This window comes from Python bivittatus, unplaced genomic scaffold (genome assembly GCF_059951505.1).
Source record: "Python bivittatus isolate LINGU-HERP-01145 unplaced genomic scaffold, Pbiv_v1 ctg000580_np1212, whole genome shotgun sequence".
Lineage (NCBI taxonomy): Eukaryota > Metazoa > Chordata > Lepidosauria > Squamata > Pythonidae > Python > Python bivittatus.
The window spans coordinates 5493805-5633048 of record NW_028277087.1 but is presented as its reverse complement, the minus strand read 5'-3'; the positions used below and the strand labels follow the sequence as shown (position 1 = coordinate 5633048).

Here is a 139244-nt window from a genome sequence, read left to right as displayed (position 1 = left end):
GGTGTTGCTTATCTCTATGTGCCTGTGGATGGCTGCCTTGTCTGAATACCAACCTTCGAGGAATTCCCTCGCATTTTTGGATTTAGCTTGGTCTAAAATGCTGACAGTTTCCCAGTTGAAACTGTGGTTGCATCTGTCCATGTGTTGTGAGATTAAGGAGTTTTCACTGTTTGCAAGAAAACAACCAAGCTCAGAGAATCCCAAGGACTCCACAAAGAAGTAGCTTCCGATCTTCTTCACAGCAGTTATAAGTACAATTTTAATTTACCTCTTATTCTATGGTTACAACATACACTCTCTTCTTTCTATAATCTATCCTGTCCAATCATCAAAATCGTAAGTTCATTTTTTTCTGCTTCACACAAAAAGTCTATAAGGGGTTTCCAGTCAGCGATAAATATAGATATTGTCTTTTCTCTGACTGAAGAAGTCAATTTAACCATCTCAGCAAGTTCCATCATCTTCACCAACCATTCCTCCATTGCGGGTAGTGCTGAATCTTTCCATTTTGGGCCACACAATGACCTCAGCTTTCAGGGCTATCTAAGACAGGATTTGCAACTTCTGCCGGCACTAGACTTTGAGCAGCACACATTTTTACCCACGTTTTTTCATCTGCTCCCCCCCTCTCCCCACCAACCTGGTTTTAAAGAAGTGAACTGTTAAGGCAGCTATTTTACCATCATTCCTCCCAAACCTTGTAAAAGAAAAACTTCCAATTGCTTTTTACCACAACAGCTTTGGAAACTGGAAAAGGAATGTTGGCCACCATATATGACTCCTGACTTTAATCCATGGGCATTTTTGCATTCTATGGCAGTAAATTCCATACTTGCATCAAGCACTTTGAGAAGGATTATTTGAATGATTGGATCTATACGGTGTATTTAGCCAGGTTTTAAGCCTCAATGGCTGCGTTCGTACCATATACTAAGTCAAAACTAACTGAATCCAATTACGGTTCATACAGTGCATGAATCCAGACAATAGTCTCTTTTTCTACACCATCAGTCAGAGGCTTAGTTAAGTGCAGAGCAATTTCTTTGCCTACATGAATGTCAAAGCAGGAGGAGACAGCTGCAATTCCCTCCTGAATTTCCTTGTTGTTAATCAAGATCCATCTGGGCCATTTTTGCCAGGGGGAACATGAGAAGCATTGAGGAGGTTGTACAGACTGTCTGATGCTCTGAGGCGGGGTGGGGGGGTGGGGGAAGTGCTGAGCTTGTGGCTTCATAGAGAGCCATCAACACTCTCCCCCTCTCCTACTGAAGCAAAGAGCCTTGTCTCCAAAGGGAACTTCTGCTGGGAGAAGGAAGAAGCATCAGGTATCTCTGCAAGGAAGGAGGTCATTCACAACTATCTAGTAACAAAGGCTGTGGGTAAACTGACTTCCCCAACCAAGGAAACCCTATGCCTGTCATGCATCCTGCTAACTCAGTGCAAGCCTTCCCAGAGTAAATGTGGACACATAAGCCAAGAACTTCCCACTGAAACATGATCGTCCAAGGCTGCGACAGGGAACCCCGTTGACCTTGTAGTATGAGCCCTTGATGGAGAGAGGTGTCCTATTGCTAGCCTGGTGGACCTGTGTCAAGTAAATTATTTACACATCGTGTGTCCCTTTCCCAGTTGGTGGGCAAGCTTAGTCTGTTCTTGGGGAGACAGACCCCAGAAACTTTGGACACCTTCACAATTTTGAATAATGGTTATGGAGAGAGTAGAAGTCAAGGTTGTAAAGGTTCTTCCAGATTACTCAACAACACTGTCACCTCCCCACCTTCCAAGGCTTCACCCCAATTTCACATAACTCCAATTGAAAATTCTCTCCCATCCCCTCTAGCCTCCTCCTGGAGTGGTCTCTGTAAAATTGTGATGGTGACCTCATTCAACCATACGGCTGTGACCAACTGGTAAATCCCACTGAATGTTAGACGGCTACTCTAGCCCTTTGCCTAAGAAATGGTTATCTTTGCAATATATGTTGTAACATTTAGACATTTTTATCTGATCAAGAAACAACTCTGAATTTGGCAAAAATGAAAATATTATTGTTGGATGGGACATCAAGGAAATGTGATAGCTACAAAATCTCTTCAGCTATAATAGGTGAGGATAAAGTAGGATGGATCAGTCAACTTGTAAAATTAACAGGCAAAGCCGGTCCCATTATTCCAACTCTAGCTTCTACAGCGCCCCTCATCTTAGGGGGCTGGGTATTTTAGAAGCACAGCAAGAGCCTCAGCCATGAGAAGAACCTCAGCAGAAAAGGCTGTGCTCCTGTTGAAAGGCTGCACCCATTAACCTCACCACATCTTCCGACTTCCGCCAATCTCAGTGCAAATGAACAAAAAAATGGAGGAGGATTTGCAGGCTAAGCACATAACAAGCTGCCCGATAAATATGTGAAAGAGATGAGACCTAAACCAGAAGCCTTTTGGCTTCTGATGCTATTACGCAACAGCGTTTTTGGGCTCAGTCCCACCGGGCCTCTAAGTAATTAGCAGCACGTTAAAGGGACTGGCAGCTGTTGGCATCGGAACAGTCAAATATACCGGAGGGCAATTAGTTCTGTCTTCCGTGCAGCAGGGCTGGTACCCTCAATATGGCAAGATTGATGGGGTGACAGAGACAGCTGCCAAGGGTTTTAAAGGGAGACACGCCTAATTTTACACTTGGAAACTTTGCCCTTTTTGAGAGGTTCCTGTTTTATGATAATTGTCAACCGTTGTACCCTGGAAATTATTTCATGCTGTCTGAAGCAATTGCCTCCAGCCAAATCAACCTTGCAGATCTTGCCAAAGATCTCAGGCAGGAAAAGCCCTTTCCTCCAGCATCTGCTGCTGCTTTCCTAGGAAGCCCTGAAACTCATCTTTGCACAAAGCGTGTTCTCTGCCCCCAAGCGCCAGGCTTTCAGCTCGAAGGAGTAGCGAGCGCTGTGGGACTGATGCTCTGAGTCAGGAACAGGCAGCAACCGTCTATCCAGATTGCCTTCAACCAGCTGTGCAGAGACAAACGGCACAGACAAATGGCGGCCAAGCCTGCAGTGCTCCAAGGTGAACTTATCCAGATCTAAATGCAAAATGCAAAGCGAGCGGCAGTTGTTTGCAGGAAGCCTGAGATAGGGAGGCTAACATTACTCAAGATTAGAGAGAACCCCATATGGAGAACAACTGAGGCTGCTGTCATCAGAGATCAGCTCCCTCCTTGACGCCTCCTCCAGAGGGTTTCTCCAAATGAGGATTCTGACATAATGGCCACACGTGCTGCCACCTAGTGACTGCCACAGAACACACCTGGGGTAGTGATGGGGATCTGTTCACACGGCACACGTCTGCCTGCATCATGCAAATTTCCTACATGGAAATTGATTCATGAGAATTTCCTACATGCCTGATTCATGCGAATTTCCTACATGGAAGCTGCTGCCAAGTGTTAGAAATATAACATGGAAAACGTGGAACACAAAATTGCAACTTGATTTTAAAGCAATTAAATGATCTGCCCGGCTTTACAGCAGTTTGTTGTGCCAGAATGTGGATTCGTAGGTTGCAAAGCTCCGCCAAGGATGCCTCGAAAAGACAGACAGGCTCGCTGATTTACAGGGCCTCCCTCCTGCCACACCCATCCCAAAGTTTTTATTTTTATTATTTATTTATTATTACAAAAAAAGGAAAAAAATACATACAAGTGCTTTAACATAAAAGTGAAAAAGTACAACAAAAAAATTGAGCCATTCAGAGCTGAAGGAGCAAGCAATGGACCTCTCCAGAGAGAATGGGTCTCAGCCAGCTGCTGCCATTAGTGGGAATCTTCAACTTATTCAGCTCTCCTTTTTATTTAACAGCACAGGAGTGGAGGAGCACTTTTTCTTCTGGAGAGCTGTTGTTTAATACCATAATGACCCCAGTGAGATCTAGAAGCACCGGTTTGCAAGCCTGGCATGCTCTGGAACACTTTTCCAGGCCGACTGACCACGGCAGAATCCCCTTCACAGCCCTGAATGCTGCTCAGGAACCCAGCTTGGGTTATGCAGCCTGTGGATTTCACAAATTTTTTTCCTGAGCGCAAAAAAATCCTGCAAGGGACTGAGGAGGACAGAGGACTCTGATATCTTTGCTCGTGCTAACACTGAGGAGGACAACCTTCTTGGTCCCAAGAACTGCCTCCTCTAGCAGACACTCAAGCAAGAGGCAAACAGGCACAGAAAAGCTGGGTTTAGACTCTGCATTCTGGTTACCACTCCACTGAAATATCCAGGAACCCCAAATGAACCCTATGGCTACATTCCCACAACACTTTGAACCACAAACTACTCAGCCCTATTTTCCCATAGTTTAGCACGTGTTATGAACCCAGCCACTGGGTCTTGCTTCCCATCTAGCTAGGATTTAACCATTCAGACCACCATCCCGCTTCAGTTTTGATCAAGATAATTCCTTCTTGCTGCTCTTTGTAGGTGGGTAAGGAAAGCAGAAGGACTTCTTACTCTGAGGGTAGCCAGGGGTTGTCCAGATGGGAACTAATGTACTGTAGTGTTTCTCAACCTTGACAACTTTAAGATGTGTGGACTTCAACTTCCAGAATTCCCCAAACAGTATTTGAAATTCTTGAATATTTCGGCCACTTTTATTGTAGGAGAGCCATGATAAACAAAAATTAGGAGCCTAGTATCTTTTTTGACTGACAATTTAATTTTTTATTTTCATGAGCTGTGGCTCACTTTATCAGCTACACGACAAAAACTGGCTAGACGGATGGAGGTTGTACCCAACTCTGGCCAAGTTAAATCCTCCTCCACTCTATGCATCTGATGAAGTGAGCTGCAGCTTACAAAAGCTTATGCCTTTTAATAAAATACGTTGGAAGTAGTGTTACCAGACTCCTGGTTTTTTTCACCTTCCACAGAATTGCAGAATACATACTTTCTTGCTGTCTTACAGGAAATAATTAATAGAAGAAAAGAAAAGCTTGCTGGGATTCACCCTGCCATTAAAGGTACCACAAAACCAGAGAGAGAAAGAAGCTAAAGTGACGGAAAATAAATGAATGAATTTTTCACTGTACCCAAAGGCCATCAACAAAGTGATTCTTTCCAATTGAAAGAAACCAGTCTCTACTCTGCTTGCAATTTTAAAGGTATTTTGGATGGGGCAACATTTCTCAAAACCTCAGAACAGCTCAACAATTTCTCGGATGGCAGGAGGTGCACTTTCACTGCTAAGAATAGTGGAACTGCTAGGCTACAATAGATGGTTATTGATGTGAGAGTTCACGTAGAAAGGGGGACTGGTCTTCACAAAGTGTGTGTGCAGAAAAGAGATGCATGCCCTGGGAACTGTGTCCATGGCAACTAATCCAGGGAACCCCTGCAAGAAGCTCTGAAGAAGAGAGATCAGAAAGCAGCAGGCACGCCAAACGTGTTGCAGGACTGGGCATCGAGGACACAGTAATGACTGAAACTCAGCCTAAATCCATAACGTGCAGAAAACTGTGTGTGTGTCTGAATCATGTGCTCTGTTGTGTTTCTATAGAGGGGAAAAATACATAAAAGAAACCCAAGATCAATATGAAGGGCACACAGGAGGCAGGCAGATCAAAAGCCGATGATGAAATGGCACACTGAAAGAAGAACTGTCAATCAGACCAGCTCCTAAATGCTCCCCCCTCTTTTGTGCGCTTAAGGAACAGAGCAACGTATTTTAAAAGACATGAGGAGGAATTAGAAAAATGTTCAGCTGGAGGAAAAGGAGCCTTCCCTTTAATCTGATTCAGCAGGGGAACCAAGAGCAAGACTAGGGTGGGGCACCTTTGCATTTAGGGAACAGAAAGTAATCAGGCTTTTTATAAAACAAGAGCCAAATCCATCTGCAGAGGTTTCTCCTTGGAAGATTTTTCCCCTTCCCAGGCCATGGCAACAGCGGGAATCTGAAGGACCACAGCTCTGCCAAGCAGGCATGGCAATTCCCCAAGACTGGGGTGAAAAATGCAGGGGAGCAGCACCAGCTGTTAGAAAGGGATGTAGGTCCTTTGAGCACAAGGCTGGATGGGACTCCAAGCCAGCAACAAACAAATGAAATGCTGGAGCTCATATAAGATCAACAAGTCAAATCTGCATTGGGGTCTCCGTCATAATTCAAGCTGGTCTTGCTGGTCACTGAAATTTTTATTTTCCATCACCCACATTCCCAGTTCTGCATTCTGAATTGTCAGAAGGTGTGCAAAACCATTCAAACACAAAAACACCCTATCCCCTAATCAATCAAATCTTTATTACTGTCAAAGACCAGCATAAGAAGAGTGGGGTACAGTCAATTAAATGTTTATTACTATTATTATTACAATGATGACAATTCTGATGTATTTTCTATGCTTTTTAATTGACTGTACCCCACCCTCCTTATGCTGGCCTTTGACTGTAATAAAGATTTGATTGATTGATTGCACCCTATACCAAGTTTGAAACAAGCTATCTGAATCATTTTGAAAGTGTTTTGAGCTTGAAACAATTCCAAAATGATCAAAACAGGGCATTTGGAATTCAAAATAGTATGAATTTGAAATGTTCTGCACAGCCATACCATTTAGGCTTGTTATGGTACAGGAAGGAAGACTAGATGCTTGGCTATTTTAGTGAAAATCAAAAGCCTCCCCCTCCCATGAGAAGTGAAGACATAATTCACTTTTATAACATCTCACAAACTGTATAAACCCCTACTTCTGCTGTGTTCCCATCCAAAGGCCCTTGGAAAGGAGAGAGAGAGACCAGAAACTCAAGTAGAGATAGGAATAGGAAGTGCCCTTTGTGCATGGGCTCCTATTACAGCATGCTATTTGGAAATTATTGAAATAATTTTAGAAGAAACTTACAGTCAAACCCCAAGACTGTAGCTAAGCTTGCATAAAACATATACAAGTCTCTGATTTTCTTCCCCTCATCATAGACAGTAATTTATTGAAAGCACATGGTTTAGTAGCAAGCTGTGCCTGGGACAGCAGTAAGATTCCAGTGCCCCCCTCAAATCAGAGCCTGCTTCCATCAAAAGGATCCACCCACAAAACACCAACCTTTGCTTGGTGGCCTGATCACATGGTGACACTTGAAAGCTGCTGGCTGCAAGACAAGACAATGATCTTATGATGCAGCCCTTATTTGGAAAGAGAGGCTGCCTCCAAGGGCCCAACCCAACTGAAAGCCTTGGTTTTGGAGAAAGAAGAAAGCCGCAAAGAGGATATCCTCAGTCTCCACCTCTAGATGACCAAGGAACTTCTCAGATCCTCCTTCACTTGTCATATTCTTTTCTCAGTCCTTGAAGTGCCCATCCTCGAGATGCCTCGGTTCCATTCGCATCAATTCAGCGTTACAAGAAATGTCCTCCCCCTTTGTGCAAGGCAGATTTCTAGGACGGAGGTAGCCCAGTTGCAGAGCGTTCAAGGGGATCGTTTCCTACAAGGGGTCCTTGGCCACCAAGACGGGAGGACGGGCTGCCTCACTTCGCCACAGCCGTCTGCTTCCGCTTCTGCCGTCGCACCCATTTTTCCAGCCTGTGCTGAAGCTGCTGCTGCTGCCTCTCGTGCAGGGTCTGCTGGACTCGGCTCTGGAACTTGATCTTCTTCTTCTTAATCTTGGCCAGCTCGGCCTTACGTTGCATCTCCAGATCGGGGTCCTGCCAGGAGGAGGGAAGGAAGAGATTCTGAGATGCCCAGAATCAGACCGTATTTGCAAGAGCCCCACAAACGGCTCCCCCTTCTCAAGCCCTCCAATCTCAGTTGCCTACTGTAACATCTGGCCTTCCTCCTCCTCAAAACTGTCTGTCTGCTCCACAACTATCACTGCTTGGTGGAAACATGGATTTCACAGCAACAACTCTGTTAAGGCTGAGTTCAGTTACAGTGTAGGCTGGTTCCGCATTAATGTGTTATGTGTACACCCAATGTTGCGCTCTGCAAACTCTGGTCTATCAGCCTGTGTCATGGCTAACCATTATGATTGTTCTGGAAGCCGCGGCTTAGCGCAATGAACAAACCCAGCCACACAGTAACCCTGGTACCTGGATAAACCAGAGACTGAAACCCACAGCGTGCTGTAGTGACCAGCACGCTTGATTTATAGTAATTGTGCTTTTGGTCAGCCAAACCAAGGATAAAAAAAGTACTATCAAAAAAAGGAAAAGAGGTTCTGTTGGCTGGCTCCTGATCTACAAGCCTCCGTCATTGGAGGGCTGTGGTGCTTCCCATGTACCCACCACATGCCACTGGCAGCAAGCGGACTCTTCCACCGTACCTTTCCCTCCAGGATCATCTGCTTCCGCTTATTTATTTCCTTCTTCTCGTCAAAATCCGTTGCCTCCAGTCTCTGGGTTTAGAAAAACACGCAGCATTGTAGGATTACTTGATTCACAGGTCCTTACAGAGGAGCACTGAAAGCAGTGGACCTGAACGGAGCCTATCGGCACCCGAATCCTCACTTGCCCAGGGAATCCATTTGGGGACCAGGGACCAGCTCCCTCCCTTCTCCTGCCTCCACTCACAATCTCACACTCCCGTCGCACCACGTTCACTTGGGTGAGAATTTTCAGCACAGTTTGTTCCTCCACAGAAAACTCCTGAAGCTTCATTTCTAAAGACAGGGTAAACAAGAGACTGACATAGTAAAACAAAGCTCAATCTTTTCACCACTCGCACGTGAGCATGTCTGCTCTCTCACGCCAGAGGAGAAAAGCCAAACTGCCCGTCTTAGGTAGGGTGATATCCAGCTCCTTGTTTCTGGCTGAATGGAGGAGAGGGGGCTGGCACCACCTAAAGCATTTTGGGACACCCTTTTTAATAGTCAGGTTTCCTTAGAGTAAACATGCCCTGGTTTTAGGACTCCTGACTGGAAGCATAACCTCCCCCTTTAAAGCATCTTATGTTCAAAATCGGCACGTTGTGCAGCATTTCCTAAACTGGGGCCCCTCCGGTCACGTCAAGGGAACCCTTAGAGCTGTAGCTCCGATGATGTGGAGGGTTCAAGACAAGCCATTCCCAAGGAGAGAAGAGAGGGTGGGCTGGTGGAAGGTATTCCCCAACATCTTAGTTTTTAGACCAAGAGAGCGAGTTCTAGACAGAGGCCCGCTGAGCTGGAATGGGAGGGGAGAGGAGAGAAAAGGGAAGAGAAAACAGCTGAGAGAACAAGCAGATTTCTGCTACTTGCATCCCCCGTTCAGATCCCTGGTCGGCTCTCTCTTCTCATCTCTGGGCTGCCAACTACGGTAGCAAGTGAAACTAGTGCCTTACAGGTTTTTCCAGGCTCCCCCCACCAAAACGTTTCCACCTTTTTGCAACTTACTGATCTGTTCCTCAATCGCATGGACAAGATGGATATCGTACTGGGTCACCAGCGTGATGGCGATGCCGTGCCGACCTGTCAAGGGTGGAGGTGAAAGAGACCTAAGCAGTGTGCAAACTGTTCTTCCCCTTTTCCCTTAAGAGAGCCGGTTTTAGATGGTACAGCGATGGACTTCCGAGAGGGGCAAGTGCCTCACGTGAGGACTTAACCAGACCCACGCACTGCCCACAATCCATTAAGGGCTCTAAACCACGCATCTGAGTGACTCAAGCTGGAGGATGAGGAAATAATAGCAATCTTTACTGCAGTCCAGGACCAGTACTCTTACGCACAGATAACAAAGAAGCATTAAAACAAGGTCCAACAGATGAAACTGTCCATCTAAAAGAGTCACCTGCTGGGGGAGCTGGGCGGCATACAAATTTAATAAATAAATAAAACACATAGTAGCCAATTAAAAAAAGAAGGGCAGGGAGAAAGAAGGGAAGGCAGGGACTAAGTACAAGGTCCTCACTTAACGACCACTCATTCAGTGACCGTTCAAACTTACAACGGCGCTGAGTGGTTGTACGATTGGTCCCCTTAGTTGCAGCTGTCTCAGCGTCTCGCAGTTACATGATTGCCATTTGTGACCTTCGCTGCTGGCTTCTGACAAGCAAAGTCAACAGGGAAGCCAGCAGGAAGTCGCAAATGGTAACCACGTGATGTTGCAGGATTCACTTAAGGCAGCAACTGGAAGTGCTGGAACTGCCATTGCGAAGTGGTGCCATCACATGATTCTGGTCCCAATCCTTGTTAAGTGAGGATTACCTGTACTGCTCAGGGGCCTTTCTGACTGAGGAGTGAAATAAATATACTTGAGGTGATGAGTGCAAAAAACAAGTGTCTTGGCACACTAAAAATTCAAGCAGGAGGGAAATTCCAGCACAATCCCCAGAACAAACGACACCATTCCCATGACAAGGATGGTCCAAGGCCCAGAAGGTGGGGAATCCTAGAGGAAGGCATCTTCCGAAAGGCCAGTTCAAACACCAGCAAAAGTGGGCTCTGGAGTTGCAGAGTGCACAACTCTTAAAAAATCCTGTTGCTTCCAAAGAGAATGAGTCAGACTTAAACAACAACAGATTCAGAACTCCTGTTAATCAGAGCAATGGACAGAATCCCTCTTACCAGCCCGAGCTGTCCGTCCCACCCTATGGATGTAGATTTTGGGGAGTCCAGGTGTGTTGTGGTTGATGACTACTTGGACGGTGGGAATGTCGAGCCCCCTAAATCCAAACAGTATTGAACACAGAGAATAAGGTTAGGCTTGGCATCCTACCTAACCTGGGACACCCCCCAGGCCCTATTTTAGCCCCAGAGAGGCTTCACCCACCTGGCAGCCACATCAGTAGCTATTAAGATCTTAAAGACACTTGATTTGAACTTTGCCAGCGCTGCAAAACGTTGTTTCTGATCCCCCAGAAAAAAGAGGAGGGAAAAAAAGATCATCAGACCAGGAAACTGCCTTTTATCAAGATTGCTTTCTCTGGTGGTGGCTGCTTGCTGGGGATTCTGATGAGAAGAGAGGTTTCTGCTGGCTGAAGGATTTGTTTTAACTGGAATACTGGGAATTAAACCTGGAACATCCTGCATTCGCTGAGCTATGGCCACTCCCTAATTCTGGGCAGAAGCACAGATGGAGGTGCAGCTAAGAAACTGCTTGGGATGGAGGGAAAAAGAGAGTAGCTCGTGGACCTTCTTACGCCCAGTGGAGGCTTGGAGCTGACATCGATGCTTCACCCAAACTACGTGGCAAGGTGGCAGAGTGGCAGCAGGAAGGCCTGAGGAATCAGCATTTGGCACCAATCTTCCTTCCTCTGGGCAGCTGGAGGTGGCAATCATTGACTTACCTGCTTCATCATTGAGTGGAGAGCCACCGATGGGAAGTTGAACTTCCTGAGCATCATATTGAGAATCTGGCAGGTCCTAAAAAGCCAAAGTCAGTCTTTTGTTATTCTTGGGTAGGTAAGATAGCCAGTGCAGGAGGTACAACTCTGCAGCCTCTCAGAAACACCACTGCCCTACCCATCTGCTAACTCAAAGGGTGCTCCAGCTCACAATCATGCTACAAGGCAAGTTTGACTGCTTGGTCAATGCAATTCTTTGAGGCCGCAAATGATAGATAAGGAACTATTTGCTAAAATTCCTTGAAAGATTGACCTTGCACTGAGATGGGAGAGGTACGCTCCAGAACAAAGATGCAGCATTCACTTTCCCTGTGTTTTCTACTTATGGAAGAAGACAATGAAATCAAGCTGCAAATGGAGCAGGGAGTTTTGGGTCCATATCAAACTGGAGTTCTCACTCAAGGCACAAATGACCAGGCTCCAAGTATCCTACTTCGGATACAAGACCCAGCTCTCCAGAGAAGACTCCAACGCTGGGAAAGGTGGAAGGAAAGAGAAGAGGACAACCAGCAGCAAGGGGGATGGACTCAGTTACACAAGTGATGGGTGCACCTTTGGATTAGCTGATAGACCAGGTTAGGGACAGATCTTCCTGGAGAAAACTATATCAGTGTGGTCACTAGGAGTCAAAAACAACTTGAAGGAACATCATCCATTTATCCATCTATCCATCCCAGTTGAGTAGGAATGGCACACCTTAGACTTCAAAATCCCCCATGTGCTCCCAGCAGTGCTGGGTTCTGTACAGAAAGACTCACTCTTTTTCAGCACTTTCTATAGAAAAATCTGATCACAGTCATTCCAGGAAGTGCTAAAGGAAAGGACACGTCTGGGAGAAGTCTCATGCTGCTCAGAACATGTGGGATATTTTAAGTATTAACGGTTAAGAAAAGAGAAAACTACACTTCCTCCTCATCACTACATCATGCATTGGATAAACTAAGTCCACCCCAACCTCCTTCTCCTCAGTCTAATTTAAAATAAGGGGGGGGGGGAGATTTTAAAAAATCAACCTCAAAAAGTGAACTGATAGGTAAGTTTTGACCTGACTGGCACATCACTATTCAGAGTCCTTGCATTAAGACTGAAATGTCAGCTCTGTGCCAAAAGAAGACAGGAGGAGGGGAGGGGAGGGGAGAGAACAGAAAAGACAGGAGGCGAAGAGGCTCCCGGCTCTGGACAAACTCACTTGCAAGTGTTGGTGAAGATGATGATGGACCAATCCTCATGTTCATCTTGGAATGTTTGCACAAGGTGGACCAAGTAAGCGTCTTTGACCTTCTCGGGCACCAGCAGGTAACGCTGGTCAAGCTGTTCCACCGTCCGTACCCTAGTAGGATTTGGGGGATAGAGAGAGGGAAGAAGAGATCTCAACAGTGTCTGGGCACAATATTAGCCCTTCAAGGGAGGCCAGGTCAAGAAACAGACACCAGAAGACTGACTGGAACTCTACTGTATTGTTGTAGACAGAATCTTGAAAGACTGACAGAGTTTCCCCTTGCCTCCTCTTATACCAGTACTGTATTTCTCCACCATGGAAACTTTAAGATGTGTGGACAGTCCACACATCTTAAAGCATGCTGGCTGGGGAATTCTGGGAGTTGGTCCACACATCTTAAAGTTGCCAAGTTTGAAAAACACTCTTATACCAAAGAGAATCAAGGCAAGGCAATCTTGAGTTTCTTTCTTACCCTTTCTTCTTCCCAGGGCTGAATTGATGTTTATTTAACTGTACTTGTATTCCTTCCTCAAGTTTACCTCTGTACTCTTCTACTATAATGGTATGTGGGAAACACTTTGGGAGACTTTGCCCAGATGTTGCCAAGGGAATGGTCAGATAAGAGACAGCATAGCCCATAGCTGGATAGTGGGCGGGACAAGAGGTTCAGAAGAGACCCTCCCTTCTGACCCTAGTTTCTTCAGCTGTAAAGGAGACAGGGGGAGAAATGTATTTTCAGACTTGCAAGATTCTATCAATGCAGCTTTCAGTAAAGTAGAATTAGCTCATCTGGTCATGTTTCTTATCTGGTCTGCCCCACAAAGCCACATCTATGGAGGAGATTGAAGTGAAGGACTCTTAATCCTTCACATCAAGGATTTTCTGATCTATCTTCAGCAGAGATTCTCCCTCATGCCCCACCCCAACAGCTGGCTTCCAAGGTCTAATGAGCAGTCCCCAAAATACTCCCCACTAAGGCCCTCCTCTAAAAGAGCAGCCATAATTGCTGGGTATAGATGCTGTTTATACATCTTCTTAACCTTTCCTGTAATAGCCCCCACCTTATGCAATACTCTCCCCCCAGAAGTACATGCAGCCCCCATCTTGATGCAGTTCCATAAACAAGTTAAAACTGTATTATTTCAATGTGATTTTGGTTGCCTAGTCCAGGTTTTCTTTGAGGTTAATGTTGCTGTTTGTGATTGTTTTTGATCTGGTTTATTTATTGGGGGGAGAATTTCTGTCAATGTTATATATTGCCCAAAGTCCTTTGGGACTGGGAAGGGTTATAAATACCGTAAAATAAACAAAATGAATCAATGCTAAAGAATTGAGTAATTGCTCTGCTCACATCCAGCAATATGCCTGGCAGCTGAAAATTCTAGCTGATTCTTTAGGACTGCAAATGGATTCTGTTTGGTTTCTGCTGGTGGAAGCATCTGAAATCCCTGCTTTCAATAAGCAGTGATGCAGGAGGTCAACGAAATAAGTGAACACGAGTGTTAGTTTGTTTAGCATTAAAACTGACCCAGGATTTCTGTGTTGTCAATCTTACCCAAGGCAGGAATTGGAAGCAAAAATAAAGCCTCAGCTTTGGATTTTTGGCAGGAGCGACATATCAGGGATCCTGGTTTAGACTGAATGCTGAAGGTTCCTGGTCTGTTTGGCTATTTCCACTGGCAGAAAGAGGGAAGGGGCAGCAATGTGTCATTTGCACCAGCAATCTGGCTTGATTTCCATAAACTAAACTCCTCCGCAAGACAGACCTAAAGTCTTTAAGGACTCTGAGATTGGCCAGCTGTTAGGGAGAGCAATTTTGAATACATCAGCCAGCAATCAAATTATGAACAGTTATTTAAGGCTGGTCAAAGTCCATCAGAAGTAGCGCCTTCATTATGAAGCCAAGAGATTCAACTCATTACGCCAGAGTTCGTTCCAAAGAGTTCATTAAGCAGAAGTAGGGGAAAAAGAAGAAGCTTAATTAAACATACAGGATCAATTGGTTGAGGAAGATTAAGATGGAAATTGTTGTTTAAATGAGATATTTAAATAGGTTTATATCAAATCATTTATAAACAGCTTTTTAGCAACTGAATGATGGGGCAATTCCTCCCTGCACTCCCATTACATTTAATCCAGGGACGGTGCAGAAAGCAATTTTATTTACCCTATATTTATTATACTTCTCTGCAAGGACTTTGAATCGAGAATGATCCAACCCTTTATTTATCCAGGGAACAGTTTGACAATCCCTCTGTCTACGGTCACTTTGTGGGATTTGACTCAAGCCTCCTTACTCGTCTGGTACTGCAGGATAGAAGGAAAAGGATCTTCAGACAAATTCTGCTGATGTGGAAGAGAAAGGAGCAGGTTTTGTTTGACTTCCCTGGGGAAGGAGTGAAGAGCACCCCATCTCGGGGACCATGTGAAACACGCGGCTTCCATTCATTGTTTTGCTGGGGTGCTGCGGATGTCACTGTGGCTTCCCCCTGAATACCCATGATGCTCTTCCTTGTTGATGTCAAAGGATGCAACCAAGGGATCTCCACCCTGTAAAGATCCACCGTGTCTTTTCCATGCATCCAACCATTCTGCTGGAGGAGCAAATCTCTGCCAGTTCCTGGTAGAGGTATAAGAGGAGGACTCCTGCAACAATGGCCACCTTCCCTGGCAGGTACCTTCAAGTACCTTCAAGGATTTGAAACTCCAACCTGCTACTTGGAGATTTCCAACTGAGAGGCAATCTTCTCACAACTCCATGCAGGACCCCAGTCCATGTCAGGATAATGTCCACCATTCCCCTATTTTCCTTCCTAACCATTAGGTTAGGGCTTCCGTATTTGAGTTCCCTGGTCGGCTTGAGAAGAAGGGGAGATCTTTGATAACTATGCAATCAGGAATGTCTGCAGGATGCTTCATGTGATCGAAGCTGCACCTGCTCCACTTTTATGTGCACTGAACATAAAAGCAGGTGGAGCTTTGATTGTACTGTTGTGGCTGCCATCTTGACTTTTTTGACCACACTTTGCAGACACACCTGTATGGAATGGACTCAAACAGCCCGCATACCCAACAGGACCCTCTACAGTACTGTTGCAATTGTCTAATTTATCCACATTGTCTGTGGGTACCATGACCTCTGCCAGCCCTAGAGGGCACCCAAGAAGAGCACAAAAATATATTGCTAAAAGGACACCAAACCTCACCACCATTCACATGTGAAATTATGGAATGGTGCCCCAAAATGTACCACCGATTAAGATTCGCAAGAGAGGCATCTGGGCTGTGGTGGCAGCGCCTTCAAACTTTCACTTCCCAGGTATGTCCAACAGCCCAGTATTAGAGAGCAGGATGTTGGGCGATCTTGGCATTGGGTCAAGCGTGATAAGATAGATTTGTGTTCAAACACATTTCAGATGAAAATAACTGAAGCCCTGCTGGTCTGCCAGGCCTGGCCTCCTGGTTTCCAAGCTGCCTTTGGGAAGGTGCCAAGCACGGCACAAATGCAGAGGCTCTTCTTCGCTTCTGTCAACCCTTCAAGGTAGGCCAGGTCAGGAAACAGACACCCCAAGAAATACTGGGACTCTACTTTATTGATGTAAGCTATAATAGCAGAATCTTGAAAGCCTGATAGCATTTCCCCTTCCCTCCCTCTGAAACCAAAGAGAATCAAGGCAACCTTCAGTTTTCCTCTCACCCTTGTTTTTCTGGGCTAAGCTCACGTTTTACTAACAGTGGCCACACACCATCTCATCTCTGTGCTCCTCTACAGCTTCTGCCCGGTATTGGGAGAAAGTCTATTCCTACACCTGGAATTCTTTCATGGTTAGCAGACCTATTTTCTTTCACAGATTTATTTTTAACATTTGTTTACTGGGGTTTATATGCTGCTCCAATCCAGCAGGACTCTGAGCTTTACTGAGGACATTTAAAAGAAGAATTTATAGCCAGTAACCTACCACCTTCACATCTTGGGTCAAAGAATTCCAAGTTGATGGCAAGTTTCTAATGGAGACGGGTGCTGGTAGAAGGGGGCCTTGGGTTCAGGCCCTGGCTTCTCCTGGAAGTGCTAGGAAGGAGCTTGATTTGAATCCTAAGACAACCACTGTGATCAGTAAAGGCTAGATCAGGTGTAGATTGCTTTCTTCTACTAAAAAGCTAACTGCCTAACTGCCAATTTCATTGGGATCACGTTGACAGAGGGAGAAGAACTTCTGTCTGTGCAGCACACAATTCTATAACCCTCTATCATATCTTCCTCCCCTTCCCACCGAGCCCCAAATTCTTTTCCCCTTAAAAAACATACCCAAGAAACAAAACTCACTCAGATATGGATTCCCAGAAGAAAGGCTTGTTCATTGCAATCGTCTTGAGCTCATTCAGTGTATCTGTCAGGGTGGCGCTGAAGAGCATTGTCTGTCTGTTGGCTGGAACTGCAGCCAGGATGACTTCCAAGTCTTTGGTAAAGTCGGTGCAGCCTTGTTCTAGCAACCGGTCAGCTTCATCCAGGACCTAAGCCAAAACCAAAAGAGAGAAAGGAGGTGGCTGTAGCTGAACCACCAAAGACTAATGAAGATCAGGCCAAAGGGCAAAGGGAATCTGAAAGGCAGCCCGGGCTGGACCATTTTTCTACTGGGGAAATACCTGTGTGATAAAACATACTGGCCACTTCATGCTAGCTGACTTTCAGCACCACCCTGATATCTGTTTACTCAGCCCTTTGCTGACCCAAAAACCACTTTAATCAATGTGACTACAGCCAAAACCTTTTAAGTCATTTTTTAAAAATTGACTTAACAAGAGTCTTCTTATGGATTATATTGTTTTAAAACAAATCCTACTATGTGGAAACAAGCTTGGGGAAAAGGAAGTGGAGGGGCTGAACAATCCACAAACAAAGTTGGCAAGGAGAGGGGGTGTATGTTACGTGGTTGTGTGCTCAGTGCAGAATTTAGTACTGGCAATTTTGATCAAAGCAGAGGAGTTGCTAGGTTTTTGATATTCAAAAAGAGAGAGGAAAGTACTTATGACTGAAACTCTCCACTCGTGCTAATAGTAGAGCAGACAGATTTTTCTCTCCAGCCTTTGCTACCCAGGTTCCTTATTCTAAGTTAAGGCTCTTTGCCAGCGTTTCTCAACTTTGGCAACATGTTGGCTGGGGAAGTCTGGGAGTTGAAATCCAAACATCTTAAGGTTGCCAAGGCTGAGAAACACTGGTCTATGCAACTGCCTTACCAAGAACTTGATGTTTCGAAGACTGAAGGTACTGGAGCTCCGTAGGTGATCAGCCAGGCGACCAGGGGTAGCAATGACAACGTGGGGCTTCCGAGACAGTTCCAGAGCTTGAGAGACCATATCTGCAAGGCCATCAAGGGAAAAAATTTAGCACCTCTTGTAAGAAAAGGTTTCAAAAGAACCACATGTCCTATCCCACAGTGTATGAAGCAGCCAAATAAACATTTTCTGCAGCTTCACAGGGCTTAAGATAACTTGTTTAAGGAGATGGGGGAATTTCCACTTTCCAAATAAAGTTGACATACCCATTCCCCCGACAATGATGCAATCCTTTAAGCCCAGAGGCTTTCCAAGGACACGGAACTGCTCAGCAATCTGATAGGCCAGTTCTCTAGCAGAGAAGGGGAGGCAAAAAGAGAAGTAAAGGCTCTTTTAAAATATTCATTAACTACTAGTATTAAATTCATGTCCAACCTTTCTGCTTATATAAGCACTCAAGATACCTATTTAGTTTTGAGCAGTGTTTCTCAACCTTGGCAGTTTGAAGATGTATGGACTTTGACTCCCAGAATTCCCCAGCCAGCATGCTGGCTGGGAAATTCTCGGAATTGAAGTCCATACATCTTCAAGCTGCCATGTTTGAGAAACAACTGGCTTTGAGGCATCTCCTGACAATATGCGCACAGCTAGAATATACTCACAGGATCCCAGGTCTGGAAGGAACCTTGGAGGTCTTCTAGACCAACCCCCTGCCCAGCACAGGTAACTTTATTCCATTCTGGACAAATGGCCATCCAGTCTTTTTTTGAAAACCTCCAGTGATGGAGCACCCACAACTTCAGAGGCAGCCCGTGCCATTGCTTCATAGCCCTTGCAATCAGGAAATTCCTCCTTAGTTCAAGTTTGGACCTCTCACTGTAAAGCTTGTCTTACCCTCAAGTGCTAGGGAGAATAAATCTACTCCCTCTTCCCTGTGACATCCCTTCATGTATCGGAAGACTGCTACATGTCTCCCTTTAGCCTTCTTTAGATCTTTAATCTAAAGGCACAATGTTCTCTTTAATACAAGATTTTATTCAGACAGATTACTTTGTCCTGTTTAATATTAAAATTAAAGCCATCTGCAGTGTCAGAGAAGACTTTGGCCCTTTGACTTCCTTTTTGATTCTGTTGCAGGTAAAGGAGAATCCAGCATGAGGGTGCTTCAGTATTTCCAACCTCTTTTTATTATCTCCAGAATATCGACTTTCTCCTCAAAGTCCTTCAGTAACAATGTATTTTCAAGTAAACTGTATTTCTAGTGAAATCTCTAATTGTCCATTTGAAATTTATCACAAGCCTGCTTTGTCCTTCTTAGTATAGTTCTCCTCTGGGCTACCAGGCCTTCCAGGGCCATTAAGGGAGCCTTTTGACCTTGCTTCTCTGCTTCCACAAATATTTGCTTTGTGCTGCTCATTTGGGCAGAGATCAAACCAAGGACTCACATATACACCTCTTTGGGATAAGTGTCTTTTCCCAACCTATACCTGCCCCTACCTTGTTGGTGTCAACACCAGGGAGAAGATGCCAAAAGGATCTTCAGAAAGTTTCTGCAGGATGGGTAGCACAAAGGCAGCTGTCTTGCCACTTCCTGTTTTGGCACAGCCCATGCAGTCACGACCTATGGGAGCAAGACGGAGCAGGACAGCTTGATGTAAAGGCAAAAAGTGAGGCGCGCTTTGTGTGTGGTCAGAGACACTCTTTTCCCTACAGCCAACTTGTGGAGTCATGAGAATAACCAAGGAGAGGACATGTGGGCCAAAATGCCGAAGAAAGATTCAAACGTTAATTGGGAAGGGCTGCAGGGCTCAGCTATCAATGCAGTGGTCTTTGTGACTAGTTGACTTAGAGAAAAATACAGGTCTGAGACTGAACTGAATGGAAGCATTAGAAATGAGAGGCAGGGCTTAAGAAAGGGACTGTCTGCAGATGTTCATGAACCACCAAGACATGTTACATGTGGGCTGGGCAAAACACCAGGGAAGGGTAACCATATTAGGTTTTTTAACAGCAAAATTCAGGCTTGGACAACCTTAAACCCTAACAAATTTATTTATGGTATTTATTTATTTGATTTATATAGCTACCCATCTCACTTTTACATGACTCTAGGCAGCTTATACAATAAAATACATAAGATACACAATATAAAAAATAAAAATCAAACACAAGCAGCCAGGCATTATCCAACCAATCATCCACACAGGCAGGAGACGGGCTCTATCCCACGCCCAGGGCCCCAGGCTCCGGCACAAAACCAAGTTTTTAAGGCCTTATGAAATGCCAACAGGGAGGGGGCCAATCTAATTTCGGGGGGATGATGCTCCAAAGGGCAGGTGCCACCGCAGAAAAGGTACTCCTTCTGGGCCTCACCAGCTGGCACTCCTTACTGATGGTATGGGGAGCCTGCCCCATTTCTTGTAGGACGGGGAGAGACAACTGGGGAGAGACAGTCCTATAAGTAACCTGGTCCCAAATTTATCCTCTGGATTATATTCCATGCATCTGACGGAGTGGGATCCTTGCGATAATAAAACAATCTTTCAAGTGCACAAGACTCTCCTGGGTAGGTCTGCCGGGAATGGAGCAGAACTTCACAGGAGGCAAGGCTGCAAAAATGGTTGAGGTTTTCCAAAGAGGCTGTTTTAAATAAAGTCTCCCTTGGAGTCAACGCAACTCCTCACGACTTCATGGGCATAAGCGGTCTTTTCACCTCCCCAGCCCATAAATTTCCTGTTGGTCCCCCATCCAAGGGCTCATCAGGTCCAACCTCGCTTAGCTTTGGTCGCCCCCTGTCCCAATAGGGCATGTTGGGGGCGGGGCTCTAAAACCCGTTGAAGGTCCGGCGAGCCTTCCAGTTCCTTTGGCGGGGACGCGCTTCTCTGGGTCTTACCTTGCAGCGCGGGAGGGATACAGGCTTCCTGCACCGGGGTGGGCCTCGACAGGCCCAGTTGCTCCGCCTGCGCCGCCAGCCAGGGGGATAATCCTAAAGCGCGGAAACCGGCCATCCTCCGAGCGAGAGACGCCACAACAACGCCTCACGCCACCGGCACGAAAGCGATGCGAGGGAGAGCAATCCCAAGATGCCCCGCGACAGAGACGCGTCTGATGGCGTCACCGCCCACGTTCACACGAAAGCTTCAACGTCACTTACCGGCGCCGGCGCGTCTTTCACAAGCCATTTAAGGCTCGCTGCATGGTTAGACTACGACTCCCAGAATCCTCAGCATGGCGAAAGAGACTTATCATAGACTTATGATCGTTAGATCTACATTCAGAATCTAAAATAGCCAGTTTGATCTAGGGCAGTGTTTCTCAACTTTGACCGCTTGAAGATGTGTGGACTTCAAGTCCCAGAATTCCCCAGCCAGCCATTCTGGGAGTTGAAGTCCACACATCTTCAAGCGGCCAAGGTTGAGAAACACTGGTCCAGTGGTGAAGGCACCAGGCTAGAAAGAAGGAGACTGTGAGTTTTAGTCCCACCTGAGGCATGAAAGCCAGCTGGGTGACTTTGGACCAGTCACCCTCAGCCCAACTCACCTCACAGGGTTGTTGTGGGGAAAACAGGAGGAGGAAGGAGTATTAGGCATGTTCGCTGCCTTGGGTTATTTATAAAAATAATAAAAGCAGGATAAACTATTGCAATGTGCTCTACATGGGGCTACCCTTGAAAAGCATCCGGAAGCTTCAGCTGGTTCAAAATGCAGCTGCATGGGCAATTTTAGATGCCCCTAGAATGGCACGTGTAACACCTTTGCTGCGTGAGCTGCATTAGGTCCCAGTTTGCTTCCAGGTCCAATTCAAGGTGTTGGTTATCACCTTTAAAGCCCTACATGGCATGGCACCCGGTTGCCTGAGGGACCATCTCACCCCCATTATATTGACCCATGCCAACTGGTCAAGCAAAGAGGGTATGCTGTGGACCCCATCAATGAAAAAATGTCGACTGGCGGGGCCCAGAAGGAGAGCCTTCTCTGCCATGGCCCCTGCCCTCTGGAATACCCTCCCCCAGAGGCGAGGCAGGCCCCAAATCTCTTGTCCTTCTGGAAAGGAGCCAAAACCTGGCTCTGCCAACTGGCATGGGGCGAAAAAAGGGGCAACCAACCCTGGGGGTGGCTAGCGCCTTGAAGATGCTCCCATACGTTAACATCTTACTGAACACCAGCATCTTGGAAGATATTATTATTTGTGTATGTGTCTGATTTTATTTTATTTTTACTGTATTTTATATTGTTTTATTGTATTTTAATTAATATGTACAGTATTGTTGTTTTATTGTGAGCCGCCCAGAGTCACTTTTTCATGAGATGGGCGGTATCTAAATCTTAAATAAATAAATACAGTATAAATATAAAAAAAATCGAAGTTCCCATAGAAAGCTCTTCCTGGTGGTGGCTTATCAACGCCAGCGTGAAAATTATAAGAAGTCTCAAAGTTAGGATAGACGAGAGACGCTTTAGCTTGGTATTTTTGAAGCGCCTTAGAGAGGGAGGGCTCTTTGACACCTTTGAGAATGAGAAAACCTCTATTCAGAAGCCGACAGAAACAACGAGAATAGCTTTCTTCTCTTCTGGATTTTTTCCAGGCAAAAGCATGACGATTGTTGTTTGTACTAAAAAAAGCTACCAGGGAAGCGAATCCCACTAGATTCATCTGGGCTTTCTTCTTCTTATTCCAATATGAATCTTGAGGGATGCAGTGGCGCAGTGGTTTAATGACGCTGGACGTTACCGGCCAGAAATGGTCGACACTTCAGCGGTTTGAGCCCAAGCTCGGCGGGGTCGGCTCCCGTCTTGCGCCTTTAGCTCCTGCATAAATATAAAATAAAATAATAAAAAAATTAAAGCTCGAAAGCAAAGTAGATAAATAGGGCGAAGTAGATACATAGGTCGGCTCGGCTCGGCTCGGAATCGGGTGCCGGTTGCTGGACGAAGAGACTCGGTTTCCTGCGACCGCCAGCTAGGAAGGAGGCAATGGCAAACGACTTCCGAAAAAACCTTGCCGGGAAAACTGCAGGGACTCGACTCGTCCGGGTAGTCTCCTGGACCAGTCCCTTGATTGAAAGCGGATTTAAAAAAAAAAAACCCACTCGGTTTCCGATTGGTCCAGTGTCCATCTCTCTCAGCCAATCAATCGGCGTTTCCTACAGTGCCTTGCGTGGAAGGCGAAGGCAAAGACGTGTCAGGTTTGCGGCGGCTCTGCAGAGACGCGCAAGATGGCGACTCCCTCAGGTTCTGGTGAGGCCGACGAGCTTTTCGACGTGAGGAACAACTTCTACATCGGGGCCTCGCAGGCGGCCATCAACGAGGCGCAGCGAGTCAAGGTGAGGCGAGGGCCGGGGCAAATTGAGGGGTACATTCTGAAAAATGAACATAGGAAGGCAGCACCGGTTGAATCACTGCCTGATTCAGTGATCTGATCCTTGCCCATTTGGATATCCCCTAGCCTTTTTTAGTGCTTTTTTTTCCTAGCCTCTTTTTCTTCGTGTTCCCTAACGGTGTTAGACTACAGGTCCCATCATTCTCAGCCACCTGATGTCACTTCTTCAGTGAAAGGCCTCAGGTTCAGCGGGGGGCAATAAAATTGCAATTCTGGAATTATTTTTATGCTGGGTCAAAGTGCTGATTTTATAGAGGCTGGGTTATATATGAAAATGTTAATCCAAGAGATGCTGCTTTCTCCATATCTGTTTAGGGGAAGCAGCACTGGTTGAATCACTGCCAGTCACAAGTTTTTTTCTCTCTCTCTTTTCCATTTGGATATTCTCTAGCAGCCTTTCCTAACTCCGTTTTCACCAGAAATGTAAGATGTCCATTCCCATCATCCACAGTGAAATTATTTGTAGTCCAGTGCGTTTGGAGGCTCCCAGGCTTGGGTAGACAGGCAGGAAGATTGCAAGAAAGCACCAAGTGGTGCTTCCTGGGGCAAAGCCCCGGTTCTGTGCAGGTTGAATTTAGTCACTGCAAGACTAAGAAAGACATTCATGAAAGTGTTAACTCAGCATGTAGCTGCGGCAGAAGAAAAATAAATACATTTCATGCTAGGCAGCATTAAGGCAAAAGACATTACCAAAGATACCAGTATTGTAATCTGTGGAATCAAAACGCAGGACACAAATGCAGAATAATCAAGGCTTCACTGCAGTGTTTATTGAGCAGTACGTACTGGAGGGGGACCCCACCAGAAGTTAGTGGGAGGCACTCCCCTACAGGCAAAATGGATGCTCTGATATTTATGCAGTTCTACAAGAAGGGGGAGGGAAAAAGAACGTATACGCATACATATTCATATGATGATGCAGGCATACCTAAATAAGCAATAGTTCTCAAGTTACTCTCTGCCCCTCTGTTATCTGTTAACTGCTAGTAAAACAATAGTGTCACAGAGAAGAAGACACAAATTAGTTCAAGGTGCCAAATGCCAGGAAGAAGGCATTCTCCCTCAGGGCAGATGCCCAGGTTGCTATGGGAATGTTTGTGATAAGGAGTTTACAACTGGCCTGGTTCACATCAGCTTCAAGGATGCTTCCACGTTCCTTTATGTTTCAATCTTATTAAGGTGATCCCATTCATCTGAGGCCTCTAAAAACTTGTCTTTTTCACCCAAAGATATATTTTTCTCACAAATGCCTTCGTTTGAATGTATGATTCCACTGCAGTTGACCTGCTGGTTATGGTTTTATTCATTACGGGTCCAAATATTGTACGAGTGTGCCAAAGATTATCAAGGAACCAGAGAATCTTCCCTAAACACGCTGTTCAGAAGTGAGACCCAACTAATTCAGTGGGTTTACTTTTGAGTAAATGAGTATGGGGATTATAACATTAATTTATCAAAAAGGTAAGTGATGGTGGGCATATCAATTGTAGAAAACTATGCCTAGAGTGGAGGGGGAAATAGAACCTTAGTTCCACCTTCCTTAACAGGAGAATCAAAAGGGTTACTCAGCAATATTGAACAGAGGGGTGTTCAGGACAGATGGTGGCTGGATTCACTCAATGCACTGAACCACAAACTATCCAACCATGTTTTAGCCAAACATGTTTTGCAAACATAGCCTATGTCGTTCATTCACCATTGTTTCGTACGTCCAGTAAATGGTATTATAGTAAACTATCGCTCAGTTAACCATGATCAGATATGTCATTACCCCAAAAGAAATACGTTACTTCTTGCACTTTCCAATTTAACAATGCAATTTGCTACCTGTTATGTTATGTTATGTCCAGTTTCCTAAATTCTTCCTAAGATGAATTTGATTTAAATCGCTACTCAGGCTCATTTTAATTCTACAATAATTTCTAAGAAATGCACTCATTGTTTACTAGAATGTGAATATTCTTTAGTACAGGTAGATCTCGTTTAATGGCTGCCTTGTTTAGCAACCGTTCGAAGTCACAACAGTGCTGAAAAGGTAACTTTACGACCAGTCCTTGTATTTACGACTGTCCCAGCATCCCCACAGTCATTTGATCAATGTTTGGACACATTGCATCTGGTGGGCTTTTACAACCATTGCAGCATCCTGCGGTCATGTGATCACTGTTTGCATGCTTCACAACTGGCTTCCTGCAAGCAGAGTCAATGGAGAAGCTGGCAGTAAAATTGCAAATCACGGTCACGTGATGTCTCATTTAACGATCCACGGTGACTCAACAACCAAATGGGAAGTGATGTCATAAGTCTGTTGTGGTCACATGATGTTTTACTTAGCCACTGTGTCACTTAATGATGGAGTTCCCAGTTCTAATTGTGGTCGTTAAGCAAGGACTACCTGTATTCAGAGAGAAATGTAAATTTCATTTTTAGAAAGAACATACCTTCTAAACTAATTATTTCAGGAGAATGTTTTCAGCTTCAATTTCATTAAAAAATGGAATACTGATCTTAATATAAAGCAAGTACATGATTCAATGTTTTAGCTGTTTTTGGGTTTTCCCTAGTTTTGTGTGCTGTCCAGAGTCCACTGGTTTTGGGTGGCCAATAAATTTAAATAAATAATAAAATAGTAATAATAACAAATAATAACATATACTTAATGATTAAGAGTTGTGCATTTTTAAGGGATATTTTAGTAATAAAAGTCAAGGAGCACAGTGAAAAAATGGGACTAAGATTAAATATAAAGACCAAATAAATGGCAGTAGTCCAGCAATCACCCTTAGGGCTGATAGAGAAGACAATGAACTGGTGAATAGGATCATCAATAGGATCAGTCAAGTGGTTTTTAGGATGAACTATCGGCAGTAAAGAAACCAGCAGCCAAGAAATATATTTCAGAATAGGATTTGGTGGAGTAGTCATGGATGCCTTGGAAAATATATTCAGATGCTGTGATGCTGATCTACAAAGATCAGAATCGTGCAGGTTATGGTTTTGCCTATGACACTTTATGGCAGTGAAAGTTGGACTTTGAAGAAGCAGGATCAGAAGAGTATTGATGCTTTTGAACTTTGGGGTTGGAGAACACTCTTGAGAATACTGTGGATAGCCAAGGAAACAAAACAAATGGATCATAGAACAAATCCATCTCTCACTTGAGGGGAGGGGGGCACAAATGACCAGGCTCAAATTATCATACTTTGGACGCTTTACGTGAAGACCTCACTGGGAAAGGTGGAAGGAAGGTGGGTGGACTCAATTACAGCAGTGATGGGTGCACCATTGGACGATCTGAAGGACTCATTGGGGAGAGGTCATCCTGGAAAAGGCCTATGTGGTTGCTAAAAGTCAACACTGATGGCACAAATCAATTAATCAGAGGATGCTTTTGCTGTGGCTTGGTAATAGAACATTCATCCACAACTTCTAAATTATATTAAAAGTCATTGACCTATGTCTCTTTAAAGATGCAGATTTCTTTAATGTCGGTTACCATGTTTGATAACTTGCCTCTTCTTTCTGTATTAGAAAATCAAACAAATTAGTTGTTATATTCATAAATATGTATGGGAACTATGTTCATTTTTTTTACAAAGCAGCTTGGAAGAGTTCTATAATGTGATTTAAACCACATAAATTCTATTTCTGTTTATTCATTTTTACCCCACCTGATTTCCTGTGCCTTAACCTCTGAGGTGGTGGGAGGGCTTTTTCTGCTTTCTCTTGTTTGTGTTTATTAATATTTATTTAAAGAACCCATCAAATGCCTAAGGAGGATGGCTCTCGCCACAGGCTGTATAATGCTCTGGAACGGCATCATGTGTGGTTACAGGAACAAAAAGAAGTGTGGCTATCCTGTGATATCATATAGCCTAGAGGTGGTTTTTTGAATGTGCTAACTACAAATCCCAGCATCCATGGTGGCTGCAGCTGCTGAGAGTCATAGGTAGTACTGTATCGATAGAAAGTACCTAGAAATCACTGCATCCCAAAAGTAGGAATTTTATGTTTAAGTTAATCCATACATTTGTGGGTCTCAAGGTGTCCTGAGGCTTTTGGGAGGTGTTGTGCTTTGTTGTGTGTATGTGTGTACCGTTATGGAAATAACGTTTCTTTTCTCTTTTTAGCCATCCAGTCCAGAAAAAGAAGTAGAGCGGGACATCTTCCTGTACCGTGCATACATTGCACAGGTAGGCCAGGCTCTTCGAATGATTTGGGAAAGTGCCAAAATGGCGGCTGCCAGGTTTATCTGATGTTCTATACACGTGCCTTGGACTGAAATGTGCAGTTTTGTGTTTTTGTGTGGATTGCTTCTCTGTTAGGTTTCAATCAGAATTTAACTCCCTGAAGGGGCTCGTGATTAATATCGACAATATCTTGAACCCTGAATTGGTGACAGCAGCCTCCTTTGATTGCTAGCTATTCATCCAGATTCTAGGTGCTTCCTCCAGACCCCAGGTGGAGAATCTGTTGTTCTCTGGCTGCTGTTTGACTGCAGCTTCCATCAGACCCAGGAGTCGGGTGACAGGAATCATTGTCCACAGATTTCCTGTGAAACACAGATAGGGAAGCTACAAGGGAACTCATCTCTTGATAGATATCAGGATGCCAGCCTACGGAGACTGAGGGAGAGGTGTCATCCTAGCAGGCCAGGAGCACTTTCAAGGAGGGTCATGGCCAGTTCGTGCTAAACCAGGATTTGTCTTGGCAGGAAATGATTGATGTGGCAGGATATACAGCTCAGGTGCCCACTGACATCTCTCCTGTGTGGGTGTGATACAAAATGACAAAGGCCCCTTTGGTGGTTGAGGACAGGTGGGCAACCTGCAGTTTCTGAGTCCCCTTTTTGATCCCTTTGAAGCCCCATCGGTCATAATTTAATTTAACTTACTTTATTTAGCCGCCTCCTGACTCCAAACAACTCAGGGCAGCTCGCAGTGTGGCTGAGGACAGACAGTTTCCCTGCCATCTGAGTCCTGAGATGTGTACTAGGAAAAAAACCCCAAAACCAAAGACCCCCCCCCCAACTGTCCCACCCACATTGTGACTCTCATCCTTTCCCAAAATATTTGCTGCCCTAGGACACCAAATGCTTGCTCGTGTCTGATTTACAAGCCATTTAAATTGGGAGCTAGGCATGGATGTCCGCAGGGTACGGTCAATAAAGTCAAGATGGCAAGGCGAAGATTCTATCGTACCATCATGGGCCCCATCTTTACTTTTTTGACCATACTCTGCAGATGCCCCTGGAGCTAGGGATTAGCAGCTACTTGGATCCAGACCAGAAAAGATCCAGGGATGGGGTGGGGGTGCCGTTGTTACAGTCATTGGTTCCTCCTTAAAAAAGTCACATCTTTTCCTGAGTTCACATGGTAGCTGTATAGTTTCAGGAATACATGTGTTAAGGAAGTGCAAAAAGGGCGTAGCAAGGTGGTTGCACCTTAATGCTCTTTAACCCAAATGTGGTTAATTCCCAGGACTGCAAGGCTATTCTGCAAACTTCTTTAAGGTGCAGAGAAAGATGTAACTTCTTTAAGAAGGTACTTACAGTTGCAGTGAACTGGTGACGCCATTCTGAGGTCCCTTTTCTGCTTTGGATCTGAACAGCTGCACGTTTCTCTTAGATGTACTGCATCGTTCCTCTCAGAATAGTCAGAGGAACAAACCACAGTGTGTGTGGTAGCAGAAGCCTGTGGTCCTGGTTCACATGACATGCTGACAAACCAGAGGTGGAACGTCCATCATTTGTTAGTAGGAACCTTTGCAACAGGAACATGTTCAACTGAAACATACATTTGCATTTTGGATGCTGGCTTGCTGCAAAAGCAACTTAAAGCTTAGCATTAAAGACTCCTTTTATCTTGCCTGCAACATTCAGTTTTGCTCTTGGTAGAAACAGGAATTTGTTTTTCCCCCTCCTTTCCACAGCGCAAGTATGGCGTGGTGCTGGATGAAATCAAGCCCAGGGCTTCTCCGGAGCTCCAGGCTGTGCGGATGTTTGCTGAATATCTCTCCAAAGAGAGTCAAAGGTAAGTCTGGGACTTGAGTGCTACAATCTCCTGCAAGGAGAATTCTGTGTCTTCTTCACAAATCTGCAGGAATTGCATTTAGATTTTCCACCTTGGGATTTTTACAAGTTCTATATGCAAAGCATCTTTTGGGTGGCTAAACTTAGGCTGATTCTTTGGAGAACAACAGTATTGGATTTGTGGAGTCCTTGGTGCTCTCTGAGCTTGGTTGTTTGATTGCAGATGGTTTATTACCCAACTAGGTAAACATCATCAGTGCTCAGATCAGATTTTTTTTTTAAGTGGATGCCCTAAATTATATTTGTATGCACAAAGCAGGATATGTAGGGAAGATGACATTTGAAAGCGTGCTTTAAAAATAATGGTATCACCTTAATAAGAGGTGAGGATTTCCTTGAATCAAGCTCAGCATTTGGTTACTACATGATACATCCAGGCAGTTTTCTTACCAGCTGGCAGGGAATGGTTTGCCATTACAGGTAGTCCTTGCTTAACAACCACAATAGGGACTGGAAAATTGGTTGTTAAGCGGCGTAGTTGTTAAACAAGTCACCATGTGACCGGACCCGATTTTATGACCATTTTTACAATGGTCATTAAGTGAACCAGCTTCTCCAATGGACTTTTTTGCCGGAATTTGCTTAATGGCCACATGATTCGCTTAATGACTGTTGTAAAAAGTTTGCAAATCACAATCACGTGATCACAAGGGGGTGCGACAGTTTGCAACGGTCATAAGTGTGAGTACATGTCATAAAGCACTTTTTCTGAGGCCATTGTAACTTCAAACTGTTGTTAAACGGTCATTAAGTGAGGACTACCTGTACTGCCTCATAGAGGAGCTTTTTTTTTTTTTTTAACTTCTCAGTCTACCTTGCAGGCCTGGTATTTCCACAGAATCTGTCATCTAAACTGGGTCAGCTTTTTGAGATAGCCAAGGTGACTTGGTGCTGCCACCTGCTGTGGTATTGTCTTGGTGCTACTCCTTCACCTGTCCTGCCTAGCAGGCGTCGTCCTTTCTACTAATGAAATGGCAATTAGGCACTTTAAAAATGAAGAGATGTGTATCAAGCAGCTAGCCTCCTTCACAAGAATCAGAGGCCGGACATTTATGGGAATACTTCAGAGGGGGAGGGGCATCTTGTGTTGCAGAAGCTTTCCTTCTTTTAGAGGTAGGACTGTGCAATGCTTCAGATGTGATTTGGAAAAGGTGCTTGAGTACATGTGAGAAAGTGAGTGTGGCAGCTGCCTGAGGCTCATTAAAGCAGTTGTGTCTTTTTCCAGGCTCATCTAGGAAAAAAAACTTATCTCCTTCAGACCTTGGAAAGCCGCTGCTGTCAGTCAAACAAGCCCGCTTAAATTTTAAAAACTCATTGTCTGGCTTGACAGAAAGGCTCTCTCCTTTGCCTCTCCTTTCATCATTGTCAAAAAGCAAATGCAGCCATTTGGGTCTTAAGAAAAATGCTGATGTCTCTGTAAGAATATAAGGTCGACCCCAAGTTGCAGAATAGTGTATTTTTTTAATTCTCCAGAATTCTTCATCCGTTTCAGTGATAAGCAGGTTGAAGAAGCTTGGTTCAAAAAAAATAATCTGGGTTCACATATTGAATTAAACCATGGTTTCTCATCCATGATTTGTTGAATAAATGCCTATTGGGTGGATTTACACAATTGAATAAATGTCAAAACTGAATAAATCATATTATGGTTCAGTATGATTATGTGAACCTAGCCCCTACAGAAGGAGGTTGCAGCTGTGTCTATCTGGCTTTATCAGATTTGGTTTTGGTAGTTCCTAGGACTCTTCTGAGATGATTAGGATAAATTAATCACAATGGTTAATCCCCCCAAAAAATATACTACCTATGAAACTTGCACGTTACTTCCATCTTTTAGGAAAGTACTGGCTCCTTGGGAGAAAAAATAGCAGAAATTAGCAAGCTTTTCTAGGCACAAAGCTGAAGATAATTTTAGGTGGTGTGGTAAATAAGCAAGTGAGTCCGGGGCAAACTGAGTAGCTCTCCTGACAAGTCAGAGGCGAAAGACAGGGTCCAGCCTTCATCTGCCTAGCCACAAATAAAATAGAGATAACGGATTCTGGATTCTGCTCGGAGCAGCTTAGAACAACATGTCAAGGGTGTTCCATACTTTTCATATTCCTGCTGCTGAATTTGTGGAAGTTTTGGCCTCTGAACAGCTGCTTATAGAGAATCTGTGGGTTGCTCCCATCTTGGGGGACACTGAGGTTTATTTGACCTTCCCCTCCTCTCTTAATAGGGATGCCATTGTGGCAGAGTTAGATAAGAAGATGGGCAAGAGCATGGAGGTCACTAACACGACCTTCCTGCTGATGGCGGCTTCAGTCTACTTCCACGACCAGAACCCCGATGCGGCGCTGCGGACCCTTCACCAGGGCGACAGCTTGGAGTGGTAAGCGGACTTGGCCCCTTTTTTTCTTGGATGCGCCATGCGCAAGCCTGTATCCCATTGTCGCTTCTCACCAATTACCTTAGAATAATTGTATCTCCATAAAGAAGGACTTATCACTCATCCCATTGAAAAAAATTAAGTTGAATCACAATCTGTACCTCCCATTGTTCTAATCCTATATCCAGTTGGCAAGAAGCTTTCTACTCTGCTTCTGGAAGCCTTATGTGTTCAAATGATGATACATTTCCCCTTGGGGAGATTCTTTTTTCCTCCCTTCTTCTCTTAATCTAGTTTGTGAGTCACCTTTCTGCAGATTTACTCCAGGTGATTAAACGACTGGCTTATTAACAACTTGCTATAATACAAAAAGGCAAAGGCCATAGAAATTGAAGTTACTAAGGTGTGAGAGACCATGAACAGAACCTCCCATTCCAAGAAGGAGCTCGGTCAGTGCACAAGATGGATTTGTGCGAAGGCTCTGCTGACTGGCCATGGCTCCCACCTGCTCCTTGAGCAAGAGCCACTGGTCCAGAAGGACCCCTTAACTGTACTTCAACTCAGTCTGAGGGCATGCAATCACCTGTGGCCTCCCAGCTCCAGTCCCTAAAACTGTTCTCTTTCTTTCTAGCATGGCCATGACTGTCCAGATCCTACTAAAACTGGATCGTCTGGATTTGGCCCGGTAAGTTCCCCAGTCTGTCAGCACCACTCATCCTGCCTATTTTTTAAAATATGTGGAAATGAATTTAATTATTGTAGTGTTTATCATTTTTAATAGTAATCATAATTTTTATTATTTATTTATGTATGTATAAGAGTGATCTTAGGCATCTCTTCCTAGTCCACCATGATGCTTTTGGTATTTTGTTGCAATTCAGCTGGTTTCACAGTACTTCTGTGCTCAGCTCCTCACGCGAGGATCTAATTTTAACGGGGCAATGAAAGAACGGGAGGGAACTAAGGCATTCAAACTTGCTATAGAATTGGTGGGGACAGCTTGGGGAGGGCATTTTTTTACCATTATTTTTGGCTTTTTGGTCTTGCTGGGGAAAGAAACTCACCAGGGTGGGTGGGGTCAATTTTTATGATGTTTATTATTAGGCTTTTCATTTTCTTAAAATGTAAAATTTGCATTAAGTCTGCTGGAAGTTTTAACACAGCTCTTTTATAGATTAAATAAGCAAAGAAAGGTGAGAAATATGCACTGCTGAAAATGGCCATTTTGCTGGGGGAGTTTTGGAGATTGGGGGGAGTGGACAAATATGAGGCTGAGATGTATGTCATCTGTGGATCCCAGGTAGCCCACCTCTGCGTTGGAAGTTTGGTTTTTTGTTTTTTTGTTTTACATTTCCTTAGAACAGCATTGTTTGTTGAGGAGTTGTTATGTTTTCAAATGTGTATTCATCTGTCTCACAAAATGTTGATGGTGCCTGTTGGGAAAGGAAGGAAATTGAGAAACCAGGGTGTTAAGTAGCTATAACTACTGATCATATCTTATGAAGGACTTTGTTGAGGCAGACTTTTTCCTCCTTGAGAACTTAAGAGCCCTGCCGGATCAGACCGTCACCTCATCTAGACCAGCTTGTTGCATTAGTAGTGATCAGCTGGATGTATTTGGGAAGCTCACAAGCCTGACCTGGTAGAGAGTATAGGTAGTCCTCACTTAACAATCATTTGTTTAGTGACTATTTGAAGTTACAGTGGTGCTGAACAAAGGGACTTACAACTGGTCCTTGCACTTACAACCATCGCAGCATACATGATCGCGATCCAGGTGCTCGGCAACCAGCTCACACTTATGATGGTTGTGGCATCCTGGGGTCATTTGCAACCTTCCCAGATGGCTTCCGGCAAACAAAATCAATGAAGAACCGCATGATTTGCTTAATGGCTGCTGCAAAAAAAGGTCGTAAAATTGGGTGCGACTCGCTTAACAACTGTCCCGCTTAACAACAAATTTTCTGGTCCCTATTGTGGTCATTAAGTGAGGACTACCTGTAGCCCACTTCCATGTTGCTTTCCAACATTGATATGTATGGATGCTGCCTGCAATTCAGAAACTACTGAACAGCCATGAATAGTAGCCTGATCATCCATAACCTTGGCAGGTCCCCTTTTCAAACCATCCGAATTGGCTGTCATTATCGAACCCCTGGCAGTGAATTCCACAATTCAATTATGCATGATATAAAAACACTTTCCTTGGTCCTGAATCTCCCTTGCATTGTAAAAGTTCTTTCGGCACCCCCCCACCTCCCAATGAAAGCTCTGCCTATGCAATGAGTCATCAGGTGGGGAAAAAACCCACCCCTGTTGGCATCTTTGCCTTTAAAGCTTTATTTCCACCTCTGGACCTAGGACATGACACAGGAGGAAAAGGGATTGTGCAGGAGAAGGAATTTGAAGCCACTTGAAGCCACTGCTGCTTAAGTATACAAAGTTCTTGCAGTTTTCAGCCAAAATGGAAAAAGTTCCAGGAGAGAAGCTAAAATTGCTGATCTAGTAGAGCAGAACTTGCTTTCCGATATTTCCCTTTACTGCAGCTTCCTGGGATGATGATGATGATACTACATCTACATCTCCTCCTCCTCCTCCTCCTCCTCCTCCTCCTCCTCCTCCTCCTCCTCCTCCTCCTCCTCCAAATTTGTCACCGTCCATCTCATTAAAAAGGGATTCCGGGTGGTTTACAGAGAATATAAAGTTAATTAAAAATACAATATAAAAGTAATCTTAAACAAACAATAAATTCCAAGAATTGATGATAATTGGCTCGTAGCCCAGGGAGCGTCATCCGAGCGCCAGCCACCCCCAGGATTGCTTAAAATTCTTCTCGCCCCACGCAAGCTGGCAGAGCCAGGTCTTTAGTCCTTTCCAGAAAGCTGGGAGGGTGGGGGCCCACCACACCTCTGGGAGGAGAATATTTCAGAGGGTGGGGGCAATGGGAGAGAAGGCTCTCCTCCTGGGCCCCGCCAGCCAACACTCTCTCGCTGACGGGGTCTGCAACCAGCCCTTTCTGCCTGACGGGGTGGGACAGGTTGATGTGATGGGGGTGAAACCTCAGGTTGCCTGGACCCATGCCATATAGGGCTTTAAAGGTAATAACCAACACCTTGAATTGAACCCGGAAGCAGACTGGGACCTAATGCAGCTCCTGCAGTAAAGGTATTATATGTGCCGTCCTTGGGGCACCCAAGATTGTCCGTGCGGCTGCATTTTGAACCAGCTGTAGCTTCTGGATACTCTTCAAGGGTAGCCCCATGTAGAACGCATTGCAGTAGTCTAACCGAGAGATGACCAGGGCATGAGTGACTAACTGGAGAGCCTCCTGATCCAGGAAAAGGTATAACTGGCGCACCACACAAAATTGAGCAAAGGCCCTCCTGGCCACGATTGCCATCTCCTCCTCGAGCAGGAGTCGTGAGTCCAGGAGGACTCCCAGATTATGCACCAGGTCTGTCTGGGGCAGTGCAACCCTGTCAAGAACCAAAGATGACAAAGTCCTAGATCTTGAGGCTCCCCGTATCCACAGCCACTCCGTCTTACCAGGGTTCAGCTGAAGCCTGTTGTCCCCCATCCAGACCCCCACAGCCTCCAGGCATCACGAAAGGGTGGTCACGGCATCACTCAAGTCAACCGGGATGGAGATGTATAACTGGGTATCATTTGCATATTATTGCTGTGCCAAGCCGAACAGAGTTGGTATGAGATCCAGGACATGAAATTAAAACTGATTTGCTCTTTAGTGTGACGTGGAAGATCTTCCACGTCACACAAGGAAGTGACAAGAGGGAGTTAAATTGAACCTGAATGTCGTTCTCTCCTCCCTGAACTTTGCCAACCCCCAAAATTCAATTATTTGGCTTCAGAAAATGACTGAATAGAAAATTGTTTATTGCTTCTCCTTTGCAAACGGCACCATCTTTTTTTTCTTTTGCTGTTGGTTTCTTTTTATGATTTCTATTTTATGGGTTTAACTTCTTATGACTTTTGAAATTGGTTAATTGATATATATTGTACCATTGACATTTGATTGGCATGTAATTCGTTAAGAGTCTCTAAACTGTGGTAGATAAAAACCCAATCAATTTAAAGCTCACCTGGTGTCACAAAAATTATAAGGGTTTGACTATCTCCTAAGTCTTTAGGACAGTGGTCTGCAACCTTTTTGAATCCACGGTACAATATTGAATATAGCAGTAGTTCTGTGGCACACCAGAAAATTATTAATTGTATACAGTATACATACTGTATTTTTAAATGTGTAAGACACGATTTAAGGGGAAGGGGTTTTTTTTTTAGATTTTTTTATCCCGCCTTTATTATTTTTTATAAATAACTCAACACGGTGAACACACCAATACTCCTTCCTCTTCCTATTTTCCCCACAACCACCACCCTGTGAGGTGAGTGGGGCTGAGAGAGAGGGACTGGCCCAAAGTCACCCAGCCATTTTCCATGCCTAAGGTAGGATTAGAACTCGCCGTCTCCTGCTTTCTAGCCTGGTGCCTTCACCACTAGACCTTTTTTTTTTTTTTTAATATCGGCACTGTATTGACTATATGGATTACCCAGAATATACATAATAGAAGAAAAAAATGGAAAAAAACATAAGACAGAAATCTCATGGACACGAGAAGCAAGCCCTTGGTATACCTGTGTGCCGTGGAATGCCGGTTGAGAACGGCTGCTCTAGGAGACAGGCCGGAGTCAGTAAGTAGAGGCCTAACTTTGCAAGTGAAAGTTCCCTGTTCAGTCCCTCGTATTGTCGGTTTTAAACGAGGAGGTTGCAGGCCATGGATCAGTACAAAATAGGGTGGCTTCAGCTGCCCCCTGAGTGCCTGCCATGTGACGCTTACCCTACAGGGAGACCAGCAAGAGGTCTGGGGTGCTTTTTCACTCATGTGCCCCCTTCTACCTTCCTCCCTCTCTTCAGAAAAGAGCTTAAGAAGATGCAGGAACAAGATGAGGACTCCACGCTGACGCAGCTGGCAACCGCATGGGTGAACCTTGCGATGGTAGGTGTCTTCCACTTGCAGTCGGGCACTAAGGGGAAGCCAGATGTAGCAGGGGTGAATTCAAGCAACTTTCAGCCATCTGGGGAATGGAAACGGTGGAACGGCAGCTCCCAAAATTCCCACAGATAGGCTGTGCTAGCTAGGAATCCTGGGAGACGCAGTCCCGAGTTATCAGGAGGTTGGGACTGGCAGCTTACCGTTGTTATGCTGGGTATAAATAGCCATTTGCTGGAATTTGTTCCAATGGGGGGGAAAACAGCTCTGCCAAAAATGGGTTACGATGGGCTACGGTGGTATTTTTCAAACTTGGCCCCTCTAAGATGTGTGCAGTTCAACTCCCAGAATTCCCCAGCCAGCCATTCTGGGAGTTGAAGTCCACACATCTTAGAGGGGCCAAGTTTGAAAAACGCTGAGCTACGGTGAGATAGCCAACAAACCTCTTCCTTCACCTTTTCACTCCAATCTCAGCGTCAATTTAATGCATTTGTAAAAGTTTATAGGAGAGTATGGAGATCATGGCTGTCCCTTTTCCCCTTTCCCCTCCCTCTCAGCAGCTCCCACCCATTCAGAGGTGCTCTTTAGAGTGATGATCCTCTTGGATCAGACCAGATTTCTGCCTGTCTCCCACCAGTAGCCAGTGAGTTGCTTTGGAAAGGCTCTGATGCCTGCAGACGCTGGCACTGAAGTTTCTGCTTCTGAATGGGCTGTTTGCTGGGTTGCAAAAACCATCAGATGGGATGGATTCAGAAGAGAGATTAGACAAGTTAATCTCCCTTCTGAATCCATCTGAGATGGTAGTATTTGCATCTGAGCTCTTGGTGAATTCTACAGTTGCAGTATGGCTCTAATGACAGTGCCCCTCTCTTTTCTCAGCTGAATGCTTGACCGGTTCTCTGGTTAGAAGGGATCTCAGAGGTCATTTAGTCTAACCCCCGCTAGAGCATCTCTAACAGATGACCATCCAGACTCTGAAGGAAAACACACCATGTAATGTGTCAGGCTTTCCAACCTCAGCAACTTCAAGAAATGTGGACTTCAACTCCCAGCAATCCCTGACCAGCAAGGCCATTGCTGAGAATTCTGGGAGTTGAAGTCCACATACCTGGAAGTCAACAAGGTGGGAGAAGCATACACTAGTCCACCATCATTCTCCTCCAGCTGTCCCAGTTCTCCCAACCAAAGTTTTCATATTAGGTGTAATCCTGAAATGGTTTAAATCCTCAGCATTGAATTTATTGGGGGGGGGGATTTCTGAGGCACCCTGAATATGCATGCAGACTGAATGTTTAAAATAGGATTTCTTGATGTCTTGCTCTGCAGGGTGGTGAAAAATTGCAGGACGCTTATTACATCTTCCAGGAGATGTCGGAGAAGTGGTCACCCACACTGCTGCTCCTGAACGGCCAAGCTGCCTGCTACATGGCTCAGGGCAAGTGGGAAGATGCCGAAGGGGTGCTCCAGGAGGCTCTCGACAAGGTGGGCTTTTCCCCAGAAATCAGGCTGAAACGCAATCCTATCCAAGTCAGGGGGCAATGAGGATCATCAGAAGATTGAAAAGTCAGCTTACAGGGAGTGCTGGAGGGAAATGAGTATGCTTAGTTTTTCCTTATTTCCCTATTTTTCTTTTATTGACCAAGTGCAAAAAGAAACAAATGAGCAAACATACAGGGCATATAGTGACACATACATGGGATTGACAGCACTTTTCAAGGATCAAAAAGAGTATTACTCAGAAGATCAAGACGTCTTCTCTTACCCTTCAAGAGTGCAAGACATCAAATAATGGATTTAAACCAGTGTTTCTCAACCTCAGCAACTTTAAGATGTGTAGTCTTCAACTCCCAGAATTCCTCATGGGTGGGGTATTCTGGGAGTTGAAGACTACACATCTTAAAGTTGCTGAGGTTGAGATACACTGGTTTATGCTGGCTGGGGGATTCTGGGAGTTGAAGTCCACACGTCTTAAAGTTGCCAAGGTTGAGAAACTCTGCTCTTGGGTAATGGCAAGTTATCTGACGCAAGGATGATCCGTTGTCCACTGGAATAAATCCTAGGCTAGATGGATCAGTGGCTGATCGGGTTTCTGCGCATCACTTGTCTGAAAAATCAAATAATTGCTTCCTTCTTGGCCTGCGGAAATTCTTGGCCCGTCTGGTTCAATCTCACTACCAAATTATGGGAGCCCTCCAAGAATCACTTTCAGTCAGAATAGAGAGTCTTCAGCTACACCAATGAAGCAACTTTGTCTGGAAGAAAACCACATATCTGGTTCCTATTCAGCGCTGATTTTTGTGCCTTTCTCCCCTCTGCAGGACAGCAGCCATCCTGAGACCCTGATCAACTTTGTAGTCCTCTCACAACACCTGGGGAAACCCCCAGAGGTAAGCTCTCTCAATTTGCCTCTAGGGGAAAAAAAAGGAAAAAGAATTTTGATTCTTTTGACCATACCTGCAGTCACTTCTCTCCTTCGCCAGTATCAGAGTTCAAAGAGCTTGAATCATCTTTCATCTCCGGTCCAACCATTTCAGGAACGTTTCCAGATTCAGTCTGCACCATCTCCTTGTACAGACTTGGAATGGCCTACTTACAGTTCCCAGTTCTCTTTCATACTGCAAAATAGTACTTGCAATTAAAACCAAAAATGAATTGTGCAAGAAAAAAGCCAAAGAAAATTGTAATAGGCAGTTTTAAGATGACCGTCCGCCCCCAAATGAGAAATCCTGGTCACGCACGTGATGTGCCTTTGTTACTTTTGTTTTGCATCACTGTTCCTGTCTGATCTATCTTCTTCCCCCAAATGTTACATGTGGCCTTAAACATTGCTTAGATCAGTGTTTCTCAACAGTAGCGACACTAAGATGTGTGGACTTCAGCTCCCAGAGTTCTGGGAGCTGAAGTCCATACATCTTAAGAGTTGCCAAGGTTGGGAGACACTGACTTAGATAGAAGAGACAAATGTTCTGATACAAGTAAGCCAGGATTCTGAATCTCTCCTTTAATCAGTGTTTTACTTCTGCCTCTTTTGGGTAACTATAAGCCAGGGCTGGGCCCCCAAATCCTCCCCCAGCCTGAATGGCTGGATCCAACATGTTTTCACCTTTTTCAGGGTTTGGAGAGTGGGGTAAAATTGTTCTCCTTAAAAATCCAATAAAAGAGATTGTTTTTCCATGAGTGGAAAAGTTAAGGGACAGCAGAGGTTAAGCACCATTTCCTCCCTTAAAACTTCCCCCCAACCTGCAAACCGGGCCAAGTATTTCAGGGATCTGACCGTTCCTGTGATCAGAATACCAGTCCCCAGATAGAGCACCCAAAAAAATTAAATTCAGCCCTCTTATTCAAAGGAGCCATTAAATTCTTGTTAACCCACACAACCACACCCTAAGCACCTAATGGACACTCCGATCAAGCCAATTTCTCTCTCTGCATTGGGGCACCATTCCAATCCTATCATGTTTCTTTTTGCAAGATTTTTATTCAAGAGAATCATTTGGCCAGATGACTTTAAGCCAATGTTTTTCAAACTTGGCAACTTTAAGATGTGTGGACTTCAACTCCCAGAATCCCCCAGCCAGCCATGCTGGCTGGGGGATTCTGGGAGTTGAAATCCACACATCTTAAAGTTGCCAAGTTTGAAAAAAACTCCTTTAAGCCATTTGTCTGGAGAGCCACCCATCCAGGTTGCTTTTAGTGGAATCCTGCACTCAGCACGGAATGGAATTAAGGCCTTAAAAGATTCCTTCCAATTCTAAGATTCTCAGACGCAGGAATAACTGATTAAGGGTAATTAATTGCAGTCATGTCCTTGATGAGTTTGGCTCCTCTCTCCACTGCCATTTTTGGCATGGGGGGGAAGTGGGAACTGGCCCTGGCCACCTCTTCTCCCTTGACTCCTCTGACCCCTGGCTGCAAGCACACATTCAGCCAGCCGCAGCAAAGGAAACTGCTAGGGAAGTTTTTCTTTGGTTTTCCCTCCGCGCTTGTTCCTGTTTCCTCGACCAGGGAGCCAATTTCCATCACCCCCTCTCTCCTTCCAAATCCATTGTGCATTTCTGGGCAGCTCGCCTGAAATCCTTCCTCCCGCAGCCACGTCTGTTGGGATTCCCTCCACTGCGTGGGAACGGTCAGAGGTCACCCAGTTCTCAATCAGCCTCCTGCTGACACGGAAGACCAGCCCGCTCTTCCCACTCCAGCGGCCTTTCCCTTTGGGAGCGGAATCTGCTCCTTTTCCTGCTCACGGGACTTTTTTTCCATCGTTTTCATTGCTCAGCGCTTTGGTTCCGTCCCTTCTGCCTTCTTTTAGGTGACCAACCGCTACCTGTCGCAGCTCAAGGATGCCCATAAAAATCATCCGTTCATAAAGGAGTATCAAGCTAAGGTAACACGTCTCTTCTCTTTGGCTTTGCCTTCTGCTCTAAAGATAGCTGTCATCTTTTTAAAAAGGCGTTCTTGCTGTTTTCCAAGCATTGCAAATGGTTGTGAGGCCCTACGTACGGTGCCATAAAAGAAGTTTGTCAGGCTCAAGTATAAGTAACCTTGGGAATAAATCAGATAATGGTTCACCCTTCACAGAGTGCATTGCTGGCTGAGTCCAGTTCTGGGGGTTGCTCAGGTAGCAAAGAAGTAATAAGCAGTGTGTATCTCCCTCCCCCACCGCCCACTTTTACTTAGACAAGCCCTTAAAATGGGGCTTTTTTCCCAGGCCTTGGGCTAGAGCAGGCCTGATTTGTGAGTTGGTGGTTGTCTGTCTCCAGATATTCTTTTTGTCTTATGTGGATGGTTTTATTTTAAACTTTGTATAATGTGCACCTCCCTGAGTTGTAATCAAGTTAGGCAGCTTGCAAATGGAATGAATGGACAAGTTATTCCTTGATGACAGGCCTTTCTGCCATGCATGCCCACAAAAGTTGAGCGGTCCAATCCGGGAAGTTACTTGGACTTCCGATCATGCAGAAATGCAATGGACAACCCCTTTTGTAGAGAGGTACTTTGGTTATTATCAGATTATTACTGGGCTGACATCACAATCTGGCAGGTCTCCATCTCAGAATGAGGGGTTGGAAGGGACCTTGTGAGCCCTAGGCCAAGGTTTCTCAACCTCTGCAACTTTAAGATATGTGGACTTCAACCCCCAGAATCCCTCATCAGCATGCTGGAAATTGGAAGTCCACACCTCTTAAAGTTGCTGAGGTTGAGAAACACTGATCTAGGACAACCACCTGGCATCACGCCCAGAATTGGACACAGCACTCCAACTGTGAAATAACCAGTGTAGATAAGGGGAGACCATTAATGTCCTTTGACCAGGACACACAACTTCTGTTCATGCAGCCCAAGATTGTATTGACCTTTTTAGCTGCTGCAATGTGGATTTGTTTTTCCCCCTTAGAATGAAAACTTTTTTCTCTCTTTCTTTGTGTTCTGGGCTAAAGGAGAATGACTTTGACCGCCTGGCCTTACAGTATGCTCCCTGTGCATGATACCTCAAGCCTACAGCATCTTGTGAAGTTGGATTCTGCCCAAACACCTTGCAGGAATCCCCCTCTCTGTCCTAGTACAAGCTGGACATTTCCCTCAGTTGGCAACAGGCAGCAGAGCAATCCAGGTTTTCCGCTGCCATTTCTCCAGTGTCTTTGGGCTCTTGTTTTAAGCAAACACAGGGTGGAATAGAGACTTGGAAATTCCAGATCTTTCAACATTCTCAGTAAATCCTCCATTAGGTTTGCCTGTAAGACAGTTTCCAGTTTGAAAACATTGACTACCTTTGTATCAGATTATTGATCCAGTGAGCCGGTTCCTCCTCCGAGTGGCTCCCCCAAATCTGTGTTGGGGAAGGAGCCTTCCCATACCTGTTTCCTGGATTCTTTTCACAGACACAGCTGCACGTTGAGCATGGGCCCTTTTCAGGACATGCATGATCCTCCCTGGGTATTTTAAGGATCTTTCTTTTTCTCTCATTTGTAACTGAAGCACAGGTTACCCAGCAGGTTCCTCTGTAGTGAAAAAAATGTGATTTTGCTGGCTTTTTAAGATGGAAGTTGTAGTCCAAACTGTCTGCAAGGCTTGGGGAAGTTTGTCCTAAATTTCCTCTTGTAGGCCAGGTAATGGCACATGCAGGGTTAAAGTTTAAGAGTGGCTGGGCTTGCATAATCCTGGTTAGCTGAACCAGAGTGAGAGAAAGTTTGTGAACCCTTTAGAACTGTCCATCACCCTGCAGCACTAAGATTCCCAACATGATCTAAAATGGTATTAGGTGGAAAGACTCTGTTAAATAAAAAAACCCACACCAAACACTGGACTTCATCATGCCTTTATCGAAGGATTTATAAACTTCTCACCAGGATTACTTCGGGGGGGGGGGGGCTGCGTGACAAACTGCTCACACAAGTTTGATTCACACGACACACTGGACCAAAATGTGGTTGGCTGCTTTGCACTTTGGTGTCTTGTGTGAACCTAGCCAGCCACTGTCTGACTTCACACATTCTGCTAGCCCACAATATGGTCTGTTTGGATTTATGGAGTGGGTGCATTCAGCTATTTTGGCATGTAAGCCCTGGTTTACAGCTTAATATGTGACTTCAGCCAATTGAGGTGTACTCAATAAAACTATTATACAAAAATCATGGCCCAACTAAATTGCAACTTCTAGCCAACCTTGGCTGACCTCAAAAACCTAAGCAGGGCCTGACCTGGCTAATATGTTAATAGAGAACCACTAAACCAGGGATGTAGGCAGACTGGAAAGTTCAGAGGGAATCACTGGGAAAGTATTTCTTTACTTGCTAAAAATCCCGTACAAGAACACGTCCATGTAGTCACCTGGAGTCAAGCTTGATTCGAAAGAGACTTCACAAACACCCCACTCAATGTTCGTGTTGATGGCTGGAAAAAACAAAGCTGTGCAGTGTCAGATTTTTGTCCTTGGATGGGAGAACACCAGGAAATCTTAGAGCTACAGAGTAGACTGGGAAATGAAAAAAAATTCTGTGAAGGCGGCCACAGCAAACCACTTCCCTGTTGCTGCCCCAAAAACAATGTGAAACGTCCATGAAAATACTTGGCCTCGGGTTCAGCTTGGAGACCTCATAAACCCAAATGCATAATGAGTGAACGCAGCTGCTCTCAGAAGAGAAGTCCTGTAAGGAGTGAGGTGAGGAATTCGAGTCCAGCAGCAAGCTTGAAAGGGGTTAGGAAGGCCTTCGTTTCCTGGCACAGAGGACGTCTTCTCTCCCAAAGCCCTCCAAGCACTGGCCTTAGCAGAGATGCCCCTGAAGGACAGTGGGTTTTTAAAGAAAATGAGAGGAAAGAGCCTTGGGCTCCTCACACTGACCCACGCATCCCTTTCCCCTGTGGGCAAAGCGTGAGAATGCATAACGCCATGCAAGAAACACCGCCAAGCCAGAAAGCATCAAGCAGATGGGCTGAGCAAGGGCTTCTGCCTGCCCGTCCTACCCTTGCGTGCAAAGCCACCTTATGCTGCAAAGCAAACCGAAAATCAGGACACAGGGTGGCCGCAGCAGCCCCAACACCGTCCCAAGCCAAGCCAAGGTCCTGCAGCCGCATCACGGCTCTCCTCTCCCTTGCTGGTGCTTAGTTAAGAATGGTTGGCTGGGGGGACAAAAGATGGCGTGGGAACACAGCAGCCTGCCTCTCTCTTTCCCTGGCCTCTAAAGCAGGGCCAGGGAAACAGGAGGTGGGGAATGTTAAGCGGGGGGGAGATTTAAAACTCCCCAGAGCCTTTGTACCTGCCTCACTTGCAGCATTTCTGAATGGCCCCATTGTCATGTTCCCTGCATTGGTTTTGGAGTGGGGGGGGGGCTGCTGTTCTGGGCTAGAATTGCTGGTAGGTCCAGGGGTGGGGAATGAATGTCTCCTTTGTCTCGCAGGCCTCTGGCCCCTGGTTGACGGCCTGCAAGGAATGAATGAAGTTTCAAAACAGGGAAACAATGGGGACGCTGCCTTTCTCCTCTTCCTGCTGGGGTGATGGAGCAGAAGGCCAGAATTCTGGCCTGTTTGGAAGGGGCCGCATTGTCAGCTTGGCTCTGGAGCTGGAAGGAAGAATCGAAAGCAGTGGCGAGTTTTCCTCTTGGCGAGCAGGATTATTTCAGCCGCTGTTTTAGGACTGCTGGAACACCCAAAGCGACAAGCTGACCAGGTTCAATGGGTTTAAGCCTTAGGGATGAATGGAGCTCTTTGAGGGTCACTTCGCTGCTACAGGCTAAAGGCCGAAAAGGGAATCTGAATTAAGATACCGAATGAATTTGGGCTTTTACGGTTCACTGAAACAAATCAACTTGCAAATACAAGCACATGCTCCATTTTATGGAATAACAGCAGAAGGATTCCATTAGGCCAGTGTTTTTCAACCCTGGCCACTTTAAGATGCGTGGACTTCAACTCCCAGAATTCCCCAGCCAGAATCAGACCCAAATGTGAATGGGATGTATAAAATGGCAAAAAGGCTTTGTCTGTTGCCTCCAGCATCTACTTCAGGGTTCCTCAATCTCAGCAACTTTAAGATGGGTGGACTTCAACTCTCAGCATTCCCCAGCCAACTATGCTGGCTGAGGAATTCTGGGAGTTAAAGTCCACCCATCTTAAAGGTGTTGAGTTTGAGGAACCCTGGTCTACTATCAAGGGTTTACTGTACAACAAGTGGGACAAAACAGGACAAAAACACACGAAAGGTTTCTCTCTGCCTTCTCGCCTGTTTGTGGATTTCCTGTTCTTAAGCAATTTAAATCCTTCCAGATGGGTTGGAAATTGATGAATAGTGCTTAAAGGATAATACAGTAAAGCCCTCAAGTCTCCATGTCGGGAAACAGCCTCTCCTGCCCTGTTTTGAAGCATCAGGAAATGAAAATGAAAAGATAGAGAACTTATTTATCTTATTTACCATATATTGTAAGGAAATAAAAGCACGTGAAATGAATGATGCAAACCTTAAACTTGCATTTAAAAGAATGCATTATCAAGGCTAGACAGATCTGCTCTCTAGTTTGAGAGTTAATCAGAGAACTAATTTACTAACTAGCATTAGCCTTTGTAATGTCGACTAGCAGAGTCCAGACGGAGAGCCTCCTCTGCTGTGGCCCCCACCCCATGGAGCACTCTTCCCCCAGAGGTGAGGCGGGCCCCCACTCTCCCGGCCTTCCGAAAAGGGGTGAAGACCTGCCTTTGCCAACTCACGTGGGGCAAGAAGGGATATAACCAACCCTGGGGGTGGCTGGCGCCTTGAAGACGCTCCCCAAGTCTAATAACTCCTTCTTGTAATGTATTTTAATTAATATTTATTCTATTTTAATTTTTATTCTTTTTACTGTAGACCGCTCAGAGTCGCTCTGCAGTGAGATGGGCAGTGACAAATTTGAAATATAAATAAATAAATATGTTAAATGCAGTTTATCACCCCTCACATCTCTCTTTGCTGCTAGAAGAAGTGGTTGCTGGCACACGTACCAAGTTTTTTACTCAAATAACAAAGGAAAATTAGAACAACCATTTTCTAGATTTCAGTTTCTATTATCTCGCTAGTTTTGCAAACAGGAACAAAAACCTGTCCTCGGAAATGTCTAGTGTGGTTTTTTTTATCTTTTGACCCAAAGATCAAACTTTTGCCCTCCTTTCATTTGAAGCAGTCAAACTACCAAGTTTAGATTGAGTCATCGACTGCTCTCATTACATAAACTTGGGACTTGTTTCCCTAAAAGTGGGGCTGCCAAAGTGTGGGAATTTCTTGAATGCTCAGGGAGACCTTACTCCAGTGTCACGATCGGCTTCTGGCTGGCCACCAAGGGAAAGTGGAAACTGGAATGGAGAGACTTTTGGTCTCATCCAAACATTGTAGGAGGAGAGTCATGTTAGTCTACATTAGCAAAAAATTGAGTCTGGTGGCACCTTTTCTGGCTATTGAACTTTTATTAAAAGACATACACTTTTGTATGAAACTTTTAATAAAGTTTGTTAGCCGGAAAAGGTGCCACCAGACTCGTGATTTTTTAGTCTCATCCAGAAAGACTGCTCTTCAGGAGGCTTGTAAAGCAACTACTCGTTTCGTTGATTTGTAATATTAGACTTCCAAATCCCAGGAATAAGCCAAGTGTGTACTCTGCTTGCATTTACTGCAATTTGAATTCATACTTCAATCCCATTCTGAGCCTGTAATTGTTACTGGAGTTTTGACTCAGCGTGCCATGTAAAATGAGCTATTCCAGTTTGAAAACCCCGGATCATGGTTTAAAATGTTTAGGGAACCAGGTGATGCTGGCTGATTCCACAAGCCATAGTTAAACCCTGGCCTAATGTGGAACATGAACCCTGTCCTTCCCTCTACAGTACACTGACAGAATGGCTGAAGTGTAAAACATTTTATAAACCTCTTTAGAAGTGCAATTGCTCAGCCGAATTAGAAGCACCCGATCCACCTGAAAATTTTCCTTAAATAATGTGAATTGGGCTCAGTGGAACTTTGTTCTGCGTAAAAACACCTACTGTCCAGTGCTTTCCATAGAAATAAATCCCACACAAGTTCAACAGATCTGACATCTCTACGGCCACCTCTGCACATCTTACCCCCCACCCAAAATAAGATGTACTTTTCAGAAGACAAAATGGAGAATTCCAAACCCCATCTCAGAAGCATATTTTTATTTTTATAATTCACCCACGCCCATGTTTATACTGAGAAGTACGTTCTTCTGCAAGGAAAGGAAAGGAAAGGAAAGGAAAAGGTGGGCGTTTGCAGCCATTAGTAAGGGGGGCGCGTGTTTCTGGCTAGAGGGACCACTGGATTTTCGCTCCATGTTGAAGGCGAAGCGGCGCCTTTGCACGAGGCTCCAAGCTAAAGGGCGCAGTTAGCAAAAGCGAGGCGTCCTTCCCCTCCCGGTTCACAAGGCGTCCTATAACCAAAGTGTCGGCCAGGCTGCTTCGCGAGCGCAGTACCTGCGCCCCTCCGCCGGCATCCAACCTCTCGGGATGACTCCGGGCCGGGCAGCGTCTCTCGGCGCCACCGACCTCGCGGAGGATTCCTGTCGAGGGGACGACGCGAAGAGCGCTCCAGCGCAGCCGCCCGGAAATCTTGCAGAAGAGGCAGAGTATGTAACCTAAATCCGACCGAACCACGGGTTCCCATCTTGCGTTGGTGTGAATCAGCAGCAATATGCACGCACGCTCCCGAGCAAGTCTACTTACACGCAGAGGGCCTCGGATAAAGCGCGACGAGCCCCGCGCTGCGGGCGGCTGCGATCCCCCGCGCCTTTACTCGCGAGTCAGCCCTGCCGGGGCGTTTGCGCGGCTGCTCTCACTCCGGCGTGCCGGCGCCTCCTAGTGGCTGGCGACGGCCGCAGCGCCGTCTTCAGGTCTACGCGGCGGAGCGCGCGTGCGCAGAACGAGGCTGCCGCTGTTCCAGCTGCAAACAGCTGGTGCGGGACCGGCGCGCGCTGATGGGCGGCTGCAGCAGGAGGCAGCCTTGCACTTGTGCTCGCGCGACGGAGCCGTGAGCTGCCGGAGGAAGGATGCAGGCGCCCGAGCCTATGCCGAGCTACGAGCAGCTGCTGCGGCGTAGCTACCGGAGCCTGGCCGGGGCGCTGCGGAGCTGCACAGACTGCGGCTGGGAACTGTCCCGCCGGACGTGGGCCGAGAACGCCCGGCTGGCCTGGACGGAGGCGCTGCTTTTTCTCCTTTGCGCCGTCGGTTGGACTCTAGCGCGCCGCGCAGCCTCTCGTTACCTCTTTCGGGTCAGTAGAGTCCAGGTCGAGGAAGAGGGGGACTTTTTCCCGGGGGGACGAGCGGCTCACCGCGCTGTATTGCCTCGCTGGGGGGAGAATCGCGAGGGAGCCCCGAGGACCCGTGCCTGGAAGTGCCCGGGGAGAAACAATTTATCGAATCGCTCGGGGGGAGAAAATGCGGTCTTCCAGTTGCCGGGGAGGACGAAATCGGTCGTTGCGCCGTGCTCGGGGGCTCTTCTTTGGGGGTGAAGGGAGCTGGGATATCGACTGCATTGCGTTGGGAGCGAAGCGCCGTGCGAGCGTGTTGTGTGTTGCGTGCGTGCAAGAGACCGGGTAGGAAGGGCATTGATCGTTGCGTCGTTTTGCCGGCGGGGAGGAAATTGGCCTGCGCGCCAGTGACTCCGAGCCGGCGGGGGGCAAAATTGGTCGTGTCACTGCCTTTCAAGATGGGGCGGGCGGGAGAGAAGCCGAAATCTGCGGGAGAATGTGCGAGGCCGCGCATCGAGCCACCGACGAGGCTCGGGCGAGGAAAAACCGGCCATCGCATCGCATTATTTTTTTCAGGACTGCGGGAAGGGGAGGCGGGGAGGTGAAATCCAGTTTTGCACGGCCTGGGAAGAAATGGATTAACCGTGGACGTTAAGCGACCGGGCACTATGTGCGTGTAAGCCAGAAATGCCTTTGCACCAATAGAATGGGCCCAGCTGGTCATCGTGTTATGTTGCGTTCTGTTGTGTTGGGGAGGTGGGAGAGGCAGAGGGAGAATCATAGCCCATTTGCTGAGGTTGAGGCTTGGATGCTGGCGTGAGTAAAATCCCTTTGGTAAAATCCCTTTGCTTCGGTCCATAGCTGACCGCAGCCTTACAGCAGTCAGGTTGAAATAAGCCCATTTTTCCCCCCACCCTCCATATGTTCAAATGACCTGGGGTTTATCTATCAGGAGGGATCATTTATAGCAGGGCTTTTCAACCTTGGCCGCTTTAAGGTGTGTGGACTTCAACCCAAAATTCCCCAGTCAGCATGGGGAAACAACTAGTGGAATGGTTCAAAATACTTTCCTTGGTCAATTTTAATCCAGATTTCCCTCAATATACATTTTTTTAAAAAATAAAAACAATGGATGAGGAAATAGCAATGCTGATTAACAATACTACTGGCATGCAGAATTGTAACCTGAAGATGAAATGGTGACCCACAGAAACTGAAGAGTTTCACTCAGGCCTGTTCTAATTTTGAACAAAGCCAGAATGGCATCGTGGTTAAGACATCGGGCTAGAAACCGGGAGAACCTGAGTTCTACCCCTGCCTTAGGTATGAAGCCAGCTGGGGTGACTTTGAGCCAGTCCCTCTCTCTCAGCCCTAAGAAGGAAAAACCACTTCTGAAAAACCTTTCCAAGAAAATTGCAGGGAAATTGCAGGGAAAAATTACTTGTCCAGGTAGTCACCAAGAGTCAAAAACTGATTTGAAGACATGCATACAGAAAGAAAAATCTAATGTCATCTATTTTTGACAGCTGCTTGAAAGCAAAGGCACTCAGGAAGGTGATCTGGTCCTTCCATGCAGAAAGCTCTGACCTACCTGCTGGATCAGATGTGAACAAATGTCCACATTGGTATTCAGGTACTGTAGTCCTCATTTAGCAACTGTTCATGGTGATGAAAAAGTAACTTTACGACCAATCCTCACATTTACGACCTTCGCAGGTCTGTAAAGCAAAGGAGAGTTGAAGTAAGATCATAAGCACGGTTATGGTTTAATTTAGTGACTGCTTCACTTAATGACAGACTTGCCGGTCCCTATTATGGTCACTGAATGAGGACTACTCATATCCCAGTCAGATTTATTTGATCATCAAGCCAGGGTTTCATGCTCCAACTAGCAGAAGCAGGTCTTAGGCTGAGGTAAGATTTTTCCCTCACCTGCTACTTGATTCTCTAAGTGGAGATGTAGTAAATCTTTTGCATAATTCTCTTCTGTGGTCCTTCTGCTAAGGATCACGTTTCCAGTCCTCATGATTCTAAATGAAGGACTAATTAAATTAGCATGGTAATTAAAAGTAGCTATCTCAGCAGTCAGAGGCATCTAATTGACCTTGACTGAATTTCAAAAATTAAGCAGGGTTGGATTCGATAGGACAGGAGACCACTTGAAAATCCCAGGAGTATAGTCTAAACTGGTGGTAAACCCCTTCCCCATTGTTGCCAATTCACCCCCCCCCACACACACACACATACACACACATTCCCTGGTCTACGGTGGTACCTTTTTTGATTAACTTTAATAAAAAATTCTTCATTGGAAAAGGTGCTACAAAACTCCTGATTTTTTGCCTCCCCAAAACATAATAGAGCTTCTGGGGAGTGTCTGCAGACTCAGTGCCTCTCGAGCTTAAAGGCTGCTCTGAAGGAAGGGCAGATGTGGTGGGCGGGGGAAGGTTGAGGGGCATAACAGATGCTAGATGACAGGGAAAACTGCAGAGAAAGCACATATTGGAATACCCTGATCAGGCCACTGTAAACAGACTCCCCCCCCCCCACTTCTATGCTGCCAGGCTGGGACTCAGCTCTTTGCCCAGGCAGAGAAGAGAGTGGGTTCCTTAAGGTGGAAAGCCTTACTTAGAGGAAGGGGATGGGGGGCAGAGACTGTATAAGTAAGGAGCTGCTGATATTCCCACAACTAAGGCTGGAGAACTGAGACTGTGGGTGGAAAAGCAGAACAAGCCTCAAACTGCTGCTGCTGCTGCTGCTAGCTGTTGACCTCCTTGGATAGACACTCCATTCTGAACCTTCAAGTAAGTTCTTGGTTTACACTGCTGGAGATCTGGGAGTCGGTTTTAGTTTTAGTCTCTGTCCCTGATTGTCAAGGGACTGGGAAGACTAAACTTCAGGAGGTCCTCTACATCTTCGGACAGCTAATGTTTGCTTTCTGTTACTCAAAAGTCACCTTCTTCCACCTCTTGGTCTACAAGAGCCCCACAGAGCTCTATTCCGGTGGCTGGTGGCTTATTCGGAGCCTGGATAAAATTTGGAGAATGACCAGTCACCACAAGTAAACTCAGAACGTTCCAGGTCCTCCTGATTTCCTTTTTGGGTTGTATTAAATCCCTTTTGTCCTGTACTGATCCCCTCTGTGGTTTGTGGGTCCAGGACATTGTCCCTGGATATTGAGTTTGATCCTCTAATTCCTCCCCAAATTGCAATTGAATTTTAATTTGCAATGTGGCAGGAGAGGGAAGCTTATTAAACATACAAGGAATAATCGTGTAGAAAGATTTTGGAAGAATTTAATTACATTTAAATTTAATTGGAAGAAATTAAATGATTGTGGCTTTTTTGGGGGGCACCCACTAGCATAGCACTTAGTGTCACCATTGACCCAGGAAGGGTTATAGATCTCTAATATGTTCCTAGGCCTGGGGTCAGTGTGTCTGTGAAGCCCCTATTATATTTTTATTATTGTGGTTTCTAGTGTGGCTGCTCTGTTTGGTTTCTTGCTTTTAACTGTTTTAACAGTATATTTGGATATCGTAAGCCGCTCAGTCTTTTGGAGCAGGTGGCCGTAATACATCATCCTAACAATATTAACATAAAAATAAATGTAGGGTCTTTCTTACTGATTGTAATGGTAGATTCTCAGACTGATAAAGATTTGGGAGACCCATCAGGTAAATAGCCAGCAAGCTCCCCTGTTAACAGTGAAGAGACCTGCCTCCTCACTGGATCACCGGTTAGCAAGAAAATGAGAAAATCTCCATCCTAAAATACATGGGTCCTAAAGGGGAAATAGTCCAGCAGCTTGAATTCTTGTAACTCTGCTTCTTTTCAATACGTCTTGTGAAAGAGAGCCTTTTTTTTGGAAAAGAATCACTTTCTCTTTTCGACATCTGCAAAAGAGCCTGCTACTGATTATTCATGAGATTTTTCTAAGACCCAGATAATAGAAAAAGCCGGAAACAGGATAGCTTTCACTGTTGGCTCTGCACGCCCTTATTTAGTGAGCATTACTCCAAAGTGAGTGCACGTTGCTGCCTTCCAGGTGTGTTGAGCTACAAATCCCATAATTCCCAGGCACTATCGAGAGATGTGGGTTTTCTGGAAAACTTTGAATCAGAAATTTTTCCTTGGCAAATAAGTATCATTCCTGTTAGCCTGTTCGACTCATTATCAGGCACAAGAATGTGGGCCCCGTTATTGGAAGTGGAACCGAAATTCCATCTAGTCCAGTTGATGAGGTTTGAAGCTTTTAAAGAAATTAAAAATTTCTGCATGTGGTGAAAAATAGGAACGTTGAAAATGCAACGTTGCATGCAGCAGAAGAATAAAATATCATGCAGTTTAGAAACCACCAATGTAGCCTGAAATGGAAAGCTTTCCATGGAGAATTTGGATCGGCAAAATTTTCCAGCCCACATCTCTGCCTGGCCTTGAAGGAGAGGTAAAATCCTTGTAGGTCACTTTCAATTTGATAAGATTAGTGATGCTTGAAATAAACTCTTTGGTATAGAAGAACTGGCATTATAGCCTTTGGCTGTGAGTGATTGGCTAAAACTTCTCTGATGTCATGGAAGATGTTCAGCAGCCTCTTGAATGCCTCCTCCTGGAAGCAGTAAAGCAGATGGAAGTATCGGTGTGAAAGTATTGGTCAGAGATGGAAAGAGAATGGGTGAATATGCATAAAACCAAATTCATTTGAAGGATGTCAATATTGTGATGATGTTTTAAGAAACTGAACAGCTTCTGGACTAAAAAACCTGGATATACTGTAATAAAAACCTATTTGGGAGGAAGGTTGGGGAAGATTGCTTTACATTACCAACCAAATATCTTTCTATTGTAAAAATAAGATGGAACAATATCTTTCTATATGGTTTAGATGTAATAATATCTTAAGGGATAGAGGTAGTTCAATATTAATATTATGTGGATTTTTTAAAAGCTTGAACTCTAAAACTCAAGCTTTAACAGCTTGAGCTATAATTGCTTTGTATAATTTTCCTCAGTATTATCACTGTTGTATTATTTTATTTTTGTTATACAGTATTTCACTAATTACAAGCAGCAAAAAAATCATTAAAAAAACTTAAAATTACCAACTTCCTAGTGTTTCAAAGAAAGTAAAAAGTTTGATACTTTACAGAATTTACAGTATTGCAACTAAGAAACTATTTATGGTGTATAATTCTACATACTGTATGGACTTGAACCACATTCTGAGATTTGGATTTTTCTTAACACAAGGCTTTAATAAATTTGCTTTTGTTTGATCCATTAGATAAGAATAGAATTCTTAAACTACAGTAAATAGTTTAGACTCTTGCTAATAGTAATTATTGGTTAATTATTGAATTTTGGTTAATGATTGAATAATGGCTTGACCTTAATAGTGGTTTTGAAATCTCAAATTTCAAGTTACTTTGAGATTTTTATTCAATTTTATACAACAGCTTTGCTTTTTTTCTTTTCTGCACTTCCTCTTGGTAGTGTTTTTAAACATTACTAAGATAAATTTTTAAAAATCCAGGGCTTCATTCTCAAATGGGGTTGCTTTTGCTTGACATGTTCAGCACCTTTTTTACATTACAAACTTGTTTGTGGTCCAAAGGTGGTTTTGTACCACATCCTCTCTAGTTTTGTTACAGATGGGATGAGAGTTCACAGGAGTAATTTTCTCTGTGTGATGTTTTCCGGTCATGCCTCTTTTTCATTTTAAAAACTAAAATCAAGTTTCTAGCTGATTTTGATGGAGCTGGATTTGAAATCATCAAAAGCTGAATAAGGCCTTGAAAATGGATGACTTAAATAGAGGTGTGGAAGTGGAACCCTCAGAGAAGCAATGCTGTATTGCACCCCAATAAGCAGGAAGAATTGTAAACTGTCTCCTCGCTTATTTTAATTCGTAAATAGGGCAAACAACATAATTTTGTAAAAAACTTCTGTGCAGATATTAAAAGGTACAATAATTCAGTCTTAGTTGCTTCTGGTTTCTAATCCTCTGCTGTCTGGTTTTCTGAACTCATGTTTGAAGTGCAGTTGTGCCTAAGGACTAGAAACTTGTATCCCATTGTTAAAAAAAAAAAGGATTGTAATTGTTTTCTTATTCAGAAAAATCCCTTTTTGAGAATGGCCCAGGCCTTCAGATTGCTGGCTTTATTTCATTTTTCTCTTTGTGGCTGATTTTGTGAAAGTCACCTTCCTGCTGTCTTCAGTTCCTGTGCAAAGTGATGAAGCAATGTTGCTCGCCTTCCTGCACTTTCCATTTCTCTCCATCCTCTTAGTAGCTGGAAAAAACAAGCGTGCAGATGCTGTAGGGGCAGAGCCTTGTTAGTCTACGGCAGCAAAACACCAGGAGTCTGGGAGCGCCTTTTCCAACTCGCCAAGACCCAGCAGGACCGTTCTCCGTTTGTTTATTGCTGTTTTGGGGTTTCTCTAGCCTTTCTAGTAACTAATGTAGAGTTAGTTACTCTAATGGATGCTCTAAGAGATAGGCGAGACATGAATTTTTCTTCCTCTTAACAGAGGAAGGAGCTGGTGTCTCACTGTAACAACTGGTCGCTGTAATAATTGGTTGCAAGAGCAGTGTGCGTGCCGTGGTTAACCCTTTCCCGTGGCCGTTCCACGTTGCTTCCTGACTGCACGGCGTGCAAGGAATGGTGGTAGTAAGAAAAGCCTGGCTGTACAGCAGTGTTTCTCAACCTTGGCCACTTTAAGATGTGTGGACTTCAACTCCCAGAATTCCCCAGCCAGCAAACGTGGCTGGGGAATTCTGGGAGTTGAAGTCCACACATCTTAAAGTGGCCAAGGTTGAGAAACACTGCTTTAGCCTATCTCAATAAAGTACAGGCCTAGCCTTCCTGTGGGGTCAGTTTTCAGATCTGGTCTACCTTGTACAGCTAACAGTTACACAAATACTGGTTACATGTATCTGCTTGTATGCATGTATATAGAAGTATGCATGTAAGGATGTGTATGTATACATTTTACATACATCCTTGTAGAGAAGAGATCTTCCTCTCCGCGAGTGTTGGATTTTGATATCCCAAATCTCCAGGGTTGGAGGGTGATCGGCTTCACCCCATGTATCTCTGGAAGCCTAGGTTAAATAAATTGTGGCATCTCTTAATGGGGATATCAAAGAGGGCAACCCCACTTTCAGAGGTCATCAGGTTCCCGAGTACTGTACCTTACTTGAGGGACCCCCTGTCTCCCATAACGCCTGCCCGGCTGATTCAATCCTGCAGGGTTGGCGCGCTCCGGGTTCCTTCCATGAAACAAGGCCATCTATCAGGACCCTGGAAGCGCATCTTCTCTGTGGCAGCGCCTGCCCTCTGGAGCGAGGTTTCCCCCCGAGATCCGGATGACCCCCACTCTGCTGTTGTTCAGAAGAGCCCTGAAGACCTGGCTCTTCACCCCGGCCTTTGGCCAGGAGAGTGAGGCCCCTCGGTTCATTCCACCTGGTCTGCTGCGCTTGCCATCTTTTATTGATTTTATTGCAATTTCTTTGTTGTGAGCCAGCCAGAGTCATTGGGAGTCAGGCAACATCAAGTTTAATAAGTCGTCGTTGTCGTTGTCATCCTCATCATCTCTTCATGATCAAATTCTTGCCCAGATCTGCTCTCCTGTTTTTATGGACTTTGGGCCAGAAGCAACCACGTGTGTTTTTTCTCTCGGACACCTTTTCCATCTCGTGTCACTCTCTGCTTTTCGATCTGCCTCTTCCTTCCTTCCTTCCTTCCTTCCTTCCTTCCTTCCTTCCTTCCTTCCTTCCTTCCTTCCTTCCTTCCTTCCTTCCTTCCTTCCTTCCTTCCTTCCTTCCTTCCTCCCTCCCTCCCTCCCTCCCTCCCTCCCTCCCTCCCTTCCTTCCTTCCCCTCCCTCCCTCCCTCCCTCCCTTTTCCTTCCTTCCTTCCTTCCCCTCCCTCCCTCTCTCCCCCTCCCCCTCCCTCCCTTCCTCTTCCTTCTTTCCTTCTCCTCCCTCCCTCCCTTTTCCTTCCTTCCTTCCTTCCTTCCTTCCTTCCTTCCTTCCTTCCTTCCTTCCTTCCTTCCTTCCTTCCTTCCTTCCTTCCTTCCTTCCTTCCTCCCTCCCTCCCTCCCTCCCTCCCTCCCTCCCTCCCTCTTTCTTTCTTTCTTTCTTTCTTTCTTTCTTTCTTTCTTTCTTTCTTTCTTTCTTTCTTTCTTTCTTTCTTTCTTTCTTTTTTGAGATGCAGAATTATTGACTTCTCATAGCTGCACCAAGAAAGCTGCCCAGGATAGGCAAAACCAGAGGTGGCCAAGCTAGAGGACATACCCACGTCCTTATCGGAGAAGAGAGTGATCAGATCAGCCACAGCCCGTAGCATAAAGAATTCGACAATCCCAGAGTTATAAAGTTAACCTGTACTTTATTTTGTTTTATTTTGTTTTATTTTGCTTTATTGGTAAATTTATATAGCTGCCCATCTCACATATGTGACTCTGAGCAGCATACAAAGTTAAAAACACAAAACAGTACAACAAAATAACCCCCAAAATAACCACAAGAATCATTTAAAAAATTTAGAACAATTTAAAAAAACGATTAAAACAATACAAAAACATAAGCTGCGGGAGAGTGCAATCAATCTCACTAACAATACAGTAGTCTTCTTTAATGGGTTATTTGTTATTTGTTTCTTGAATATTTCTATACGGTTTTCATTAAAAAGAAAAAAGGCTACCAGCATGGATTGGATAAACATAACCATACAAAATATAATAATATAATAATATACTAAGAAAAAAAAAGAAAAGTGATAAATAAGTCACTAGAGTAAAACCACTAAAATGTGAAATGTTCATATCAACCATGAATATTGACGATGAGAGCCAGTTGGGTCTAGCGGTGAAGGCCCCAGGCTAGAAAGCAGGAGACGGTGAGTTCTAGTCCCGCCTGAGGCACGAAAGCCGGCTGGGTGACTTTGGGCCAGTCCCTCTCTCTCAGCCCAACTCACCTCACAGGGTTGTTGTTGTGGGGAAAATAGGTGGAGGAAGGAGTATTAGGCATGTTCACTGCCTTGAGTTATTTATAAAAATAATAAAGGTGGGATAAAAATCATGTATGTATGTATGCATGGCAGCTTTTTCAAAAATAGAGGATTGAGCACAGACTTGGGCAAACAACAGGGTTTTTCAGTGGGAAGCCCTATTTTCCAGCTGGTTGTAGCTTGTTAAACAAGCCATGATTGCAGGAAACATGGCTTCATATAAGGTGTGAAACCAGTCACCCATTCATTCATTCATTCATTCATTCATTCATTCATTCATTCTCCTGGGGACAGTTTGCTATCCAGCCTTTCGGTCTCCCTCATTCCACCCCAGCACTGCAGCTTGAAAACCTAAGAGGAGATCATCTGGGGTGGTATCGAAAATGCTTCCAGAAACCCCACAAGCAACATTTGAAGGCTATAGCTTTTTCCAGCTGTGGATCTCCAGGCAGGCAATGAGGAGGTAGACTTCATCTGACTATGGAGGTTCCATTTAGCTGTTGTCACTAACAGCCATTGGTAGCACTCTTCCTCCATCAATTTGAATTAAAGGCATCTAAATGAGTGATGGTCGCCACATCCCGACGCGTGGAATTCCCCAGGTTTGCTCTTTGCAGAGCTGCATTCTTCTTTGTTTTTCCCAAATTGCCAGCTAATACCAGAAGGGGTGAAAAGCCTTTGATCCACCCAGTGCAAAATGTTTAGAACTCCCACTTCAAGGGTAGAGAGCCTACTCCAACTCACAATCTGGGTTTCTTAAGGGATATAACCAATAAACCATGAAAAGGCTTTTTCCCCCCCCCCTCCTTTGGATATGTCCTTAAAGCTCATATTTTCCCCAAGATCCTCTAAAAGTTGAAATCTCCTTTGACTAGAGGTTAGTTCCTGGTGACTGCGGGGATGGGGCCCTGAAGTTTTCTCAGCTGCAGTACAGAAGGGGTTTGCTAGTGCCATCTGGGACATTTTTCCCAAATCCCAGTCTAACCTCCAGCCCTGGGATCTCCCGGTGGTCTCTCATCCAGGTATTAACCAGTTCTAACCCTGCTTAGTTTCTGTGTCCAGACAAGATCAACCAGAGGCTGCCACCTGCTAAAACATTGGATGCCGAGAACGGCAATCCACATTTGCCTTCAGTTCCCTCCTGGAAATACCAATTTGCAAACCCTAGAGCAGGGGCGAGTTTTGCAGCTGCTGTTTTCCATTGCAGCGTCTCTGGATGAGGCAGAAAATGCATTGCTGGACATCTTGGGACATTGTTCCCAGAGATAAACGGGCAGGACTCTGGAAATGGGAAAGGAAGTTGAGAGACCGGACAGGAAGACTGTTTGCTAAACTAAGAGCCCGTCTCCAAGTTGAGCTTGATTCCTGGGGATTTCACGGACGAAACCTTTTAGTTTCCTCTGCAGTAATACAGAAGTGCTTTGCCTTGGCCTTCTCCCAGGGTTGTTTTTTTTCCTCTTTCCTAGCTTAGCCCAGAACTCTAGATTTCTTGGTGGTGTCCCATCCAAATATCAACCAAGTCTGCTTAAGATCAGCCAAGGTTGGCACGCCATCTGCTGAAACAACTTGGAGGGGGGAGGTACTCTCCATTCTCCAACCAGCCACACAGAAATGCTTTTGAGAATGTGAAAAGACAAAAGAGAATTGGGTACAATTGCGTGCGGCAACCAGCACGTCCTTTATTTGCCTCTGAAAGAGCCAAATCGAGGCCTGGCCCCTCGGCAAGGCAGGGCAGGAAGGCCATCTTGCTGCGCGGAGGTCAGTATTTCTCTACGCACGCATACTCATACACGAGATCTCGCTCCCTTTAAGTATAGGGTAGGGTTTCTCAAACTGGAATGACAGCAGTGGGTACCCTTGGACGCCAGCCCACACCCGTTGCCATAGCAGCAGCACAGGAAGAATTCTGTTGCTGTGGCAACCTAGACTGCAGTGGGAGAGGCCAGTTTTGATGGTTTTCTCCTTGCAAGCAAGTGCAGGATTTCAGGGGGTGATACAATCCTTGTGAATTGGAAACCCCCCCTCTCTGCCCTCTTAGAATACTACCTTTAGAAATTTGACCCTCCTGTGCTCAAAATCTGTCGGTTATTTGGAAGGGTAGGCTAAGAAATCCACAAAGATTTTTCTTAAAGAAAATCCTTTTTCCTCTTCTTTTTAGTTCACAGAACTGAAGAGACGTCGTGCCAGAATAAGCGAGATAGTCATGTTTGGCACAGAAAATGGAGCAAACAATTAGTTTGTCTGTTAGATTTACAGCCCCTCTTTTTTTTCAGCAGCTCAGGGTGTTGCTCTGCTCCTCAAGATTGGCCAAGTCACCCAGTGGTAAAGGAATTTGCATAACTGGGTAGAATGTTTTCTGAAATTGGGGAAAAGGATGGAGAAATGTGCAAATACTGGTAGAAAAGTAATGGGCAAGTATGTGGTTTGTTGAGTAAAATTACTGTTCGTTGAAAGAAGCAAATGTCACTGATAAAAGAGTGCGTTTCTGCCTGTGTCATTATATCGAAGTGAGAATTGGGCATGTTAGGAGTACAGTAACATAAAAGTCCGTCGAAAGCGTGTGGTTGAACAGGAAGTGAGTGGGCCAAGAATGAATGGATGCTGAATGAATGTGGACTGCATGCAAGAGGGAATGAATGCAGTGCGTTGAGGTGGTTTGGTCATAAAGAGAGAATGAATGAGGAACAGACTGCAAAGCAAATATAAAAAGGATTGGGAAGCTGGTGGAGGTGAGTTGAAAAAACACTCAGAAAAAGAGAGGTGGGAAATTTAAAAACAAAATACAGAGTATGAATTGGTCTGTATCAGGAGTCCCCAAATTCTTCAGTTCACTAACCCATTCATAAAGTTTCAGATTGTTCATCGACCCTCAAACATTTATTATATGAAGATGCTACTTTAACCAATAATACTACGAACAATAATAATGTATAATGATGACTCCATAAAAATAGATAATATTTAAAATATGAAAAATTAAGATTTAACATGCCTTTTTTTACTGAAGCTGTCGATACCATCGATGGGAAGGGTGTATCTGATGAGGGTCAGCAAGGCACTGGTTGGAGATTGGTGAGTTTTTGTTGGAAATTACCACACTTTGCCAGGTTCAGTCTCTTCCTATTGATGCCCAGCCATTTATTGACCCCTTGGATACTCCCATCAACCCTTTGGGGTTGATATTGACCACTTTGGGGAACCCTGGTCTATATGAACATGATGGAAACAAGGATGATTTGGCAGGATGGAAAAGTATGGGGAGGTTTAATGAATGGTATTGGTGTAAACCAGCTTTAGCTGTGTTTCTTCGACTTACTGTTTATCACTCTTTTCTACCCTTTGCATGATGTTGCTTACCCCAAAGGGGAATAGTTATGTATATTTACGGGTGTTTGTTTGTTTTTTAATATTTTAATAGAGGAATTGGAACACTGTATTGCCACCCTAAGCTTAGGAGAAACTTTTTGAGAGAACTTCTAAACAAGAGTAAAGAAGTTCCTCCAAGCCTGAAAGAGTCACATCTCAGTTAGATGTAATTTCCTAATTAAAATCGGATAGTAGTTTTTTGTATGTCATTGAAGGGGGGACTTGAGGCAGAACCAGACATCTCTGCAAAACATGAATCTGTTTGTTTATTGTAAATGCCATTCATTGAGATTGTAATTGAACCCTGATCACCTTCCTGCCCCGATTCTATCTGATGGGGAGCGAATTTTGAAGGCGACATTGAGAGGATCCAATTTTAATTTTACATCAGTCTAGCCCAGTGTTTCTCAACCTTGGCAGCTTGAAGAAGTGTGGACTTGGGTGGCTGGGGAATTCTGGGAGTTGAAGTCCACACTTCTTCAAGCTGCCAAGGTTGAGAAACACTGGGCTAGCCACTTTATGTAACTGATGAAGTGACCTGCAGCTCACGAAAGCTGATGCCTTTTAATAAAATTTGTTACTTGGAAAAGATGCTACCAGACTCCTGATTTTTGTCACTATACACTAACTGTTAATGTAGTTAGTTTGTCACTATACACTAACTGTTAGTGACTAACACAACTGTCCTCCTACAATGTCCACAAGTCCTACCGTGCTTGCTTTACTAAAGAAGCCTTTGATGCCTTGGGGGGGGGGGATTTAATTTTCCTAGATGCTTATAACTAGGTCATTAAAGGCCCCTGAATATCTGTTCCTTTGCTTGTCTGTTTAATGTAAAAATCAATGTATCCAGCCACAGTAGCTTAAATTGCTTAAACCATCTTTCCCCATGACGTATCTCCTGGTGTTGTAACGTAAGAAAGTAAATGAATGGCCTTTGATTCACAAATGGTGTCTCTCCGTAATCCATAACATTTTCCAGGATGCTGATAATTGGTGTGTTTACAACTCTCTCTGTTCAAAACGGGATCCAGAGTCAAATGGTTAGAATTACAATCAGCTGGATTGGCATTCACACTTAAAAGTCTGAGTACCTAGAATTACACAATGTTCTTTTCCAGACATAGGAGCGCAAGATTCTTACAACTCCTTATCAGGTGTAAAACAATTCTTTGCCAATGATCACATGCACACGTGTGCTGATCTTTGGTCTGTGTAGCTGAGAACTTCGTTGAAAAGTCACTGGTGCCCTTTGCTCCTGAAAACAGAAGACCGCTGACTCGCTGTGACTTGCCAAAACACTTGCTGAGTCCTCTTGGTGCCTTCTTCAGTGAGTTTTTCCAACACGCACCCCTCCCTCAGAGTAAATTCTGCAAGGAAAATGTGCAAATTACTCGTGCAAAGTCCCTAGTGAAATTCAGAGCTGAGCAAGGATTTGAAATTAGCTCTCACTGCTTGCACGGGTCATTTTGATCATTACATTGCGCTTGTTGGAGGATGAGGCACCCCTGCAGAACTGACTCGTTCAGAGGCCCCCCTGCAGAACAGTGACTCATTCAGAGAGACAGCAATGCGTCTTGTAGGAATGGATCCATCTGGCCCATCTTTGCATAAGATGGAGCTGCAGTTCTTAGATCCCTTTGGAAAGAGAATAAATTACTCCCTTTGTCCGACCAAGAGTGGTAACTCATACAGAGACACCCAGGTATCCTCCTTGTTTGGTAGGTATGCTGTCCTTACCATATGCTCTTCAGCTAAGTTCTTGTAGCACAGGAGCTGTTCTTCTGGTGTAGATCCGTGGCAGACACTGGACATGCCAGCAAAACCTGAATGAGCTAATGGAGAGCTGCCATGAACCCGGCTGTGCAGGGGTCGTGGTCACTCCTGTGCTTAGCAGCTGGGATCTTAATATAGCCTTGCAAGGGGGGGGCAGGCGGAGAAGTCATTGGGCTGCTTTTTTAAAATCTCCTGCTGCTCAAGTTTCACTCTCAGCTACCAGCCCTGTAAACATTTTCATTTTGTTTCAGGAGGTGAGTTGACAAGAAGGGAGGACTTCTTGGGGCGAGCTGGAGGGAGGGCAGAGGAGGGGTAGAAATAAACCCCAAATGCTTGTCTTCCTTATGCAGGTAAAGATGGTGTGGTTGTTCATCCAATATGCTGAGATAATGTGCGTTGAAAAAGGGGTGACATTTGGCAGGGAAAAAGAGTCCAGGAGTCCTGTCAAGCACTGGACTCTGTAAACAGGATTGGAACTGTACGATCAATCAGACTTTGCTCCTGACTTTTAATCTATCTGTTTAAAAGGGGAGGTAAAGCAAAAGAAGAAGAAATTGGGGTGCATGTGTGCATGCAAGCACGTGCCCACCCACATGTGTATCCCACCCAGTGGTTGTATTACACTGATACACAACATTGCAATTCAATGAAAGGTTCTCTAATGTCAAACTGGAGGAAGAGGTTTCTTTAAAGCGATAGATAGCTTTTCTAACATCGATGAGAGTGAATGCGTTTTTCCAAGGTTGGCAGTTTTTGCAACCTGGGGCAAACAAGCCAAATTGCCCCAAATCTTTTTGAGATTGCCAGATTTTGTGTGATTTCAGCAGTTCGCCGCGGCGCCTCTTCTACAGCAGTCATGGTGCCACAGAAGCCGTCAGAACAAAGTAAATCACCGTTTGCAGCCCTCCTGCTCCAAAAATACTTTAGCGTAATTAGTTCCACGGTGAGCTTTGTGCCAAAGCCTGCCTTTGAACCTCTTAGTCCAATTCCAGCATTCTGGACAATTGGCTCCGGCCAATTTCAGAGGCACTTCGAGGCTCTAGTGGCTTCCCGCAACAAATGTCTTTATGTATTCTCACCTATCTAATGTTTCAAGCTGGTATGCTAATTTAATTCTGCAGACTTGGCATAACGCATAAAATAGAGGGGTAGGGCTTTTATTAGCAACCAAGTCAAGAACGTTGCCTGGCGGCTGCCACAAAACCAGTTCACTAATTAAATAAAACATGGAAAGTAGCTAAATTGGAGAGATGGGTGGCTTATTTAAAATAAAGAAAATACTCTGGAAAGGAAGGGTTCTGGTATGGAGACCTTCTGTATAGTGCTAATCAGTATACCGTTCTTGTAAGTGTAAGATCACTGTACTTTTGCACTGCAGTTAGCTGTCTGGGTTTACGTGAAGTGCATCCAGTGAAAACATTGTCTAAAAGTCACCGTTTGGGGCCATCCTCTCCACCTTTTGGAGCCTGCTCTAATCCTCAGCTTCAAGAGAAGCTTTTGGAAGAACATGGAGGTAATGCAGTAGTAAATGCGATAAAATCAGCATGTCTCACCTTGGGCGTGTGGATTTCTTTTTTCTTTTTTGCTAGTGCAGACAGAATAATGAGCTATAAAATTATATGATAGCAAAAAAAAAAAAGCTTCCGCATGTGCAAGGTAAGACATGCTGATTTTACTGCATTGGGTTTTTTTTAAAAAAGAAGGCAAATATTCCTGGTGGCTCTATGGGAGCATCGGTGTTGTTTCCTTGGCAAAAGTACAAAGTGCTTTGCTGTTGCACCATTCCTGGTGGTTTTTTTCTGACTTCCCAGTTTAGCCTAAAGCCGCATAGATTCTCTTCTATTGGAACGAGTCTTCCCCTTATTATTATTGCTATTATTACAATATATCAACAGGAAATGCTCAGGTGAGAGCAAATGGAAGCCCCCCCGTGGTCAATGAAGAGGGGAAGATCAGGGATTGCAAGATCTGCTCTGGTCCCACCGATCTTTCTTCTCTTGTAGCCTATCGCTGAGTGGTGTCAGTTACCCCCCAAGGATGCTGCTAAGATGCCTGAAAGTGCCTGGAAGTTGACTTTCTACAGCATCTCCTGGTCGTACGGCACTTACTTGCTCTTCTTTGCTGGATACCCCTTTTTCCATGACCCACCTTCTGTCTTTTATGGTATGGTAAGCATTGTGGCCATATTGGGGAGGGGGGAGCTTCTGTTTAAGGAACATTTGATGTTGGATCATTTACACTTTGGTAGGTGAGCCTAAGGCTGTCTCTGCAATTTAGAGGAACACTCGCGTAATTGTGCCCCAGGAATCTGGAAAGAGAACAGACACGTAGCCCGAAAAACCTTGCTTGTTTCATCTGACATCCTTAAGGCCTCCGTTGGGGGAGAGAGGGTCCCCAGCAAACAGTTCCCACTGTTCAGGGGGGCTCCTTAGTTTTAGAGCCTTTGTAGCAAGGGGTTCTTGGAAGCAGAAACAAAATTGTAAGAGGTTTGAAATTTAGTTTCCTGGGGTCAAGCATTTTTAAAGTGAAGTTTTGCCTGGATAGGGTGCCTGATTTCTTTCAAAATCAACAGTCTCATATTAATTGTAAACTGCCAAGGGCCCAGCTCAGTGATGGCGAACCTATGACACGGGTGTCAAAGGGGACACGCCACGACATTTTGGGTGACACACCAGCGTTTACCAACACCCGACAACAACTATTCTCCCTGTTTGAGTTACCAAAAAAACTGAATTTATTTTATTCATATTTCATTCATTAATTTGGCGTTTCTTTATATAATAATAGCACCTTTCTTTATATAATACAGCACCATGCATGACTGGACTGTATTTTTTTTAAATAAATGAATATATAAAGAATTGTTTCTCTTTTCAGGGGGGGTGACATGCCAGCAGAATCAAGTTAGACATTTTCCAAATTTTTGATACGCCGAGCCCAAAAGGTTCACCATCACTCGTCTGCCTGATTTGCAGCAATGAAAATTAGATAAATACGTGGATACATTTTACAGAGTTGGCAATTCCATTCTTTTATTGAAGAGCTGACAAGAAGAGTTAATAGCAGACAATTATGCCCATTGCAATAAGATTTTTATGTGAGCCACCTTCCTCGCCTGGCACCTTCCAGATATGTTAGATTTCCAGTGGGATGACCTTTGCTGGCTGTTTGTGCTGGAGTTTATGTTTTCAGAAATGGAGATCAATTGATTTTTTCCCCCAGAATCCTAGATATAACTGAATTCCTGGAACTTCCATCTCTCCTGTCACTGGATCTCAAACTGCAGACCTTGTGACCATAACACTGGACCCAGCTTTCTTCCCCCGCCCCCTCAGCAGCCCTTCTGCTTTTGGCATTATCTGGCTTGACAGTGCAAAAGCTTTTGCAAAATTTTGTTTGGTCCTAATCAAAGCAGTTGCCTGAAGGTGGGCTTAGCTGTCTAACAATAGCCTGCAGGGCTCAGCTTCTCGGTCTCTTGTTTTGTAATTCTGAGCATCTGGGATGCTGCGGTTGTGTTGAGCTCACGTTTTCTTCTTTTTCTCCTGCATGGTTTTCCAGATTGGAAAAAGGGGATAGAGGTGCCGATGGACATTGCAGTCGCCTACCTAATGCAAGGCAGTTTTTATTGCCATTCTATCTACGCCACTCTGTACATGGATGCCTGGCGCAAGGACTCGGTTGTCATGCTCATTCACCACGTGGTTACTCTGACCCTCATCATTTTGTCCTATGTTTTTAGGTACATCTCAAGGCTTTGTAAGGCCGTTCCATTGGCTGCTCTGCCTCTTTGCTGCCTGCCAGCTCTCTTCATTGGCTGAGCTTCTGTGATGTCACAGAATGTTCACAGCATTCTGTAGGATATGAGAAGAAGGACGAGGTGGCAGTTAAAATCTTTCCAAGTCTGAGAGGGCAGCTGTGGGGCAGGAAAATACAGAGGCCAGCCTTCCCCTGCATGGTATAGGTAGTCCTCACTATCTGACCGCAGTAGGGACTGGAATTTAGGTTGCTAAGCAATCTGGTTGTTAAGCAAATTGGAGCTGATTTTACAATCTTTTTTACGACAGTCGTTAAACGAATCACCACAGTTGTTAAGCAAATCATGTCGTTAAGTGATTCCAGCTTCCCAATGGATGCTTTTTTTCCAGAATTCGCTTAACATCCACATTATTCACTTAATGACCACAGTGATTTGCTTAACAACCATTGTAAAAAAAATTGCAAATTGCAATCATGTGACCATGGGGGTCATAAAGCACTTTTCCCAAGGCCCTCGTAACTCCAGACTATCATTAAACGAATGGTCAGGACTACCTGTACACTCCATAAGTGTTTGGACTCTGCAGCTCCCAGAATTCCCAGCTATTTCCGAAAAGCTCCAGGCCACAAGTACAGGGAGAAAAATATTTGAATTCTTCCTAGTGGGATTCAGTGAAAGTCACTGCACTGGGTTTGCCTTATTTTAACAAATGAAGCAACCAGCAACCATTCCTCAAATATTTTCCCACAAAGAATAGATAGAAGTGGTGCAAACTAAATTTCTGAGAGCTATTCTTACTGCCCTGAGATGTGGTCAATGCTACTCTCAGATTTGAGGCAGGAAGCCTAGAATCAAGGTTATGGCCTGGAGGATGATGATGAATTATTGGCTAAAAATTCATTTTTCCCCACTGGCCTGTGAGCACTTGTATGGGAGGGGTATTATAGAGTCCCATACTGTTGTTACCATCAGTGCTTCTATAGGGCAAATGTTCCAACCCCCCCATTATCCAAACAGGTTTGTGGTTCAGAGGAGATCATGATGATTGCCCGTGTGGGACTGCACCATCATTTCTATAGGGCAGTGTTTCCTAACCTTGGCAACTTTAAGAGGAGTGGACTTCAACTCCCAGAATTCCCCAGCCAGCATGGCTGGCTGGGGAATTCTGGGAGCTGAAGTCCACTCCTCTTAAAGTTGCCAAGGTTGAGAAACATTGGTAAAGGGACATACAGCATTCTTTCATTTTGCCTCTTCTGTGACGGTATCCAGGACAAACAGACTATTGTGCAAAATTCCTTCTTTCCAATGCCACTTCTGTCATGACCAATCCTGCAGCAAGGTTCTATATTGATCTGTTTAAAGCACACTGTCAAATAAAATGTTTTGATCCGATTTTTATCTGGATCATTTGTTGTAAGAAAGGAAGATGACAGGCCTTTCCCATCCATAGCCCCCCGACCCCTGGAATTGAAATACCAGGATCTTTTGCGTGGATAATAATGACACTTTTCTCTTGCTCATAGATACCACAACATTGGGATTCTCGTGCTCTTCCTTCACGACATTAGCGACATCCAGCTGGAGTTTACCAAACTCAATGTTTACTTCAAGTACCGGGGTGGCATTTACCACCGTTTGAACGATACCATGTCTAATGCTGGCTGCGTCTCCTTCAGCATTAGTTGGTGAGTCTCTGGTACCACTTCTCAAATGAGGTCTGGTCCTTAGATCTTACAGGGACCAGCTTGGAAAAGGAACTGGAGAGGAATATTGCAAATTTTTGCTTGGCTGTGGCTCCACATGAAATCCGTGCTGAATCATTGTGGCTCTGCCTCCTGCCTCTGATAGACCGCTCTCAAGGAAAAAAGCTTTCTGGCAGCTTAACAGTCACCAGTCTCAGTTTCCTCGAAGCCCAGTGGGTTTGTGAATGTTTTAGGAGGGGGATATAGTAGAGAACCACGGAAGCGACCCTGGAGAAATGATGCGGAGACGGTTACTGAAATAAAAACATGCATTAAGCCCGGCAAACAGAGAAAGGGTGAGAAAGAAGTTGAGAATGGATCTGCCCTAATTTACTGGGGTGTAAGAAGGAGAGAAAGGAAAACAGGCTTTTATGATTGATGTCAGCCCTTCGAGGTAGGCCAGGTCAGGAAATAGACTCCACCAGTTAGAGTGGAATTCTACTGTATTGACATGGGTTATAGCAACAGGATCTTGAAAGCCTGGCTGCGTTCTCCCTTTCCTCCCTCCCCAGTGAATTGGGGTGGATCCAGTCTGAGCCTTTTTCTCACACTTTCTGTTTTAAGATGGAAAGCATGCTTTTCTTCTGTAACCGTTTCGGCATCGTTTCTCCAAGGGCAGATACTCAACTTGCTGACTCCACACGCCTTGGAGGCAGGTCCCAGTTCCTCCTGAACTGTGATTTTGCATGTGACGAAAAGAGAAGTGGCGAAATTCATGGGGAATAATCATACTTACTATATTTAGTTAAGTAAACGTAAAATCTCCCTCCAGTTGACTCCTGTTGACCATATGGCTATCCCCATGTCATTTTCATGGCAATGGTATGAAAGTAATTTGCAGCTATGTCCTTCCAAGATGCTTCCCCCCCCACAACTTCGAAGCTTTGGTGATTTTGCATCCGAGTACTAACCAGGTCCAGTCTCACTTAGTTGTTCAACATCATCTAAGATCGGCAAGGTGCTGTGAGTAGCTACAGATACCAACTTTAATTAGATTTAAATCAGAGCAGAATTTTGTTCTGGCTTCACCCCACTTGGTTATTCTGGCTTCACTGTTTTGCAGAGCATGGTCTCCAAGCACCACTCAGAAATCAAGTGCAGTCAAAAAAGTTGGTGCAATCATAGTTTAGCCCTTGCCATTGGCTCCTCCACCCTAACTAAAATTATTTGACTACGGTCTCCTGGCATAACATCCCCTCTTCCCCCCCCAACCCCAGTTTTGAGATCTTTGTGCGCATTTGTGTGTAGAATCTGATAGCATGGCCTTCCTGTTATAGGTTGTTTAATACAAGAGTTAGCAACTTTTTCAGGCCAAAGGGGCCATTGCCTGAAATTGCCTAATGACCAGAGCCAGATGTACACACCAGACGTTACCTCTGATCTCACAAAATCACTAACCTCATAAGATTTAAGATTTCAGCAATCTTAGCTCGGAGGTTATGCAGAAGTGCAAAACCGACGAGCACATTATTGGCATCCTTGCATGGAATCTCATGAGGTTTGACCAGATTGGGCAATCTTATGAAGTGTCAATCGTTTTGTACGTGTTTGTGTGTGCGCGTGTAAAAATATAAAAAAGGCCAGGTGTCTTTTTTATCAAATGAAATATGTGGCACCTGCAACTAAGTTCTTGCTGTGCCTTTTTTCTTTTACTTATTTCAGTCACAGTTCACGACACAGAACCAAAGTAAAAAGAAAGAACCATAAGCATAAAAACATACATACGTGTGTGTGTATGTATAAATAAATAAAACAAAATGGTATTATCACAAGCTTGCCATAGCTTGTTGGCTGATTGGAGCAACCTATAAGCCCTCTAGACAAGTAGCAACACGAGAAAAACCTGTAACCTGTTCCCAAATTAAAATGTCCACAGTTTAAATCTTTGCCTGAATGTTACAGCTTTTGTCTTAAATTTTGCAAACAGCCATACAGAACAGTGTTTCTCAACCTTGGCCACTTCCAGATGGGTGGACTTCAACTCCCAGAATTCCCCAGCCAGCCATGCTGGCTGGGGAATTCTGGGAGTTGAAGTCCACCCATCTGGAAGTGACCAAGGTTGAGAAACACTGATACAGAATAGGTTTTGTCTGCCTCTTGCTTTTTAATTGTATTAAACTGGGACTCTCATCACCTCTGCTGGCTTTACCTGCAAGTTTGCTTACTTTAAATAGCAACTGCCCATCCAAGGCAGGTCTACAGAGAAGGCTTGTTGAGAGTCGCTAGTCCTCATGAGGGGACTCGCGGTTAAGCAGGTCCTGCAGCATTCCCCCCACCCACCCCAGGAAACCCTGGTTTAAGTTGCTTCTTCGTCTTCCTTTTTTTCAGTTTTCTTTTGTTTTTCTCAGGTTCTGGTTCCGTTTATACTGGTTCCCCCTGAAGGTGCTTTATGCCACGTGCCACACCAGCCTGCAGTCTGTCCCTAACATCCCTTTTTACTTCTTCTTCAACACGCTGCTCTTCATCCTCACGCTAATGAACATCTATTGGTTCCTGGTGAGTAAAGGGCTGTTGTCAGAGGCCAGACCAGCTTTCCCAGCTCCGCACCATCCAGTGTGAGGTAACGGTGAAGGTGCCGGATTAGGAATGGGGAACCCCAGGATCAAGCCCCCCGCCCAGCCAGGAAGCTCTGGGGGAGAATTTATTTATTTATTAAATTTATATGCCACCTGTCTCCCCCAGAGGGTGACTCTGGGCGGCTGACAATTGAAATCAAACATCAAAAACAGTAAAAAATAAATAAATATCCACATTCAATTAGCTAAACAAAAATCCTACTATCTAAAAAGACTATATCTATCAAAAGAGTACTGTAAAGTTCACCCGTTGGGGGAGATGCGCGGCGTACAAATGTAATAAATAAATCAGTAAATAAAAATTCAAGATGCCGGGAGGCCGAATCAATTATCACACGAGCCAATTCCAATGATGAGAATTGGGGCCCGTCCCCTCTTCTCAGCCCAGCCCTATTTTGCAAGGATTGTGGTAGGAAAAAATAGGAGGGAGTGCTATATATACTACTTTGGTCCCCCAAATGAAGGACGGGATGTGCATTTCTTTATATATATATGTGTGTGTGTGTATTATATATATATATATATATATATATATATATATATATATATATATATAAATAAATATAAAGTAATGCATATCCTGTCCTTCATTTGGGGGACCAAAGTAGTATATATAGCACTCCCTCCTATTTTCAAGAATCTTGGGAAAAGGTTTATATATATATATATAATCCTTTTCCCAAGATTCTGGGTGATCTACAAACATAAAATGCAATAGAATACAGTAAAACTCCCTGAAACATAAGCTTGCAAAGCATCGTCAAATCTAGGTCAGCATGGTAGAATCCCGAACAAAATCAGCAGCTTCATGTCGCTGCTAAACATGCAAAAATTCAGCCGAACAAAATCACTTTATCCGTTGTGTGGAAGGCTAAGAGCGAAAGGGTCAGGTGCACCTCTGGGAGCCAGCTGTTCCAGTGGCATTGGGGCCACTGCCAAGAAGGTCGGCTATAGGGTCTATATTCCCTACATCTCTCATGGGGCTGGGACCCCAAACATCAGCAACTCTCAGAATTTCTATAACAATTAGTATTTATTAAACTTGTATGCCTCCCAACTCTCAATGATTCGGGGTGGTTTACCACCATGAACACAGAAATTACAATAAAATTAATAAAAATAAGGATAAATGATGGCAAGCACAGTGAAGTGAGGGATCTCACTCTCCCTTCATCTGAGGCCTGGGTGGAGAGCCAGGTCTTCACGGCTCTTCTAAACGACAGCAGAGTGGGGGCCATCCGGATCTTGGGGGAAACCTCGGGTCTTGGGGGGAGCCTCATTCCAGAGGGCAGGAGCTTCCACAGAGAAGGTGCACTTCCAGGGTCCTGAGAGATAGCCCGTGTGTGTGTCTGTGTGTCTGTAGTATAGCCCTAGTAAATATTGTGCTCTTCGTGGGCATTCTTTGTCTGTTTTTATTGGTGTGGTCAGTTGTTCTAAATACACATGGATTTATATAGAACCACTGCTCCCAAAGGAAGAAACTTGAGACAAATGCCCGGCCTTTGATCTGGTTTTCTCCGGGCAGCAGACTGATTTCTAAATGCCTTGATGAAATGCCCAGCCCTAGGCTAGGAAAGAATGCTAAATCTGCCCCATTCAGTTGAATGTAGATCTGAACCTGGGTATGGATGTCCCCATATGCTAAGTTGACCCAGCGGGGTGAGGAAGCAGGTAAGAGGCCACAAAGCATGATGGGAAAATCTGTGATCCAGCAAGCTGATTGACTCTCCCCCTCTCCTCTTGGCAGTACATTGTTGTCTTTGTGGCCAAAGTTTTGCTTGGACAAGTCCAGGAGGTGAAGGATGTACGGGAATATGACATTGATGCTGCCTCTAAGAAGACAGACAGGGAACTTCACCTCTACAACTCTTGGAAGGATGGGTAAGGATGTCTAGAAATGATGGGTGTCTGTTCTTTCCCTCAATATCCTCCTCCTAACAAATGGCCGGTCAGTTGCTTCTGAGAGGCTTACAAGGAGGATAGGAAGACAAGGGCCATCTGCTTCCATTTACTTTCCCCAAAATTAAGATTTTGGGATAGACTGCCCTTCAGCATGGAGGCTTAGTCATCTAACATGGCTGGTAAGAATGGAAAGAATCAACACATAACAGAATTGCTTTCCTGAAGAATTTATCTTTTGTCCAGCATCCAGTTTCCAGCTTTGGCCAGCCAGAAGCCCCTGAACAGAACCCTGTGTTTACTTCAGCAAATAGTATTTAGCATTAAGAGTAGACTGGGACTGAACATGGAGGTTCCATTTGATTCTCAGGCTACTTCCTTTTCTTGCTCTCTTTTTTTCAATTTTTATTTATCTTAACAAATTTTACAGAAAAAAAAAATAGATTTTTTTTAAAACATACAATATAAGAAAAACTATTAAAAAATACAGCAACCCAAGTTAAAACCAAAATGAAAAAATAGTCAGAAAGGGGGAAATTATATATGTCACATTTTAAATAAATATTAAACAAATGTCTAAATCTACATTAAAAAAAGGATAGTAAAATTGATTATTTAATTCTAATAATAAAATAATACATAACAATAAATAAAAAAAATAATAATTAAAAATTGATCCTTTAATTCTTTGCCATAAAAGAACACACTGAGTCCTTTTTTGACTAGTAGATAAAATTGTATTTTCAAAAATGGCTAACTTACAGATCTCTTGAATCCAGTCTTTAATAAAAGACTTTGACTACTTTTCCAGTTCCTCAAAATAATTCTTTTAACAACACCCCAGGCCCAATACAACCAGAAGTTCTCCGAAATAGTCAGATTCCAAACATGCCACTTTCTGCATGTCAAGAAGGAATATTGAGAGGAGCAGTGAATCTGTAGACTGAGTTTGTCCATAGAAAGGATCGCTTCCATTGCTAATTACAGAATCTAGCTTTGGCCAGATCTGGTTTCCTCCCAATGCTTTACATCCCATTCTCTGGTGGATCTGTTTCAACCTGATCCTCATGGTCAAGTTGAGAGCATTTCTGGCTCAAGGGATTATTGCCCAGGTGTAACGGGATGAGAGAATGACCTTGAGGAACAGGAGGAAGAGCCACAGCCAAGACAATGGTCAGATAAGAGAAATCGGAGTCTCGAATGTAATTTGGGAAAACGTCTCAAACTTGACTCTGCCTAGTTCTCTTGGGATAAAAGCAAGGCAGGGGAAGGCACATTGAGAGTTGCAAGATTCTGTTACCCTAACCCTATAATAAAAGTAATTTTAGTATTCATGACTTCAGTGTTTTGGTTCTCCCTTGTAGAGCTGACATCAATCTTGAAACTCTGAATGTGCCTCCCCCTCCCTGCCTTTATCCTACAGAGAACTAGGAAGGGTCAAGTCTGAGATACTTTCTCAAATTACACTTCTGCTTTGGACTGAGGTTTCTCTTATCTGACTGTTGCCTTGGCTGCAGCTCTTCCTCTTCTTCCTCAAGGTTATTCTCACAACCCATCACACTAGGGCTCAGTCTATTACTCCCTTGGGCAGCCGTGAGTAAAGGATTATCTAACAGACCAAAGAAAGTCTGTTTATTATGTTCTGCTTGGGACATATTACTGGGATAGGCAACGTAACAAGACAAGTCACAATACTAGACAAATTAAGTTCAACCCAAACTTACTTACTTACTTATTTAATAACCACACCTAGACAGTTTTTTGAAAATTTATTTATTTTTATTATAACCCCCTAACTCCAATGGATTCTGGGTGGCATACACAACCCCCCAAAATCCATAAAAATGGTTATAACCAGACTAAAACAACACAAACAGGCCCCCCCAAAATACAACAATATTAACTCCAGGCCTAGGACCAAAGCCAATAAACTGTGTGGACTTCAACTCCCAGAATACTGGGAGCTGAAGTCCACACAGCTTCAGGTTGCTGGGGTTGAGAAACACCACCTTAAGAGCAAGGGACTTGCAGCCTTATCTGACTCTTCCTCTTGGGGCGATGACCACGAATAGTGTCAGTTTCAAGTAGCTGTCTTCTTTCACTTTCTCATGCAGACATTTCGGCGTAGGAAATTCCCTGTGAGGTTCTTCTTTTAGTGACAGAGCGGTGGTAGATTGTGGAACAGATTGAGAGGGAAGAAAATGCTGTCCCCAACTCTTACTCAAAGAGTAATATTTTTTTTAAAAATTAAAATTGAAAAGTAAACAACTTCTACTCAAAGAGTGAAAAGCCACGGATTCAGTTTCACTCTGCAGTAAACGAAAGCACTTGGGGGAAACGAATCATCAGATCTTCTATCTTAAGCAGGAAAGCCCAAAATAATAATGATCAGAGATCATCTCAGGGAATGACCTAACAAAAGGTTGACGTGCAGAATGAAGTGGAGAGGTGGGTAGCAGAGAGGATTAAGTACATGTAGGAGAAACACCAAATGCTGGAAATCCTGTAGCTCATGTCCAAAGACTTAGTCCTCTTACACTTTTTCTGGGGTTCAGGCTGCAGGTCCATCCCTTTGATGGTGCACACAGGTTACACAGTCCTTGGATTGTGACCTGATGTATCTCAGATCACACCCTTCAGTTCTGTCCATGGCAGGATTGCCCTTCCCTGTCTCCCATCTTTTGCCTTCAGCCATTTATGAAGAGGTTCTGCATCCTGGTCACCCATTTGACAGATGATGCAACGTATCGTAAATGTCTCCTCCCCTAGTAACTCCAGTTCCTAGATCAATAAACCTTCCACAATTAAGCATGTTACAAATCAGGTACGGTAGAAAATCCACCTACTCCAACCACTCGTAAGAAACAGAACGTATCCCTTAATTAAATTATATACATCTACTTAGGGATACATATGTGCAGATTTAACAGATCAGGTGGGAAAGGAGGTGTCCATTATTCCCAGTTGTTTGTTAAATGTAATCTGCAGGGACACTGTTAAGAATGTGCTTTGTAGCATCTGCACTCCACCAATTCAAAGTTTCGCTGCAAATTGAAGTGTGCTAAAACAGTTCTATTGCAATGCTTCTATTAAATAAAAACCTTATCTTAAATACTGAGGCTGAAATATATGGGAAGTATTTATAGTAACACATTTTATTTGCATTTTATTTTATTTAATTTAGTAATTAAATCTTGACTTAAATTAAATAAAGCCAATTTTAGTTTCTGTCCTGGGCCTAAACCAATTTTTGGGAATGAAGTCTCTACAGATGGTCCTTGCTTAACAACCACTTGTTCAGCAACTGTTTTAACTTACAGCGGTGCTGAACGAGTGCTACTTACAACCAATCCTCATATTTATGACGGTCACAGCGTCCCCGAGGTTACATGATCTCAATCTTCAAAGTTCCAGCTGTCGCAGCATCCCGCAGTTATGTGATTGCCATTTGTGACCTTCACTGGCAGCTTCCAACAAGCAAAGTCAATGGGGAAGCCGGCAGGAGGTTGCAAATGGCATCATCATAACAGCATGGGATTTGCTGAAGGACAGCAACCAGAAGTGCTGGAACTGCCACTGCTAAGTGGTGCAATCACGTGAAGTCGCGCTTTACGACGGGATTGCTTAGCGACAGAGTTCCTGATCCCAATTGCTGTCATTAACTGAGGACTGCCTGTATTAGGAGATCTTGTATCTGCAGGGCCATGCCCGTTCATCTGCATAGCCACGCCCAAGGCCAGTGGTCGGATGGCATGATGAAATAGTAAGAGCCAGCTTTTTCACTTACTGTCCTGTGCTTCTCTTCCACAGAAATCATCTAAAGAACGGCATTGTGAAAGACAAGCGGTTATAGAGGTTGCTCACTGGACCACATTGCACAGAGCCAGACTCTGGAGAAACCTGCAAGGACCCCTTCGTTCAAACTCCAGCCTCCTCAAGGGGGCCAAAGAAACAGAGCTGCCACCCTACCCCACCCAGGGTTGACAACTAGTGCTAGCTGGGGAGCAATGTCCCAGGATGATTTACCAATTTTCTTTTTTAAACCCTCTGGGGTTGGATTCAAGCTGGATTTCCGTTAACAGTGATGGAACTAGAAGTAGAAGGAGGCCGATGATGTGTCATTTTGTGATGTCAGGTTGGAGCAGGGCATTCACACAGAGAGTAGCTGCTTCCACCCTTTGGTGCATCAGTGGGCCCTAGTAGGAAGAGCTCCCACCAGGGTGGAGGGATGAGGAACCGTCACTTTTCTGTGGTCTCTGCCCAGCAGGGCCCTCTCTGTGATGGCCCCAAGAAGGCGGAACTGCTTCCCCCTTGATTCAGGACTCCTGATTGGTTAAGAGAAATAAGGGGGAACCCCTTCAGAATCTCCAGCTGGCAAAGGCAATGGTGGAAGAGTAAAAGCACATGTGTGAATCGATGAATTTTCAGCCTTGCAAATTTGGGTTGAAAAGGAGTATCCCACAATGCCCTGTGGCACTTTTATCACTGTTCCCTTTTCTAAACAATGTTTTTTCCTGCCCTTTGTTCTGGTTGGGAGAGGAAAATGGGGTGGTGGTACTTTATGTCTCTGTGTGTGTTGGTTTAAGTTGTATATAAAATAAGGCTTGAATTCACAGTACAAGGATGGTGATGTTTTCTGAATTGCCTTCGAAAAGAGATTTTTAAATTCTTTTTAGTTTGCTTATATATAAATATTCATAGTTACATTATGGGTGATGTACCAGTCCATATTCAGTTTCACTGGCACTTCTGCTTGACAGAATCCTAAATGCGATTACTTGAGGCCCCCTCTATTACTGCAGGGTTTTTGATGGCTGTTGTAGTTTCTGGCAGAGTACCTCCCTGTCAGAGGCAGTCTATCTTTCAATATTGAGACATAGCTTGGAATAGGAGAGAGCAGGAAATTGTAAGCCAGGTGACCTTAGTACCTCACTGATGGGTGATTTTTCCTTGGCACCATTTAAAATGTTGGATTGGGTTATATTTTTACCATGCTGACTGGGGAATTCTGGGAGTTGAACTCCACACATTTTAAAGTTGCCGAAGCTGAGAAGCACTGCCTTAGGATAAGATGTATGCTGGTGTTGGGGGGAGAATGTGTCACAAAACTCAAGGTGGCCACAATCATGTGATTGAAGCCCACCCCTTTTTTTTTTACACACATCACAAGTAAAAAAAGACAGGGCTTCAACTGCATGATTGTGGACCCTTTTTGTATTTCTTTACACTTCTCTCTCCAGACACCCCAGTCTTAGATACAAACAACTTTTGTAGGATGGGCTACCATATCTGGAAGGTTTAGAGCAGTGTTTCTCAACCTTAGCAACTTTAAGATATGTGGACTTCAACTCCTAGAATTCCACACATTTTAAAGTCGCTAAGGTTGAGAAACACTGGTTTAGAGCATGCTGTGGGTGCTCTCACAAAATGACTGACACGAGAGGGCCTTGCTGATTCACAAAAAAGCTGCCGAGGTTTGCATTCCTCATCCCATTCATTTACTAGAAGGCAAACTAGTGAGGCTGACCCTTGCCACCGTCTTGAGAGTGCCCCTCTCCAGATGTCTGGGTGGGTGGGAACATTTCCAGATGGGACTGCAGCCACCCCACCATTTTTTTATGTTTTAAGAAGGTACTTAGAGATTCTTGGAAATAAAGTATACCCCGGAGATTGGTAATTTGCATTTCTTTTTTAAATTCCTTTTTTACATTTTTGTAAATTATATGTATCAGATGAGGGGAGAGCATGGTGATAACCATATTACAGGTAGTCCTCAATTATAGTAATTGGGACCAGAATTTTTGATGCTAAACGATGCAGTCATAAAGTGCAATGTCACGTGACCACGCCACTTGGCAACAAAAATGCCAGCACTTCCTGTTGCCGTCGTTAAGCTAATCACCGCAGGTTGTTAAACGAGGATGTCACATGGTCACCATTTTCCATCTCCTGCTGGCTTCCCTAATGACTTCACTTGTAGGAAGCCAGCAAAGGTTGCAAACAGTGATCACGTCACTGTGGGGATGTTGCGATCATCGTAAGTATGAGGACTGATCATAAGTACCACTCATTCAGCACCACTGTAAGTTCGAGGACCACCTGTCCTTAATGCTAACCTTAATGCTATTGTAGTGAACAGGGCAAATTTGCTTCCTGGGATCTTCTGATTTCTTTATTCAAGTTACAAACCAGGGATACCCAACAGGGGCCATGATCCACATTTAATCTGAGTGCAAAGTCAGGCAGGAAGGGGACATGCAGTCCAAAATGTGGATGGAGACAACAAAGTTGGGGGCAGGGCAAGGGCAACAATTACAGTGGGGCAAAAAAGTATTTAGTCAGCCACCAATTGTGCAAGTTCTCCCACTTAAAAAGATGAGAGAGGCCTGTAATTTTCATCATAGGTATACCTCAACTATGAGAGACAAAATGGGGAAAAATCCAGAAAATCACATTGTCTGATTTTTAAAGAATTTATTTGCAAATCATGGTGGAAAATAAGTATTTGGTCACCTACAAACAAGCAAGATGTCTGGCTCTCACAGACCTGTAACTACTTCTTTAAGAGGCTCCTCTGTCCTCCACTTGTTACCTGTAGTAATGGCACCTGTTTGACCTTGTTATCAGTATAAAAGACACCTGTCCCCAACCTCAAACAGTCACACTCCAAACTCCACTATGGCCAAGACCAAAGAGCTGTTGAAGGACACCAGAAACAAAATTGTAGACCTGCACCAGGCTGGGAAGACTGAATCTGCAATAGGCAAGCAGCTTGGTGTGAAGAAATCAACTGTGGGAGCAATAATTAGAAAATGGAAGACATACAAGACCACTGATAATCTCCCTCAATCTGGGGCTCCACACAAGATCTCACCCCGTGGGGTCAAAATGATCACAAGAACGGTGAGCAAAAATCCCAGAACCACACGGGGGGACCTAGTGAATGACCTGCAGAGAGCTGGGACCAAAGTAACAAAGGCTACCATCAGTAACACACTGTGCCGCCAGGGACTCAAATCCTGCAGTGCCAGATGTGTCCCCCTGCTTAAGCCAGTACTAGAGAGCATTTGGACGATCCAGAAGAGGATTGGGAGAATGTCATATGGTCAGATGAAACCAAAGTAGAACGTTTTGGTCTAAACTCCTCGTGTTTGGAGGAGAGAGAATGCTGAGTTGCATCCAAAGAACATCATACCTACTGTGAAGCATGGGGGTGGAAACATCATGCTTTGGGGCTGTTTTTCTGCAAAGGGACCAGGACGACTGATCCGTGTAAAGGAAAGAATTAATGGGGCCATGTATCATGAGATGTTGAGTGAACGCCTCCTTCCATCAGCAAGGGCATTGAAGATGAAACGTGGCTGGGTCTTTCAGCATGACAATGATCCCAAACACACCGCCCGGGCAACGAAGGAGTGGCTTCGTAAGAAGCATTTCAAGGTCCTGGAGTGGCCTAGCCAGTCTCCAGATCTCAACCCCATGGAAAACCTTTGGAGGGAGTTGAAAGTCCGTGTTGCCCAGCGACAGCCCCAAAACATCACTGCTCTAGAGGAGATCTGCATGGAGGAATGGGCCAAAATACCAGCAACAGTGTGTGAAAACCTTGTGCAGACTTACAGAAAATGTTTGACCTCTGTCATTGCCAACAAAGGATACATAACAAAGTGTTGAGATGAACTTTTGATATTGACCAAATGCTTATTTTCCACCATGATTTCCAAATAAATTCTTTAAAAATCAGACAATGTGATTTTCTGGATTTTTTTCCCCATTTTGTCTCTCATAGTTGAGGTATACCTATGATGAAAATTACAGGCCTCTCTCATCTTTTTAAGTGGGAGAACTTGCACAGTTGGTGGCTGACTAAATACTTTTTTGCCCCACTGTACTTCGCTTCCACTGGCTATACACGCAATTAAAATAAGTATGATTTAAAAAGGGAAAGATTCTAGGATCGTGTTTGCCAAAGTACAATTGATAGGTATTATAACGTTTTTTTGACAGCAGTACAGAAGTGGTTTACTGCTGCCTTTCTGTTTTTTTCCCCCTCAGCTAAGTACTAACCAGGTTAGTTAGTTACCTTTTTCTGTGACCAGCAAAGTTGCTGCCATCTGCTGTGATTTAATCCACACATATGTAGGATTTCCCCTTCACCACCGTGGGCTTTAGGATGTTGTAGGAGATGAAAATTGGTTTACCCACAGCCAGGGACCTTGGTGTGCCAGTCTTTCAGCTTCACTCCTTTACAGGGCGGCTGTGAGATTAATGCAGAACGTTACAGTTATGCTTGGAAAGATGAGGGGGGAAATCTAATAAAGCTTTGTTGGAGTGTTTCCGGCAGTCATAACAACCATAGGAATGTACAATCAAAACTGCATCTCTGAACCCATCACAGGCAGTATTTGTATTTGATATTATTATTCATTCAATTCATATCTTTTTTTAAAGGAGCTCAAGGCAGATTACATGGGGGGGGGGTGTCTCCATTTTATCCCAACAGTCCTGTGAGGTAGGCTGTGCTGAAAGTGTGATTTTTACCTTTCTGTGGCCGAGAAGGGATTTGAACCCAGATGTCCCCACTGATAGCCCGCCGCCTTTCCCACTACATCTAATTGGCCCGAGAGGGAGGAACTAACCCAAAGATTTAAAAGGCATTCTTAGTTTCATAAATAGGCAACAGGAGTAGGAACAGCTGTAACCACGCAAAACTGGCATCCTTGCACAGCCCCTTCAATCAACCAAAAATACTGGACCATTGGCTGCAACCGCACTTCTGGGGCAGAAGGACATAGGGGCCCCGAGGCCAGAGGTAACAGGAGGATTTTTTCTGTATCTTCCACAGCATGGGGAAAAACTGGCTTTGATGCCTGCAAAGGCTGGGTGAGTCAGGTTAGATAAGAAAGGGTGGGACAGTGGCAAGCTTGCAAGATCAGGTCCACAAAAGGGCTTTGAAATGCATAAATAGGACAGGCGGGGATGTGAAGATACCGGAGTTTGCATAAGCCTCAAATTCCATTGCACCAAGAAAGGGGAAGCCTTAAAATGGCAAAAATTGGGGGATGGAGTGCAATGTTCCCTTGCTTGAAATCCTGAACTAAACGTGAGCTATACATCTAATCCTGAGCATGAAACTGAGCAAACTCAGGGAGGCAGTGAAGGACAGGAAGGCCTGGCGCAATATGGTTCATGGGGTCACGAAGAGTCGGACACGACTTAACGACTAAACAACAACAACAACAATACATCTAATCCAAGCTTCTGAAAGCCACAGGCCAGTTTTGGCAAGCATTTGGGGCCAGGGAGATGTTCTTAACTTCTTTTAGGAAGTTGAGGGCAGAAGGGGCTGGAGCAATGATGTAAAGTGGGCATGGCCAGGTGGGACTGGAGGCCTGATTTTTCTCTGGACTTGGGGGTGACTGTTTTCATAGGTCAGTTTTCATTTTGCATGACATCAAGCCTTTGAAAAATATATCTGGAAGGAATACTGCAAAAGAAAGGTCAGTGGGGAGCCATGCAGTCTCAGGTTACCACTTCCTGCCATGAGGACTAGCAATTAGAGGAGCTGCGGCCAAGGCTTCTGTAAATGGAGAGCGAGAGGCAGTGGGTTAAACCCTCCCTATTTATTAATGCGTCTGGTCCTTGTTCAGCAAAGGCAAAATGAAGGTGGGCAGAAAGGCCTTTGTAATGCAGATGAACATACTTCCCCTTCAGGCAAGTTCAGGACTTTGAAGAAACCAGTAAGAGGTGGTGGTTGAGAAAAAAAGGAGGAAGGACCTCCCGTAGAAAAGGCAGTCATAAATCCAGTGCATAAATCAATCAATATTCATGGCACCAAATTTCTCACAACAGTCTAGTCCACAAAATCCTTCCAGAACATCTGGATTTGAACTGGTCTCCAGAATATCCCTGCAGCTTTCTTACCAAACACTGTCCTTCCTTTACTGTCTCTTCTTGTTCCTTGTCTCCTTCCCTTCAGCCACAACTGCACATAGGCAATATTCCTTCCTCGAGATGATGCTCCCTATGTCTAAGTGGGCTGTGATTAGGAAACATTTATCCAATAATAACTTTATCAGGTCTGAAGTTTCCACAAGATCCTATCCCCGGGGTCCTCAATGTGACTGTTTCCTATCTAATCTCTTTAAGATTATCTGAATGAAAAATAAAACGGGAAGCCAGCAAGCTGCAAAGTAAAACATCAGCCTCAAGCATACTCTGCCTTTCCGAAAATGCTTCCAAGCTCCACAAAACTTCCAGGGGCACTTTAAGGGCTTTGTTTTTACAGGATGCACTGGGCCACAAATATGCCAAGCCACAAAAAAACCTAATATGCCAAGGTTAAAGCCAAATGTTGCATCCTGGTCACACGTTTACCTGACCTGCTTCGTAATTGGATGGGAGACCACCAGGACCCCTGGCCAGTGCTCTGTTTTTGCCAAGGAAAGGACCAACATAGGTGCACGGCCAGGAGCCAAGATGGATGGGAAGTCTGTATCTTAGGTAGGCACTATGTCTGGTCACCCTTAACGTGGCTAAAGTGTGCCTGGCTGGTGGCCTCTGGCTGAGGGCCTGGGGGGGATTTCCCCTCCCGCCTCTTACCTGGAGGCCATCCCTGCCTGGGGAGGGAGGGGTTAAGCGGCTCGCCCACCCCTGCCTCGGGGCCGGTTCTGCTCCTCCTTTTGGCCTGCGGGGGCGACCTCCAAGGACCAAAAGGCCCGCTCCCCACCCCCTTCCTCAGGTCGGCTTCTTCCCGCAGCCCCCAGAAGGCGAGCGCATCTCCGGCCTTTCCTCTCCAGAGTCCGCTCTCCTCCGCCCTCCCCATGGCAACTCTGCGCCTCGGGGCCCTGGTGGGGCTCGTGGTGCTGCTCTGGGCCTTCCCGGGGGCAGGGAGAGCGTTGCACCCCCAGGAAACGGAGCTCCTGAAGTCCCTAGGGCTGAGGGCGCGGCCCAGCCCCCGGTCTCCGGCGCCCGTGCCGCCCTGGCTCTGGGAGATGTTCCAGAAGCGAAGCGAGGCGTCCAGGAAGCCCCGGAACCCCTGCTGGGTGGAGGAGTTTCAAGTCCCGGGGAACATCATTCGGGTTTTCCCCGATCAAGGTACGATCCCGACAGGGGCAGGGGGAGCTGTGATGGGAGAAGAGCGTGAAACGTGCGGGTGCGCGTTAAGTGCCCGCTTTACCTCCCGCCTTTCCAGCCAGGGAGCGGGCAAGGCGGCGTAACGCGTTTGTGCGCGCGCCAAGCGCGGAGCTCCGGCCTCGGGGAGCGCGTTAATCCGCTTTCTGACCTCGCTGAGCGCTGAACCCGGGCACCGCTCCCCCAGAAACTAGCCACGGGTAACGCTGAGTAAGATCGATGCAAACCGGAGCCGCTCGATCTTTTCTTTCTGTGGTTATAGAGAGCGCGCAGACCCGTATGGATAAGGATCGGTCCTGGTTTCCTTTGGGAGGAAGGCGCGTCCTTATCTCAGCGTTTCGGCTGCACAAATACCTCGCGAAGTACAGTAAATGAAACTGAAAAATCGACGCCCAGCAAAATATGATAGTAAATTGCCCTTCTAAATGGCATCGATGTATCTCAGCTATTCCTATTCCTCAGAAGCTGGGCTGGCGCAGCTTCATTATTTCCAGTGAAATTACTGGGTATGGAAAAATAATGGAAAAATTACTGGGTGTGGAATAATGGAAAAAATTATGGGGTATGGAAAAAAACAATAATAATATAAGAAGTGAAATAATAATTGAAATGATAAAGTGAAATCGTTTTCACTTGGAAGAAGGAGGGTTAGTTATTGTTTCAATTGGTTTGATAGGATGTTGGAAGGAATATTGTTTTATTTTTTAAGAGGATCCCTGTCTCAGGTGTGAAGAGGCCAGAATAGCGAGGAGTAAATAGGAAAAAAAATTAACTTGTGTAAGTAGCTGAATGAAGCAATGACATTTAACAAAAATGGGTGATTGAAGAATTAATTATACAGACAGAAACACACACACACTCATATATAATGGGGGGGAGGGAGAGGAGAAAAAAACCCCCACAAGAGTATATTTTTGTACTCAACAAAATTATATCTTATAATACAATTAAATTTCTAACCTTTGAGCAATTTTACTTAACAAGAGGGGGAAAATGGGGAAAATGGGAAATGAAATTGTATATGCAATCCAGGTTTCTGAATAGTCTTCTAAATGGGACTCCTTCCAGTAAAAATTTTTAGATATAGAAATATGGGATGAGTGCTGTTCATCCCCCATCCTTTTTTTTTTTTTGCAATAGTAACATGGGTCATTTTTTGCTCTGGAAGGGAAAAACCAGGATAAAAGGGTAATGAATGAATAAAATCTACTTCCAAAGGGTGAAGTTGTAGCTTTAGAAGGTACAAAATTGCTTCTGTTGGAATTGCTGCTAAACAACTTCTGGAAACATACAGAAGGTGAACAGGATATAATAGGCCCAAGGGAAAAAAATCCACATTAGGCCAGCACCTTGATTTAAATATGAATTTAAAAAAATGCACAGCCATCTTTTTTTTAAACCTGCTATCTTTTCAAGATGGCTGGATTTCCTTTCCTTTTCTTTTTCTTGCATTTGGCCATCTAGTTTCAAAGCAGAAGCAAAGTAGGAAGTCTTTATCACCTCATTTCATCAGTCTGCAGCATTGTGGAATACATACCTACAAGGTTGCCAACTTACCCAAGGGGAGACAAAAGTCATCCTGGGCTGCTTCTGGCCTTTTTAAGATGGCGTTAGGTGGAAGCAGCATGGTGTGACTTCTCACACTGCTGTCAGATATGCACTCTTGCTTTCTTGGTGTTTGTTAGTTCTTAACCCCACAGCAGAGGAACTACTGTGGTTAAAGCGGTAGGAGCATTTCATTTCAGTGGAAACTTTCCACTGACAGTTTGTTTTTAATTAATTTTTTAGCCACCTCAACCACTGAAGCAACTTTGGGTCATGCCCATGTCACAATAGTACAGCAGTTAAAAGACTCTTGACCCTAACCAGGGACTTGGAGTAGACTTCAGATCTGCAAAATCTGTATTTTAAATCTGGTTAGAAGCATCTGAAGTCCAGACAGCACAGACAGCATAGGAAAAACATGCCCGCTTCTGGCTATTCTGGGTTGTGTTCCTACAACATATAAAGCCCTCAACCTGAGTTAGCAAGATAGGGTTTCTGTCTTTGTGTAAAATGTTGTGCCCTAAGAAATGATCCATACTATGGGTTAGTGAAATGGTTAGGTTCATATGACATGCTATGGCAATGGCTGGATTCCAGTGGACAAGCTGCCAACCACATTTTAGGCTAATTTAGGTTTGTTGTATGTAGTCATTTTATACTTTTGTGATAGGTGGGAGTCAGTAAATCTTGGTGATAGTAGCACACAGCACCAAAAGATCTACCATTAAATCCAGGTTTTCTTTTGCCCCCCTCCCCCCAATTTAGAGAACTGCTGTCAGACTTAACAGCTTACATATAGAAAGATTGTGTGCCAATCAATGTTTCAAACTGAACAGGGGAATTTAGAGATGGTTTAAATAAATTGAGACCTACTGTAGAGTAACGGAGGTGACCTTGACAGAAATATGCAAGAACTGCAATCCGGGCAAAAAGGGCTCTGGATCTTAGCAACTTCCTGTGGAGCTGATTGTCTGGTCTGGTCTACCTAGTGAGGATGACACCTACTGACCAGTGCTCTACAGGTAGTCCTCCTTTAGTGACCATGATTGTAACTCGATCATTAAGCAAAGTAGTCACTAACTGAAACTGTGCCTGGGCTTACAGGTGATCCTTGTTTAATGACTACTTGCTCAGCGACTGTTTTAACTTGTAACAGCACTGAATGAGTGGTACTTACGACTGGTCCTCGAAGTTCTGGCCATTGCAGCATCCTGTGGTCACATGATTGCAATTTGTGACCTTCCCTACTGGCTTCTCACAAACAAAATCAATAGGGAAGTCAGCAGGAAGTCAGAAGTCGCAATCACATGAGGTCCCACTTAATGATGGTAACTGGGGACTGCTGGAATTACCGTTGCTAAGCGGTGCAGTCACATGTCACACTTTATGACCACATTGCTTAGTGATGGAAATTCCAGTCCCAATTACCGTTATTAAGTGAGGACTATCTGTACTTCAGCTTTCCTTTGCTTTACAGACTTATGAAGATTGTAAATGCAAGGATTGGTCGTAAAGTTACTTTTTCATTACCACTGGAACTGCAAATGGTTGCTAAACAAGGCAGTTAACTGATGAAAACGATAAAAACAAATTGAATTATTTTAGTCCTAAATGTGTCATGAATGGCATCAATGTTCCCTTGTCTGATGTTGTTCCCTTCTCCCCTCACCCCAGATGCTTTCTATCTGTAACATGGCCCTAAGTGCTTTTGATTTCTATATCCATTCTAGGACACTTGATCCACAGAGAGGAACCCCAGAGTTGCTTATGTCTACAAAAACGGCTGTATTTTAATTTCTCCGCTCTGGAGGAAGGGGAACTGTTGACCCTGGCCCAGCTGGAGATTCAGTTCAGCCACAACCAGTACCACAGCTCCAGCTCAGGTCATCCCTTTGAGTTAAGTCTGTATCGGGCTTCCCAGATGGCCTTGCAGGGCATGTCCGCCCATACTTACAGCCGCCAGCTCCTGGTGGAGCAGTCCTTCATCCATCTGCACAAGTCCTTTGTCTTCAACCTGACTGAGGTGGCAAAGGAATGGCAGACGCCTTCTAGGAATTTGGGCTTGTTCCTTGAAATTAGCCTCCCGACGTCACCTGACAGCTTATGCTCCAAGCTTGATTCCTTGCTCAGTACCTCCCTGCTGGTGGTTTCTCTCACTCCTGGGCAGTGCAAAAGTGCCAGGAAGAGGCGTAGCACCTACTATGTGCCAGTCACTGCCAGCAACATTTGCAGACCACGGCGGCTGTACATCAGCTTCAGTGAAGTCGGTTGGGGGAACTGGATCATTGCTCCACTGGGTTACATGGCCAACTACTGCCTTGGAGACTGTCCTTTCCCTCTGACCGAGGAGCTCAACGGCACCAACCACGCCATCTTGCAAACCATCGTGCATTCTCTTGACCCCGAAGGGACCCCTCAGCCTTGCTGTGTCCCAATCCGCCTGTCACCGATATCCATTCTATACTATGACAACAACGACAATGTCGTGTTGAGACATTATGAGGATATGGTGGTGGATGAATGTGGCTGCCGGTGAGATGATTCACTGTTTCACCATCCTCTTCCTGCCACCAGATGTTCACCATCTGATCATCAGATGAGCCACCAAATGTTCAGTTGTGGTTATTGAGTTTATGATCTCCTTGCTTGTGAGTGGCTAGAGGAGCTGTGCATAGCCATGGAGTATTAAGTGGGATGCAAAATGCTTTTGTTAAAAATTGCTGGAATTGCATACAATTTATGGGGAGCCTTTTTCTTGCACTACCTCGTGTCTATTTTTAAATAGGGGCTAAGTAACTTGTTAATTATCCTAGGATCAAAATCAACAGAATTGGTTTTACAAAGGTAATATATTTTAAATCTCTGTGATTGACTTTAAAACTCCTTCACCAATCATCTTATTAAATAGACAAAAATTCATTGTGAATCCTTGTTATTTGTTCAGGATCTTCCCTCAAAACAAGTCCCATCAAACTTGCTTGCACAGGATCATTGGATTTTTAAATGAGGACCGAGCATCAAGCACTGTGCTTATCAAAAGAATGTGGGAAGAGTCTGCTAGATCAGACAAATAGCCTGATTTACAGCATTGGCCCTCTCTAGCCAAAGCCCCTTCTCTGTTGCGCACATCCCTAGTATTTGATATTTGCAGTCATAGTGCTTCTGCAACGTTGATGCAGCCATCAAGGGCTTCCTCTGGACACACTTCTTAAAAGCCAGTGGCCATCATGATCCGGTTACCTTTTAATTCAGCATGAAGTGCTTCCCTTAATGTACCTCTGAAATTTCAGTCCTAAACTCTGGAGGGTCACTAAGGAACGCAGAGGTACACACTTCTGGATTCAGAATTTTCATCTTTACTAATTACTAAATGTAGTATAGATGAACATCTTGCTGGAGAGATGGGACTGGAAACATGATTGGGTTTTAATATTGTGATATAAAACTAGATAACTAGGGACAACTGCAGCATATACTGTTAACAAGAAATCAAAGTTCCCTGCTAGATCATGTTTTAAAAATAATAAATTCTAACATTTATATGCTGTCCACCTCCCAGCAACCCTGGGCAGCAAAGGTGGTTTTTCTGGAAACAAGCATCTGTGAGTTAAGTATAGCAACAAGTGGAAATTAGTTTTCTTACCGGCCTTTCTAGCAATTAAATATCCCGGAAGAGAATGAACACGCATGTATTACCAGAATGTAAGACTTACTCAGAGCTAAGCGGAACAAATGGCTATTCCTCCACTGCAGACTAATAAAGGATCAGATTGGAGTGGAAAGTGATATGAGAACAAATCCCTTGTGATAAGGGAAATATATATATATATTAATTGAATTCAGTCACAACAGGTTAGCCACAGTGGGAACCAGAATACAGTTGTTACTTCTAAATTCAGCTAGCCCTTATGGCTGTAAAATAAACATTTGAAAGTTGCTTTCAAATATCACAGATAATATGCCAAAGTCTGCCAGGTCAGGAGAATGAAGTTGTGCAATCAACTTTAAATGGTAGTTGGCTTTACCATTTCTCTCAGAGAAAAATCTATATTGAATTTTGGCACCCATCAAGAAAGAGAGATTCTACCACACTTCTTAGTGGTGAGTCATTCTATATTTTGTTTTAATTTGGAGCACGAGTTATATATTTATTAACATACACTGCTGTATGTAGCAGCACAGACTGAATGGCTATCAGGTGTGGCCACTGGTTCAGTAAAAGCTATTACAAATTATTGCTGTATATACATTTGATACAGGTTAAAGAACTATTGCCCTGCCCCCAGCACAATATAAGAATTTCCAAGACAAAACTTGTTCATTTGCTCCTGAGTGCTGGTTGCAGGAAGATGGTATGATTTGTTTTTAAAGAGGGTAATCAGCAAAAGCCAATACAATTTAAAAAAGGTAAGATGAATATGAACATATACGCACGCACGCACACACACACACACAAACACACACGGGTGTGGGTGCATAATGAACTTTTCTGACTGAAAGGTAACTTGTAGGTTTATAGCCATATATTTCAACAACTGAACATCAGAAATTTAAGTCCCCAGACACTGAATGCAAGCGTTTTTTATTAATTTGATGAGAAACAGGTTTTAAAACAAACTGAGACAGAAAAAAATCAGCACCGCGCTAGCACTGATGTTTTGGTGGGATTTTGTACTGAAACTCAGCATTTTATAACTGCTACAAAAGAAAAAAAAATCAACGTGAAGAGGCAAGCATTGCTACCTAGTGAAATGTGGAGGAGGGAATAATGGGAAGGAATTAGGAAGACAGTGGAAGGAGGAGGGAGCTACGTTACTTAGTGGGTTGCATTGCACAAAGAGGTTTAGCATTTAGTCTAGCTCAAAAATCTACACAGCCACACAGCAAAGGGGATGGTAGAAGAAAGGAAATTAACAAGCAGTTCTCCAAGAGTCGGAATAAAGATTCCACCTTTCAGGCAGGAAGGTGGCCTGTCTCCCTTTCCCATACACATAGTAGAAGTCTAAACTCTGGAGACGTTTTCAATTAAGAATTGCAGATTTTCATTCGCCTGTTCCCCTCTTCCCAAACCTGCAATGTAAAGCAAGGCCTGATGAATGCTAATATACTTCTTGCAGAGCAGCGTAGAGGGGTTTTTGTTTTGGGGGGCAGGGCAGAAGTGGGAATGAACATTACAAATGTCCAAATTTTTAAAATAAAATGTAGGGATTCTAAAGTACATTCATGTAAAGTTGTGGGGGTTCCTCAACACATACAAAAGTTAAAACAGACGCTTAGAGCCCTTTGATTGGAAAAGAAAGCTAAATTAATTAAAAAAAAATCACGCAACTAGGAATTTGGTCAAACTGTCTCAGATAAAGGAACTTAATGGGATCCCCTTTGGTGGCAAGAAAATCAAACCAATAATAGGGTAACAGGCAATTGTTCTCAAAACTTTTAATGCAGATACACATGCTTTCTGCTATGAGCCAAGGTGAGTTTTTTGTTTTGTTTTTTTAATAAATTGCCCTTTTCCAGTTGGGATTTGAAATGATAAATCAAAGGAGCCTGACCGAGGGTCCTGCTCCCTAACATGGTCTCCAGCTTTGTTTAAACTTCTGGTGCTCATTCCACCGTTCCCTGTACAGAACGTCAAGAAAAATACCCTCCATTCCAAGGATTATTTTTGCCCAACAGTGGCCACCTTACAATATCTGCCTGCTCTTCCTCCCCAGACAATTCCAAACTATCTCAGTATATCATTAGAGAAGCTTTGCTTCAAAACCAATATAATCCCCTGTTTCCACTACAGTTTTCCCAATGTCGGCAGCAACTAATAAAAAGCAGGTCAATCCCAGGGTTCTTCCTTCTCAGGGGCCAGAGGGCACAGATACCCATCTCCCTTTTGTAAAGCATATGCCTTTCAGAAGTTTCTTTTTTTAAAAAAAATACAACCTTGTCCCACAGAGAAGAGCCCAGGCAGGAACCAATTAAAACTGACAACACCATTCTGATCTCTCCACTGCACTGGCAGGATGCATCAGCTTCCTTGCAAGATGCACGCCCCCCCCAGAAGAAGAGTTTGATTGACTGAAATCACACAGAAGAGATTGGTGTTCTAACTTGTGTTAAACGGATAGATAGATAGATAGATATATATGTATCTTTATGGTTTTTTAAGTATCTCAAAACAAGGATTTTCCTCCAGGTCCACTACTAAATTTCAGAGACAAACTTCTAAAAAAATATCCAGTGCTTCTTTGAAAGAATTTCTTAAAAAAAAAAAAAAAAGAACCACCCCATCTCGCCATAAGCCGGCCATTCAGACTGTGGGTGAAGCCACACGAGGCTCAAAGCCAGATTCTGGACAGCAAAACCACACATCTCAGAGTCGGGTACCAGCCAGCTGGCTTCCCCACAAGCTTCAGGACATTTCCTCTTGGATGGTGTGCTTGTTCCTAAAAAGGCCAACAGGTGTTTCTTCCTTCCTTCCTTCCTTCCTTCCTTCTCTTAAAAACAAAAAACGGAGAGATTGGTACATGAACTCTGAGATGGGGGTTTTCCTCTCCCCGCCTGCTCTAACTGTGAAACCTTGCTTGCAATAAGAACGGAATGAAATGATTCTTGCTTCTAAGAGCCTTCCTCTCTTTCTCAGTAGGTGTGTTGGTGGCAGGGGAGGGGACAGGGAACTTCGCTGACCACTCAGTTCTTCCAGGGCGAGTTAGTTCTCCCTCCCAGTGAGGTGCCAGTTGGTCCTCCAGTGCTTCTCTTCCCATCTCCGGTCAGTCTCCTTGTCTCAGTGAGCTAGCAGTGGGCTCTCTTCTTTCTCTTTCGCTCTCTCGCTCTTCTTTCTCCTCTCCGTTGGTTTCTCTCTTTTTATCCTTCTCTCTCCTGTTGCTCTCACAGAGTCGCTTCAGTTTTAGCAGTGGAAAACAGGTATCCATTTTATTTTATTTTTATTACCCTGAATAAATTGCTGTTGAACTAAGCTCCACATAAGCTTAGCTCTTCTCCTTCAACCTAAGGAAAGAGAAGAATGTCATTAACATCACAAGGCTTAGGTTAAATTTCTGGAAGGCTTCCTCATCACAAATAGCTCAGTTGAATGGGCAGAGCCAGAAGAGATCCATAAGAATGTTTTATCACTGCCATAAAGTTGCCCAGAATCAAAATGGACTGGGGCAGCCTCTAAATGTTATAAATAAATAAACCTACAGTTAAATCAAGGCATTTTCTCCTATGTTGACGGTCACATGACTCAGATTTTCTTCAAGAGACCCAAACATCCCTGGAAGTAGATCATAAACTATGCTGTTAGTAGAACGTTTATTGGTTTTCATAGATGTAAAGAATGCCCAACTAACTCTGGGCACTTTACATAATAAAAAACCAAAACTATAAAACAGAGAAACAGTTGATGTGTGTGTCTTGCCTGCTCTGGTATTTAATATGGAGAAAGAAACTGCCTTTCCATGACAATTCCATGCTTCAAAGACTGTCAATTTATTTATTTATTTAAATTTGTTTGTTTGTTTAAATTTATTGGCCGCCCAACTCCAGTGTAATATATGTTGTGGTAGGAAGTTTCAGCATAGAATGACGCCTTGTATGAAATGCTTCATTTGATCAGATCTAAATCTACTACTCAATTTCGCAGGGGCTTTCCAAATCGAGACTTAGGAGATACAGAAAGAAATATTTGGTTCCTAAAAACCTCAAAAATATTATGAAGGCGAGATGTTTTTCCCAGCAGAATCTAATCCCTCTTATAGCCCCTAGTCCCTTCCTGTCTTCTCTAGCTGGATATTAGCACTCTCATAGCTGCAAACTAGCAATCTTAAATGAGAAACAAGAAGCAAAACAATTCAAGAACAACAATTCTCAGACTCATCTCACACATGGGAGGCTTGAATGTTCAGAGGAGTGGACAAGGCAAGAGACACTGATGAGACTATCAAGCTATCTTCATCCATTAAACCACCTTACACTCTAATACTGTGACAGCCCCGTCACTCCATGTTGATATGCGCGTTCCCCCTGGTAAGTCGAATCCTGCGACAGGGCCACGTCAATCTGAGATTTAAACTCATCACCAAGGTAACTATCCTGAAGAGAAAAAAACAGACAAAATTCCAAATGAGGATTTTTTTCATCCAGAAAGATGTACTGAACCACGAGGTGAGGTATATTGATAAAACCAAGACATACTTCGTTTTCTTTTTCCAAATCTAATACAAATGACCATTTTACAGAAACAGTGAGAAAAGAATCAACTCAGAAGCTTTCTGAAGAAGAACAGAATAATTCAAGATTAAAGACTGTTGATAGATGATTAAGAACTGTTTAGGAACCAGCCTAGATGATAACTAGAAGGATATTTCACAGTTCTGACATCATCACAATGGCTTACGGTCTTCAACTCACTTGTGTAGGATATTAAAGTAAGTTTCTCAGATGAAAGATTGATCAGAGGAGGTTCCTACATACTGGATACAAGACAATCTGAGGCAGTCTTCCCAATCCTGGTACCCTCCAGATTTGTTAGGTTACAACACCCATCATGGCTAGCATTAATGGGAGGAATAGTCCAACACATCTTGTGTGCAACAGGTTGCGAAGATGATTCAGGTCTTTAGAGGAAATGTCTCTGCATCTTAAATCAAGAAGACTATGGCACCACTAAAAATAGGATTTACACCTCTGCAGAGCTTACTGAGAATCACTCCTCCAACCAGCAACTGAGAAGCCAACTTTGTTACCTGTGATAATTCTGGCTGGGAGAGGCCAGGCTGGCTCATCTGAGAGGGTTGGCTCATGGAGATGTAACCCTGAGTCAAAGGACCCTGAGAGAAAGGCTGGGAGACCACATCTTGGCTGGCCTGGCTGTTGGGGAGGTTCGACTGGCTAGCTCCTGGAATCCCAAAACGATTCTTCTGCCGCCCACCACGGCCAGTTTTGCCTTTCAGGTTTCCACGACCTGCAAGTGCAACCAAATCTCAATACACAAACACACACACAAAACTTCATTTGGCAAGACAGTACATCCAAATAGGCAGGTGGTATCTACATCTATGATGTCACATTCTACATCCATGCAACTATTAAACACATAAAGTGAAGGAAATCTGTAATCACGCTAGAAACTCCCAACTAGAAATCTACCTTTTCCCCTCAAAAGTTATATACAAAGATCTTAAGCAGAATGTTATTCAGTGTTACCTTCCCTCACAAACACTGTAATTTCATCACTGATAATCTTAACCTCTGTTTGACAAATATATAAAAAGAGGAGTTGCAAAACAACTCTGGCTGTGAAGAAAGTACGATCAGAACAACAGACAAACAGAAGTTTAAGAGTTTGCTTTATTGACAAGGGCCTTCCTATGGAGTATGATTCAATCTTGAAATAAACCCCTTTCACTGACAGAATGTATTTTATTTCTCTACTACTATTGCTCTACTACTTCCGGAGGGCATAGTCATAATGCCTCATTTGGCATGGTATGTTTTATGGTGTCTGTCTTTTCCTATAATTTTGTTTTGTACTAGTTTTCTGTTGTATTTGTAAGCTGCTGAGAGTTTGCTGGTTGTTGTGGGGTAAAAAATTCCAGTCAACTGATTGATATATACATACATACTGACAAGATGAAGACTGTTGAATGATACCGGAATACACACCAAACTAGAGAGATAGTACTGAGATTTTAAGGACATCTACCAAAGGCTGCAAATGGCAATCCTTCCTTTCCCCCACATATATTTATTTAGTGGTCTTATAGCAAAATAATTTGTAAGCACAAACATCTTACCAGCAGCTGGTCCATTGGCCTGTCCAAAGTACCCTGGTGGAGGCATGGGAGGCATCACCAAGTTGAATGGGATGGGAATGTTCATGGTGGTGACATGACTGGGTCCAGCACTGATCATTCCAATCTGATCATGTGTTTGGAAATACATGTTGGATGGCCGGCCTGAGAATGAGGGGAGAAAGGTATTGAGTGGTTCTAAGATAAGACAGCTACTGTAATATATTTCTTTTACCCAGGCCTTTCCCCCAGCACAAAATGGAACAGGGAATTATTTGCCTCCTAACTTTTGATCTTGAATGGCATATGGAAAAAATCCATAGCATGCATCCCACTGGGTCTACTGGGCAAAGGTGAGTTGTTCTTCATGAGTAACCCCACCAAACTAACAAATCAGAACAATTAACAACCACAGAATGTAAGGCAGGCCATGACTAGTCTGGGAATTTAGCTATTTTTGGCTCAGGAGCCAAGATGTCTCTTACTTGGATGACAGAAAGTCCTAAAATTTCTTACCTTGGCTGCTGCGATCATAAACTGATCCAGGAATAATAGCTTCACGGGCATCATACATAGCAGTTGTCATGAATCGGGCTCCCTAAAACAGGATGCATATTAAAATAAATAAGAAGAATAAGAAGAAATAAAAACTATTTTTGCTCTATCACAAACTTCTGGAGTAGCTGCAGAGAAAAGACAGGACTGTTACACACATTTCCAACATACTACTATAAATCAACTGCTTAGAACAGTTTCCCTCCCAGCTCTGCAAAGGGTCAGAGTTTTGCTAGGAACGCTGCATGAGAGATCCCCACAAAGCTGCGGCTGCAGCTTTGGGCAAGATCACTCATGATCTGAATCAGCATAAGGCAGATCATGTTAACTAATTTACTGATTACATAGGTGAAGCAACTACTTGTCATATAACACAGAAGTGGAAGGCACTATCCAGGCCACTGAGTCCAAATTCAAGCATCTGTCTAGCATCTGTGTGAACATGTTCTATGAATTCAGTGGCTGCACCATGAGCTACTGTTGTCACTAGGATTTATTTTATAACATTCAAGTCTAGACTGATTGATTGATTTGAATTTATTAGCTGCCTGACTCCACTTCTGAAAATTATGTTTTCTTTCTCTCTCTTGTTAAATCCATTTAAAGTTTTAACAACTATTTAGACTTTAGGGTACATGTTAAATATTGGATTATTTTTTTAATATTGAGATTGATGATTAACTTAGTTGATTCAATCACAATTTCTGATCGTGCACCGATAGTAGTAACAATGGTCTGGGGGCGGGGAGGCTCGAGTTACTGAGAGGTGGAATTTTAATTATTGCTAGATACAGTTGTTTTCAGTTAAAAAGATAATCAGCTAAAGTGGGGATTGTCTGAGATGCATTTAAAGCATATAAATTAAATACATACATACATACATACATACATACATACATACATACATTTCTCTGTGGTCAAATAATAGTTTATGCCTCTTGGAGGGAAAAAAACCCCAATACAATCATATTACAGAAAGTCAGAAAAGCAAGTAAAAGGAGCTTCAAATGTATAAACTAGAAATCACACTTTGGAAGCCTATCATGGTTTTTGGCCACTTAAATCAGAGCTTTATCAATGATATGTTTTGAATACTGAATATTCATTGTAATGCACTAAGCAGATGTAATAAGATCAGGGAGAAAAAAAACCCCTGGTAAATTATTGGCTTCTCATTTGAAAGAGTTAAAAACAAAAAAGTAAGCCAATACCTACAATAAGAAGTGTGTGTGTATGTGTGTGTGTGTGTGTGTGGGAATAATTCATTAACTCCAAATCACTCATTTTTATTAACATTTATACTTTGTAAATGCAGAACTACCCAGTGGGCAGATGGATGCTTTTTTAAATGGAGTAAATATCCCAGAAATCTTGGCTGTCCATTCAAAAGATTTAGCTTAACTATACAGGAAATATCTGACACCACCGAAACAATAAAATCTTGAAAGGCTTCTGTGCCAAGGAGGATAACGACTGAGTGGTATAAAAAAATCATGGAGAGTTTGGCTCCTATTCTGCTAAAGAGATATAAGGAATATTTTGAAAATGGCCTTTCTTGCATCAGCATTTAACAACTACTTTGGCAAAATGATTATTGAAGGCCCTGCCTGCAATAATTCATTCAGCACAATCAGGTTTTATGAAAGGGCACCGAACTTCTGACAATATTATGATGACAAAAATGAAACCACCAACTTGGCATTACTAGATGCAGCAAAAGCCTTTGGTATGATGCAAATTTAGTATTTGGAGCAAGATATGAAAGCAAATAGATTTCCTGTGGAATGTTCCTTGGATAAAAATGTATCATTTTAACTCTCTGCATAGGTAATTATGAAACTTTTCTCTTTCAAAGCTAAAGTTTTCATATGGTAATGATGGCTTTAATTTCCCTGATTTTAGAGTATCCACTGGGCTAGAACGCCCTAGAATACAATTCATCCAGGCCTGGAGATTAAACTCATTCAAAGGAAACAGATATGACCTGCGTTTCTTTCCATCCCAATGTTCAATCCCAGTCCTTGATCTTGCTTTTCATAATTGCTTGGTGATTGTTGAAGACGGTTAGCAGCTAACCATCTCACTTGAACAGCTGACGTATTATTTTCCTCTTTATTTTGAACATAACTAAAAAACCTTTTTGGTTGTCCTTGGCACCTTTTGCCAATCTCAGCTAATTCTGAACTTCAGCTTTCCTAAAATAACTTTGTTCCAGGTAACCTGCACGTATTCCTGCTTGGTAACCTGTCCTTCTATTCATCATGCACAGGCTTCCTTTCTTCTTGTCAGATCTTCACTAAGCTTTTTGCATAGCCACATTTGCTAGTTCAGTTGTCCTCCCTTTTTTCTTCCCTGAAATTGTTTATAATTGTGCTTGTGTAATTATGCCCCTTTATAGGAACAATCCCTTTATAGGTTCAAATCCTACAACTGACTATGGACAGCTTTAACATTCCTTAAAATACATTACATGGTTATTTTCTTCCATTCTTCCTATTACTTTAACTTCAACTAAGTCTTCTAAAGTAGAAATAAATCAAGAATAGCTAACCCTGTTGTCCTCCCCTCACTGTTATTCAGTTTTGTTTGAAAGAGCTGCATTTTTTGGGATTTTTTTAGAAAATTGGAAAGCACTACCCACATCTTCTCCTTAGTATAGTGGGTATAAATCAGTATTAGCAACAGACTGGCTTGTATTTGCTTTTAGTTATAGCCCAGGTGTTCCCTATATCATTGCCATTATTTACTTGGATTTCTGAGCAAGACTGGTTACTTCTAGCATGCATTCCCATTCTCCCTGTCTTCTTCAGTAAACTGTATTCTTAACTGTTGCATTCCAGCTGGGGTATTCAATCCACCAGCTCTCTGTTAAACTAAGAGGCAATGCTTTTACTGTTTTTCACTGAGCATTTTGATAGGCCTCATTATCACAGCACTCCTGGTTCTTTCTAACGTGTGCAAGTTTTATCTGAGATCCTTATTCAAGCCTTTAATCTCTAAGCCTCACCAGCTACAGGTTAAAATGCTCTCGATCAAGATCATCATGCTTCAAGCTGACCAGTTTTGTCTTTGTGAGATGTAACCCAACTTCTACCAGTTGCCTAGCTAGTCATTCACTTGCAGTATCCTTCTCCCTTCTGGTTCTCTTCCAGGGGCTGGGAAGATAAACGAGAATCCTACCCAAGCTCCCAGGGTCTTGAGCGTCCATCTTCAGAGATTTAGCAGTGGCTTTTCTTTGTCCTACTGTGTGTCCCGCATGGATTGACAGGAAGGGATAATGGTCAGCAGATTTGATAAGCTTTGGAGGTTGCTCTGTCACATCCCTGAATCCTCCTTTTGGCAGGCAGCAGACTTATGACAACAGCTTACTTCTAAGCACTGAGGTTGTGTAAAAGCAAAGACCACCAGTGCAATATTATTGGCGAGCTTTAGTTTGCCTGTACCCTCTTCTGTATGCACTTGCATCTTGTAGAAATTGAGTTTCAGGGTGCATCTTAAAATACGAAGATTTGCATGCTGCTTTGGTGCGATTTTTGCTGAGGTTTATGCATGACTGCTTTCCTGTCTTCTGGCACTAAGGGATACATGTAGGCTTTTTTTGCTAACTGCGTGGCCCAGGGACGTCACCCCAAGATCGATATCATCCTTTATATTTGATCCAGGGCTCACTGACTGGTTCCTGCAGTCCACGGTACTCTTAGCAAAGGTAAAGACTCCCTCAGGTTGAGCCTAACTCCTGGCGACTGCATCTGTGCAGCCTTCCTGACACCTCTTATTTCTCTTTCTCAAGGTTCAGCTTTCGCAACTACACGCTATTATTGGAAAGAGGACTGCTTATTGTAATTTTGTCACTGAAATATTATCATCCTTAATGATCTTGTTTATCACTGCCTTTCCCTTACGATTTATTGCCTCTATTTCTCCAGCATCTTATCTACCTTTTATGTACAGGTAGCCCTCGCTTACTGACCACTTGTTCAGCAACCGTTCAAAATCACGATAGTGCTGAAAAAGGAGACACATGACCGGTCCTGGAAGTTGCAGCCATCACAGCATCCTTGCAGTCAAGGATTGTGATTCAGGCACTTGGCAAACAGCACACATTTACAAGAGTTGCAGCATCCCATGGTTACTTGATTGCCATTTGTGACCTTTACAGCCTGCTTCCAACAAGCAAAGTCAGTGGGGAAACTGGTAGGAAGTCAGAGTCATGCAACGTCACGTTTAATGACCACAGAGCTGCCAGTCCCAATTGCGGTCAATAAGTGAGCACTATCTGTACTCTTAAGCCCAAGAAAACAAAGCTATGTCACTTTCATTTGTTTGCCATCATTTATAAAGTCACAAAGACTGCAGGTTGAGATTACTTTTGTCTTAATGTTTAACATTATTCCAGATGTTCACCTTTGTTTTTACTTCCATAATGAGCTCATTCGTCTTCCTCAATTTCAGTCAAGTGGTATCATCAGCTGTGAGTGAACCTATTTTGATACCAGCTGTCATCTTTTCCAACCCTGCCATTCTTATAATAAATTAACTACACAGGTAAAATAGAGATCCTTGTCTTACTCTTAACCACTTTCTCCAAATTCAGTTCTTAGGTCCTTTAGAATAATAATGCATTCTGTCACACCATTAGCCATATATTTCACATTCCAGCATGACCTACCCAATCAAGGGCCCTGCTCTAGTCATTAGGAAAGTCTCCTAATATTCTGTTGCTTTCTCCATTACCCATCTTATATTAGCTATCCAATCTCATGTCTACCTACCCTTCCTGAAACCTGATCATTTAGCATTTCTCTTTCCATGTAATGGCTCTTCTGTTCTTTGTATGACTTTGAGCAAAACTTTGCTTGCATGAAAAATTAGACCAATTGTTTGTTAATTTGTTCCTTCTCTTGCATCTTCCTTTTTTGGTAACAAGGTAATTTAACTGATTTTTCAATAGATGAGAGCAAAGCTCTCCATTGTTTATGTCATTTTTTTTTTCAAAAACGGCTTTAAAAATAATTTTTAGTCAATTTATGCAAGTTGGGTGGCCAGGAGCCATTACTACTGCTACTAAATGCTAAATGATCAGGTTTCAGGAAGGGTAGGTAGACATGAGATTGGATAGCTAATATAAAATGGGTAATGGGGAAAGCAACAGAATATCAGGAGACTTTCCTTTCCTTGATTGACGAGCAGGGCCCTTGATTGGGTAGGTCATGCTGGAATGTGAAATATATGGCTAATGGTGTGACAGAATGCATTATTATTCTAAAGGACCTAAGAACTGAATTTGGAGAAAGCAGAGATTACAACTCCTTGGGATAAAAGAAAAAGAGCCTTGTTTCAAATCCCATTATATCCAATCGACTGAAAACTTGAAGCATTTTGAGTTTTGAACTTTCTAGCAGTTTGGGGGAGGAGATTGTCATGACATTGAGAATGACTGGCTATATTGACCAAGCATAGACACTGCTGAATTGTGGTATGTTGCAGACGATCTGTGGATGGCTTTGATGGTCTCCAAATCATTCCTGAGTCTTCCATGGAAACAGGTGTTGGTGGCAGACTTTGAATGGAACCTCAAGCCTGGCTCCCCAAGGTGCCAGGAATAGTTGTTTCTTGGCTGAGGCTGCTGGAATTACCACGATTGGTTTGACAGTCAATAGGCTGTTGAATCCTGGTGGTGTGACAATGGTGGCACTGTTAATTACCAATATTCTGGCAATACCTTTGGTGATGGATCCTTCATAATCTGCTCTTCTTGTGTGCAGAGATGAGGATGATAGCTTGGTATTGCCTGGCCCCAATGTTTTGGCAGAATTGGGCACCTAACTGAGGGATTAAGCACGAGCCAGCTGGTTATCCTGCAAGAGAATTGGCTGGCATCCTGCAGCCGATATGAGATCTACCATGCCAAACAGCAGCTATGTTACCTTCTTTGTGAGACAACTGCTGGGCAATGTCCAACCTGCCCTTTCCATGATCCAAGAGGACTCAGAAGAACTGAGTAGATTTTACTGTATCTATCAATTTTATTATTCATAGATATAATAAAAATTTTCTTCTTTCCAAGCCTGTTTATTGGAAGGTACCAGACCTACAAATTGTGTTCTGACTTTGTTGGGGAATTGAGGTGGCTTAGGATATTACTGCCTGCTCACTTTCTGAGTGGGAGATGGTAGCAGGGTAGCAATACATAATAAATTCTTCCTTCACTGAATTTATTATGTATTATTGCCTGGTGACAGTAGAGGCATCAGAGGTGGTGTGGTGGTGTGTATATGCCAGGAGATGTGATAGACTGTCCATATTGAGCATTGCCAGAAGTGTCGTGGATCCTTGGATACTTTGCCTGGTTGGATGGTTGTTTGGTTGAAGTTTAATGGGTCTTTTTGATTGGGGGAAGGACGGCAAGGGTCAGAGAGTTAGTTTCCCATAGAGGCTAAGGGCAAGCAATAATATTTTGATAGTGATGGGCAAAGGGAGATATAGCAGGACCCTGTGGATGGATGTCCTCAGGGAATGTGGCCTCCGTGTTTAGTACTGATCCTGTATTTCAGTTCCTTGTCTCTGCCCTGGTGCCTCATCATCAGATCTTAGGCAGCCCTGGTCTCCAGCGGCTACTACTCAATGCCACACCAGCCTGTAATAAAGCCACCTACAAGGTGGCATAAGGGAGGCATGCTCCAGTTACCCTCCCTGAAGTAATCCCATCTAATGGAACCTAAGGTATGTGCCTTCTCTGTAGTTGCACCTCCCATTTGGAACAAGCTCCCCCATGTTAGGAGTGGACTTCCGTGGCACCATAAAGACCTGGGTCTCCTCCCATACACTGGACCAGAATGGTAGATGAACCTGTTTGGTGATATGTACATGTATTATTATCACTAGCCTGAATTATATGTTGGGTGATTCTGTATGATACTTATTTTTGTTTTAAGCTTTTCTTTCTTTCTACTGCTGTACATTGCCCAGTCACAAACTGTGGGAGGGGCAACTTATGTATTTTAAAAATGTAAACAAATAAAAAGTTTAGTTCCATCAAGCGTACAGCCCATACTTCAAGCAAGATTTTAAAGTCCAAACAAAACACTTCTACTATTGTGTGCATGCCCCTCTTAGAATGTAAGCCAGGCAGAAGGTGTGGTAGCCACCAAATCCTGTTCAGTGAGTGCAAAAAGAGACTGCCCTGCATGGGACTTACAGGATTGATAGTGTTGACCAATTTTCGAGGCTTGCTGAATTGCATGAGGCTCTCACGGAGATTGTTCAGTGGTCCCTCAACCAGGACCTTTTGCTCCTTGTAGTAGTTCAGAAGGTGATTCCAGAGAGGTTGCTTGGAGAGTGCCTTTGGATTCCCAACGATAATGACGCCGTACCTAAAGAGGTAACAGTAAGACACTAATGAAGGGCTGTTTGCTTACCAGCCCATTTCAGCATACATGCCATTAATGCTGTTGTAAGGACCACCTACTCTTGAGTGCTGCCCTTTGTATTTCCTTCAAGTCAGGCAGGTAATGACTGCAGAGAAAGCACCTTCAATCTGTGGTATATGGAAAGCGCCTTCCTACTTTCAGGACCCTCTCTGCCTAGGTCTTCCAGAATATCACCTAAGCTGATTTTAATCTAATGGCACTATTGTTTCTGCTGATTTTATTGTGTACTTTGATTTTGTTATCTTCACATACCTACTTAATCATACTATTTCCTTTTGTATTCAATTCAGCACCGTAGCCCTAATACTATCTCTTCTTGTTTTAATTCACAATTCTTAAGTACTCCAATTCAACTTACTTTAGTTTTTCCTGACATACTATGTGGGAGAAAAACTGAGGCTGCTGTCTGCACCTGGGAAAAGCAGCTGCAGACAGGCAGAAACACTCCCCCCACCTTTCCCAAGGATAAGCTCAGCTCATCCCTTCTCCCAAAGAGCAGTAAAAGTTTACAGCCCCAGAAACTTGAGGAGAGATGGGCTCATTCATTCATTTCCCCACTTACAGTTTACTTACAAGCATCCATGCCGGCATTCCAGCTGTCTGGCTAATTGAGCCACACCCTGATTTTTTAAGAACATGCTGATGGCCGTAGGTAGTCTCACCCCACCCAGGCACTTAGCCTACAAAAGTGTGGGCATGTAGAAGAAAAGGAGGAGGAGGAGACAGCAAGCAGACGAGGAAGCAGGAAGTGACATCTGGGAATTTACAACCACAGGCAGTCCCCAGGTTAAGAACGAGTTCTGTTCCTAAGCCTGACTTGAATTAGTATGTAAGTTGGAACTTGTACTTACAAATGGGCTGCCTGTTACTAAAAATGGTGGATGGTGTTCTCCTTCCTGGAGGCAATGAACTGCTTAAGCCACACAATGTTTTCATGAACCGCTAAAAATAGACTGTATATTAAAAATGTGTGGCTTTAGCAGTTCATGAAAACACTGTGCGGCTTCAGCAGTTTGTCGGCTCCAGGAAGGAGAATGCCGTCTGCCATTCTTAGTAATAGGTAGTCCATCGGTAAGTAGGAGTTGTCCGTAACTTGGATGTTCTTAACCCAGCAACTGTATTATAGGCAAGCAAAGAGGGTCATCGGTCAACTACCAGGATCACAAACCATGGTAAGCAACACATTGTGATTTGATTCCTGCCTGGCGCTTAGCAGCAACCAGAAGAGGAGCAACCACGCTGAGGCAGCACCTAATCCCAACAAGCTAAGAACTTTTGGAGGGAGGCAAAAGTTGTATGCCACCTTACAAAATTGTAAGACTTCTACAGGTAGCCCTCGACTTACAACGGCAATTGGGACCAGAATTTCCATCGCTAAGCAATGTGGTCATAAAGTGCAACTGCATCACTTAGCAATGGCAATCTCTGCAGTCCCGGTTGCCGTCATTAACCAAATCCCACAGTCGTTAGACGAGGCAACTTCCTGCTGGTTTCCCACAACCAAGTCAGTGGGGAAGCCTGCAGGAAGTTGCAAGTCCCAGGTGGCTCAGAAGCAGGCCAGCAGGCAGGCAAATGGCTGCTGCTGGATGTGAGGGGGTGTGCGAGAGTGGTGCAGCAAGGCTTGGGGAGGGTGCACGGGAGATACGTTGAGGATCAGGGAGGATGCATGGGGGTGCAAGGGAGGCATGGCAAGGCTCAAGGAGAATGTGCACATGGCCAGCTGGCATGAGTGCAGAGGAACTGGGGGAGGGTGCACGGGTGGGGGAGATTTACCCCAGCAACTTGCAACCTTCCCTGCCGGCTATCCCTATTGACTTTCTGAGAAGCCAGCAGGGAAAGTCACAAATGGTGATCATGTGATCCCAGGGCACTGCAACCAATCATAAATGTGAGCCAGTTGCCAAGTGCCCAAATCATGATCACGTGACTGCAGGGGTGCTGGGATGGCTAGAATTCCAAGGACTGGTCGTAACCACCATTTGATCAGTGCTGTCATAACTTTGAAAGGTTGCTAAAAGAATGGTCATAAGTCAAGGACTACCTATATTTGTTATCAAGATTTATTTATGTGGCTACATCAACTTGCAAAGCCTAGGAACTGAAGTTAACCCAGGGCAACAGCCTATTGTTAGGAAAGATGTGTGCTACAGTAAAGTATTTTGTACAGTTATCTTCTACAATGTGTCCAGTTCTTGGAAAACAACCCTTACACATACTGTTTTTCAAATATAAACATCTTGTGGTCTAAGATGCATTAATTTTCATACAGTCTAATACTGGCAGTAAATCATTCAGGTTCTCAGCCAATAACATGATACCATATGCTTACAAAAATACACACACATCTGCACCCCCAACCAAGACCTCTAACATTACCACGAACATTTCTTATACATTTACCCATAAACATGAGACAACCAAGGAAATATCACACAATCTTGTCTTTTTATCTTTGATTTTGCAAATAACTCTCAGGATTTCTTAGCTAAGTAACATTTTTAAAACGATTAGTAAAATAAATACATTTAAAGAAAAAAAAATTTTTTTTCAATTTGACTCCATCCAAAATGTGTAGTTAAGGAAATCTGAAAGCAGAGATTCAATCTCAGATGATTGATAGTCCAATACCTTGCTCTTGTGAGAGCCACATTGAGACGCCTGGGGTCATTCAAGAAGCCAATGCCTTGATGTTCGTTAGCTCTAACACAGGAGAGGATAATAAAGTCCTTTTCTCGCCCTTGGAAAGCATCAACGCTAGCAATTTCAACTTCCTGTAAAGGGGGGAGAAGAGAGAAAGACTTCTTAAAGACATTTCTCATTTTCCCACTTTTCAGTAATGCTACATACTATTATTACATATTGTATGGATACTGATAACTTCTTTATGATTCTAACTTCTAGATTCAGTATTTCAAAACACTATTGAATCCCAGAAATAATCTTGTTTCATCCTGGGGGGGGAAGGTTAGTGCACCCACACATTAAAAAATGTTTTTTTATTTAACTGAATGACAACCTGAAATGGAGGGGAGGGACAAGTTCCGTCTCACTGGATGAAATACAAGTTATCTTCACAACCCTCTCTTCAAAGCAAATAAGAATTACACAGGTAAATAGTTATCTTTTCTGGGTGGAAGTTAAACTTCATAAGCAGGTTTGTTTTTTTGAAGTTCCTTACTACGCCACTTCAAGAAAAATATTTGTAAACACAGTGTAAATACTTTGAAACAAATGCAAAGACCAGCTGGCTTTTTGCAATCTTGGGGATATAAGGAGTCAGGAAAGAAAACCATAATTGCCATACCTGATAAAGCTTGGTATGCAAAGACCCACTAAACTGCATATATTGCACCAAGTAGGAACGCTGTCCCTCATAGGGTGTGATGATACCAATCTGATCTGGCTTTGCACCAGCCTTCAGTAGCTTAGTGGTTATTTTCTCTACATTGGCTGCCTCTGTTCTGTTAAGATAAGGGAGGGGAGGGGAGGGAAGAAGAGAGAGAACTCAATTTCTTGCCTAAGCTCACGTAAGCAGTTTGTGTTTATTCAGGTTTTCAAAGCATTTTCCCAAATATTAAAATGAGGAAGGGACAAAATAGCACTAACAGTGCATTTCTTGGTTATTTGGGCTAAAACATGCCTACAAATGTGCAAAATTCTTGTTCCTGATGCCACTCTAATTCTATTATAGCTTATAAGGTGGGGCCTTTCAGACCCAGCTGATACCTTAGTACAGCTTCATTCAAACAAAGAGAAAATAAGTGAATTAAACTGTGATCACCATTAGGATCAGTTGTTACCCACCAAAACAAGATAGCCTAAGGCAGGCACATCTGAGAAAGTACCCAAATTCTGGGACCAATTACACTGCTTCTTCCTTTATATGATAGTGAGGGCCTACCATAACTGAGTTATCAGTTCACGCACAAAGCTGCAATTGGATCTGCTGGAGCTACCAAACTGTTAATCCTCATTTGCTGATTTAACTACACTGTCTTATTTTTGGATAAACTGACTCTGTAATTTTAAAAAGAGAGATGCCTCACTTGCTCTACCAAGAACTACAAACCACCCACTCTCTTTTCCCCAAGCAATCAAGTGAACAAGAAATAACTGAACCTGTCCGTCTTTCTCAAGTCTTGGTTGCTGTTGATTTTTCTTTTACCTGTTCAAATAAGAAGTGCCAGAACTTGCAATTTCTTCTTGCCCTTGGGTCACATAGAAAAACATGGGCTTGTCTGGCTGAGGCCACTGGAAGTCAAATCCCTTCTTCACACGGTCTGCTGCAGGAAAGATGTGACTCATTCGTCAGTATAAAGTCTTCAGTGAATCCTATTTTATTTGATTAAAATGGAGGTTTTCAATCTCAAAGAGAGCACCTCAGTAGCATCACCCACAATAATCTATTGTAGCCCAGCGTCAATGCAACTGACAGAGACTCTTCTCTGACACTACAGCCCACCCAAGACGCCTAAATTCCCTTAATCTAAATCCCCGATGCGCACACGTCCAAACACCTTTTACCTGCAGTGACACCATTCTGGAGTGACCCTTCGTAAAAGATGTTGGAAGGAAAAGCACTCAGGGCTGGGTGCATGCGGTATTGGACTTGCAGGCGAATGGGCCGGATGCCCAGCACCACCAGTCGCTCAAAGAGGGACTGCGACAGGCCTGCTTTAGCCGCCTTCTTGCACATTACGACAGGGCCAAGTTGACAATGATCGCCCACGAGGATCAACTAGGAAAACAGAGATCTGGTAAATGCGTGTGCACTTCTGCTGTTCACCTTCCATTTATAGAAAGCCAAGATACTGAATACCAGAAGGTGACAACCAAAAGGCAGTGACTGAAAGCAGCTTTGAATGGTCCATGTTCCAAGCACTGAACTGGAAAGGCAGAAGTGTTTCTTTTTATCCACCTTCGATATAACTCTGCCTTAGCCATTGCGTGGGTGGCACCTCCTTATCCCTGTTTAAGCAGATCTCCCCACTTAAAACTCTTTGTTGCTGTTCTCCACAACCATCTGATTTCTAGCATAACCTTATTCCCTACTCATAGTTTTCTTCCTCTACGTCCAGCTTCACACTTTTTTCCGGACCTCATCAATTCCCTCATCATGGATTCCCCTTTTCAGCCCCCTCAAGCACACCAAATTTTACTTCAGACAGAAATTTTAAAACATGACACAATTTAACACACATGTGGATGTAGTTGTGCGATGTGCTCCATATCTAAAACCTCCATTTGCAAACAATTCGAATCCTCCTCCTGAAAGTTCAAGTAGGCCACCATTTTAGAAAACCTCACACATACCCAACCTGCTTGCTTCAAGCAGCAAAAACTGCAGAAGAGCTGGCTTCACTTACACGCTTGGCAGTTCCATTTTTAAGCAGTCCCAGCCTACCTGTTTTGCCCCAAGAACCACTGGCACCATGCACTCTGGCTCAGTGGCCTGTGTGCTTTCATCAATCAAAATGGAACGAAACTGCATTTTTGCAAGTCTTGGATCGCCAGCTCCGACGCACGTGCAGCAAATGACATCTGCATTCTGAGTGGGATGAAACAGCAGAATTTCGGGATTGTCATTAGTATGGTACTTCTACTACCAACGGCTCCCTTGACTCTGTATGCTACGCTATGCGATAGGGCTTCCTTGTATTGCATACTGTACCCACCGGGTATAATACTCTAACTGAAGAGCGTCCGGAGACAGGCCTACCTTTTGCAGCACTGAAGGTGAACAAGGACACAGCTCACCTGCCTGCTTCAGAGCAATCCTGAGTACAGGGCGCCAGCCCTGTGAGAAACAAGGACAGTGTCTAAGTAAAAGGAAATGTTTACCATTAGCAATTCCCGCTCAGCTGTTCGTTTAAGTGCTCGGTAGCGCTTTTCATCAGCGGATGACAGCTCCCCAGTCTCATCTTTCAGCTGCTGCAGTTTCTGGAGCTCTGGCATGCTGAGAAACAAACATACATATTACTTACAATGCTATAGTGCAGGAAATGTTATATCATCCTTGTTTCATGAAGTTATATCCTGCTTTTAAGGTATCACAATTCAAATGCAACAAGAATAAAACTGAGGGATTAACCATTTAACAGGAGAAAAGCCAGAATTAGACAAAAAATAAATTTAAACATCTGCCTAAAAGTTAATCTGCAGATACCACAAGTTCATTACTATAATAAACTCAACTCTAGAGCAAAGAACTACCTAAAGCTTAAGGCTATGGAAAATATGAAATATGCCTAAAGCTTAAGGTTTGTGGAAAATCAAATTTTTGATATGTTCATTTTAATAATTATTTTTTATCTTTTTATAATGATTGTTTTTTTATCTATTTGCTGTTTTATTTAATTGTTGTATGCCACCCAGAGTCACTTTGTGTGAGATGGGGGGCTATATGAATGTGACACAGAAATAAATAAAACTACAAAATTATGATCATCTGAATGCCATAAAAAATACTAGATTGCAGGCCATTTTAGTAACTTCTTACCTATCCATATTCCTGATCTGATTATGCAGTGCTAAGAAAGAGACAGGTGAATCAATGGCCTCACGGCTCTTTGCACACAGGCGCACCACTTTCAGCCCCGTCTGATGTATTTTTTCTGTCAGCTGGTCCACAGCAATGTTACTTGGGGCACAAACCAGTACAGGCCTTTGAAAAGAGTGTGAAACTCTGATTAGGTGAAAAACTGAGAGCAAACAATTCCAGTCCAACCAAAACCTCCTCCTTTTTACTAGATTTAGGGTTACACTGGCAAAACTATAATTTTAGTGCAAATAAAGGGTTAACAGGGATTACAAAAACAGATCAATGTGCTGATATTAAGGACAGCACAAGTATAGTCAATAAAGATAACAGATTTATGGTTGGTCAAAAAAGGAACTAGTTTTAGCCCATCTCTGATCTCTTAACAGTTGCTAAGAATTTGGACAGAAGTGTTTAGACTTTTAGCAAGTTTTGACAAGGGTGTTGGGGAGTCAAGATGGCAGCTGCAACTGCGTGGTCAAAGCCCCATCTTCTTTTATGAGCGCCACATCCACAGACAAAAGAGCAGGGCTTTGATCATAGAGTTGTAGCTGCCATCTTAATTTTTTTAACACCCCACTTGGCCCCCTGGGTTTTGAGGTACCGTACCCTTTCCTCTCTTACCCATTTCCTTGTCTAGCCAGGTGATACACAATTGTGGCTGATGTTACAGTCTTGCCTGTGCCAGGGGGGCCCTGAATAAGACTCAAGGGACGTTGCAAAACAGTCTTCACTGCATACACCTGGCAATAAAAGTAAAGAAGACTGTGAAGTCAAACAGGTTATAAAACCAACACCTGTAACTCTAATTCCAATTCCTGTGTTTGCAGTGGAACAGGACAAACCTGAGAATGGTTGAGGTCAGGAAGTCCCTGTGCTGTGAAGCGCTTTGGCAACTGACATTTAATAATGACATCTTCCACCTCATGACCCAGAAGTTTGTGATAGATGTAGCCAGAAACAGATGTTTCATCCACAGCAAATGTTTTTAGGGCACTCTGCATTCTGAAAAAGAGAGGCACAAGTGTAAACCCTGGCACTTTCTCACCAAAACAAAAACAAAAAGAAAAGAAAAATCAAGAGCTGCCCCCTAAATAAAACTACACCAACCTATCAAAGGATGTTGATTTCCATACAAAATCCACTTGGAAGTTGTGAGTCACTTCCACAGGGGCACCAACACTACTTCTCAGCTCAATTGCAATTTCATCACCATAATCTGCAAAAGCTTGTTAAGCAACAATTTTTCTGAACAGTTAGTTTCATCTTCTAAGGCACTGTGTGTCTCCCACTGCTGCACCCATATTGACACATAACTTTATAGAACAAAAATAACAATGAAGGTTCACAGCAGTGTATACTGCTAGAATATACTAGCCCTGTTAATGACCTGGAAAGATAACCAGCCAGAGAATTATGAGTAAGTTGACTGGATATTAATAGAGGCAAAACAGAGATGTTATTTTAAGCATCTTTAATTTTCTGTATGACCAATAAGAGTTCTAAGACAGCACAGGAAAAAAAGACACTTCTCATTCATAATTCTGCTTCAAAGATCTGAAGCTGTCAGTAAACCCATTTGCCAGCCAGTACATCCTCATTCTGCACCTTCCTCATTCTTGTGAAATTAAAAAGGATACTATCAGGAACTTTAATAACATGGCCGATTCCTTTCCAGAGCGGGGCCAAGTCCCCTTTGTATCTCAGGCAGATCTCATCTCCCTGCATCAAACGCATATCTGAGGAGACAGTAAATAACTTAATATTTTTTAAAGATAATACTGTATATAGTTATCATCTGTCCACTGATTCTTTATTAGCCATAGTCACTTTTTAAACTCATTAATATTGCTAATTCCAGCCTGACCTGAATCTGTCTTTGGCAAGGTGAAGTAGGCAATCCTTTTCTTGTTCAAACCAAGATCCCATCTCACAGTAATGTTGTCTTGAGTCTAAAATAAAGAAAGATATTCTTATTTTATATGCAGGCTAGCTAGAATCAAAGCTGATCTGGCCTTTTATCTCCTATTTTATCCCAGCACTACTGAGTGAATCATTATATAACAGATTTATAATCTTCTTTGATGACATTTTAGAGATATGAACGATTTAGTGCTTGCTAGAAGATTCAAATGCATTAGTAACACCAATATTAAGGGGACTAATCAAACTAAAATTCAGCAGAGTTGCTTCTCATTCCTGGAAGAAGAACTGAACTTTTCCTATTCACCACCTAGATGTTGTCTTCCCAGTTGATTATTTGTAGATGTCTTTTGAAATTAGGACACAATCCATATGTAGCCTTAGAACTACTAGGTTGCCCACTTCTGATCTATTAATAGCTGGCTTTTGTGCCAGATTATGTTTTCTGCAATGCCTGTTGCCTTCTACTGAAGAACAATACGTGCATATAGCAGATGACTCTGTCTTTACCCAGAAACTTTAAGATAGGACAGAATACAAATTAAATAATTAGGAAGAATATATTTTTTTCTTCAAGGAATGCAGATCAACTCTTTCCCAACTTGCAGCACTTACTTATTAATCACATTTATCCATCACATTAATAAAGCACTTGTCTAATAAAGCACTTATCTAAGCACTTATCTTTATAGTAACATGAGCAGCTCAGCTGTAACAAAAACAATTCGTAGATGTAACACTGAAGCTACCATAGAGATGAAATATATTTGTGATGCTGAATTGAACGTGCAACCAGTTACAATGCACAGTGCAAGCACACAGGGTTGTAAACAATGCGCTATTTTGCAAAACCTGTGCTTGGGAATAGAGTATTAGAGAAGTTGACATTTCCCTCTATAAAGAAACATCCTTAACCTACAAGCCTTATGCTTAAACGTTATCTCAGAGAAGTGTAGTAATAAGTACAGTAATACCTCGGTTCACGAACGCTTCTGTTCACGAACAGCACCGTTCGCAAAATTTTGCTTCCGTTCACGAACTCCGCATCGGGTGACGAACACGACCCGTAGCCATTTTCCCTGCTGTGACACGTGGTCGTGGCTTCCTGTAGGCGAGGGGGACTCTCCCTCCAAACAATAACCGCTTCCCCACCCGCCTTCCTGTCCTCCACGCCTGAAGTTGCCTCAAGAAAGGTTAGTGTTCTCTCCCTTCATACTGTCCTGTCCTGTATTTTGTTTCATATTTTTGTGGTTTAAAAAAAAAATACATATGGCTCAGAACGGATTAACCGTATTTACATTGAACCTTATGGGGAAATTTGATTCGGTTCGCGACCAATTCGGTTCGCGACCAGAGTCGTGGAACGAATTAAGTTCGTGAACCGAGGTACCACTGTACCCAGAACCAACACTAACCCCAGGACTCAAGAATGAGCAATGGAACGATGGATACAGTTCAAAGTAGAAAGCCAGTGCAGCTTCCAGAAGAGAAACTGTGAGGCTTCCACTATTGGGTGGAAGTGGGGAAAAAATACTTCAAAATATTTATATCATCTATGTTTCAAACACCTTCCAAACTCATGATTCATATAGTCTTTCAGAAGACTTACCCTCACTCAAAACCCCCCACTAATCATGCCATTCAGTATCATCAATCCAAACTGTTTCAGGTGGCTGCCTCCTCCTTTCATGCACTTTACCTGAGATTCCTTCAATTTCTTGTCATAGTCTGCTTCAAGCTTGACCAGAGGACCAAAGATGTTTTGGTATTGATAAGCATCCTCGTATCTAAGGAGGACATGCTGTGGCTCTTCATCAACGCCAGGCTTTTCCAGGTCCTCCAAAGTGGCAGATGGGTTCTCCTGCAACCGCAGAGAACAGGACACTAAACTGTTGCACTATGTAGACCCCTACTTCTCCTGCTGTTTTTACCGAAAGCCTATCAAAATGAGGGAACTAAATACTAGGAGTGTCTTGATTATCATGCACTTTAGGAAATACAGATGTGATTCAGCAAAGCTTGCCTATTTAAATTACAAACTGTAAGGATGTTGCAAATAGTAACAGGTCCCATCTGCCTATAATTGAAAGCACCCAGAAATTCTAATTATATACTATGTCAAAGGGTATGAGTTGTGCAGGTTGTACAAATCTCCTCAATTTGCAGAATTCACCTTTTGCTGATCAAGGTGAAGGCATGAATCTAGACAAAGCTTCAAACCCCCTACACATGGACCTCTTATTCAATCACCCTGCTGGTTTCAGCATTCAGAATTTCAACAGCATCTTCACAGCCACAAGGCCTAGAAATCTGATTTAGAAACCAGGGATAGTCAGGAAGCTGAATTCTGAGCCCAGTACTATATAAATAGACACACATATCTGCTTATGACTTGGGTGACTTCTTCTAGCTTCCTTTTTCTCTCCTCTAACAGCCTGAACCTCTCAAACACACCTTCCAGAGTTCTTCTAGCTTGTTAATTTGCTGAGCTGTGATCTGCCGTGCCCTCAGTTGCTCCTGTTCTGAAGGAATTTTGACCAGCCAGGAAAGGAAGCAGCGATCCTGAATCAAAGGCTGCCACTGTGAGCTGTCCCAATTGATGTCCTTTAAGCTGCTCTGGCTGGCACAAGGCTGCCTGCGCAACCAGGATATGGGAGAAATATATTAGACAAGCAAAAAAAGAAAGTATAACTTACTAAAAAGACTACATTAAAATATACACTTAGGGTTTCTTGTATCAAGTTCAAATAAGACATTTCTAGAAACAAAAGATCCTCTCACCTGCATAACAAAACGACCACAGAGTCAGCCTTGGCTGGGATGAAACCAAGAAGAAACACATTACGACAGCCACAATTGTAACACTCCAAGACAGTCTCACCCAGAGGACCATCCTTATGAAGAGTCACTTCTTTACACTTGGCTCTCACAAGATGGTTCACAATGTGGCTGACAAAGGACAGAAAAATACATGTTAGATTGCAAAACAAAACAGTTTTATTTGGAATGCAAACAGAAAAGTCCTTATTTATATTGGAAAAACAAAAAAATGAAGCTTAATTCAGGTAAGGAGGAAGTAGTGGGGTTAGTTAAACCATTCATTCTGGCTTACAAAAGGAACAATTTAAAGGTCTTCCTGGAGGGTCATGACTAGCAAAATATATCAGGGAATTTATATAGATATGGCAACTGAAACCTTCCAGAGATACGCTTGTCCTTGGGTGCTTATGCACTAGCATCATCCAAGTTAGATTACTTTAATAGAATCTACTTGCAAATGCTTTTGAAGACAGTTTGGAAGAGTGAGCTACTGCATAATGCAATTAACTCAGCTGTTCATGGAAAAATAGCAGCTAAACAATGTGACCCTAATATAGTATCAATTGTACTGGTTGCTGATGCATCTTCAAGCCCAGTTCAAAGTACAGTTTTTGACCTTTAGAACCATAAACTGCCTGGACCCAGCTTACTTAGGCCACCTACATCTGTATCAATAGGCTTGCTCTTTAAGAACCCTGCAAAGGCACCACTGATAAAGAGTGCCAGTGCCAGCAATCTAACAGTAACAAAGAAAGAGCTTTTCAGTATGTTCCCATGTTCTAATACAAATTGGTATGTCCCCATCACTGCAAGCTTTCAACAACAATAAAAACTTATTTGTTTTGTTTTATTGTTTCTTGACTACTACATGATACATTAATAGTCTGATATGTTGCTAATTTTAACCTGTTTCATGATAGTGTCTTAAGTCATATGCTCTTTATTACTGATACTTACTGCTATTTTTGTATTTTCCTATATTGTATTCATAATATGTTATGGGATTTTATTTTATGGAATACTGAAACTCTTGTGTACGTAACAGGAAACACCTTATGAGGACTTAGCTCTAAGAAGTGCCCTACAAAAATGTTGGTAGGGTTTAAGCCATTCTGTAGAAAGCACTTTCAAGTAAGACTGAATTTTTGCAGAAACTGGGAAGACCCATAATTCAACAATAGAGTACAAATATTGTACACCCAGCATGGACCAGGCTCAGTTAGCACAAGTTCTCCCCCAAGATCTTGGATAGCTGCTAACAGTGAAAACAGACCTATTATCTGAATTAACACCTGAAAGTTTTCTATGTTCATATGTTTAACAGAAGTGAATTATGTTCTCTTTGTGAGTATGAATGTTTACCTTCATATTCACCTTACCTGCCAGATGTATTCCCACGTCCATTGCAGAACCACTTCTTGCTGGTGTTACAATAGACCACGCAAGCTGGGTCGTGGATGCCACAATAGCTAAGGAAAACATAGAGAGACCATTGCTATAAATCAATTTTACTTCAACGGAGAGGAAAGCACTCTCCAATACAAATTGATTCAGTAGGGAACTCCAAGAACTACTATGTCACTACTTCTTATTTGGTCTGTGCTGCTGAGAGCTGGTGGAGGCATTAGTATTCTTGTTGACTTCATATTACCGCAACATTACATGCCCTTTGTGGCAATATAGCCTCCTGTGATCAATGTCAAACATCATCACATTGAATATAAAGGGTATGTTCAAAGAACCAGAATGCATTGCCAGAGAATACCACCTATCCACTTGTGATATCTAAAGATCCCAAAAGCACTGCAGAATATGGCATAAACACAGCAATTTAATCTTCCTCCAATTCCCTTGCACTTATTACCCACTTTGTTGCCTGATGATTTGCAAACAATTATTATATACACAGCTATTTACAAAAGGAAGATTAACAAAGGAAGATGTAGGATCACTTCTAATACTGAAGCAATAATTTCCTAAACGCAGTTCAAACCCCCAAACTTCAGAAAAGCAATAAGCATAAATGCAATGTTCTTAAAGAGCCAGAAGCAACATGCCACAAAATGATTTGGTGCACTAAGGGAGGGGGGAAGGAACCTTAAAGGGTCAGATATAAAACTACATACAACATGGCAGAAGAGCATTTCAGTCCAAGAAAAGGCAACAGCAATTCCACCTGATAAATGTGAAGGATTGGACCTCAAACAGGATCATTAATTATAATGTAATCTAGCAGGAACCAAACTAAAACCTTTAATAGACTGACAGAAATCATGTTCTCAATCCCAGCATAAATAAACCCAAGAAGCCTAAGGAGTGAGGTGCTAGATATTGGTTCCAGGTTCCAGTGGCAAAATGGTGTGAAAAACTAACATGGAAATCACTCACTGGCCATAGGGAGAAAACCTCCCCTGTGCCTTAAACTGATGCCCTGCTCTGACAACGCCAGACCCCACTATCTTACCTGCAGGCATGCACAGGAAGGTCCTTGGTGTAGTAAGTGTCTTCTTCATCTTCTTCAAAATTGAGCTCTGCAAGAAGTTGGCTGGTTTTAGGCACATTATCATCCACTGCCCCATTCTGGAGGATGCCATCTGGTCCATTTACCTGAAGTTAAAAAAAAAATCACACATGCAACTTTAATTTACAAAAACAAAAGACAAAAGACTTAGTAAGACATAAAACTCAAGGGTTTTTTTTAGTATACACCATATACCAGTGCCAATTTATAAGCACACACACAAAATCTTGAATTCATCATTATCATGCTCAATAAACACTGTAATGGCCTTTTAAGTAATAATCCTTCCCAATTTTCTAAACAGCAACAAGTAGGAAAAACAACTTTTCTGTAGTAAGGTTTGGTTCTGATTACTACCCCTTTCCTTGTTGTATCCCCTCCTCAAATCATACCTTCTCTTAAATTATTCACATCATACTTTAAGAGCTATGTCACTAAAGGACACTAAAGGAAAAAGAGACTCTTCAAACATCTATCCTCCTCTAAAATCACTGGAAGAGACTGCACCAGGATCCTTCCTTTACTTCTATTGTTTTGATCTACTCCAGTCATAAAGCTATCTAGAAAACGCCAATTCACAGGTTTCCTAAACACTGATATAGAATCACTGAAAATTTTGAAACCAGCCCATACATTTTATAGACTGGAACATTTTTTGCTTGCTAAATAAGCACAGAGACATCCACAATTGTTTAAACAACATTTTGTCTAATAAATCAGATTTAACAGAACTCAAGCAATGGCTAAAGGACAAGCAATGTTACTCTTCCCAAATTCTTTAAACCAACCCCCAGACCCTGTGTGTGAAGAGTAACACTTGGGGAAAGGCCCCTGATTTAGGAACTCTAAAATTCCTCATTTCTCAGGTCTTGCCTTGTAGGATAATGATTTCCTTCAGTTGCTCTCAAAGTAAGTGGCTGCTACAGATGCTTCATCTATTCTTAAATAAGAGATTTGATTTCTGCTGCTTTTAACCCTTATAAGCTACTCTGATTCAGTGAGTGGGTGGTCTTAGAAATCAAATAAATAGCTATCACTAATTACAAAAGGAAGAACCTCATAACTGTTATAAATTAAAAAAACACCCAGGAGGTGGTGGGAGGGGGAGACAATGTTGATGCCCACATATGCCATCCTTGATGCCAGCATGCTCTCCATATTTATTTAATTGTAATTTAAGAAATTAAACAAGTGATAGTATCTTTATTTGTTAGAATATCCCTAAATGCCACACAGGCTACATAAGCATTATTAATTTTAAAAAGTGATGGTTATTAATCTTGTTTGGAAATGCCAATCAGATGAAGTCACACTAAGTATTTTTCTTTGGTGGAAACCCAAAATATAAATGACATTAAATTAAAAAAAAAAGTGTCAAGTGTGCAGGATCAAATCTACAGATACTCCTTAACAGTCTTACTCTTCAAAATAAGAAGCCAGAAAACCTTTAGTGCTGCATAGTACCATTTCAAGAATCAGGGCAGCAGCAGTACCAAATTACATGAACGTCTCAGACCACATGTCATCTTATGTTACATGTTAAATGTCACTTATTACATATACAACACAAGTCCACTCCCCATTAAACTTCACTGATACCTTCTCAAGAAACATCATGGACAAGGCAGAATGCAGAAGACAACATTGTGGCAAGGAAAATTTTACAGTTATGTTTTTTCAAAGCTCTCCTAATACAGGAAAATAAGTGTTAAGAAAATCAGTAATAATAAATGGCTGCCAAATACAAATATATTAATGTAGGTCTGGCAGTTTCAAAGTTTAATCAGTGTTTTTCAGAAGTCTACTTTAACTAAGTTACGTGAAAAATATATGTGTCACTATGCATAAAACTACAATAGAATCAGAGAATAGTAGTTCCCAAAGGTTAATGCTGCAACTTAACACATGTTTACCTGGGAAAAATTCAACACCTCCTAGCCAGTAATCAACACCCAGATAAGTAGGGATTAACACCAGGATTAACAAACAAACATTCAAGGAGTAAACAACACCTCAATCAAGGAACTACCAACTCAAACAATCAAGTAGTAAACAACAGCCTAATCAAGGAACCACCAAGCAGAAAACAACACCCCACCAACACTGAGAAGGCAAGCTACTGTATATAAACAGAGAGCAAACTCCACTCCTTTCTAGCACTGAAGATGTTACCTAGTCAGGTAATGAAATGTCTGCAAGAAAACAACCATGCTCAGAGAACACCAAGGAGTCCACAAAACTATTTATAGAGCATTGCTTCATGAGCAGGCAAATCTGAGAAGAGAAAGCACCACAAAACTCAAGCAGTCATAACATATAAACACACATAATCACATATATGGAAACAATGGATGATCTAGGAGAGATTCAAGATGGCATCTCTCAATTTCTAGCAGATGCAATAGCTACAAGTCTGCAGGCTCAAACCAAAATTCAAATATTGTACAATATATTTATTTATTTATCATGTTTGTATAGCCGCCCATCTCACACAAAGTGACTCTGGGCAGCGTACAACAATTGAAAAAATAGATACATAAAAACAATTACAAATAAAAAACTATAAAAGCACACAAAACAGGAGGGGATAAAATTAATAAGGGCCATTGCAAAATCTCCCTGGTCCCCTGGGAGCCCCAGGCCTGATCACACAGCCAGGTCTTGAGGGACTTGAAGAATGCTAAGAGGAATGGAGCTAATTTCACTTCTGGAGGGAGAAGATTCCACAAGGTGGGCACCACGGCAAAGAAGGCCCGCCTCCTGGGACCTGCCAAATGTAATTCTCTGGCAGATAGGACCCCCAGCATGCCTTCTCTGCCAGACCTGATAGGGCAGGCAGATGTAACTGGGGACAGGCGGTCCCTCATCTTTAACAGGTGATATTTTACTAGCTTACTAGGTAATTCTTAACTTCAAAATTATGTTTTAAGCCCATCCAATCTTCTTTTAGTCAGAAGATGAGACACGGCAGTTTGACAAATCCATTTTGAGGAATACAAATGCAAGCATATGTAAACTATAATTTACATATGTAATTTACATAAGTAAATTATAATTACACACATGAGCAAGAAGGAGGCTGCTCAAAATATGGGCTCACACATTTCCCTCTTTCCCTTCCATACAAATAGGAAAATAATCTAAAACCTAGTCTTTGGTGAGTAGATTCCCAGTATGTTGCTGTATAGAGTTGATGAATACTTTTTGGTGATCACAGACTGCGCTTAACATTTTTGATATACTAAAAAATATCATGGTGGACAGGGTGTTCTGGAACTTTCATTTTTTGGGTCTATAATTAAGCCTATTTTAAGATTCATATTAGTTTTTTGCCTGATTCTCACCTCAAAATAGTAGACTAGTCTATGTTGGATTGGGCTCTTCAGGCCACAAAAAAGAGATTCAGTATCACAGATTGCCTATTTTCTCTATGAGCAATGAAGAACAGTGGGCTATAAAAACTGCCAACTTTCCCCTCTAATCTGTTCCCTCCTAATCCCCCTGAGTCATAATTATCTTTAAAGCAGAATTACTAATCCCATGTAAAGTCCAAACAAAGAATCTGCTAACTTGAAAACCAAGTTATTTTTCCCTCCCTGCTATGTTAGGCAAGGGGGAGTAGAAAGCAGTGTTCTTAAACTCAGCTCTTTCTGAGGGAAACTTCCTGTTTATACGTATAATACTGCATCTTAAAGTTATATGCAATTCAGGCTAACATGCTTATTTCCAGTTTAAAATAAGACATACACAGGAAAATATCTTTGTGTAAAGATATTATTTTCATCTGTTTTTTAAAGGATAATATCCTCTGAGATGCCTTAGTACATGGCTAGTTTATCATCCCCTCAAGCCTCTGCATCTGAAGTGACCTGTACCAACCTGCCCATAACCACGAATATTAAGCTTTCAGTATAAAGAAGCCACTGAAGTGGTAGTGGAAAATTCTGGAGAAGATCAAAAGAGAGTGGACAAAATCATGTTGAACAGTAAGTTGTGTGCAGAAGTTTTTCTTGCTGGGTTTTCCATTCACATTTTTTTCTGAGCTAACAAATGTAACAACATGCTTAATTCTTTCCATGTTAAGGCTGAGGAGACATAGAAGCATTATCTGTTATAGAGATGTAACACATAAAATAGCAGAAGCTATAACTATCTTTTTGAATTACACAGATGGACTCAGCTGTTACTGGATAAATCAAATACCAATATATGTTTATCACCCTAATGTGACCAGGTTGTAATTTAAAAAAAAAAGCATTTATTTCACAGCATTTATAGCTCAACCATTCCTAGATTACTCTGGGATGCTCATATTGAAAAATACTAGTAAAGAATGACTGAAGGCTTCCAAAAGCAGAAATAACCGAATTTTCATTCTTCACTGGAGTCTTTTTTTCAAAAGGATCTTTGAGAAAATCTTTCCCAGAATGAATGACTGAAAAATTGCTTAAACGAGAACAAAGAATTACAAAGAATTCCACTGAAAAGTTCTGACAGCCCAGGCAGGGGGATCTCCTTATTTCCATATTCAGCTATTCTTTGATTAGCTACAGATTTTAAGACGGGGATGGATAACTTGTTCAGATCAACACTAGAAGCCATAAATGTAAGCTTTTCTGGCTATATACCTTCATCCAATTCACAAAGCTAACATTCTTGTCTTGGCAGGAGGCAACACAGAAACTAAGCAGGGTCAGGCCTGGTCAGCATCGCATGGGGGCACCTGCAGGAACTCTCAGGCCTCTAGGCAAGCCTGGAAGTAAAACAAACATCCTGGAAGAAGGCAATGACCAGCCACTTCTGTACAGCTGCCAAGAAAACTATTTAATGAAGACTTAAAATGTGATTTTCCTTTTAACAGGAAACACAGTACAACCACCCAATGTCTTGTGTTGTTAACACTTTAAAAATACATCTTTCATCACTGGAGCCTTTTCCAGATTGCCAATTTCAATTTCAAAAACTGAAGACCCTTTATTATTAATACAGCAACAGGTTTTTCACAAACAGGATAGAACTATTTTAAGTTTATGATGGGTTAATTTTCAACACTAAAAGAAAGGAATGTGGTGCACATATTCTTGACTCTAAACTCTCCAACACATTTCAAGGAAAGCCTTCTTCTGGGGAATTAAGCAGGCATACTATGTTTTGGATATCATTCCTACTTCATTTCTATTTGGGAATAAAGTATATGTGCACCATATTTCTTTTTTTCTTTTTAATCTTACCATGATTTATCCAAGTTATAGAGCTTTTAAATGTATTATGTCACTGACTTTTTATTTTATACTAAATTTACCCATGCCCATTATATATCATCCTGAGAGCTACAAAGTATACAAACAAACATTCAGAAATTATCAAATACCCATCCAAACACTATTTTCCTACTGTAAAGCCAGAAGTTCTTTCTAATTTTCATGGTGAAGAAAAAGAGGTAATGCCTTCCATTACACCAGTTAAATTACAGAACAGAAAATTCTTAGAAAGGCACCACAAACTTATGGCATACCCTGAAAACCCACATCTGTACTAAAAGAATTCTATCCTTACAGATATATTTACAAAACTTCAAATGACTTGTCCAGAGCAAGATGATTAAATCACCTAAAGACTCACATTAGAGGAAACTTGGCCTAACAGATGGAAGATTAAGCAGAACAAATACCAAGTGCAGACTAGGAATCATCTCTTTTAACAGGGTGGCACTTCCTTGGGAAAGATGTTAATTATACATGTACACACCTTGCCCCCCAGTTTAGGTCTCACCCAATTACTCAGAAGTTAAAGTACTGTCTATTGCTACTCTAGCCACAATAAATACCTGCTATGATAGAAAACCTTATCCTTAATTGAGGGATAAATCTCCCCTTAATCTAGGAAGTGCTTCTGTGCATACAAGTTCTCTTGTCTAAAATTATTATTATATATTTATCCCTTTTTAAAAATTTGGTCAACCCAAGGTGGCAAACATACCTTTTATTCCCACCTATTTTCCCAACAAATAAAATACTGCGTTAATCACAAGATATATCTTTTATCCACTATTCATTCTTCTTCTATTTTCCAGAGACACATATACAATCCCCAGTTCTGTTTCTACTGCTTTAAACACTAAAAGCTTAAAGAGCTTAACACATAGAGCCACACATTCTGCTCTCATAGATGATTCAAGTAGTTACCTCTATAAGTAAGAACTACTCTTAAAAAGGCCATGCAAGGAAGCCCACAGAAACTGGGAATTTCCAAATTACTTTCTTGAAGAACACCACTATGAATATTCAATGCCCCACTGAGTTCAATTCAGTCTTCTGTGAAACAGGTGCATACAATACCACCTTGAGGATGAATGACTTACACATCAGCTTCAAATCAAAGTTAGCTGCCATTAAGACTCACTGAAAAGCCATTATAATTCCAACATCCATCGCACTATTCAAGATAGAAAATTGGCTGTGTTCAGGCTATTACTAGAGCTTTACCTCTTGAGGAGTTCCAGAGTGTATTTTTTTTAATTAACAGCTTCCATGGCCTGAAAACGTTTGAAAACCCCTGCCATAGCAAACAGTATTGTTCAAGGTACCACTGGGCCCTTCCCTTTTGTTGAAGTAACTAACAGTTACCCCAATGAAACATGTAAATACTCACATCTGGTAACACACAAACACACACATATTTGAAAATCATAATTCATTATATAATCATACCCTGTATAGACATTATACAATAGCGATATTTCTACAATGTGTATTGCCTGCAGATAAATGTGTGGATGCTTCATCAGTGTCCCATCTGTCTCCTTTCCAGAAAAAGCCAACAAAACCTGCACGTATAGAAATAGACCCCTCGAGTATTCATGCCAATAAGGGTAAGCCTAGGGTTACAGGGTTTCCCACTAGGCTTTGTATGGCTTCCCGGGGCGATTTTTAAACATTCCCAGAAACAAACCCCACAGACGGTCGCGCATTTGCTTACAAAAGCCCTCGGCCTCTTCGCCTCCCCCACTCGGGAGCCGCAAGTAGCCCTTCCATCCCCTGCCCCGACCCCGCGCCAAGTGCCACACGTACAAGACGTGGCCTCAAAGTTCGCCTCCCCCTCCCGCCGTCTTTGAACTCACAGACCGTCCCGCCTCGCAGTTCCACCCTCCCCTCTTCGCGGGCCTCACCTGGGCGTCCAGCTGCCCTGGCGCGACGACGGAAGGCGCCCCCCCCGCGCCCGCTCCTACGCCACCCCCCGGGAGACCTGGGGTGCCCGGCGCGGCGGCGCCTCCTCCGCTGCCGGAGCCTCCCCCGGGCGGCGTCTGGGTCTGGCTGGGCAAGGTGAAGTCGGTGAACTCGAACTCGGAACCTTGCGTGTCAGCGCCTAACAGCTCGGCCTCCTCCGTGTCGAGGAAAGTCAACGTCTGCGAACTGGGCCCGTATGCTTCCACGCTCATGATGGCGGCGGCGGCGGCAGCTGTTCCAGGTCTTTCCGGGCTTCTTTCTCTTTTCCCCTCACGGAGGAGGAGGTGGCGACGGCGTTGGCAACAGCGAGCGGGCGGGTTTCCTTCTTTTTCTTAAGGCCCGTCAGAGCGAGTGCGAGCCTTGTTACCTTAGTCGCGTTCTGCGCCTGCGCAGAACTTTAGGCCTCAACCGTCGACCGGGCCAGACGCTCTAACAACGGACCAGCCAATGAGCAGGCGGCTGACCGTACGCCCGAGAGGCGCGAGCCGAGATCAGGGAAGGGAAAAGAATAGCCCCTTAGTGCGCACGCGTCTCGAGCTCTGCGCCTGCGCTAACTCAACTGTCTGAGAAGGCCGTCGAGCGCGGCAGGAACAGGAGGCTTGAGAGGTGGGAGCCGCGCAGGTAGAAGTAGCGGGACGAGGGGGGAGGGAGAGACACGCTCTTTATAGCTCCACCCCAGCCCGTTGACGCACACGTCGGTTCTCCAATCAAACCGTCACTCTAAAGGAGGCGGAGTGTCGGAAGGCCAATCAGAATAGAGCTCGAGAGTCGAGGAAAAGCGGGGTGAAGGTAGAGAATCGATCCACGCGGAAAGGGGAGAAAGGCGGGAGAACGAGCACTTGACTAGCCAATCGGGACGCGGGGTCCCTAAGAAGCGCGCGTATGAGAGAAGGGGGTGGGACACCCTCCCGAAAAGCCAATCAACTCCGCCCCGCCTATTTTGTCTCCGCTTCCTCAGGCGAAAAAATATTGTCTCTGAGCTATTTCTCGGCTGCAAAAGGCCGACGTGCCGAGCGGTTTGGAATCTGAGACGCTTTTCCTTCGAATAAACATAACTAGTTTTGGCTTTGTCGCCACGTTAAACTAAAGCCGAGAAGTTGACGACCGATACATCAACAGAGGGAAAAGGAAAAAAAAACGACTTCCAACGTAGGGACGTAGGCACGCACACGATACACGCGCGAGCAAAATGGAACGCCCACAACACGCATGCGCTAGATCACGTGGCGGCGTGAAGCTGGAATTCCGTCTGAGAGAAAAAGCTTCGTAGAAGCCACGCCCCTTCTCTGAAGAACCGAGCGGGGCGAGCGAATTAAAGCGACAGGAGCTGAAATGTGATTGATTAAAGCATTTTAACGCTAAGTTAAGCAGTGTTTTCCAACCTCGACAACTTCAAGATGTGTGGACTTCAACTCCCAGAGTTCCTATTTTAACGCTAAGTTAAGCAGTGTTTTCCAACCTCGACAACTTCAAGATGTGTGGACTTCAACTCCCAGAGTTCCCCAGCCAGCATGGCTGGCTGGGGAATTCTGGGAGTTGAAGTCCACACATCTTGAAGTTGTCGAGGTTGGAAAACACTGAGTTAATGTACGTTTAATGGTCCACCCGTTGCTCTGCTGCGGAAGGAAAAAGTTGAGTATCCTAACTGAGAATAACATGAAAAAGCAAAATAAGTCATGCAACCAAAATAAACAATCAGTTATGGATATTGCATCAATAACATTTATTTGTTCAATTCTCTGAGCAACTCTGTATTAAAACAAGTAGAAAACAGTGGGTGTTTGTGTTACTGCATGAGGGAGGGAACTAAAATAATATCCCAACTGAGTTAAACCAACCCTTAATTATTTTTTGCAGATGTACACGCTGTGCATCCTGGAAAGCTATCTGTTTTTTGTGGGAGAGCCAGTTTGTGGTGGTGGTGAAGGCGCTGGGCTAGAAACCAGGAGGGTGCGAGTTCTAGTCCTCCCTTAAGCAGGAAAACCAGCTGGGTGACTTTGGGCCAGTCCCCCTCTCTCAACCCAACCCACCTCACAGGGTTGTTGTGGGGAAATAGGCAGCAGGAGCATTACATAAAGCCTGAGAAACAGAAGAAAACAAGCTGGACGTCAGAACAGATGGCAGAAATTGATAAAAAGAGAAAAGAAGCTAAAGACAAGAAAGATGACTGTATTTAAGACAGCTGTAGTTGGAAGAATTCCTTCCCTATACAGTCGTTTGTTCCTTGCTCAGATCAAAACATCGTTATCCAGAGTTCAAAAAGTTTATTAGCACCCAGGGCAAAAGCACTGAATGAGGCCGGCCCCTTGCAGGGGGGGCAAAGCCATTTAATAGGCAATTGTAAACAGCTAGTCTGCACATGTCTAGTTCTAGAATTCTCAAGTTTCACTTTCCTAATAAGGAATAGTCTGATTTCTCATCATGTCACCTCTTATCTTGGTTGTTATGAGCATAATATTGTCCTTGCATTCCTTTCTTATCTATGTTAACTGGCCCTCTTGTGCCTGTGTAATGGGAAAACACTCACTTCCCTTCCAAAAGGGCATTCGTTTAGCTCTTTCATAACTACTTTCTAACATAGTTAAGAGACAAATAGCAGTAATACAATGACATCTGTAAAGATGACGAAGACAGAAACAGACGTGGAAAAACAAGGAGACTCTTCCAAAAGCTCTGGATGAGGTTCCAACCTATTGATATCCTGAAAGGCCAATGGATAGATAGTAACTGATAGTACTAGTAACTGATAGTAGCTAGTAACTGATTCCAAGAAAATAAAAGATGGAAGGAGTATACTGACATTCTGTACAGCAGATGGATGGATGGATATCAACATCCAAGATATTCCCTATATCTAAGATATTCCCTGTATCTATATCCCTATATCCCAACATCCAAGATATTCCCTAAACCAGTGTTTCTCAACCTCAGCAACTTTAAGATGCGTGGACTTCAACTCCCAGAATTCCCCAGCCAGCTTTGGTTGAGAAACACTGCCCTAAGCAGTATCCTGTGTCACTACTGGAAGGAAAAGAGTATGTTTTCTACGATTTAGAAGCCTCCCACGGGCATCAGATTGGCTACTCTAAGAAACAAAATGCTTGATTAAGATGGTCCTAGGTTCTATCATTAGCCTATCAGCTATACATCTATTTTCAGTTCATTGAGGATAAGGTATTTTACAAAAAATCAAGACAGCACATAATGTCAATATGATAAAACAAATATGGAACATGGAACAAGTTCTTTACAAGCAAAGAGCAAATTAACATTGCACAAGGGTAAGATAATAGCGAATGATTCAGGTTGTGGTCCAGGGTTTCCTAGAATTCCAGGTATTCCTAGTATTCCAGGAACATGAGATGTATCAGATCCAAACCTGTTGCCCCAGTAATCCAAAGCTGGAAAAGATCAAAAGGAGATGTGCCAGGAGAGCCATTCTTGAATTGTAAGTTCCTGCTTTTGTCATCCGTGTCTTATCTAGCCATCTTTTCTTCTGTTGGACTCTTTTTATTTCTATTTTTTATCTATTCCTTCCAACAAATATTTAACACGACCCTGCAGCTGGAAGACAAGAAGAGAACTCAAAAGTAAAGGGGGATTTATATACCAACCCAGAGGGGGACAGAAAAGAAAGGGGGTGTCAGTTGTCCTCTCCGAAGGCCTGGATGAAGGGCCAGGTCTTTAAAGGCCTTTTAGATCCCAGGAGTGTGGGAGCTCTTTGAATTTGGGGGGGGGAACCTCATTCCAGAGGGCAGGCACTGCTTCCGGGGCCCAGATGGATGGCATTGGAACCCAGAGAGTGCCAACCCTGTCAAGTCAGTTTGGCCAGGAAGATACTATGGGAAACAAGCAATCCCTCTAGTAACCAGGCCCTATGCCATGTAGGCCTTTATAGGTAGTGATCAGCATCTTGAATTGCACCCAGAGGCAACCAGTGCAGCTCGCAAAGAGAGGTGCTACATGGACATAGTGAGGCATGCCCATCACTGCCCATGCTGTTGCATTCTGGACCAGCTGAAGCTTCTGGGTGGTCTTCAAGGGCAGCCCCATGTAAAGTGACTTGCAGTAGTCAATCTGTGAGGTGACCAGGGCATGAGGGACTGTCCGAAGGGCCCTTGAATCGAGGAAAGGGTGCAACTGGCGCAACAGATGAAGCTGGGGAAAAGCCACAGCTGCCACTCGCTCATCAAGCAGGAGCAGTAAATCCGGGAAGACCCCCAAATTGCACACCATCCTTGAATGGGGAAGTTCAACTCCATCCAAGGTTAAAGTTGGAATATCCCCACATCTGGGCAGTCCAAACACCACAGCCACTTGGTCTTGGTAGGATTGAGTCAAAGATGGTTCCTCCCCATCCAAAGCCTCCAGGCCCTGAGACAGGGTGCCTGTCTGCTGGCTGGGGTATTCTGGGAGTTGAAGTCCACCCCTCTTGAAGTTGCTAAGTTTGAAAAACACTGCTCTGTGTGGATGTGTGGTATAAATAATACCATAAGTTTTATTTTTGTTTTTGATTCAGCAGGAACAGCTACAGATGGTCCATATCTTCACCCACCCAGGCCAAATTTTGTCTTGGACATTATGGTAATGGCTTGATTTTTGTCTATATTGCCCCCACACCTTTTGTATCCTAACAATGCGAGGTTGCTGTCTAAGGTGCTGAAGTTGTGTGATGTGAAGATCCACTATTTCCACCCTCCCTCCCCTAGGCATTCAACTGCTGTCTGTTTGCAAACAGGCATCCTGGTCCAGCTACAGGAAGACAGTTTCAATCAGAACAATACATGAAATCTTCCAGGGAAAAGGTTTAGTTCCACTCATTGCTTTAAATCAGTGTTTCTCAACCTTGGCAACTTTAAGTCCTTGCTGGCTGGGGAATCCTGGGAATTGAAGTCCACAGGACTTAAAGTTGCCAAGGTTGAGAAACACTGGTTTAAATAAAGGCATTAGTTTATTTCATGTATTGTATTTATTTATAACTTATTGTATTATTTAAGTTTTTAGGATTCTGTATCCAGCAAAGAGGATCTCACCGCCTTTCTTAATAATTGGCTCCACCATTAGGAATTTTTCCCCTAACTTCTAGGAAATATTCCTAATGTTTAACTGGAAACAGCCTTGCTGCAACTGCAATCCATTATTTAATTCCTGACAATCAAGTAATTAATTGAAAGCTGGAACAGATGCAGTTCAGGGGGCTGGATGAGAAGTGGAAGAGACCTGATTTCTCAGCTGCTTCCCAGCTGTTTTTGCTGGGAAGATAGAAAGGCTGCTGTCTGGCCACAGCTGGGAGCTGGTCATTCACAAGACTAATAGGAGGTGGCTTCCCTCCCCAATGGGAGCAGAATCAGTTACATGTCCTTGAAAAATGGAATCCAACAATTAGCAGCAGCTATGGGGGGGTCAACAAAGTCAAGATGGTGGCGATGATCACACAATAGAAACCTCCATCTTGACTTTTTTTGACCCCCTCAGGATGCTCTTGCCAACCTTATACCTAAAGCACGCCAGCATGGGGAAGGCTGACTTAGATCCTTCATGTTTTCTGAAGTTTAAACGTTGGGTTTAAACATTACTTTTTTGTCCAGGCTACCTCGGCTGTAAGGTGCTTAGAAAGAAGCATTGTTCTTGAGGGATGGGGGTCTTTTGAAAGCATTATTCTTTTGAAATGGCAAAAGCCATATTTTATGAATTGAGGATAGCAATGGTTGGAAAGTATCCAGGAGTGAAAGGAATACTTTGTGTAGGGCCTTCACTTCATGCTTGGAATGAAGGAGGACCTAGAGGTGACTAGGCAAAGGGCGCCTGTAGTAAAATGGGAGGAGTTACAGTGGAAGGAGCTGGGCAGGCCTTACAGGGCAAAGCAGGTGTCCATTTTGGTGACTGTCTCCTTTTCTCACCTGGCTGCCTCAACCTAGAACTTAGGTGGCCAAATGGCAGAAGGTCCTGTCATCAGGCTGGTAAAAGTAAATGTCACATCTGTACAGCAGAAGACCACGTCTGCGCACAACCTGGACAAGAACGAGGGTGTATTACTAAGACCTGGTTGGGGGAAGTGGCAATGTCTGAAATCTGTCTTGCTGGGTTTCAGGTCCTATACCATCCTGGATCCCATAGTAGGTGTAGTGGGCTGTGAGAATTATCTTGGGAGACAAGAGGAAGAGCCGCAGCCTAGACAGTGGTCAGACAAGAGAGATCTCAGCCCACAGAAGGAACGGGGCTGGAGAAAGCATCTCAGAATTGACCCTCCCTAGTTCTCTGGAAAGTAAAGGCAGGGGAGGGGGGAAGTGCTTTCAGACTTGCAAGATTCTGTCACTGTACCTTTACCATAAGGGTAATGTTAGGACTCATGGTTTTGGTTTTCTATCTGGACTAGCTTGAAAGGTTGACATCAGGAGAGGGGGTGCAGTGGGGATTGTCTGGAACAATCTGATGGTGTCCAGGGGTCCTGTTATGGAGATAAGAGCTGTGAGTGCCTAATTGTGACCCTGGGCCAACAGGTCAAGTCAAGTAAGGGGTTCTGCATAACAGGACCCCTTTCCTTCTGGATCTCCAGGCTCTTGTAGCTGGGCTGGAATTGGAATTCCTCCAGCATTTGGTACTGGGGAACTCCAAACTCTCCCTTGGAAGAAGTTTCTGGGAATATACAGGAGTTCATGGCCAGCATGGCAACCATGGGCTTGTCCCAGGTAATCTCAAACCTGAGTCACTTGATCAGCTGCACTTTAGATCTGGTTTTCAAAGGAGATGCTGCATAGCACCAAAAAGCAATGCTGGCTTGTTCTGTGCAGATAGGTGGGATGGAGGTCAAGAAGAAGCCCCTTTTGGGTTCGGTGAGGGAAAGAAGAAAAGAACACGGAGTGACAACTTCAGATGGGCTCCAATCCATGCTCGTCTGATCCATCCTGAGGATTCCCTCTATGTGTTCCAGTTCTTCTTCCATCGACTGGAATTGCTGGTAGACAGCCGCTGGCCCAAAATCACTGAGCAAACCTTGGAAATAAGCAAAGATTTGAATCCGAAATTCCCTCCTATAAATAAATCACATTCGTGACTCTGCCAGATGGAGTAAAATTGTAGTTCTGTTGAAGTGGGATTTGTCGGCAAGCATCCACAGCCCCACTCAGCAACAGGAGCAGTAATGTAGCCAAGTTGCTTTTCTGGATTGGAGTAAGTGAAGCATGTAGGCTGGGCTCATACAACACACTAAAACCTGGGTTAACAAAACACAGATGTTGTGTTCTCATAACTTCAGTGCTCAAACGAACCCTATTACGACATTATGTGATGGCCTGGTTCATCCAACATACTAAACCATAAATTTAATTATGTGCCATCAACTTGCTGTCAGCTCTTAGCAACCACACGGATAGATTTTCTCCAGGAGGATCTGTCCCCAACCTGGTCTTCCAGGTCTTCCAATGGTGTACCCATTGCCACTGTAACTGAGTCCATCCCTCTTGCTGCTGGTCATCCTCTTCTTCTCTTTCCTTCCACCTTTCTCACCATCAGAGCTTCTCCAGAGAGTTGGGTCTTTGCATAATGTGTCCAAAGTAGGATAATTTGAGCCTGGTCATTTGTGCCTCGGGTGAGAATTTGGGGTTGATTTGTTCCAGGATCCATCAGTTTGTTTTCTTGTCTGTCCACAGTATTCTCAGGAGTCTTCTCCAACACCAAAGCTCAAAAGCATCAATACTCTTCCTTACCCAAGCGCATTTTAGCCTAGTTTAGGGTCTTGTGGCGACCCAATCATAATTCTGTAAAGAGGGGCCCTTAATTATGAACGCTAGAGCCTAAACATACCTGCCAGAAAAATCCTAAGGCTTTTTTCAGAGCCTCTGAAAAAAGCAACATCTAATAAAACTCTTGCCAAAAAGAGTGAAATAGAATTTTGTTCCTGTTCTTGTGTTTGCAGTTTTCCACCCATCTGATGGAACAGGTAATAACTCCTTAGGCTAACATTTGGACAGCTTTATGACTAGTGGACTCAACATTGCTCACATTATACAGTAACACCTTCTGTTTAACATAAAGTGCTGAATTAAGCAAAAGCTGTACCTGTTGGTGGGCATTGAGACTGCAGTGATCTTGGCATTTAATTTTGGTCCTTGCTTTTTTCAGTGAAACCTTTAAATTTAAAACAAATGTATGTAACCACTTCGTAAAAGCCACAGATGGCAACCGTCCTTCTCTTCTGTGACAAGAGTCACCTCTGGAAATCAATGCAACACATACGTGCTTCACCTAAAAAAGAAAACCTTCTGGCTTCTGAAATACTGTTTTCTCCATCTGTAAATCTCAGTCAGGCAAACTGATCTGTGAAAATGGGATGAAAAAGTCTTTGTCTCAGGTCCTGCACACAGGAGCTTTTCCAGGGATCGTGATGCAACTACCTTCATCCTTCGTCCACTAGAGGGCGCAATGAAGCAATACTGTAAGCAACATTTTTAGACCCAGATGCCTGGAAGGAACCTAATGCCCACATTACATACCTTTCCTGCAAGATTAATTTTATCCCTTCGCTATGTTCTTTCTTCCTTTCTCTCACTGCATCCAAAATCAACAAGGGGCAGAATCCAACAAGGGAAGTTTTTGACTGTCCTCCAACCTCTGTCACCCCACTCAACCTTTGGTAGGAAGCAGCAAAACCATTTCCATTCCAGAAAACTTGAAACCCCGTGACACAGAAGAGCAATGCCCATTCAAGACGTCAACCTGTTTGCCCAATGAATCCATGAAGGACCCATATTCATCTTTAGTAGATTTCTGCTAACCCATATTCCATAATAACTCATTGCTTGCGGCGGCGGGGGGGGGGTTAGTGATCCATACTTAGCAGAATAGGGAGGTTGGGATGAGAACTTTGTTTTCCTATCAGGAAATGGATGGGCTTGTTCCAGAAGTTGGCTCTCAACTTACTGTGGATTCTCCAAAAGAAGGCCAATTTTGATATGTGGGTGGGGTACCAGATTGATGCCAACAGAGCGCTGGTTTTCTTGAGAAATTATTGCCTTCCCTTGTAGAGGACATTGTTCCCAGACTTACCATCAGGGTGGGTGGGGGACAATAAAGTTCAATGAGGAAAACATGAAAAGATTGCAACAGTTCTGCAACTTGCTTTTCTGCTGAAGAGGATGTTTTCTTGGGGGAGTTACAAATTCAGAGAAAGTTCTGCTTTATGCTGAACTGGTCAGACTACACTGGTAATAATGGGTATCCAGTTCTGGTCCCCACAATGCAAGAAGGATGCTGAGGAACTGGAAAGAGTGCAGAGAAGAGCAGCAAAGATGGTGAGGTGGTTGGAGGCCCTATGAAGAACAGGGAAAAGAACTGGGGCTGTTTAGTTTACGGAAGAGAAGGCGAAGGGGAGACATGATCACAGTCTTCCAATCCTTGAAGGGATGCCCGAGGGAAGAGAGGGTGCGTTTATTCTCCATAGGGCCCAAATGTAAGAGAAGAACCAATGCATGGAAACTTAATGGAGAAAGATCCAAACTTGAAATAAGGAGGAATTTCCTAACCATGAGACTATGAAGCAGAGGAACAGCCTCCCTCCGGGAGTCTTGGGGGCTCCATCACTGGAGGCTTTCAAGCCAAGGTTGGACAATTATTTGCCTGGGATGGTCTGAGGATTCTTGGGCAGGGGGATGGACTACATAACCTCAAATGTCCCTTCCAACCCTAAGATTCTATGTGTCTTGTCCAATGTTCTGTGCCACACAATGCCAACCAGATGCCTCCAGGAAGCTCATAAACCCACCACAATACAAGAAGGAAAGAAGAGGAACAAGGATGGTGAAGGGCTTGGAGGCGACATCCTATCAGGAGTGGTCAAAGGAACTGGGTCTGTTGAGCCTCAAGAAGACAAGGTGAGGGGGAGACACAATGGCAGACATGATGGCGTGGTGCTCGAATGGCTCCCCCCTTTTGAACACAATTCTGTCACATATTGTTGGGAAAGAATGAATGGCTTTGCTATATGTGGGTTTAGTCCCGGAGTACAAACTAACAGTTTGAAAGCTAAGGAGAATAACAGAAATGGGTGCTGGGCCTTTTATGATGTCAAGAAGGTGATAAACAAGGTTGGAAATGCCTTCCACCAAGTACAGAACAGTCTTTTTCCATATTCAAACAAGCATTTTACTGTGAAGAGCCCCATTTGGCAGGTTATCCAGAACCCTGGACTCCATAGGCTAGTTTATATGTTTAATTCCCCATTTTTCCTGTTGTTAAATAAGCTGACTTTAGTATTAATAATTAAAGTGCTTAATTATGCAGGAATACATATCTAAAATTAATACAAGAGAGAATATGCTATCTCCCCCCCCATTTTTTTCTCTTCCTTTCTCTTTTTGCATATCCAATCAAAATAAAACTTCATTCTTCCTTTTATCGGTTTTGAATCTCCCACCCCACAGATTGAATGGGTGACCCCTTACAGCCAAGGTGGGCTATCCTTTGTGGTTGCCCTTCTTTTCATTGGCCTCTGGGGGAGGAGGAAGGGGGCAGGCGGGCTTTTAACTGCATTGGAAGGCAAAGGAGGTAAAGAGAACCACAGAGATGACCTTGGGGAAACTATGCAACAATGGTGACAAAAATGTGTACAAAAACATATGTTAACCCTGGAAACAAAGAAAATATTAGGAAGAAATTCAGACTGGCTCTGACTTAACTCCCTTGAGTACAAGAGGGAGGGGAGGAAAAACTCAGCCAGGCTTTCAAGATTCTGTTACTATTCAGGTAGTCTTCACTTAACATCCATTCATTTAGTGACCATTTGAAGTTACAGTGGTGCTGAACAAAGGAATTTACAACCGGTCGTTGCACTTACAACCGTTGCAGCACCCCCGCGGTCACTTGATCATGATCCTGCCGTTTGGCAACCAGCTTGCACTTACGATGGTTGCAGCATCCTGGAGTCACATGATTGCCATTTGCGACCTTCGCAGCCAGCTTCCAGCAAGCAAAATCAATGGGGAACTGTGTGATTCGCTTAATGGCCACAGTGATTTGCTTAATGACCACTGCAAAAAAGGTCTTAAAATTGGGTGCCACCCACTTAACAACCGCCCTGCTTAACAATGAATTTTCCAGTCACTATTGTGGTTGTTAAGCAAGGACTATCTGTAGTCTAGGTCAGTGTTTTTCAAAGTTGGCAACTTTAGGGACTTCAACTCCCAAAATTCCCTAGCCAGCGACCACATAGATTTTCTCCATGACAATCTCTGTGGGAGATCAAGGCTATCAGGAAGGAGGGGGTGCATTCCAGCAGGGGAAAGGAAGCAAAAGGCAACACAGTCCTCAGGGGGAGTGTGGGAAGTGAAAGAGGTTCAGGATAGGCACTCCCTAGAATCTCCCAGGGTATATCCACTAGTTGCTGTAGTATAGATTGAGTTTGGCAAGATTCTGTCTATAAGGTGTAAGCAAATAAAGGAACTTAACTCAACTGGACTGTTTCACTGTTGTTCTTGGGCTGGGCCTGACAATCTCTCCCTAACCTAGTTTTTCAGATTTTCCAATGATGCCCCCGTACACTTTGCTGCTGGTCATCTTCTTCTTCGCCTTCCTTCTACCTTTCCCAACATTAGGCTTTCTCCAGAGAGTTAGGTCTTCACATAACATTCTGTCAGCCTTCTCAGGTAGACCAGACAGGAAACACAACCAGATGAGCCAATTCGACTTTATTGTAAGGCTACATTAACAGAATCTTGTAAGTTTGAAAGTACAAATCTCCTGCCGTCTCTTTTACAGCCTGATAAGTTAGGGAGGTTCCTTTCTGAGTTTCTTTTCCTATCCGTTATACAGCTGTGGGCTATCCCTTCTCTTATCTGATTGTTCCCTAGGCAGCATCTCTCCCCCTCTTCTCCCAAGATCATCCCCACATACCATTATACAGTACATGCATTAGAAGCTTAATGCTTCTTAGTTTTGCACAACCCTGAAATAGAAATCTTGCTCCCAAATTTTGCAATCCAATCATTGTGGGTGTGTATGTGTGTCCTGTGTTATGAGAAAGACAAAAATGTCCCTTTATCCAATTTCTCCACATGACGCACATCATAGGTAATTTTAAAGGGCTTCTGTAACTTGCTCCCCCCCCAAAAATCCATTAACATTTTAATCTTTCTTCCTGAAGAAGTTGCTCCATCTTCTTGGTCATCTAGGTTAGCCTTTGCGGGGTGGGGGGCATTTTTTTCCAGTTAACTTCCCGGAATTTCCCCAGATGATCAATAGAGCTTTGACACTCTTTGATGGCACAACCTGCAAAATTGCCACCAACCAGATCTGGACAGGAATAGAAGGCTAATACATGGGAAGATCACAGCAACTGCTGGAATGCAACGGTTTGGCACTCACCCGGTCCGGATTCTCCTCCATAATAACGGAGCAAACCAATGCAAGTTCTGGAAAGAAAAAAGAAACAGCCAGGAGGCAAGGAGGGATGGAAAATTAAGCTGGGCACCATCCCATTCACCGCAGACGGGTATACAAGACGTGCCTTGTATAAGATGACTCCTGGGATAGGAGATGATCAACAGAAGAGCTGGCAAAATTCAGAGAGACCCCAACCTTCGAATCAGTCTATGTTGAATGATGCTGCAGAGTGATGGCTGTGCTGCAGAATTAAACCTGGATTATGCGGTGCTGAATTAATCTGTAGAGCATCCATCTGCCCTCTGAATGATTGCTGGGCGAACAGAGGAGTGGTGCTCAGACCCTTTTGCTAAATGCAACCACCGCAGAGCCCAAGGAAGGTTCAGAAATGCTCAGAAATCCAACAGCCCTTACTGCAGGGTTTCTTAATCTCAGGAACTTTCAGATGGGTGGACTTCAACTCCCAGAATTCCCCAGCCAGCCAGGTGGCTGGGGAATTCTGGGAGTTGAAGTCCACCCATCTGAAAGTTCCTGAGATTGAGAAGCATTGTTTTACTCGGTATAGTAATGCTTTTTTTTTTTTTAAGAATAAATGACAGAGAAGAGCACACAGGTTTCCAAGTTTCTTAGAATTCTTCAACAGACAAGACACTACAAGAACAAGGGACCTAAAAAAGCCAGAAGGGGTGTGTGTGTGTGTGTGTGTGTGTGTGTGTGTGTGCGCAAGCTCATTGCTTCAGCTACAACAGTTACAGTTCAAAGTCGGCCTCAGGAATGAGATTGTAAACAGGCTGCAGTCGTAATAATTACTATTATCAGTGTCAGGGTTCAGAGACAAAAGGAAATGCTTGTTTCCCCAGGTCTTTGTGCCTGAATGGGGGTGCCACCAATCCTGTGGTTTGTTCTGACTGTAGCTCTCCAGGGTCTCAAGTGACAAAAATTAGCTTCCCAACACCTGCTGAAAACTTGGTTATTTTCCCCAGCCTTGGGGTAGAGGGGCAGTGAGTCCCTGTAAGATTTGGTTTGATTTTGACTGCCCCCTCGTTTTTTTAAATTTAATTTTATTGTTCCAGCTTTTTCATAACAAAAAGTGCCCAGAGTCATTGGGAAGGGGGCGTTCTTTCACCCTGTCTAGATAAATCAAAATAAAATGAAGTGCCTCTAATTCTTTTTTAACCGGAGATGCTAGGGGTTCAACCTTGGACTTCTGGTAAGTAGGCCAGGACCTCTGTGGTGGTTGTTACTCTCCAAAGGACCAGAATCTCCTGTGTTGTAAATACAGGGGCATCCAGGAAGCCAGCAGTCTGGGTAATCTTTTGGAAGACTTTCATAGTTGATTGGGACACTTCCTGGCTGTTCGCTGGATTGTTTTGGCGGGTGGTTCTCTGCCTTCTCTCCAACCCCACTTTCCCAATGTCTTCTTGTAATGAAGTTTGCAGCCGGTGGAGTACAGGTCTGGCAGAACTTGCCTCTCTTACCACCACCCAACGCAGCCCGAGGCATAATTGTCCACCCAGAGGACCGGCGAAAAGGCCTGGCAGGAAACGTCAGACATTTTTTCCTTTGCTACTCATGTCGTTTTCAACAAAAAGACAATGGCTTTTTTCTTAGAAGTCTGGCTTGGGTCCAGGTGACCCTCAAGGGCTGCTTAAAAGGAGAACGGGTAAGAATGGAAAGCCTGCGAGGGGTGGGAACAGGTGGGGAGGAATTCTGACCGGATGAAATGATCAAGGCCAGATCGCCCACTGCTATTGCGGTTGATGCCTCATCCAGCCCCCTCCCCAGACTGCCGGACTTCTGACCGGATTGCAAAGCGTTGCAAAACATACTTTGGCCCTTGCATTTCCCTTTGGAACCCCATCTCTTACCAGAAGCCAACCTTTTTCCAACAATGCCAGAGCTCACTTTCTGCCCACTTTCTAATTGAGTCAGTGTGTTCTTGCTTGCTTGCCAACAGATCCCGACTTTAAATGTGGGTTGGCATTAGGATGTCCAGTTTGTTCGTTTATAGGATTTATAAGGCTGCCTGTCTCGTGGCAGGGACTCTGGGTGGTGTACAACATGAAAAACTACCCTTTAAAGCAGTGTTTTTCAAACTCGGCAACTTTAAGATGGGGAGACTTCAACTCCCAGAATTACCCAGCCAGCATGGTCACAGCATGGCTAGCTGGGAATTCTGGGAGTTGAAGTTCACACATCTTAAAGTTGCCAAGTTTGAAAAACACTCATCTATGTCAGTAAAATAGAGTTCCAGTCAAACTGGATCTGGTTGTTGCCAGGAGGACAGAAATGTAGAGGAAAAGTTTACATAATATGATTGACTGATTGTTTATGTGGCATCAAATTGTTGTTGAGCCTTAGTGACCACATAGATAGATTTTCTCCATGACAATCTCTCCCTAACCTGGTTTTTCAGGTCTTCCAACAGTGTCCCCATCCACTTTGCTGCTGGTCATCCTCTTCTCCTTCCTTCTACCTTTCCCAACATTAGGCTTTCTCCAGAGAGTTAGGTCTTAGCATGCTGTCAGCCTTCCCAGGTAGACTAGACAGGAAACACAACCAGATGAGCTAATTCGACTTTATTGTAAGGCTAAATTAACAGCATCTTGCAAGTCTGAAAGTACAAATCTCCTGCCATCTCTTTTACAGCCTGATAAGTTAGGGAGGTTCCTTTCTGAGTTTTTTTTCCCTGTCTGTTATACAGCTGCAGGCTATGCTCTCTCTTATCTGATTGTTCCCTAGGCAGCATCTCTTCCCCTCTTCTCCCAAGGTCATTCCTACATACCATTACACATGCATTGGAAGTGTAATGTTTCTTAGTTGTCCAGAACCCAGAAATAGAAATCTTGCTCCCAGATTTTGCAATCCAATCGGTGTGGGTGTGTATGTGTGTTCTTTGTTATGAGAAAGAGAGAAACAGAAACGATCCTTTAT

The 139244-nt window shown here is 43.6% G+C and overlaps 5 protein-coding genes and 2 long non-coding RNA genes across 8 annotated transcripts in view; 3 read left to right on the top strand and 4 right to left on the bottom strand.

Moving 5' to 3' along the window:
• Positions 1 to 3639: 3639 nt before the first annotated feature.
• DDX49 (DEAD-box helicase 49) lies at positions 3640 to 20875 on the bottom strand. Its single transcript, XM_007438208.4, has 13 exons — positions 20661 to 20875; positions 19265 to 19388; positions 18034 to 18119; positions 17729 to 17850; positions 16818 to 17005; positions 12464 to 12604; positions 11218 to 11293; positions 10701 to 10777; positions 10496 to 10593; positions 9326 to 9400; positions 8529 to 8617; positions 8282 to 8353; positions 3640 to 7664 (listed from the first exon to the last, which is right to left on the bottom strand). The coding sequence occupies exons 1-13, from the start codon at positions 20773 to 20775 to the stop codon at positions 7488 to 7490; spliced, it is 1440 nt and encodes a 479-aa protein (XP_007438270.1). The 5' UTR covers positions 20776 to 20875; the 3' UTR covers positions 3640 to 7487.
• A 2036-nt stretch (positions 20876 to 22911) lies between these two features.
• Positions 22912 to 42911, top strand: COPE (coat protein complex I subunit epsilon). The gene is made up of 10 exons (XM_007438207.3): positions 22912 to 23090; positions 27277 to 27339; positions 29078 to 29178; positions 31456 to 31608; positions 32237 to 32290; positions 36542 to 36623; positions 37944 to 38099; positions 38936 to 39004; positions 40924 to 40998; positions 42053 to 42911. The coding sequence occupies exons 1-10, from the start codon at positions 22983 to 22985 to the stop codon at positions 42098 to 42100; spliced, it is 909 nt and encodes a 302-aa protein (XP_007438269.1). The 5' UTR covers positions 22912 to 22982; the 3' UTR covers positions 42101 to 42911.
• A 5142-nt stretch (positions 42912 to 48053) lies between these two features.
• Positions 48054 to 77083, top strand: CERS1 (ceramide synthase 1). Its single transcript, XM_007430331.4, has 7 exons — positions 48054 to 48358; positions 64492 to 64651; positions 66047 to 66227; positions 67769 to 67930; positions 70336 to 70483; positions 72311 to 72444; positions 76273 to 77083. The coding sequence occupies exons 1-7, from the start codon at positions 48137 to 48139 to the stop codon at positions 76313 to 76315; spliced, it is 1050 nt and encodes a 349-aa protein (XP_007430393.2). The 5' UTR covers positions 48054 to 48136; the 3' UTR covers positions 76316 to 77083.
• On the bottom strand, positions 74257 to 85239 carry LOC112540887 (uncharacterized). 2 transcript variants are annotated; one of them, XR_003084932.2, is made up of 3 exons: positions 85150 to 85239; positions 80543 to 80716; positions 74257 to 75257 (listed from the first exon to the last, which is right to left on the bottom strand). It is a non-coding gene; the product is annotated as an uncharacterized LOC112540887 (long non-coding RNA). The 2 variants fall into 2 exon arrangements; XR_003084931.2 differs by having other exon boundaries at positions 74257 to 75243.
• GDF1 (growth differentiation factor 1) lies at positions 83176 to 88026 on the top strand. The gene is made up of 2 exons (XM_007430334.4): positions 83176 to 83556; positions 86868 to 88026. The coding sequence occupies exons 1-2, from the start codon at positions 83283 to 83285 to the stop codon at positions 87671 to 87673; spliced, it is 1080 nt and encodes a 359-aa protein (XP_007430396.2). The 5' UTR covers positions 83176 to 83282; the 3' UTR covers positions 87674 to 88026.
• Positions 88027 to 89702: 1676 nt separating this feature from the next.
• UPF1 (UPF1 RNA helicase and ATPase) lies at positions 89703 to 124538 on the bottom strand. The gene is made up of 24 exons (XM_025167995.2): positions 123878 to 124538; positions 116653 to 116795; positions 115568 to 115657; positions 114150 to 114317; positions 113823 to 114003; positions 113068 to 113229; positions 111313 to 111397; positions 111086 to 111184; positions 110556 to 110664; positions 110291 to 110450; positions 110070 to 110188; positions 109407 to 109571; positions 108749 to 108863; positions 108312 to 108455; positions 107432 to 107645; positions 107073 to 107190; positions 106212 to 106368; positions 105536 to 105678; positions 102676 to 102850; positions 95439 to 95520; positions 94926 to 95087; positions 93876 to 94093; positions 93103 to 93222; positions 89703 to 92136 (listed from the first exon to the last, which is right to left on the bottom strand). The coding sequence occupies exons 1-23, from the start codon at positions 124145 to 124147 to the stop codon at positions 93106 to 93108; spliced, it is 3396 nt and encodes a 1131-aa protein (XP_025023763.2). The 5' UTR covers positions 124148 to 124538; the 3' UTR covers positions 89703 to 92136; positions 93103 to 93105.
• Positions 124539 to 138553: 14015 nt separating this feature from the next.
• Positions 138554 to 139244, bottom strand: part of LOC148214657 (uncharacterized) — a 4477-nt gene continuing 3786 nt past the window's right edge. The window contains exon 3 of the long non-coding RNA XR_015797698.1: positions 138554 to 138852. This is a non-coding gene — a long non-coding RNA (uncharacterized LOC148214657). The remainder of the gene's footprint in view (positions 138853 to 139244) is intronic.

What these genes read in the sequence shown, in the direction of transcription:
- DDX49 (XM_007438208.4), bottom strand. Translation starts at nt 20,775, where the DNA reads ATGGCCGGTTTCCGCGCTTTAGGATTATCCCCCTGGCTGGCGGCGCAG. An exon ending in ATCTTCACCAACACTTGCAA is followed by an intron (nt 11,294 to 12,463) that starts GTGAGTTTGTCC and finishes TTGGCTTTTTAG; the next exon opens with GACCTGCCAGATTCTCAATA. An exon ending in GGGACGGACAGCTCGGGCTG is followed by an intron (nt 9,401 to 10,495) that starts GTAAGAGGGATT and finishes CACCCTTGACAG; the next exon opens with GTCGGCACGGCATCGCCATC.
- COPE (XM_007438207.3), top strand. Translation starts at nt 22,983, where the DNA reads ATGGCGACTCCCTCAGGTTCTGGTGAGGCCGACGAGCTTTTCGACGTG. An exon ending in ACCTGGGGAAACCCCCAGAG is followed by an intron (nt 39,005 to 40,923) that starts GTAAGCTCTCTC and finishes GCCTTCTTTTAG; the next exon opens with GTGACCAACCGCTACCTGTC. An exon ending in TAAAGGAGTATCAAGCTAAG is followed by an intron (nt 40,999 to 42,052) that starts GTAACACGTCTC and finishes TCTGGGCTAAAG; the next exon opens with GAGAATGACTTTGACCGCCT.
- CERS1 (XM_007430331.4), top strand. Translation starts at nt 48,137, where the DNA reads ATGCAGGCGCCCGAGCCTATGCCGAGCTACGAGCAGCTGCTGCGGCGT. An exon ending in GTCTCCTTCAGCATTAGTTG is followed by an intron (nt 67,931 to 70,335) that starts GTGAGTCTCTGG and finishes TGTTTTTCTCAG; the next exon opens with GTTCTGGTTCCGTTTATACT. An exon ending in TACAACTCTTGGAAGGATGG is followed by an intron (nt 72,445 to 76,272) that starts GTAAGGATGTCT and finishes TCTCTTCCACAG; the next exon opens with AAATCATCTAAAGAACGGCA.
- GDF1 (XM_007430334.4), top strand. Translation starts at nt 83,283, where the DNA reads ATGGCAACTCTGCGCCTCGGGGCCCTGGTGGGGCTCGTGGTGCTGCTC. An exon ending in TCGGGTTTTCCCCGATCAAG is followed by an intron (nt 83,557 to 86,867) that starts GTACGATCCCGA and finishes TATCCATTCTAG; the next exon opens with GACACTTGATCCACAGAGAG.
- UPF1 (XM_025167995.2), bottom strand. Translation starts at nt 124,147, where the DNA reads ATGAGCGTGGAAGCATACGGGCCCAGTTCGCAGACGTTGACTTTCCTC. An exon ending in CAGGGCAGCTGGACGCCCAG is followed by an intron (nt 116,796 to 123,877) that starts GTGAGGCCCGCG and finishes TTTTAACTTCAG; the next exon opens with GTAAATGGACCAGATGGCAT. An exon ending in CAGATCAGGAATATGGATAG is followed by an intron (nt 108,864 to 109,406) that starts GTAAGAAGTTAC and finishes TTTGTTTCTCAG; the next exon opens with CATGCCAGAGCTCCAGAAAC.